At 46.2% G+C, this 144,179-nt stretch overlaps 1 protein-coding gene across 1 annotated transcript; it reads left to right on the forward strand.

The window, feature by feature from the left end:
* The first annotated feature begins 35,933 nt into the window (after positions 1–35,933).
* Positions 35,934–98,607, forward strand: LOC136633600 (uncharacterized). The gene is made up of 11 exons (XM_066609359.1): positions 35,934–35,973; positions 36,482–36,961; positions 38,737–38,775; positions 45,614–45,652; positions 46,911–46,949; positions 70,154–70,288; positions 85,039–85,178; positions 86,945–87,170; positions 91,340–91,489; positions 93,946–94,079; positions 98,231–98,607. The coding sequence occupies exons 1-11, from the start codon at positions 35,934–35,936 to the stop codon at positions 98,489–98,491; spliced, it is 1,683 nt and encodes a 560-aa protein (XP_066465456.1). The 3' UTR covers positions 98,492–98,607.
* The last annotated feature ends 45,572 nt before the right edge of the window (positions 98,608–144,179 follow it).

Genomic DNA, 144,179 nt, shown 5'->3' on the forward strand with positions numbered 1-144,179 from the left:
TTCCCATGGAAAGCAATATAAAACATTTAAAAATCATCCAACGCACGTCAAACGAGTGATACGAGGCATTTTTGCATGAAAAACACCTTACATCCATGGATAAAAATCTTGTTGACAAGCACAATATTGGGCTGGGTTTCTTGGCCCAGTATTGCGCTCGCCTTTGTGAATGCAGTCTAAGCCCCAGTTTTCAAGTCTGATATGTCTTACTTTATGTGCTAATAACTTTAGAATGCTGGTGCTTATGCAAGTGATTCTGTTAGTAGTGAATTTTAATAAATATATTTTGCTTTTCAATACCATATTTTCCGGCATATAAGACGACCTTTTAACCCAAGAGAATCTTCTCCAAAGTCGGGGGTCGTCTTATACACTGGGTATAAGCTGTAGAAAGAAAAAAAAAACAATACTCCCCTCCCGCGGCATTCTTCGGCCCTGCTGCAGGCTGTCGCTCTCTCCTCCTCGCCGACAGAGCATTGCTTATACAGCGATCCTAGGCATAGGCAATACAGGAAGCCAGTGTCTGGCGTCCTGTTGCCATGGTGACAGGCCGGTCTCTCGCGATGACATCGCGAGAGCCGGCCGGAGACAGAGGGAGCGCGATCCCTCTGTGAACTCTTTCTCTGCCGCGATCTACTTAGATCACGGCAGGGAAGGGGTTAACAGCGGGGGGAGCATCTCCGATGCCCCCCCCCCCCCCGCTGTTGCAGCGGGACGCCGGCTGTGACTGACAGCCGGCTCCCGCTGCGGGATAGCGCGGGATCTTATGTGATCTCGCGCTATCTTCAGGACATACCGGTACGTCCTGTTGCGGGAAGTACCAGGCTCCCAGGACGTACCGGTACATCCTGGAGCGGGAAGGGGTTAAGGCCGACCACTGGCCTTTTGCCACTTGACTGCTTCTGCGCTGTGAATTCCACTAGCTCAGTCATACGCACCTACGTCTCACTACAGGCGTGCGCAAAATTGTTTCCTGGCTCTGCTGTCTCCGTTACATCACCGCCGTCATAGCACCAGAGGGAAACAGTATACATAATATACGCTGCATACAGTATCTGTCTGGTGTTTCAGCTCACCATTTAAAAAAATAGAAGCAAAATACCTAAGGCCTACCACTGGCCTTTGGCCACTTGACTGCTTCTGTGCTGTGAATTCCACTAGCTCAGTCATACACACCTACGTCTCACTACAGGCGTGCGCAAAATTGTTTCCTGGCTCTGCTGTGCGTTCCGTAAGTGAAGTCAGCCTCCAACCACAGGTCAATAAGCGGCACATTTAATTACAGCGTTCTGTTTCTGCTCTACTCGTAATACACCATGCTGAGGGGTAGGGGTAGGCCTAGAGGACGTGGACGCGGGCGAGGACGCGGAGGCCCAAGTCAGGGTGTGGGCACAGGCCGAGCTCCTGATCCAGGTGTATCGCAGCCGACTGCTGCGGGATTAGGAGAGAGGCACGTTTCTGGTGTCCCCAGATTCATCTCACAATTAATGGGTCCACGCGGTAGACCTTTATTAGAAAATGAGCAGTGTGAGCAGGTCCTGTCGTGGATGGCAGAAAGTGCATCCAGCAATCTATCGACCACCGAGACTTCTACGCCGTCCACTGCTGCAACTCAGAATCCTCTGGCTGCTGCTCCTCCTTCCTCCCAGCCTTCTCACTCCATTACAATGACACATTCTGAGGAGCAGGCAGACTCCCAGGAACTGTTCTCGGGCCCCTGCCCAGAATGGGCGGCAATGGTTCCTCTCCCACCGGAGGAGTTTGTCGTGACCGATGCCCAACCTTTGGAAAGTTCCCGGGGTCCGGGGGATGAGGCTGGGGACTTCCGGCAACTGTCTCAAGAGCTTTCAGTGGGTGAGGAGGACGAAGATGATGAGACACAGTTGTCTATCACTCAGGTAGTAGTAATTGCAGTAAGTCCGAGGGAGGAGCACACAGAGGATTCGGAGGAAGAGCAGCTGGACGATGAGGTGACTGACCCCACCTGGTTTGCTAAGCCTACTGAGGACAGGTCTTCAGAGGGGGAGGCAAGTGCAGCAGCAGGGCAGGTTGGAAGAGGCAGTGCGGTGGCCAGAGGTAGAGGCAGGGCCAGACCGAATAATCCACCAACTGTTTCCCAAAGCGCCCCCTCGCGCCATGCCACCCTGCAGAGGCCGAGGTGCTCAAAGGTGTGGCAGTTTTTCACTGAGAGTGCAGACGACCGACGAACTGTGATGTGCAACCTGTGTCGCGCCAAGATCAGCCGTGGAGCCACCACCACCAGCCTCACCACCACCAGCATGCGCAGACATATGATGGCCAAGCACCCCACAAGGTGGGATGAAGGACGTTCACCGCCTCCGGTTTGCACCACTGCCTCTCCTCCTGTGCCCCAACCTGCCACTGAGATCCAACCCCCCCCTCTCAGGACACAGGCACTACCATCTCCTGGCCTGCACCCACACACTCACCTCCGTTGTCCTCGGCCCCATCCAGCAATGTCTCTCAGCGCAGCGTCCAGCCGTCGCTAGCGCAACTGTTTGAGCGCAAGCGCAAGTACGCCGCCACGCACCCGCACGCTCAAGCGTTAAACGTGCACATAGCCAAATTCATCAGCCTGGAGATGCTGCCGTATAGGCTTGTGGAAACGGAGGCTTTCACAAACATGATGGCGGCGGCCCCGCGCTACTCGGTTCCCAGTCGCCACTATTTTTCCCAGTGTGCCGTCCCAGCCCTGCACGACCATATCTCCCGCTACATTGTATGCGCCCTCACCAACGCGGTTACTGCCAAGGTCCACTTAACAACGGACACGTGGACAAGCACAGGCGGGCAGGGCCACTATATCTCCCTGACGGCACATTGGGTGAATTTAGTGGAGGCTGGGACCGAGTCAGAGCCTGGGATCGCTCACGTCCTACCCACCCCCAGAATTGCGGGCCCCAGCTCGGTGCTGGTATCTGCGGCGGTGTATGCTTCCTCCACTAAACCACCCTCCTCCTCCACAACCTCTGTCTCGCAATCAAGATGTGTCAGCAGCAGCACGTCACCAGCAGTCGGTGTCGCGCGGTGTGGCAGCACAGCGGTGGGCAAGCGTCAGCAGGCCGTGCTGAAACTACTCAGCTTAGGAGAGAAGAGGCAGACGGCCCACGAACTGCTGCAGGGTCTGACAGAGCAGACCGACCGCTGGCTTTCGCCGCTGAGCCTCCAACAGGGCATGGTCGTGTGTGACAACGGCCGTAACCTGGTGGCGGCTCTGCAGCTCGGCAGCCTCACGCACGTGCCATGCCTGGCCCACGTCTTTAATTTGGTGGTTCAGCGCTTTCTGAAAAGCTACCCACGCTTGTCAGACCTGCTCGGAAAGGTGCGCCGGCTCAGCGCACATTTCCACAAGTCCAACACGGACGCTGCCAGCCTGCGCACCCTGCAACATCGGTTTAATCTGCCAGTGCTCCGACTGCTGTGCAACGTGCCCACACGGTGGAACTCTACGCTCCACATGTTGGCCAGGCTCTATGAGCAGCGTAGAGCTATAGTCGAAAACCAACTCCAACATGGGCGGCGTAGTGGGAGTCAGCCTCCTCAATTCTTTACAGAAGAGTGGGCCTGGTTGGCAGACATCTGCCAGGTCCTTGGAAACTTTGAGGAGTCTACCCAGATGGTGAGCGGCGATGCTGCAATCATTAGCGTCACCATTCCGCTGCTATGCCTCTTGAGAAGTTCCCTGCAAAGCATAAAGGCAGACGCTTTGCGCTCGGAAACGGAGGCGGGGGAAGACAGTATGTCGCTGGATAGTCAGAGCACCCTCATGTCTATATCTCAGCGCGTTGAGGAGGAGGAGGAGGGGAGGAGCATGAGGAGGAGGGGGAAGAGACAGCTTGGCCCACTGCTGAGGGTACCCATGCTGCTTGCCTGTCATCCTTTCAGCGTGTATGGCCTGAGGAGGAGGAGGAGGAGGAGGAGGATCCTGAAAGTGATCTTCCTAGTGAGGACAGCCATGTGTTGCGTACAGGTACCCTGGCACACATGGCTGACTTCATGTTAGGATGCCTTTCTCGTGACCCTCGAGTTACACGCATTCTGGCCACTACGGATTACTGGGTGTACACACTGCTCGACCCACGGTATAAGGAGAACCTTTCCACTCTGATACCCGAAGAGGAAAGGGGTTCGAGAGTGATGCTATACCACAGGACCCTGGCGGACAAACTGATGGTAAAATTCCCATCCGACAGCGCTAGTGGCAGAAGGCGCAGTTCCGAGGGCCAGGTAGCAGGGGAGGCGCGGAGATCAGGCAGCATGTACAGCACAGGCAGGGGAACACTCTCCAATGCCTTTGCCAGCTTTATGGCTCCCCAGCAAGACTGTGTCACTGCTCCCCAGTCAAGGCTGAGTCGGAGGGAGCACTGTAAAAGGATGGTGAGGGAGTACGTAGCCGATCGCACAACCGTCCTCCGTGACGCCTCTGCCCCCTACAACTACTGGGTGTCAAAGCTGGACACGTGGCCTGAACTCGCGCTGTATGCCCTGGAGGTGCTTGCTTGTCCTGCGGCTAGCGTCTTGTCAGAGAGGGCGTTTAGTGCGGCTGGGGGAATCATCACAGATAAGCGTACCTGCCTGTCAACCGACAGTGCCGACAGGCTTACACTCATAAAGACGAACAAAGCCTGGATTTCCCCAGACTTCTCTTCTCCACCAGCGGACAGCAGCGGTACCTAAACAATACATAGGCTGCACCCGCGGATGGAAGCATCGTTCTCTATCACCATCAAAAACGGGGACCTTTTAGCTTCATCAATCTGTGTATTATATTCATCCTCCTCCTCCTGCTCCTCCTCTTGAAACCTCACGTAATCACGCCGAACGGGCAATTTTTCTTTGGCCCACAAGGCTCAGTCACATTACTTTAGTAAACAATGTTTATACGTTTCAATTCTCATTAAAGCATTGAAACTTGCACCTGAACCAATTTTTATTTTAACTGGGCTGCCTACAGGCCTAGTTACAAATTAAGCCACATTAACCCAAGCGATTAATGGGTTTCACCTGCCCTCTTGGTTGGGCATGGGCAATTTTTCTGAGGTACATTAGTACTGTTGGTATACCAATTTTTTGGGGCCCTCGCCTACAGTGTAATCCTGGTAATTTTTATGGGCTTCGCCTGCACTCATGGTACAGCAAGGTATGTGGGGTTGGCCTACACTTTTGCTACATAAATGTAACTGGGGCTTTGTCTATACTGCAACTACTGAAATGTGAAAGAGACTGTTATCTCCCTAAACTGCTGCAACGGGAATGTTACTGTGGCCTGTCTTGACTGCTACTACTACTGAAATGGAACTAATACTGTGCTCCCCCTATACTGCTGCTTCGGAATTGTTACTGGGGCCAGTCTGGACTGCTACTACTACTGAAATGGAACTAATACTGTGCTCCCCCTATAATGCTGCTAGTGATATGTTACTGGGGCCTGTCCCTAATGCTACCGCTGAAATGTTACTAATTCTGGGCTCTACCTATACCGCTGCTAGTGCTATGTCACTGGGGTGTGGAAACGGAGGCTTCCCAAAGACATGATGGTGGCAAGGCCATTTCCCACCAACGCGGTTACTGTTAAGGTGCATATAACCATGGACACATGGAGAGGACACGTAGTGCCTCAAAAACATCCCCCTCCTCCTCCAACAATGAAAACATTCTTGTCAAATACCTTTGCATTGGTCCGTCTGGTGGCAGTCCAAGAATTTCACCTTTACCGACACAACAAGAGAGCCCCCCCACCATTCCCCCGCCACGGCCCACTTAATCCTGGCAACATTCCGAAAACCAACTAAATAAAACCGCGCTACTAGGTCCGCAGTCGCCACCACATTCCCACCAACGTGGTTACTGTTAAGGTACATATTACCACTCTGACGGGGGCATGCACTGTGGGCCGAAGCACACCTGTATTGTATGTGACGTTAGCTCTGCTGAGCAGGGCACTGCAATGGGATACATTTATGTACCGCCGATGGGTTCCAGGGAGCCACTCATGCTGTGGGTCCACAGGGACTTAACATTAGGGATTTGTACCTGCCGGTGTCTATGTATTAAAAACCCCGGTCAGACTGGGGCATGCAGTGTGGGCCGAAGACCACCTGCATTTAATCGGACGTTACCTCAGCTGTGATGGGCAATGCAATAGGATATATTTATGTACCGCCGGTGGCTTACTGGGACCCACCCATGCTGTCGCTCCACACGGAGTTGTTACTGCATGTGTCCACTTCTAAAGAACCCCAGTCTGACTGGGGCATGCAGTGTGGGCCGAAGCCCACCTGCATTAAACCTGACGTTACCTCAGCTGTGCTGGGCACTGCAATGGGATTTATTTATGTACCGCCGGTGGGTTCCAGGGAGTCACCCATGCTGTGGGTCCGCAGGGACTTCACAATAGGGAGTTGTACCTGCCTGTGTCTACTTATAAAAAACCCCAGTGTGACTGGGGCATGCAGTGTGGGCCGAAGCCCACCTGCATTTAATCTGACGTTAGCTCTGCTGTCCAGGGCACTGCAATGGGATACATTTATGTACAGCCGGTGGGTTCCAGGGAGCCACCCATGCTGTGGGTGCACACGGAATTCCCATTGCGGAGTTGTACCTGCCTGTGACTATTTATAAAAAAACCCTGGTCTGACTGGGGCATGCAGACACCTTGACAGAATGAATAGTGTGTGGCACATGGGTTCCCCATTGCTATGCCCACGTGTGCAGCTCCTGATGGAGGTGGTACAGGATTGGATTTCTCATTGCTTCTGTACAGCATTGTGGGCTATCGCCCCGCCCCTTTTAAAGAGGGTCGCTGCCTGGCCGTGCCAACCCTCTGCAGTGTGTGCCTGCGGTTCCTCCTCATGGCAGACGCACTTATAAATAGACATGAGGGTGTTGTGGCTATGAGGCCAGCGTGTGGCATGAGGGCAGCTGAAGGCTGCGCAGGGACACTTTGGTGTGCGCTGCGGACGCAGGGTCGTGCGAGGGGGAGGGTTGGGCAGCATGTAACCCAGGAGAAGTGGCAGCGGAGTGTCATGCAGGCAGTGATTGTGCTTTGTTGGAGATAGTGTGGGGCTTAGCTAAGGTATGCCTTGCTAATGAGAGTTTTTCAGAAGTAAAAATTGTTGGAGGGGGAGGGGGGAACTCTTGCCGCTATTGTGGCTTAATAGTGGGACCTGGGAACTTGAGATGCAGCCCAACATGTAGCCCCTTGCCTGCCCTATCCGTTTCTGTGTCGTTCCTATCACTTTCTTGAATTTCCCAGATTTTCACAAATGAAAACCTTAGCGAGCATCGGCGATATACAAAAATGCTCGGGTCGCCTATTGACTTCAATGGGGTTCGTTACTCGAAACGAACCCTCGAGCATCGCGAAAAGTTCGTCTCGAGTAACTAGCACCCAAGCATTTTGGTGCTCGGTCATCTCTAATAAAGAATTAATTCTTTCAGTGATTTTGAAACAACCTATAAACCGATGACCCAGTTTGAAATACTGTTGTTTGAGTTGTATGTTTTTAATTGATAACAAGACCAAATCTTCCAGCAAGAAATTTAATCCCCTCAGACCGCCTTCTATCCACCACCCGCTTGAAATTTTGTCCTGACCTCTTAAGGTTTTTATGGATCACATACCAAACCGCCTCTATGTTAGAGGAGAATGCATTCTCTGGAACCTCAAAAATAGTTTTGGAAGACGAACCAAAACATGGAGATAATCCATAATTGCAAAAGAAAGGTCATGTGCCTGTAGACTCTAACGATTTATTATTTAGAGCAAGCTCCACTAAAGGTAAGAGCTAGAGATGAGCGAGTATACTTGGTAAAGGCAATTGCTCGAGCGAGCATTACCTTTATCGAGTACCTGCTCGCTCGAGATGAAACGTTCGGGTGCCGGCGCGGGGGAGCGGTGAGTAGTGGCTGTCAGCAGAAGGGAGCGGGGGGAGAGAGGGAGGGAGAGATCTCCCCTCCGTTCCGCTCCGCTCTCCCCCGCAGCTCCCTGGCCGCCGCCGGCACCCGAACGTTTCATCTCGAGCGGGCAGGTACTCGATAAAGGCAATGCTCGCTCGAGCAATTGCCTTTACCGAGTATACTCGCTCATCTCTAGTAAGAGCTCCAGCCAATTCTTTTGATTATCCAAAATATTGCAAATACTGTTCCAAACTTTAATTACACCTCTCCGTCTGGCCATGATACGCAGAGGTAAAAAGAGTTGAATTTCTAAGTACACACAAACTGCCAGAACCTAAAAACAAACTGGACCTCTTGATCGGGGACTCCCTCTCCAAAACTAACACTCACTCTCGATCTCTTCGGGGATTGTATCCCACTTCCCAGGTGAAATGGGCTTTGTACTCGACCGGACGGCAGCATCAGAGCCTAAACCTCCTCCACAAGTCCTCTTTCACCGACTGCATCTCTAAACTCTCTCGGCCAGCCCCACCCCTAACCTATTCACTGACCAATCACACAACACAGGGCAGGTTAGGTTGACAGGAGCACAGACACATCAAAGTTAGGTGACACAAACACTAGACATTGACTTCTTGACAACCTAAAGATGCCAACAAACCTATCTCAAAGACCAAGAACAACATGGACACACACATGCAGATGCACATGGACGACTCACACAAGGCAGCTAAGCAAGTGCTGTGGGGGAGCCCTAACTCTGGGACACTAGAATAGTAAGAATAGCGTGCTGGCTGAGCACATGCGGCTGCAGTTGCATTCTATTCATGGAGGCTGACGGAAATACCCAAGACCTGAAAATGAATCAAGTGGCAGTGCACTTATTTGACCAGCTCTCCATTCAGTCTACTCCTCAGTGTGGGAGATACAAGAAGCCTGCAATGAGGAGGAGAGGAGACCTGGGCTTCCTGGTCTTGGAATCATTGAGGGTCTCAGCGGTAAGAACTCCACGGATCAACTAGCTAGCCCCCATGCTGTGGATAGGGGATAACGTTGATTCTGGTATAACCCCTGTAAAGAGGCCATGTGATCTCCTTACATCAGTGGGATCAGACATACAGCTCTACAGTCACAGCCCTGGTGACTCAAATTGTGGCTTTCGTTCCCTGTAACAGCCCTTCTTAGATTTGACTCCCTGCTCTGTGAATGTGTCAAGCGGGCAGACCCCACTTATACAGGTCATTACTGATATGATGATATCAAATATGTGGGCTTTTAATTTTTTGTAAAATATAAATATGAAAGTCCACAACAAAGTTTGTTTTTTTACACTATTTTTATTTATTTCCTTTATGTCCCTGTAGGGGACTTGAACCATAAAAGCTCTGATTGTTATGATAATACATTGCAGTACTTTTGTACTGCAATACATTAGCGATCATAAACTATGGCAGGCTCGAACACTATTGTATTGCATCTGGTTGCCATGGCAATCCATCGGCCCTTTGTGATTACAACCACAGGATATAAGAGACATAGCGTTTAACACACAAACAGATAATGTAAACAAAAGAAAATAAAGTCCAAGACATGGAGCAGGATAATCAAGGAATTGTACCAAAGCATTCCCAAAGTTTAATTACTACTTCTGGTTTCTGCACAAACTGCTGACTATGCAACTCCACTGTGAAAGTCTAAGTACATTTGTACTTAAGGTTTCTTTGTAGTCTGTAATGATGAAGACATCTCAGCCTGCATAGGTGGAAATAAATATTCTCATGTTATATTGACTTTAGAAATTGTAGAATGTTGGAAATAAGAGGAAGCAGCTGTGATTGTGCAGTGTTATAATTACTTATTACAGGATATGATGAAATTGTAGTTTGATATTAGAAACATGTAATAAACGTGTAATAAAATTAATCATGGACATGCAGCTGTTGGACAAAAAGGGAAATCTCGGTTTTGAAAAGAGGTGATCTATTTATAGGGCACGGAGAACTATCTAAGGAGAAATGTTAAAGCGGGTTCCTGAGCAAATACCAGTGATTTCCAGGATATGTCATCAGTAGTTGATTGCGGGGGATCAGCTGATGGTCTGGCCTGCTATCAGTGCAGTGGGGCTGGACATTGTCATTGGGTTCAGAGCAGGAAGTCTCAGAGACATGTTACACTACCATTGATATATCAGGAGTGCATTGATCATTCATGCAGAGATAAGCAAAATAACTTGTTAGAACAACAGTGTTTGAAATACATATGGAAATCATTTTGCTTCCATTCTACAGTAACAAGCAAACCAGATATTACTGGGATGGTTGCCAATGAGATCAAATGTCGAGTAACAGGCTGAAATGTAAGATCCACCATGACTGTCAGGAAATACTCCACATATACCAGACAACACACTTCGAAGAATCCTGTTGAACCAAATTAACTCCTTCAGCCAGTTTTTGCCTTCCTGACTGAGGCTACCTTCATACAAGCGTGAATATGAACTCCATTCTTTTGAATGGAGTCGTACACATGAGCGAAGTTTTCCCTCACAGCGATGCTGCAAGGTAAAAAGAAAAACAAAAAAAAAAAGAACGTTGCATGTCCTATTTTTTTCATGTTCCTCTGAACACATCACCCATTGTTTTCAATGGGACAGTCAAACACATTGCATGCTGTGTGATGTGCACGCGAGTGTGATGTGTTGTTTCCCATGGAAAGCAATATAAAACATTTAAAAATCATCCAACGCACGTCAAACGAGTGATACGAGGCATTTTTGCATGAAAAACACCTTACATCCATGGATAAAAATCTTGTTGACAAGCACAATATTGGGCTGGGTTTCTTGGCCCAGTATTGCGCTCGCCTTTGTGAATGCAGTCTAAGCCCCAGTTTTCAAGTCTGATATGTCTTACTTTATGTGCTAATAACTTTAGAATGCTGGTGCTTATGCAAGTGATTCTGTTAGTAGTGAATTTTAATAAATATATTTTGCTTTTCAATACCATATTTTCCGGCATATAAGACGACCTTTTAACCCAAGAGAATCTTCTCCAAAGTCGGGGGTCGTTTTATACACTGGGTATAAGCTGTAGAAAGAAAAAAAAAAACAATACTCCCCTCCCGCGGCATTCTTCGGCCCTGCTGCAGGCTGTCGCTCTCTCCTCCTCGCCGACAGAGCATTGCTTATACAGCGATCCTAGGCATAGGCAATACAGGAAGCCAGTGTCTGGCGTCCTGTTGCCATGGTGACAGGCCGGTCTCTCGCGATGACATCGCGAGAGCCGGCCGGAGACAGAGGGAGCGCAATCCCTCTGTGAACTCTTTCTCTGCCGCGATCTACTTAGATCACGGCAGGGAAGGGGTTAACAGCGGGGGGAGCATCTCCGATGCCCCCCCCCCGCTGTTGCAGCGGGACGCCGGCTGTGACTGACAGCCGGCTCCCGCTGCGGGATAGCGCGGGATCTTATGTGATCTCGCGCTATCTTCAGGACGTACCGGTACGTCCTGTTGCGGGAAGTACCAGGCTCCCAGGACGTACCGGTACATCCTGGAGCGGGAAGGGGTTAAGGCCGACCACTGGCCTTTTGCCACTTGACTGCTTCTGCGCTGTGAATTCCACTAGCTCAGTCATACGCACCTACGTCTCACTACAGGCGTGCGCAAAATTGTTTCCTGGCTCTGCTGTCTCCGTTACATCACCGCCGTCATAGCACCAGAGGGAAACAGTATACATAATATACGCTGCATACAGTATCTGTCTGGTGTTTCAGCTCACCATTTAAAAAAATAGAAGCAAAATACCTAAGGCCTACCACTGGCCTTTGGCCACTTGACTGCTTCTGTGCTGTGAATTCCACTAGCTCAGTCATACACACCTACGTCTCACTACAGGCGTGCGCAAAATTGTTTCCTGGCTCTGCTGTGCGTTCCGTAAGTGAAGTCAGCCTCCAACCACAGGTCAATAAGCGGCACATTTAATTACAGCGTTCTGTTTCTGCTCTACTCGTAATACACCATGCTGAGGGGTAGGGGTAGGCCTAGAGGACGTGGACGCGGGCGAGGACGCGGAGGCCCAAGTCAGGGTGTGGGCACAGGCCGAGCTCCTGATCCAGGTGTATCGCAGCCGACTGCTGCGGGATTAGGAGAGAGGCACGTTTCTGGTGTCCCCAGATTCATCTCACAATTAATGGGTCCACGCGGTAGACCTTTATTAGAAAATGAGCAGTGTGAGCAGGTCCTGTCGTGGATGGCAGAAAGTGCATCCAGCAATCTATCGACCACCGAGACTTCTACGCCGTCCACTGCTGCAACTCAGAATCCTCTGGCTGCTGCTCCTCCTTCCTCCCAGCCTTCTCACTCCATTACAATGACACATTCTGAGGAGCAGGCAGACTCCCAGGAACTGTTCTCGGGCCCCTGCCCAGAATGGGCAGCAATGGTTCCTCTCCCACCGGAGGAGTTTGTCGTGACCGATGCCCAACCTTTGGAAAGTTCCCGGGGTCCGGGGGATGAGGCTGGGGACTTCCGGCAACTGTCTCAAGAGCTTTCAGTGGGTGAGGAGGACGAAGATGATGAGACACAGTTGTCTATCACTCAGGTAGTAGTAATTGCAGTAAGTCCGAGGGAGGAGCACACAGAGGATTCGGAGGAAGAGCAGCTGGACGATGAGGTGACTGACCCCACCTGGTTTGCTAAGCCTACTGAGGACAGGTCTTCAGAGGGGGAGGCAAGTGCAGCAGCAGGGCAGGTTGGAAGAGGCAGTGCGGTGGCCAGGGGTAGAGGCAGGGCCAGACCGAATAATCCACCAACTGTTTCCCAAAGCGCCCCCTCGCGCCATGCCACCCTGCAGAGGCCGAGGTGCTCAAAGGTGTGGCAGTTTTTCACTGAGAGTGCAGACGACCGACGAACTGTGATGTGCAACCTGTGTCGCGCCAAGATCAGCCGTGGAGCCACCACCACCAGCCTCACCACCACCAGCATGCGCAGACATATGATGGCCAAGCACCCCACAAGGTGGGATGAAGGACGTTCACCGCCTCCGGTTTGCACCACTGCCTCTCCTCCTGTGCCCCAACCTGCCACTGAGATCCAACCCCCCCCTCTCAGGACACAGGCACTACCATCTCCTGGCCTGCACCCACACACTCACCTCCGTTGTCCTCGGCCCCATCCAGCAATGTCTCTCAGCGCAGCGTCCAGCCGTCGCTAGCGCAACTGTTTGAGCGCAAGCGCAAGTACGCCGCCACGCACCCGCACGCTCAAGCGTTAAACGTGCACATAGCCAAATTCATCAGCCTGGAGATGCTGCCGTATAGGCTTGTGGAAACGGAGGCTTTCACAAACATGATGGCGGCGGCGGCCCCGCGCTACTCGGTTCCCAGTCGCCACTATTTTTCCCAGTGTGCCGTCCCAGCCCTGCACGACCATATCTCCCGCTACATTGTACGCGCCCTCACCAACGCGGTTACAGCCAAGGTCCACTTAACAACGGACACGTGGACAAGCACAGGCGGGCAGGGCCACTATATCTCCCTGACGGCACATTGGGTGAATTTAGTGGAGGCTGGGACCGAGTCAGAGCCTGGGATCGCTCACGTCCTACCCACCCCCAGAATTGCGGGCCCCAGCTCGGTGCTGGTATCTGCAGCGGTGTATGCTTCCTCCACTAAACCACCCTCCTCCTCCACAACCTCTGTCTCGCAATCAAGATGTGTCAGCAGCAGCACGTCACCAGCAGTCGGTGTCGCGCGGTGTGGCAGCACAGCGGTGGGCAAGCGTCAGCAGGCCGTGCTGAAACTACTCAGCTTAGGAGAGAAGAGGCAGACGGCCCACGAACTGCTGCAGGGTCTGACAGAGCAGACCGACCGCTGGCTTTCGCCGCTGAGCCTCCAACAGGGCATGGTCGTGTGTGACAACGGCCGTAACCTGGTGGCGGCTCTGCAGCTCGGCAGCCTCACGCACGTGCCATGCCTGGCCCACGTCTTTAATTTGGTGGTTCAGCGCTTTCTGAAAAGCTACCCACGCTTGTCAGACCTGCTCGGAAAGGTGCGCCGGCTCAGCGCACATTTCCGCAAGTCCAACACGGACGCTGCCAGCCTGCGCACCCTGCAACATCGGTTTAATCTGCCAGTGCTCCGACTGCTGTGCAACGTGCCCACACGGTGGAACTGTACGCTCCACATGTTGGCCAGGCTCTATGAGCAGCGTAGAGCTATAGTCGAAAACCAACTCCAACATGGGCGGCGTAGTGGGAGTCAGCCTCCTCAATTCTTTACAGAAGAGTGGGCCTGGTTGGCAGACATCTGCCAGGTCCTTGGAAACTTTGAGGAGTCTACCCAGATGGTGAGCGGCGATGCTGCAATCATTAGCGTCACCATTCCGCTGCTATGCCTCTTGAGAAGTTCCCTGCAAAGCATAAAGGCAGACGCTTTGCGCTCGGAAACGGAGGCGGGGGAAGACAGTATGTCGCTGGATAGTCAGAGCACCCTCATGTCTATATCTCAGCGCGTTGAGGAGGAGGAGGAGGGGAGGAGCATGAGGAGGAGGGGGAAGAGACAGCTTGGCCCACTGCTGAGGGTACCCATGCTGCTTGCCTGTCATCCTTTCAGCGTGTATGGCCTGAGGAGGAGGAGGAGGAGGAGGAGGATCCTGAAAGTGATCTTCCTAGAGAGGACAGCCATGTGTTGCGTACAGGTACCCTGGCACACATGGCTGACTTCATGTTAGGATGCCTTTCTCGTGACCCTCGAGTTACACGCATTCTGGCCACTACGGATTACTGGGTGTACACACTGCTCGACCCACGGTATAAGGAGAACCTTTCCACTCTGATACCCGAAGAGGAAAGGGGTTCGAGAGTGATGCTATACCACAGGACCCTGGCGGACAAACTGATGGTAAAATTCCCATCCGACAGCGCTAGTGGCAGAAGGCGCAGTTCCGAGGGCCAGGTAGCAGGGGAGGCGCGGAGATCAGGCAGCATGTACAGCACAGGCAGGGGAACACTCTCCAATGCCTTTGCCAGCTTTATGGCTCCCCAGCAAGACTGTGTCACTGCTCCCCAGTCAAGGCTGAGTCAGAGGGAGCACTGTAAAAGGATGGTGAGGGAGTACGTAGCCGATCGCACAACCGTCCTCCGTGACGCCTCTGCCACCTACAACTACTGGGTGTCAAAGCTGGACACGTGGCCTGAACTCGCGCTGTATGCCCTGGAGGTGCTTGCTTGTCCTGCGGCTAGCGTCTTGTCAGAGAGGGCGTTTAGTGCGGCTGGGGGAATCATCACAGATAAGCGTACCTGCCTGTCAACCGACAGTGCTGACAGGCTTACACTCATAAAGACGAACAAAGCCTGGATTTCCCCAGACTTCTCTTCTCCACCAGCGGACAGCAGCGGTACCTAAACAATACATAGGCTGCACCCGCGGATGGAAGCATCGTTCTTTATCACCATCAAAAACGGGGACCTTTTAGCTTCATCAATCTGTGTATTATATTCATCCTCCTCCTCCTGCTCCTCCTCTTGAAACCTCACGTAATCACGCCGAACGGGCAATTTTTCTTTGGCCCACAAGGCTCAGTCACATTACTTTAGTAAACAATGTTTATACGTTTCAATTCTCATTAAAGCATTGAAACTTGCACCTGAACCAATTTTTATTTTAACTGGGCTGCCTACAGGCCTAGTTACAAATTAAGCCACATTAACCCAAGCGATTAATGGGTTTCACCTGCCCTCTTGGTTGGGCATGGGCAATTTTTCTGAGGTACATTAGTACTGTTGGTATACCAATTTTTTGGGGCCCTCGCCTACAGTGTAATCCTGGTAATTTTTATGGGCTTCGCCTGCACTCATGGTACAGCAAGGTATGTGGGGTTGGCCTACACTTTTGCTACATAAATGTAACTGGGGCTTTGTCTATACTGCAACTACTGAAATGTGAAAGAGACTGTTATCTCCCTAAACTGCTGCAACGGGAATGTTACTGTGGCCTGTCTTGACTGCTACTACTACTGAAATGGAACTAATACTGTGCTCCCCCTATACTGCTGCTTCGGAATTGTTACTGGGGCCAGTCTGGACTGCTACTACTACTGAAATGGAACTAATACTGTGCTCCTCCTATAATGCTGCTAGTGATATGTTACTGGGGCCTGTCCCTAATGCTACCGCTGAAATGTTACTAATTCTGGGCTCTACCTATACCGCTGCTAGTGCTACGTCACTGGGGTGTGGAAACGGAGGCTTCCCAAAGACATGATGGTGGCAAGGCCATTTCCCACCAACGCGGTTACTGTTAAGGTGCATATAACCATGGACACATGGAGAGGACACGTAGTGCCTCAAAAACATCCCCCTCCTCCTCCAACAATGAAAACATTCTTGTCAAATACCTTTGCATTGGTCCGTCTGGTGGCAGTCCAAGAATTTCACCTTTACCGACACAACAAGAGAGCCCCCCCCCACCATTCCCCCGCCACGGCCCACTTAATCCTGGCAACATTCCGAAAACCAACTAAATAAAACCGCGCTACTAGGTCCGCAGTCGCCACCACATTCCCACCAACGTGGTTACTGTTACGGTACATATTACCACTCTGACGGGGGCATGCACTGTGGGCCGAAGCACACCTGTATTGTATGTGACGTTAGCTCTGCTGAGCAGGGCACTGCAATGGGATACATTTATGTACCGCCGATGGGTTCCAGGGAGCCACTCATGCTGTGGGTCCACAGGGACTTAACATTAGGGATTTGTACCTGCCGGTGTCTATGTATTAAAAACCCCGGTCAGACTGGGGCATGCAGTGTGGGCCGAAGACCACCTGCATTTAATCGGACGTTACCTCAGCTGTGATGGGCAATGCAATAGGATATATTTATGTACCGCCGGTGGCTTACTGGGACCCACCCATGCTGTCGCTCCACACGGAGTTGTTACTGCATGTGTCCACTTCTAAAGAACCCCAGTCTGACTGGGGCATGCAGTGTGGGCCGAAGCCCACCTGCATTAAACCTGACGTTACCTCAGCTGTGCTGGGCACTGCAATGGGATTTATTTATGTACCGCCGGTGGGTTCCAGGGAGTCACCCATGCTGTGGGTCCACAGGGACTTCACAATAGGGAGTTGTACCTGCCTGTGTCTACTTATAAAAAACCCCAGTGTGACTGGGGCATGCAGTGTGGGCCGAAGCCCACCTGCATTTAATCTGACGTTAGCTCTGCTGTCCAGGGCACTGCAATGGGATACATTTATGTACAGCCGGTGGGTTCCAGGGAGCCACCCATGCTGTGGGTGCACACGGAATTCCCATTGCGGAGTTGTACCTGCCTGTGACTATTTATAAAAAAACCCTGGTCTGACTGGGGCATGCAGACACCTTGACAGAATGAATAGTGTGTGGCACATGGGTTCCCCATTGCTATGCCCACGTGTGCAGCTCCTGATGGAGGTGGTACAGGATTGGATTTCTCATTGCTTCTGTACAGCATTGTGGGCTATCGCCCCGCCCCTTTTAAAGAGGGTCGCTGCCTGGCCGTGCCAACCCTCTGCAGTGTGTGCCTGCGGTTCCTCCTCATGGCAGACGCACTTATAAATAGACATGAGGGTGTTGTGGCTATGAGGCCAGCGTGTGGCATGAGGGCAGCTGAAGGCTGCGCAGGAACACTTTGGTGTGCGCTGCGGACGCAGGGTCGTGCGAGGGGGAGGGTTGGGCAGCATGTAACCCAGGAGAAGTGGCAGCGGAGTGTCATGCAGGCAGTGATTGTGCTTTGTTGGAGATAGTGTGGGGCTTAGCTAAGGTATACCTTGCTAATGAGAGTTTTTCAGAAGTAAAAATTGTTGGAGGGGGAGGGGGGAACTCTTGCCGCTATTGTGGCTTAATAGTGGGACCTGCGAACTTGAGATGCAGCCCAACATGTAGCCCCTTGCCTGCCCTATCCGTTTCTGTGTCGTTCCTATCACTTTCTTGAATTTCCCAGATTTTCACAAATGAAAACCTTAGCGAGCATCGGCGATATACAAAAATGCTCGGGTCGCCTATTGACTTCAATGGGGTTCGTTACTCGAAACGAACCCTCGAGCATCGCGAAAAGTTCGTCTCGAGTAACTAGCACCCAAGCATTTTGGTGCTCGGTCATCTCTAATAAAGAATTAATTCTTTCAGTGATTTTGAAACAACCTATAAACCGATGACCCAGTTTGAAATACTGTTGTTTGAGTTGTATGTTTTTAATTGATAACAAGACCAAATCTTCCAGCAAGAAATTTAATCCCCTCAGACCGCCTTCTATCCACCACCCGCTTGAAATTTTGTCCTGACCTCTTAAGGTTTTTATGGATCACATACCAAACCGCCTCTATGTTAGAGGAGAATGCATTCTCTGGAACCTCAAAAATAGTTTTGGAAGACGAACCAAAACATGGAGATAATCCATAATTGCAAAAGAAAGGTCATGTGCCTGTAGACTCTAACGATTTATTATTTAGAGCAAGCTCCACTAAAGGTAAGAGCTAGAGATGAGCGAGTATACTTGGTAAAGGCAATTGCTCGAGCGAGCATTACCTTTATCGAGTACCTGCTCGCTCGAGATGAAACGTTCGGGTGCCGGCGCGGGGGAGCGGTGAGTAGTGGCTGTCAGCAGAAGGGAGCGGGGGGAGAGAGGGAGGGAGAGATCTCCCCTCCGTTCCGCTCCGCTCTCCCCCGCAGCTCCCTGGCCGCCGCCGGCACCCGAACGTTTCATCTCGAGCGGGCAGGTACTCGATAAAGGCAATGCTCGCTCGAGCAATTGCCTTTACCGAGTATACTCGCTCATCTCTAGTAAGAGCTCCAGCCAATTCTTTTGATTATCCAAAATATTGCAAATACTGTTCCAAACTTTAATTACACCTCTCCGTCTGGCCATGATACGCAGAGGTAAAAAGAGTTGAATTTCTAAGTACACACAAACTGCCAGAACCTAAAAACAAACTGGACCTCTTGATCGGGGACTCCCTCTCCAAAACTAACACTCACTCTCGATCTCTTCGGGGATTGTATCCCACTTCCCAGGTGAAATGGGCTTTGTACTCGACCGGACGGCAGCATCAGAGCCTAAACCTCCTCCACAAGTCCTCTTTCACCGACTGCATCTCTAAACTCTCTCGGCCAGCCCCACCCCTAACCTATTCACTGACCAATCACACAACACAGGGCAGGTTAGGTTGACAGGAGCACAGACACATCAAAGTTAGGTGACACAAACACTAGACATTGACTTCTTGACAACCTAAAGATGCCAACAAACCTATCTCAAAGACCAAGAACAACATGGACACACACATGCAGATGCACATGGACGACTCACACAAGGCAGCTAAGCAAGTGCTGTGGGGGAGCCCTAACTCTGGGACACTAGAATAGTAAGAATAGCGTGCTGGCTGAGCACATGCGGCTGCAGTTGCATTCTATTCATGGAGGCTGACGGAAATACCCAAGACCTGAAAATGAATCAAGTGGCAGTGCACTTATTTGACCAGCTCTCCATTCAGTCTACTCCTCAGTGTGGGAGATACAAGAAGCCTGCAATGAGGAGGAGAGGAGACCTGGGCTTCCTGGTCTTGGAATCATTGAGGGTCTCAGCGGTAAGAACTCCACGGATCAACTAGCTAGCCCCCATGCTGTGGATAGGGGATAACGTTGATTCTGGTATAACCCCTGTAAAGAGGCCATGTGATCTCCTTACATCAGTGGGATCAGACATACAGCTCTACAGTCACAGCCCTGGTGACTCAAATTGTGGCTTTCGTTCCCTGTAACAGCCCTTCTTAGATTTGACTCCCTGCTCTGTGAATGTGTCAAGCGGGCAGACCCCACTTATACAGGTCATTACTGATATGATGATATCAAATATGTGGGCTTTTAATTTTTTGTAAAATATAAATATGAAAGTCCACAACAAAGTTTGTTTTTTTACACTATTTTTATTTATTTCCTTTATGTCCCTGTAGGGGACTTGAACCATAAAAGCTCTGATTGTTATGATAATACATTGCAGTACTTTTGTACTGCAATACATTAGCGATCATAAACTATGGCAGGCTCGAACACTATTGTATTGCATCTGGTTGCCATGGCAATCCATCGGCCCTTTGTGATTACAACCACAGGATATAAGAGACATAGCGTTTAACACACAAACAGATAATGTAAACAAAAGAAAATAAAGTCCAAGACATGGAGCAGGATAATCAAGGAATTGTACCAAAGCATTCCCAAAGTTTAATTACTACTTCTGGTTTCTGCACAAACTGCTGACTATGCAACTCCACTGTGAAAGTCTAAGTACATTTGTACTTAAGGTTTCTTTGTAGTCTGTAATGATGAAGACATCTCAGCCTGCATAGGTGGAAATAAATATTCTCATGTTATATTGACTTTAGAAATTGTAGAATGTTGGAAATAAGAGGAAGCAGCTGTGATTGTGCAGTGTTATAATTACTTATTACAGGATATGATGAAATTGTAGTTTGATATTAGAAACATGTAATAAACGTGTAATAAAATTAATCATGGACATGCAGCTGTTGGACAAAAAGGGAAATCTCGGTTTTGAAAAGAGGTGATCTATTTATAGGGCACGGAGAACTATCTAAGGAGAAATGTTAAAGCGGGTTCCTGAGCAAATACCAGTGATTTCCAGGATATGTCATCAGTAGTTGATTGCGGGGGATCAGCTGATGGTCTGGCCTGCTATCAGTGCAGTGGGGCTGGACATTGTCATTGGGTTCAGAGCAGGAAGTCTCAGAGACATGTTACACTACCATTGATATATCAGGAGTGCATTGATCATTCATGCAGAGATAAGCAAAATAACTTGTTAGAACAACAGTGTTTGAAATACATATGGAAATCATTTTGCTTCCATTCTACAGTAACAAGCAAACCAGATATTACTGGGATGGTTGCCAATGAGATCAAATGTCGAGTAACAGGCTGAAATGTGAGATCCACCATGACTGTCAGGAAATACTCCACATATACCAGACAACACACTTCGAAGAATCCTGTTGAACCAAATTAACTCCTTCAGCCAGTTTTAGCCTTCCTGACTGAGGCTACCTTCATACAAGAGTGAATATGAACTCCATTCTTTTGAATGAAGTCGTACACATGAGCGAAGTTTTCCCTCACAGCGATGCTGCAAGGTAAAAAGAAAAAAAAAAAAAAAAAAGAACGTTGCATGTCCTATTTTTTTCATGTTCCTCTGAACACATCACCCATTGTTTTCAATGGGACAGTCAAACACATTGCATGCTGTGTGATGTGCACGCGAGTGTGATGTGTTGTTTCCCATGGAAAGCAATATAAAACATTTAAAAATCATCCAACGCACGTCAAACGAGTGATACGAGGCATTTTTGCATGAAAAACACCTTACATCCATGGATAAAAATCTTGTTGACAAGCACAATATTGGGCTGGGTTTCTTGGCCCAGTATTGCGCTCGCCTTTGTGAATGCAGTCTAAGCCCCAGTTTTCAAGTCTGATATGTCTTACTTTATGTGCTAATAACTTTAGAATGCTGGTGCTTATGCAAGTGATTCTGTTAGTAGTGAATTTTAATAAATATATTTTGCTTTTCAATACCATATTTTCCGGCATATAAAACGACCTTTTAACCCAAGAGGATCTTCTCCAAAGTCGGGGGTCGTCTTATACACTGGGTATAAGCTGTAGAAAGAAAAAAAAAACAATACTCCCCTCACGCGGCATTCTTCGGCCCTGCTGCAGGCTGTCGCTCTCTCCTCCTCGCCGACAGAGCATTGCTTTCTGGATGCGGGGCTTCAATACCCCGCCTACAGAAAGCTAATACTCAGATTGGCTTACTCAGCGCGGCGTCAGCCAATGAAAGGCGGCGCAGTGATAGCCAATCATAGCCATTCAATGACATTATGACATCTCGACCGAGCACCATGCAGAGGGGCGGAAGGGAGCGGCAGGAGGGAGCGGATGGGAGAGTGAGAGAGATCTCTCTCTCCCTCCCGCTGCCCCCACCCTTCGCATAGTGCTCGGTCGACAAGACCGATGCTCGATCAAGCATCAGCTTTAAACGAGCGAGTTCGCTCATCTCTACTCTGGAAATGACTTGTAGGCCTTAGGCGAGGAAAACAATATGGTTTCCAACCCACAAAATTTGGCTTCAGATAAAACATGTTTCTATTTGAAAGCCAATAGGATAAACTTACCCAAAATTGCAAACCAGAGTGTACGATAACCGAGAAACCTTTTTAAGATGGACACACGAAATTTCATTGAAATCCTCTCAAAGATGATGACCAATATAACAAGGATATTCACAGGAAATCGGTATTGATGAAAGGGAGATCTTCAGCAAAATAAAGGGGGATCTTTAAAGAGATAGTTTTTTGGTCAGGTTTTACTATATGATTTTGACTAACTACATATCTATATTTATTTACATGCAATACAAACTGCAGTGAATTTGTATTTGGTCCCTCCAGATTCCATCCTACAGCAATGTGCATGTTCACTTTTATTTCCATATTCATGCCTGTTGAGCAAGTCTAACCTTGCATGCATATTTGAATTATGCAAATTATGGAACCATGTTTATGTAAGAGCAGTTTCCGCATTGATTTAGGATTCTCTAAAGCTTATGATATGCAAATTTTCTCAGCACTGCTCAGGGAACGAGAGAATAATAATTAATGCTATGTTTAGGTGTATTGTGCACAGTGATATAATTTAGTAACTCCCATTAATCTCACTCACCAACACATAAAAAAGAAGGTGTCTTCCTCTTTGCACAGTTGGTACAGACGCTTATAAAAAGTTGTACAGGGAAATTGGCCTGGCAAAACATTTCACACAACCAACTCCAGCTCCTCCATTCAATCTGTGAGGTTTGAGGTGAGAAAACTTATATTTTATACATACATATGTATGCAGTGCTTTGAAAGTAATTTCCCTTGCTGTGTTTCCTTTTTTGTTGCATTACAACTTTGTGTTAAATGGATTTTTGGGCAGTTTATACTATTTCATTTACACTGTTTGCCAACCACTGTGAAGGTACAATTTTTTTTCATTGTGACACTAATAATAATTCAAACAAGAAAAGATAACAAGAAAGGTGCATTAATTAATATACACCCCTTGGAAGTTAATATTTTGTGGCGCTACCCTTTGCTGCAGTTATAGATAAACACAGTATGCTCTAATTTTGTGCACATTTTCACACCTAAGACCCAATAGAGATTACGCACAGAAAACACGCATAATTGTACATTAGGCTTCGCAATTTTGTGGAAAATAGAACACATCTGGAATTAATTAGGCTACATAGCCTTTTAAATCATGGCTCGAGTGTGTCCCACGCCCATTGAAATGCCCCTCGCAGTGTAAAAAGTACAGTAAAATGCACAAAAATATATTCAAAAGCACAATGTTCACGGTACAAATATGTTGTGCTAATGCGTGCGTTTTTGCGCATATGCCTGTGTGAAGCCAACCTAAGTCTCATGTTTTTGGGCATTTGGCCATGTGCTGTTTGGTGAACTCCAAATGTGTTTTCTTATGTTTTAGTATTGGCTTTTTTCTGGCCGCTCTTCCATTAATCCCCACTCTGTGGACAGCACAGCTTATACTGTTTTTTCAGACAGATACTTCCATATCCAATGTGGATCTTTAGAGTTCCTTCAGAGTGATCATTTGTGTCATTTTTAAGTCTCTGATTAATGCCCTCCTTGCCCAGTCTGTGAGTTTTGGTGGGCGCCTTCTCGTGGCAGTTTTGTAGACTCGGGGGGGGGGGGGGCCTTTCAGAACTGGTGTATTTTTACTGGCATCATGTGACATTTTGATTGAATACATGGGGACCTTCTTCAACTATTCATGTGACTTATGAAGTTAATTAGTTGGACTATATCTTCTTTTAGGGCGTTATAGCAAAGGGAGTGAATATATATGCGCCAAGAACAAGTGTTGCTCATCTTGATCAGCCGAGAGACAAAATGCGTGCATCACATGTCCTAGTCATCTATAACACAGGCACAGTATAAACAGTGGCCATTTAACAGTTGAGCACAGGACAGAGAACCTGCATCACATTTATATGCCTATATAACAAGTGGCCTGTTAAAGGGGACAGATATTCCACAGAGAACATATTGCTGCTGGGTGTGAAAGCTTGTAGACCAGCAGAGGACCTAAACAGGAGGAAGCAGAGAAAGTTGCTGTATCACGTTTATATGCCTATACAAAACGTGGTCTGTACCTTGAGGGTATATTTTTGCTGCTGTCAACGTAGATAGCAGCAAAGCAGATAGACAAAATATGCTTTCGTGCGGGGAATATTGCAGTTCTCCCTTTGTGGCCTTAGAAGTTGTTCAATGTTGCCAGTCTGGTCACTGCAAAGTATTTGCAGACTTTCCACAGCTAGCAGTTGGGTTTGGGGAATTTAATTACACTGCGCCAAACAGTGACAGCTCAGAAAGATGCAAGCTATATTCTGTGGCCTTCTGTTCTCACATATGGTGCCTCCCAGATATTGAAGTTTATTTAATTGGTGGTACTTTTATTGTTAATATAAAACAAAAAGAACACCAAACAAGGAAACAGAAATAGAGATGAGCGAGCACCAAAATGCTCGGGTGCTCGTTACTCGAGACAAACTTTTCGCGATGCTCGAGGGTTCGTTTCGAATAATGAACCCCATTGAAGTCAATGGGCGACACGAGCATTTTTGTATATCGCTGATGCTCGCTAAGGTTTTCATTTGTGAAAATAGGGGCAATTCAAGAAAGTGATGGGAACGACACAGCAACGGATAGGGCAGGCGAGGGGCTACATGTTGGGCTGCATCTCAAGTTCCCAGGTCCCACTATTAAGCCACAATAGCGGCAAGAGTGCCCCCCCCCCCCCAACAACTTTTACTTCTGAAAAGCCCTCATTAGCAATGCATACCTTAGCTAAGCACCACACTACCGCCAACAAAGCACAATCACTGCCTGCATGACACTCCGCTGCCACTTCTCCTGGGTTACACTCTGCCCAACCCCCCCTGCACGACCCAGTGTCCACAGCTCACACCAAACTGTCCCTGCGCAGCCTTCAGCTGCCCTCATGCCACGCCACACTCATGTCTATTTATAAGTGCGTCTGCCAGAGGAACCGCAGGCACACACTACAGAGGGTTGGCACGGCAAGGCAGCGACCCTCTTTAAAAGGGGCGGGCCGGTAGTCCACAATGCTGTACAGAAGCAATGAGAAATCCAATCCTGTGCCACCTCCATCTGGAGCTGCACACGTGGGCATAGCAATGGGGAACCTATGTGCCACACACTATTCATTCTGTCAAGGTGTCTGCATGCCCCAGTCAGACCGCGGTTTTTTATAAATAGTCACAGGCATGTACAACTCCACAATGGGAATTCCGTGTGCACCCACAGCATGGGTGGCTCCCTGGAACCCACCCGCTGTACATAAATGTATCCCATTGCAGTGCCCTGGACAGCAGAGCTAACGTCAGATGAAATGCAGGTGGGCTTCGGCCCACACTGCATGCCCCAGTCAGACTGGGGTTCTTTAGAAGTGGACACATGTAGTTACAACTCCCTGTGGACCCACAGCATGGGTGGCTCCCTGGAACCCACCGGCGGTACATAAAAATATCCCATTGCATTGCCCAACACAGCGGATGTAACGTCAGCTGTAATGCAGGTGGGCTAAAAATTAATTTGATTACACTGTAGGCGAGGGCCCACAAAAATTGCTGTATCAACAGTACTAATGTACATCAAAAAAATTGGCCATGGCCAACCAAGAGGGCAGGTGAAACCCATTAATCGCTTTGGTTAATGTGGCTTAATTGGTAACTAGGCCAGGAGGCAGCCCAGTTAAAATAAAAATTGGTGGAGGTGAAAGTTTCAACGCTTTAATGAGCATTGAAAGGTATAAAAATTGTTTAGAAAAATTATATGACTGAGCCTTGTGGGCCTAAGAAAAATTGCCCGTTCGGCGTGATTATGTGAGGTTTCAGGAGGAGGAGCAGGAGGAGGAGGAATATTATACACAGATTGATGAAGCGAAAAGGTCCCCGTTTTTGATGGGGATACAGAACGATGCTTCCATCCGCGGGTGCAGCCTACATATTGCTTAGGTATCGCTGCTGTCCGCTGGTGGAGAAGAGAAGTCTGGGGAAATCCAGGCTTTGTTCATCTTGATGAGTGTTAGCCTGTCGGCACTGTCAGTTGACAGGCGGGTACGCTTATCTGTGATGATTCCCCCAGCCGCACTAAACACCCTCTCTGACAAGACGCTAGCCGCAGGACAAGCAAGCACCTCCAGGGCATACAGCGCGAGTTCAGGCCACGTGTCCAGCTTCGACACCCAGTAGTTGTAGGGGGCAGAGGCGTCACGGAGGACGGTCGTGCGATCGGCTACGTACTCCCTCACCATTCTTTTACAGTGCTCCCGCCAACTCAGCCGTGACTGGGGAGCGGTGACACAGTCTTGCTGGGGAGCCATAAAGCTGTCAAGGGCCTTAAAGAGTGTTGGCCTGCCTGTGCTGTACATGCTGCCTGATCTCCGCGCCTCCCCTGCTACCTGGCCCTCGGAACTGCGCCTTCGGCCACTAGCGTTGTCGTATGGGAATTTTACCATCAGTTTGTCCGCCAGGGTCCTGTGGTATAGCATCATTCTCGAACCCCTTTCCTCTTCGTTCATGAGAGTGGAAAGGTTCTCCTTATACCGTGGGTCGAGCAGTGTGTACACCCAGTAATCCGTAGTGGCCAGAATGCGTGTAACACGAGGGTCACGAGAAAGGCATCCTAACATGAAGTCAGCCATATGTGCCAGGGTACCTGTACGCAACACATCGCTGTCCTCACTAGGACGATCACTTTCAGGATCATCCTCCTCCTCCTCCTCCTCCTCCTCCTCAGGCCATACACGCTGAAAGGATGACAGGCCAGCAGCATGTGTACCCTCACCAGTGGGCCAAGCTGTGTCTTCCCCCTCCTCCTCATCTTCCTCCTCCTCCTCACCGCGCTGAGATATAGACAGGAGGGTGCTGTCAGTTTGAAGTGTTGCCTCGTAGGGGCTGGTAGTGTAGTTTAGATAGCGGTCACCATCTAGGACCGCATTGTATCTTAGCCAGGTTAGGAAATTTACCATCACAATCCCTAATTGACCTCCCTGGCTTTCTAGTTAGTCTGGGACATTGAACGCCAAGTATCAGGCGTCCAGACTTCTTAGTAACCAGCACCCTTGTTTGTTGTATAGCGTTCAAATAACGAACCTATTGAACATAAGGGTTGCTATGTCAGTCGTCTGTTTAACATAAAGCAGTATGATCAATTGCACTACATTGCAAACTAATCTGTTTGCCTTTACACAATGTGCAATCAGCCTACCAGCCTCATTGTTCTAGCGCATTAAACACCAGTTAATAGGCGCTATTATTTTTGCGCAACTGTTGTTTACTATCCAAATCCATTCTAACAACAAATTGAGTACAATTGGTACGTGTCGCACAATCCTTGTGCACAATTTAGTCTTATTTTCATCCTGATGAAGCAGTGCGCTAAATAATCTGTTTTGCGCTGTGGAAACGCGTTGACGATTACGGACGATCTTGTTTGCCTTAGTCCACATTGGACTTCAGCTAACTACACATATGTCCATTAAATTCACAATTTTTGCGAATTGACATATACTATAAGTTGCTTGACTTCTTCTGACATAATTCTGCATCGTGAAGTTTTGTCATTACAAGTCCAGCCTTCTAGTTTGTTGTTAACTATACATATTTTGGACCTTATTATAAGAACTGGGTCTTGACAGATCGATGTTCCTATTGGGAAGCAAAAAGTCTAGTAATATTAAATTATACGGACTCAGCAGAATGCCCTTATAAGCGAGTATACGAGCATAACACTTGTTTAGTGTGGATGATTAAATCGCCATTATCCACTACTTAGTATATGATGGGTGATGCTCTTTTGTTGTTTGGAACAGTGTCTCTTTATTAACATGCATGTTTTCATCAGTGTATAACAACAGGGAGCCAATTCAGTAGGGGCTACCACCTCTGGTCTTGTACATACTTGATAACGGCTAGTAAGGTTATCATCTTATCTGGTAGCCCTTTCAGAAACTCTCACTGACTTCAGTTAGGAGTTAGCTAGACTCTGTATACTCGAGCATTTGCTCAAACCCCATAGGTATTTTTTTTGTTTGGTTGTGTGTCACTTTGTGTCTGTTTCGGGTCTTAACCATCCTGTTGTAGCAGGAATGGTCTTTTATCATTTAAATTAATAAAGGTTATTTTTTAGTTTCAGGCCTTTTCAGTGACAAATAGTCTAAATTGCTCTAAGAGCCTTGGTTGTCACAGTGATTTCTGTTTCCGAGTGCAAAGCGTCTGCCTTTATGCTTTGCAGGGAACTTCTCAAGAGGCATAGCAGAGGAATGGTGATGCTAATGATTGCAGCATCGCCGCTCACCACCTGGGTAGACTCCTCAAAGTTTCGAAGGACCTGGCAGATGTCTGCCAACCAGGCCCACTCTTCTGAAAATAATTGAGGAGGCTGACTCCCACTGCGCCGCCCATGTTGGAGTTGGTATTCCACTATAGCTCTACGCTGCTCATAGAGCCTGGCCAACATGTGGAGCGTAGAGTTCCACCGTGTGGGCACGTCGCACAGCAGTCGGTGCACTGGCAGATTAAACCGATGTTGCAGGGTGCGCAGGGTGGCAGCGTCCGTGTGGGACTTGCGGAAATGTGCACAGAGCCGGCGCACCTTTCCGAGCAGGTCTGACAAGCGAGGGTAGCTTTTCAGAAAGCGCTGAACCACCAAATTAAAGACGTGGGCCAGGCATGGCACGTGCGTGAGGCTGCCGAGCTGCAGAGCCGCCACCAGGTTACGGCCGTTGTCACACACGACCATGCCCGGTTGGAGGCTCAGCGGCGCAAGCCAGCGGTCGGTCTGCTCTGTCAGACCCTGCAGCAGTTTGTGAGCCGTGTGCCTCTTATCTCCTAAGCTGAGTAGTTTCAGCATGGCCTGCTGACGCTAACCCACCGCTGTGCTGCCACGACGCGCGACACCGACTGCTGGCGATGTGCTGCTGCTGCTGACACATCTTGATTGCGAGACAGAGGTTGCGTTGGAGGAGGAGGAGGAGGAGGGTGGTTTAGTGGAGGAAGCATACACCGCCGCAGATACCACCACCGAGCTGTGGCCCGCAATTCTGGGGGTGGGTAGTACGTGAGCGGTCCCAGGCTCTGACTCTGTCCCAGCCTCCACTAAATTCACCCAATGTGCCGTCAGGGAGATATAGTGGCCCTGCCCGCCTGTGCTTGTCCACGTGTCCGTTGTTAAGTGGACCTTGGCAGTAACCGCGTTGGTGAGGGCGCGTACAATGTTGCGGGAGACGTGGTCGTGCAGGGCTGGGACGGCACATCGGGAAAAGTAGTGGCGACTGGGAACTGAGTAGCGCGGGGCCGCCGCCGCCATCATACTTTTGAAGGACTCCGTTTCCACAACCCTATACGGCAGCATCTCTAGGCTGATAAATTTGGCTATGTGCACGTTTAACGCTTGAGCGTGCGGGTGCGTGGCAGCGTACTTGCGCTTGCGCTCCAACACTTGCGCTAGCGACGGCTGGACGCTGCGCTGACAGACATTGCTGGATGGGGCCGAGGACAGCGGAGGTGAGGGTGTGGGTGCAGGCCAGGAGACGGTAGTGCCTGTGTCCTCAGAGCGGGGTTGGATCTCAGTGGCAGGTTGGGGCACAGGGGGAGAGGCAGCGGTGCAAACCGGAGGCGGTGAACGGCCTTCGTCCCACCTTGTGGGGTGCTTGGCCATCATATGCCTGCGCATGCTGGTGGTGGTGAGGCTGGTGGTGGTGGCTCCACGGCTGATCTTGGCGCGACAAAGGTTGCACACCACTGTTCGTCGGTCGTCTGCACTCTCAGTGAAAAACTGCCAGACCTTTCAGCACCTCGGCCTCTGCAGGGTGGCATGGCGCGAGGGGGCGCTTTGGGAAACAGTTGGTGGATTAATCGGTCTGGCCCTGCCTCTACCCCTGGCCACCGCACTGCCTCTTGCAACCTGCCCTGCTGCTGCCCTTGCCTCCCCCTCTGAAGACCTGTGCTCAGTAGGCGTAGCAAACCAGGTGGGGTCAGTCACCTCATTGTCCTGCTGCTCTTCCTCAGAATCCTCGGTGCGCTCCTCCCTCGGACTTAATGCCCTTACTACTACCTCACTGATAGACAACTGTGTCTCATTGTCATCGGCCTCCTCACCCACTGAAAGGTCTTGAGACAGTTGCCGGAAGTCCCCAGCCTCATCCCCCGGACCCCGGGAACTTTGCAATGGTTGGGCATCAGTCACGATAAACTCCTCTGGTGGGAGAGGAACCACTGCTGCCCAATCTGAGCAGGGGCCTGAGAAAAGTTCCTGGGAGTCTGCCCGCTCCTCAGAATGTCTCATTTTCATGGAGTGAGGAGGCTGGGAGGAAGGAGGAGCAGCAGCCAGAGGATTCTGAGTTGCAGCAGTGGACGGCGCAGAACTCTGGGTGGCCGATAGGTTGCTGGAAGCACTTTCTGCCATCCACGACAGGACCTGCTCACACTGCTCATTTTCTAATAAAGGTCTACCGCGTGGACCCATTAAATGTGCTATGAATGTGGGGACGCCAGAAACGTGCCTCTCTCCTAATCCCGCAGCAGTCGGCTGCGATACACCTGGATCAGGAGCTCAGCCTGTGCCCACACCCGGACTAGGGCCTCCGCGTCCTCGGCCGCGCCCACGTCCTCTAGGCCTACCCCTACCCCTCAGCATGCTGTATTACCAGGAATGCAGAAACACAACACTGTAATTAAATGTGCCGCTTATTGGCCTGTGGTTGGAGGCTGAGTTCGCTTACGGAACGCCAGGAAATAATTTGCCGCAAGCCTGCTGTAACACTTAGCTGGCTGTGTATTTATCTGTAGAACTACTACACCCTGCAGACACGGACCCAGAACACTGAGCAGAGTGACAGGCAGGCCAAATAGATTTTTTTTCAAGATTTTTTTCAAAAGGACCACTGTGTATATTCAATCTATAATATATGTCTTCTGTCCCTGCCTACACAATTCTGTCCCTGGACTGTGTGACGGAACTGCAGTGTTGCACTGTTATTAACTGCAACAGACCGGTGATTTCAGAGCCAGGAAATAATTTGGCGCAAGGCTGCTGTAAAACTTAGCTGGCTGCGTATTTATCTGTAGAACTACTACACCCAGCAGACACGGACCCAGAACACTGAGCAGAGTGACAGGCAGGCCAAATAGAATTTTTTTCAAGATTTTTTTCAAAAGGACCACTGCGTATATTCAATCTATAATATATGTCTTCTGGCCCTGCCTACACAATTCTGTCCCTGATGTGTGTGTCACGGAACTGCAGTGTTGCACTGTTATTAACTGCAACAGACCAGTGATTTCAGAGCCAGGAAATAATTTGGCGCAAGCCTGCTGTAACACTTAGCTGGCTGCGTATTTATTTGGAGAACTACTACCCCCAGCAGACACGGACCCAGAACACTGAGCAGAGTGACAGGCAGGCCAAATAGATTTTTTCCAAATATTTTTTTCAAAAGGACCACTGCGTATATTTAATCTATAATATATGTCTTCTGGCCCTGCCTACACAATTCTGTCCCTGATGTGTGTGTCACGGAACTGCAGTGTTGCACTGTTATTAACTGCAACAGACCGGTGATTTCAGAGCCAGGAAATAATTTGGCGCAAGCCTGCTGTAACACTTAGCTGGCTGCGTATTTATTTGGAGAAATACTACCCCCAGCAGACACGGACCCAGAACACTGAGCAGAGTGACAGGCAGGCCAAATAGAATTTTTCCAAATATTTTTTTCAAAAGGACCACTGCGTATATTCAATCTATAATATGTCTTCTGGCCCTGCCTACACAATTCTGTCCCTGATGTGTGTGTCACGGAACTGCAGTTTTGCACTGTTATTAACTGCAACAGACCAGTGATTTCAGAGCCAGGAAATAATTTGGCGCAAGCCTGCTGTAACACTTAGCTGGCTGCGTATTTATTTGGAGAACTACTACCCCCAGCAGACACGGACCCAGAACACTGAGCAGAGTGACAGGCAGGCCAAATAGATTTTTTCCAAATATTTTTTTCAAAAGGACCACTGCGTATATTTAATCTATAATATATGTCTTCTGGCCCTGCCTACACAATTCTCTCCCTGGAGTATTACTGCAGGGCGCAATGCTCTGCACGGCCGATATACCAAAAAAAAAAAAAAAGTGCAACACTGCTAAAAGCAGCCTCCACAGTACTGCACACGGTTAGATGTGGCCCTAAGAAGGACCGTTGGGGTTCTTGAAGCCTACACTAACTCCTAACGCTCTCCCTGCCTCCACACTTCTGTCCCTGGACTATTACTGCAGGGCGCAATGCTCTGCACGGCCGATATACCAAAAAAAAAAAAAGTGCAACACTGCTAAAAGCAGCCTCCACAGTACTGCACACGGTTAGATGTGGCCCTAAGAAGGACCGTTGGGGTTCTTGAAGCCTACACTAACTCCTAACACTCTCCCTACAGCAGCTCCAACACGATACCACTACCCTCAGCTATCTCACAACGCATCTGAGGCGAGCCGCGGGAGGGGCCGATTTTTATACTCGGGTGACACCTGATCTCCCCAGCCACTCACTGCAGGGGGGTGGTATAGGGCTTGAACGTCGCAGGGGGAAGTTGTAATGCCTTCCCTGTCTTTCAATTGGCCAGAAAAGCGCGTTAACGTCTCAGAGAGGAAAGTGAAAGTAACCCGAACATCGCGTGGTACTCGTTACGAGTAACGAGCATCTCGAACACACTAATACTCGAACGAGTATCAAGCTCGGACGAGTACGTTCGCTCATCTCTAAACAGAAAATACACACAGTGCATGTAAGCAGACTCAGGCTCCGTTCAAAGTCAGCAGTCTGGCCACTAAGAATTATTTGCAGGCCTTACGCATCTAGAAGAGGTTTTCTGTACAGTTAGCTGAGAAGTTATATAAAAGTTACATCAAAAAGTAAACGAAAAAAAAAGCTGAAAAAATAAAAAGGAAACATGAAGTAAGCAAGATGTCAGGACTCGCACCTAGTTGCTCCCATGCTCAAGGTGGCACATCTTCTGATTGACCTATCAGTCCTCTGGATCGCGCCCATGCAAAACCTTGCTCTTGTTCTTTGCTTCCAGTTTCATGCTCCGATGTTTCCCTGACTGGCTCCATCCTATTTTCCCTAATTAGTCTCCCTATATAAACCTGGCCCTGGCCCTCCCTCCTTGCGTGATTATTGTGCTTCCAGCCCCTAGCCAATCTGCTCCACTTGCATGCTCCTCTTACAAAAGGTAATTGCTCCCATGTACCAACCTCTGACTTTCCCTGACTACTCCACTTGCCTGCTCTTCTGTACTTCCTAGCTACTCCTGTGTACTGACCTCTGGCTTACCTGACTACTCCACTTGTCTGCTCCTCTGTACTTCCTAGCTGCTCCTGTGTACCGACCTTTGGCTTGCCTGATTACACTACCTGTCCATACTGGTTATGACTAGGACTCTGAACTGGAACCTGATCCCTACACAAGGGGTAGGGGACATGTCGGAGGTGGTGGAGGTGATAGAGGACAGGCCAAGTTGGCACTTCAAGCAACTCCCATTGAAGCAACATGTTCTGCAGTTAGCGAGGCAAACCCACTGCCATTTCCAAACAGTGGTCCTGCCCATGCGTTACATCTGTAGAGTGAATGACATAGCATGCCTCAAGTACAACCAGCTCCTCTTCCTCCCTGTCCCAGGCACACAGCAGTAAGTCTGCAACAGTCTGTCATGAGCATAACCCCTTTACCTCACTCCATGCCAAATTCCCTGCACCCTCCAAAGCAGGCCACATGGATCAGTTTGAGGGGCCGCTTGATCATTCAGTGTTAGTGATATCAAAAGGGCAGTCCAAACAACCAGAAGGAGAAGACCAAGACATTGAATGCACTGTTGCCCAACCAGTTTTTTCCTCTGGAGAGTAAGATGAGGGTGGGTCAGTACATGCAGCCAGCCCTCCACAGGCAATGGGAAAGAAGACAGAAGATGACGAGGTGCTTGACCAAACATTAACAGACAGGGAGAGTCATTATAGCAGCTTGGAGGAAGAGGTGGATGTTTGTGTAAGCACTCTGCCAAGGCAGTGAGTGGGGTGTTGCAGAAAAAAAGGGCAGTTCCACCACCCTCAGGTACTGCTAGTCGTAGCAGTAGCAACATCAGGCCCACAGCTAGGTCTGCTCATACAGCTAGGTCTGCTGTACAGCCTAGGCATTCTTTGAAACAGATGTGATGACAAAACAGTGATCATCTGTAAGATCTGCGGTAAGTGTTCAAAATGCAAGAAGAATGTAAACAACCTCCACACAACTTGTATGAACAGCCACATGAACTCCAACCACCAGCTGCCTTGAAGAGTTCACTGTGACATAGCTCACCTGGGCCAGAGGGCAAAAAGTTAGACTCATCCAGCTCCCTCTTTCACTGCTACAACTGTCTCATCCTCTAGCTATCTTCCTGTTCATGCAGTAGCCTCTGAGCACAAAGAGGTAGTGTCACCTCTGTCTCCTGAGATTTGTGGTACTATAGATGATCTGCAACTTTCCTGCTCAGGTGTGGGGGATTGTGCTGACTGGGTGTGTGTGTATCCCATCAGCCAATCACTCCAGGTCAGTACACATGAAAGCTGTCTTCCCAGGTGTGGGTGTGGTCAGGGTTCTCAGTTTGTCTCTGTGTGTGGTGTGAGTAGGTTCTGTGTTTGGTTGCTAAAAGAAAGAAATGGGTTTGGGGTTTTGTTTGGTTGTGTCGCTGGATTTCTGGTTCATGTAGGGAATAGTGGTATAGCCAGAAGCTGTGAAGTGGCCCACTAGCTTCCATATTTTGATCAAAATGTCAACTATTACATGGTATTTGTAGCATTTACATCTGCTACTAGTGTTTGCATTTTGGCTGCTGTATGGTGTGATTATGGCTCTGTGTGTCTTCTTACTCTGTCCAGCTGTCCCTGTCGGTAGTGGCATGTGTATGTGTCCTATACAGGGTGCGTGGGTTCTTATGAGCAGCAAAGGCCCAGATCTGAAGACAGCTGGGCTGCTGTTTATTGGAGCAATGTCCCTGCTCAGGTAGGTATGTGTCACTTACCCTAGTAGGGATGAAACTGAAAGGGAGAAGACACAGATTAGATAGTGGAAAAAAACATTTTGACAGTGAGGGTGATCAATGAGTGGAACAGGTAACACTGGTAGACAGCATTTTTGTTACAAAGAATTCTTTTTATAGAAATCCTTGAAAACACTAAATTTTGGTTACTTTGCTGTGGCTTAGCATTTTTGTTAAAAGAAATAATTTGAATGGTGTTCTTAGTTAAGTCATGAGTGCTGAATAAAAAAAAATGAAATCAGTTTTTTGCCTATCAGGCTCAGTTTTCTTGTGACACTCTACCCTTTTTATAGAAATCCTTGAAAATGCTGCATTTTGGTATTCTGCTGTGGCTTAATTTAATTCAGCAGTTGTAATTGTTGAAAAACAAATGAAATATACTAGGAATTACAATACAAAACCCTTAGGCCTCATGTCCAGTGGACAATTAGAACTACAAAATCCGCTCAGGTGTCCCGCACGTGTGATACACGCCCATAGGGATGCATTGGACACCCGCAGGTAAGTAAATACCTGCGGATGTCATTTTTCCCTGCCGCGTGGATCGTACGTGCGGGAAATCACCTGTAGTGTGCTTCATTTTCTGCGGGTCTCCCGCAGGCTTCCATTGAAGACTATGGAAGCCGACCAGATCCATGGTATACCCGCAGCTGAATTTCTGCTCTGCCGCGGGAGAGCAGGAATTTTAAAAAAAGAGTACACGATGCATGTGCGCGGCACACTGCCGAGCACATCCGCCGGGCAAAAGAAAAGATGTGGCTGCGATTGATGGGAACCCGCAGCGTCCGGACAGGTAAGTAAAATCAATTTTCAGGCCTCATGTCCGCGGGAAGGAGGGTTCCGCTGCGGGATTCTGCATGGAGAATCCGTGCGGGCCCTAATATCCTAGTGGACATGAGGCCTTAGTTTAGAAAGCCACCACCAGGAAATAAGGAAGGTTTGGCAACATTGCCCATGAGTCATGCTGGAACATGTACAAACATGTTCTGTTGCATCACTTGCCACCTGTATCTCAGCATTGAGAGTTCAATCAACAATTGCTGCTGGAAGTGACTGCTTGTAGTTTTACGTTTGTGAAGGTTTGTGTTTTGTCAATTCAGAAGAAATGCCTTGTACCTGTGCTAATAGCCCAAATTCTTTTTGTTATATCTGTGGAGAGTTTACTCTGAAATCGCAAAAACAAAAACTTAATCCTCTTGTAAAAAAGTGCTACAAGCTATATTTCGGGTGTAAGGTTAGTGAACAGGACCGCAAATGGGCTCCTGACATTTGCTGTTTGATATGTGTTAAATTCCTGACAGGCTGGTTAAAAGGAACACGTCGCATGCCCTGTGCTGTTCCCATGATTTGCAGGGAACCAACGGATCACACAAGAGACTGTTATTTCTGTCTGACAAAAATAGTAGGAATTGCCTCGAAAACAAGGAAACTTGTGCAATATCCTAACTTCCCATCTGCTAGAAGACCTGTATGTCACAGTGAAGAATGGCCAGTACCAGTGCCTCCTGAGAATGTGATAGTGAGTGAAGATGAATACAGTGATGAACATGCAGAAGACAGAGAAGGGGATATGTATACTGACCCAACATTTCAGGACCTCTGGGAATCAAATGAGCCCCACTTTTTGATTCAAGGAGATCTCAACGATCTTATTCGTGATTTAAATTTGTCAAAGCAACAGGCTGAGCTTTTAGGTTTGAGATTAAAAGGATGGAATCTTCTTTTTCGCGATACGAAAATGAGCAAAGTACCGCAGGAAATCAGGAAGGAAATCTTTTTAGGTATATTTCTTGACTTTTCTTTACTTTTATGTTGCTTATATTTTCGTTTCTTTGTGAACTGACCCAGTTTTTTTTTTTTAAACTCTTGTAGCAGAAGCGTGTTGTTTTGCAGATACATATAATAGCTATATACGCCGATACAAGCATTTACAAAAAACATTATCACATGAAAACTGAGGCTGACACAGACATTCTGAAATGAGATCTGGATTCAGAGAAGAATTATCTTCCAGAAACAGTGTGTTTTCTTCTTGTAACAGAAACATAGTTAATTTTGTAGACCAATGTTACCACGGGAGGTGGTGAGTTCTCCTTCAATGGAAGTCTATAAAAGGCTGGACAAATATCTGTCTGGGATGATTTAGTGCAGGGGTCCCCAACCACCGGGCCACGGACCGGGGCCGGGCCGTTGGATGTTTAGCGCCGGTCCGCGGCACCGCGGGGAAATTTTGCTCTAAACACAAGGCCCGCGGGCTGAATCCGGCCCGCTGCCTTGTGTTTTGTGGCCCGCGGCGTGCGGACGCCGCTCACCACTGAAGCGATTACCAGCGGGGGCGCCGCAGCACCCCGCTGGTAATCGCGCTGATCCCGGCGCACACTGACCTCTGTGCAGCCAGGATTCTCCTCCCCGAGTCCCCTGCTCATTAGTTCCGCAGGAGAGGACTCAGGGAGGAAGCCTTCCGGGCTGACGTCAGGGCAAGCAAACAGAGAGCGACAGCAGGGAGGAGGTAAGTATATGGGTTGGGGGGCTGCTTACTACTAGGGGGGGCTGCCTATTACTGGGGGGGGGCTGCCTATTACTGGGGGTGGGGCTACCTATTACAGGGGAAGAGGCTGCCTATTACTGGGGGGCTGGTTATTACTGGGGTGGGGGGGTGGGGGCTACCTATTACAGGGGAAGGGGCTGCCTATTACTGGGGGGGGTACTTATTACTCGGGGGGCTGCCTATTACTGGGGGAGGACCTGCTTATTACTGGGGGGGACCTGCTTATTACTGGGGGGAAGCTGCTTATTACTGGGGGTGGGGGCTACTTATTACAGGGGAAGGGGCTGCCTATTACTGGGGGGGTGCCTATTACGGGGGGGCTGCCTATTACTTGGGGGGGGTTATTACTGGGGGAGGGGGGAGGGCTACTTATTACAGGGGAAGGGGCTGCCTATTACTGGGGGGGGGGACCTGCTTATTACTTGGGAGGAATGGTTATTACTGGGGGGGCTACTTATTACTGGGGGGGAGCTACTTATTACAGGGGAGGGGCTGCTAATTACTGAGAGGTGGGGGCTGTCTATTACTGAGGGGTGGGGCTGTCTATTACTGGGGGGGGGGATAAATTATATGCTGCCCTATGTGTGTGCTGGGGGGGGGGGGGATAGACTATATACTGCCCTATGTGTGTACTGCCAGGACATTCTAAATGTCATAATTAAATAAGAATGGACTAAACTCCAACCCCTTTCATAACCCCGCCCTATATAACCAAAGCCCCGCCCATGTCCCGCCCAACCCTGCCGGGCCTTGTAAAAATGGTCTTGCTGGAAGCCAGTCCCTGGTGCCAAAAAGGTTGGGGACCACTGATTTAGTGAATCCTGCAATGAGCAGGGGGTTGGACCCGATGACCGTGGAGGTTTTTCCAACTCTATCATTCTATGAAGTTACATTGGATTTTGCTATCTGCATTTTCATAACGGCTGCTTTATTTTTTGTGGATATTGCAAAAATAAAAGGAAGTACCAGGAGATGGTAGCAGCTAATTAATTCTTTATTGTCTTTCAGATTTTTACAAGAAGATGGATGGATCTAAATCATTAACAGGTAAGTTTGGCTGAGAAAATGACGTATAAGTTAAAGGGGTTGTCCGAGTATAATTTTTTTTAAAGGCATGCTATAAAATAACAAAAGCATTGCTACTTACCTCTCTCCCCTATAAGCAGTGGAACAGCTCCAGTGAATCTCCTATTGTCAGCACTGGCTGAAAGTTAGGTGGAAGTTAGGTGACCCAAGCAGCCAATTAAAGGCCACTGCTTCCTTTCCCGAACTCCTGCAATCATGGCCTCTAGGATTTGAGCACTGATGCCAAGAAAAGGAAAATGACACTGTGGCCTCTGATTGGCTACAGCAGTCACCTGACTTCTGGACAGTGCTGATAGCAAAAGATTGACAGGAGTCGCTATAGTCTTCCAGGGGAGAGAAGAGAAGTGTCTATTCCTTTGTTATTTTATATTTCATCTCCCACACCTCTCCCTCACCACTGCTACCAATGTATTTGTGCATTGGTATATCCCTTTAGCACAGACGTGTCAACCTACCCATTGAAATGAAAAACGTTTGGTACCGTGTTAGCCAGTATAGCAAAATGTGATTGTTCTCAGCAAGAGAAACCAAGTAATCTTGTAGATATGATACCATTTAATGGCTAACATAAATACATTCTACAGCAAGCCTTCAAACCTACTCAGGGTTCTTCCTCAGGCATAATGAAATAAATATATATATATATATATATATATATATATATATATATATATATATATATATATATATATATATTCATGCATACCAATGACAAGGCACAGACATACCAAAATAGATCCAAAGAGGCATGTGTATATATATATATATATATATATATATATATATATATATATATATATATATATATATATATATGCCTTGTCATATATTTATGACCAGGCACAGACACGTTTATTTCTCTGCTCATCCTGTCCTGGTATTTTTTTAAGTGCAAATTAATCAAACCACGTCTGTGCCTGGTTATATGTATGCATGTATATGTAGTGGGCCAGAGGATCCTCCAAAATAGCCACATATTCATTAGTCCTGTGACACTTTGCTATGTGCTTCCAGGAGACATGGAAAGTGCCATACGTTGGAGAAACCTTGTTTCACCCTTCTTCCTAAGCTTAAAGCTTGGCAACAGCTAACTGCTTATTGGCCATATGTCATGCCCTCTCTGATTGGTCAGGGGGTATAGCGAGAGCTCAGAGCTGGGAACTGTATAGTGAGCCAGTATGCTGAGGGGGAGGAGAGGAGAAAGTGTGGGAACAAGACAGGAAGAGAAGGAGGAGTTAATGAGGAGTCTGCTTTAGAGAGTTGTCGTCAGAGGTCGTGTAGGAGGAGGTCAGCAGAGCGAGCAGCTACAACATGCTATTTTAGCAGGGAAGTCAAGATTCATCAGCTCCCTAGTCCTCCAGCAGTAAGGAGGAGAGAAGCTGGGACCCGTTCCAATGGAACAGTGAGTTACACAAAACCCGGTGAAGTCAAAGACAGGGATAGTTTAAGAAAAAGTGATATAGCAACACACCAGTGCTTACTGTGAAACCCACACTGCTTACCGTGAAGCATACACTGATACTAAGTATTTGGGAAGTCGGTGGAGCTTAAATCTGAGGAGGCTTCATTGAATATGTCCCACTATATAATACCTCTGCATTTAGGCATTGAATGAAAACACTATTCAAAACTCAGGCTATGCATGAGGAGTGTGAGGAATAATGAGTGTTACATACATCTGTCTATGTGTGTAGGACAAGTGTACAGTGGATACTATCCCTCTGATACACTGGTTGATGCCCCTATTATATGGACACACCTCCAATTCACAGGCCTAGTTGTTGGTACGACGTTGGTGTGTCCCTGTGTTGTTTGTTTTTCGTCGTATCCTTAGTCTATGTGTTTTGAAGCCCCAATTTTAAATTAATCAATAAAAGTTATATTTTAGGAATCTGTCCTGTGAATTGAAGAGGAAACTGTGTTCATTCAAATTCAACTGTGTTACAATGCATTGTTTCACTGCATAATCAATTGTTCTGTCAAACTTCTGCAAGACTGTCATTGCTGTATTGTGTTACCATACTCAAGCTTCAGTAAAACTGTGCACTTCCAATTTACTATTCAAAAGCTACCAGAACTGGTGTCAAATTATTTCCGCCATTGACCCTTACAGTCCCGGATGAAGTGCTGGCATCACGTGATGAACCACTGTTCATTCTAAAAAGCAATATATATTATTTGTGCCAGTGTGCGGTGACTGAACAGGACACCTTTGCCGCCAATGCTGGGAGAGATTGCAGAGCCACCCATGGCAATCATCTTGCAATCCCCGTGGTCTCCCTCACTTTCACGTGTCTTGCTCAGGCGCTGCATATATATATATATATATATATATATATATATATATATATATATATATATATTCATTCATATATATATATGCCTTTTCAGTTCTATTTCATTATGCCTATAGTCAAGAAAAGGTATCATATGTACTTGGTTTCTCTTGCCAAGAACAATCACACGTTAACCTACCCAGTCTTACAGTTAGTCACCCTATTTTTAGCCTCCCTCACACACTCACCCAGGGAATCACCCAGTTTATACCCTGTTGCTAGGGAGGGAAGCTAAAAAACAAAAACAGCCATTATCTGTTGGAGTAATCAAATAAATAGGGGCATGTAGACTTACCTTCCTTGCTCCAAGCTCTTGTTTAGCTCTGGCATTACAGCTGCATCCAGCATCAGCACATAGTATGTGAAGGTACAGATTACATCCTTATCATGAATGGTGTGAGGGACAAGTGTAGCAGTGATCAGAGTAAATTAACAGCTGGGAGCAGGAAGGATAAATATATATTTGGTCTCGAGACTGATTTTATTTGCCTAAGCTGGGGTCTCAATAAAGGCAGGAGTCTAGTTTGGGATGTGACCATATTTAGAAGGTCTAGTCTAGAGGGAGAAAACTTATTACAGAGGGCTATTTGTTGTGAGGTGTGGGCAGATGCTGATCATCTCATCAGTCTCCATGGCCTGGCATGCTGCACCTCATAGTGCTGCTTTGTTATGCTCCGCTCTCCATCCAGATCATCTGCCATAGTACAATTAGGCTGTGCATTTAGTAAAGCTCATCTCCCACCACCTTGTCATCTGATCTAGAGATAGCATTGTATTGTCAAGTCCTATATTTTCCCAGCCATACTAATCACGGACCACTGAAATCCTATAACGGTGGTGAATTTATCGCACGCGTGCCAAAAAAGGCACGCAAAGCCCTCCATGCTGGCACGCGCCGCCGTTGGCCACTCCCCACGAGAGGGAGGGGGTAAGTATATTGGGTCTCCGGAGTCACTTTTACTGCTGGGGGCCTTTGAGGGATGGCACTATTACTACTGGGGGCCGCTGTTGGATGTCACTATTACTACTGATGCCACTGTGGGATGTCACTATTACTACTGAGACTGATGTGGAATGTCACTATTACTTCTGGGGGCCACTGTAGAATGTCGATATTACCGCTGGGGCCACTGTGGGATGTCACTATTACCGCTGGGGCCGCTGTGGGGGGGTCACTATTACCGCTGGGGCCACTGTGGGGGGTCACTGTTACTGCTGGGGCCACTGTGGGGGGGGTCAGTGTTACCACTGGGGCCGCCATGGAGGGGTCACTATTACTGCTGGGGTACGTTTACACGTGATGGAAATGCTGCAGAATGACCTCAGTGGAAATTTCCATGGCAAATTCTGCAGCATTTCCTCATCCGAAAAGCAGTCAAAATCTGCACGCTGTCTATTTTGAAGCAGCCCTGTCCTTTTTCTAACGACGAAGGTAAAAATCATACGTCGTGATAAGCCCCGCCCCCTGATGTGTTGCTATAAATAAGTGGGTTTTGGGTTGCAGTTTGGGCACTCGGTCTCTAAAAGGTTTGCCATCACTGTCCTGTAGAGATCAGTGGTTTCGTTTTCTCCCATTATAGTAACGGGATTGTTCCCAGCAAGAGAAACTACATAAACTTGGAGATACTTAATAGCTAACAAAAATACATGATGTTGATGCGAGCTTCCAAACCTAAGCAGGGTTCTTCCTCAAGCTTAAATGAAATAAATGTGAAGAGGCATGCATATTTATACACACATACTTATGACAAGGCACAGACATGGATGTGAATAATATGAACTTAAAAGAATACTACCACAGAAATACAAACATCTTTAAAAAGTCACTGATAAGGGAGTGAAGGTTTTATGGTCCCCGAATATCCCACTATCTGGACCAAAATATGTTACAAAAGGGATCCTTTTCGCCTTTGTCTTTTCCTTTTCTGTTTGGGCCATTAAATCTAGTCTATCGGGATGAAGAACATGTAAATAAGAGATTAGTGGAAATGGCAAAAAAATTTGTAGATAGAGTATACCCGGACTCTCCAATTGAGGGGACAGTCTGCAGGGTGAAAAGGAAGTATAGACTAGAATATATAGTTGAAATACATCCCGAATCTGAGTGTAAAGAGAGGGTAACATAATTATGAAAGGACCACTTTATTGCAGTGATTATGGATTAGCCTTGCAGGTGAGATATATGTAGCAGGGTCTTGCAGACTGTCGGAAATCCATGACAAAACGCCGAGGTCTGGAGGAATGAGGTGTCAGGACTCTGGGTCCGGGAAACTGGAAGTCCCTGACAATACCCGCAACCCCTGTCCTTGCCTACTTGCCCCCCTGGGCTAAGCCCCAGGGCGACAACTGGGCGACGGTCCCTACACTCACTAAGGAAGGGGGACACTGGGACTAACAAACAGACAGACACTGGAACAAACAACAGCAAGGAGAGTCAGACAATCCGGGTCAGCAATGAGAGGGTACGCGGTACAAGAGGGTCAGGCAAAGGCAACGTCAGGTCCAAAGGCAGAGAGTCAGTATCCGGAGTCAGGAGTCAAAAATCCGCAGTACGCTGGTGTAGCAGGAAATCCAAACTAACACTGGCACTGGACTGCAGACACCAGCAGGTTTAAATGCTGTCAGAGCTCCCGCCCCAGGAGCTGATTGGGGCGGGGAGTCTGACAGCAGCTGAGTGCACCCAGCCCTGCAGGAGGCAGGAAAGGAGACACATGTCTGGTTGCTAAGATACCTAGGACGCGACGCGGGGCAACACCCACTGCGTCCCTAGCAACCCGGCGGCGAGGTGGAGCTCGGCGGCCAGGGGAGGTGACGAGGACCGGGCCCCCCCTCCGCCGCACAGCAGCCGCACGTGTGACAGGACCGGCGGTGCGGGCACGACGGACACGCGAACCGCCAGTCCTTACATGAGGTGGGGAGAATATCCCGTGGTGCTGGAAGTTCTCTGCGCACATGTGATTTCTCCTAGCAACAAGCACTCATGGGACTGTGCGGCGTCTGAAAGAGACCCTTCATGCAGCCGCAATAACCACCCGGAACGCGAGTAACACGAGATGTACAGAAAACACTTGCACAGACGCAGTGGAGGGGTCGGAACACCGGCGGTCTCCATGCTTATGGGTGAAGTGGATATGGGATCCCTGCTTTAGCTCCATGCATATAGTAGTTACCAGTAGTAACATCTAAAGAGTTAAATGAGAGGTAATTAACAACTGATACTATACATCTGTGTTATAAAGGTTGTCATTGGATATGTTTCAGTGAGCATCTGTATAAATGTGAATACACTGTGAGTATACTTTGAACTTGACAAAGACTAATACAATCGAAACGTCGCTGATTTTAATGTGGAGGAATAAAATGGATTTTTAATATTTTGCGCCATACTTGCTGCCACTTCTCTTTCTTGCTATATTGGACTGTGCATATGGAAGTATTGGCCTGGACTTCCTAGTGGCGTTGCAAGAGAATATAGGAGCCTTAGCAAAAGAATTTAGTTTGATTTAAAGAGTGTGCTGCTGACAATACTAAGTGGAAATGAATGTATTTGATGGCCTGGCTGTAAACGATGGACTTTTTGATGTGTTTTGGATGGAAGCTGTTCCATCTGAGGTATGTGAACCAATCAATCGGTTTCTGGTATAGGGAAGTCTGTATTGAGTTGTTTTAAATTTTTATGGTGGTGTCCAAAAAGTTGATTTTGGTATACGAGTAGCTTAATGTCAGGTTTATGATGGGGTGGAATCTCTCGTGGAATTTTACTAGTTCTTGTTCGGTGTTGGTCCAGATGATTATGATGTCATCAATGTAGTGGAAGTAGGCCAGTGGTTTGCAGGAGGCAAGAAAGTCACTCTCCTGTTTTGCCATGAAAAGGTTGGCATATTACAGTGCCATTTTACTGCCCATAGTGGTTCCAGTGAGTTGCATGAATATCTCTTTGTCAAAGGAGAAATAATTGTGTGTGAGGATGAATCTTGTCAGTTGTAGCACAGATTCAGAAGCAACGCCATTGGCCTCAAGGTGTACCTGGCAGGCGATCAGTCCATCTTCATGTGGGATATTTAAATATAAGGATTCCACATCCATGGTGGCCAGGATGGCGCCATCGGAGAGGTGACTTATGGTTGATAGGTTCAGTATGTCCGTGGTGTCTTGCAAGTAGAAGGTTGTGTTTCTTACCAGTAGTTTGAAGACCCTTTCTACCCATCTACCCAGAATCTTTCCGCTTTTTTTTCAAACTAGTGCACCATAGCGTGGAGTTTTACCACGTTCATGTGCAACTACGATTCGGGTGAAGAAGCCCTAATATTGGACTAAGATGGCGCTGTACAAATAAAGATTATTATTGTTATTATTATTATCTACATTGTCATAAGAACTGCTATATTTTTTGTGGGTATTGCAACAGTAAAAGGAAGTGCCAGGAGATGGTAGCAACAAATTAATTTTTTATTGTCTTTCAGATTTTTGCAAGCAGGTGGATGGATCTAACTTATTAACAGGTAAGTTTGGTTGACAAAATGACATACAAGTTAAAGGTTTTTTTTAACAAACTATTTACAAACTGGCAAGAAAAGTCAAACTTTTCTCCAAAATTCACAACTTTTACTTTTTCTTGCCGCTTTTGAAAAGTGGTATGCGGAGTGCTTGCTTGTCTTGTTTAAATGACTGAAACTGTGTGAGACAAAAAAGTCTGCATCTTACCTATTTTCCCCTGTGATGCCATCCAGGTTTCGTCCTTGTTTCTGTTCCCATATAGTTTTATAGATGAAAGCCGGAAACCAGGACAAAACCAGCGGTGGTTTCACAAAATACAAATTTAAAATCCCCGCCTGCTGAATGGGCTGCCTCTGATTGGTCACAGCCCTCACCAATCAGAGGCAGCTCTCACTCACCCATTCATGAATTCATGAATGGGTGAGTGAGTGCTGCCTCTGATTGGCTGAGCGCAGGGACCAATAAGAGGCAGCTCTCAGCTGTCATTCAATAGCCTGCTAAATACTTCAGAGAGCAGTTCAGGAGAACTGCCGACCGGACACGGCTGAACTCTGTCTGCAGGAAAAAGGTGAGTATACTTTTTTTTTTTTTTACACATTTTAGGATGGTTTTCAGGGAAGGGCTTATAGTTTTAAGCCCTTCCCGAAAATTCATCCCGCGCTCGCCGGCAGCCCATTGCTTTCAATGGAGCCGGCTGTATTGCCGGCTCCATTGAATTCAATGGGTGAACATCGTTCTTCTCTGCCACAGCTGTTACAGCTGTGGCAGAGGAGAACAAACTTTATAGTATATGTTCTCAATGGGGTCGACGCTGCTGCCGCTGGCCCCATTGGGCGCATATATAGAACACAACGAATCGCAAAACGCAGATAGGCGCGTTCTGTGAATCGTTGTGTCCTATAATTTATCGCACATCCGCATAAAAAGCGGACATGTGACCGATCCCATTGCGAAGCATTGGGTGTATATATGCGCGGATCGCATGCGCAAATCACGCGAAAAAACACCCGTCTGACCGAGGCCTAAGTGTGTGAAGCAGTGGATGTGACGCCCCACTTACAGCAAAAGGCTTATTGCTATGTGTATCTTGCATTCCTGTTCATATTGCAGTGCTGTGTAGGATATGCTGTACCCTCTGCAAGTTATATTGGACTTTGTTATCTGCATTTTAATAACAGCTACTTTATTGTTTGTGGGTATTGCAAAAATAAAGGGAAGTGTCGGGAGATCATAGCAGCAAATTAACTCTTCATTGTATTTCAGATTTTTGCAAGCAGTTGGATGAATTAAAACTATTAACAGGTAAGATTGGCTGAGAAAATTACATACAAGTATAAGGGTGTTTATTTTTTTAAACGGCGGCCATGCTATAAAATAACAAAATAATCTCGCTTTCGGGACATTTGTCCCACTTACGTAACATGGGGTCACCTTTAAAGTGATTACCGACTGGGGTGCCGCAGCTGCCGGGCTGGAAAATCACTATGCAGCACCGCGGCCGGATGCACACACTGATGGCATTATGTGCATCCGGGATTTTCGTCCCCGTCCTCCCCTCCCCTTTTCTCTTTGGTTCTGCAAGCGACGCCGCACCACACCAGGCGACTGGAAACCAAGAGTCGGGGAGCGCTGACAGCAGGAAGCCTTCGGAGGAGGTGAGGGGGAGCGCCGCATAGTATGAAATCAACTGCAGATACGTGGCTGATTTCCAGTCAAAAACTGCAGTAATGAAACAGATATTGACTGTTATTTGGATGCAGAAATGCTGTGGAATTTACTCTCTGCCTTTTCATGAACCGTCCCTGTATTTTTTATAACAACGGATGTAAAATCATACGTTGTGATAAGCCCCGCCCCTGACCAAACCCTTTGTTCCGCTTTGACCCTGGTAAAATCTGGTCCCTTAAAATCTAGGGGAAAGGGGCCATCGTAAATCCTTTCTTATCCATATGAAAGAGAATTGGGCAATTTAACAAACTATTTCCATACTGGCCAAAAATGGCAAAATTTTCTCCAAAATTCACAACTTTTCCCTTTTTTGCCACTTTCAAAAAGCAGTGTTTAAAAGACCTTATAATCATTTACAACTACTTTCCCCTGTGATGTCATTCAAGTTCCATCCTAGTTTCCGTCCCCATGCAGTTTTATGGATGAAAGCCGGAAACCAGGACAAAACCAGCATTGATTTCACAAAACACAAAGTGAAACCAGCCTGAGGCCTCATGTCCACAGGCAGGTCTGATTCCGCATGCGGGAGCCCACAATGAAATCCAACCCTGCCCGTGGCTCTGCATACCTGTCCAGGTCTTGCTTTTTCTGTACTGCAGATGTGTGTGGAAGTGCCGGCCAGCGCGCCGGCGCACATGCACAGTACAGGTTGTTGTTTTTTTACACTGCTGCTTTTCCGCGGGATCCGCGGCCCGTCCGCAGTGTGAGCTAAGGCGGGCCACGGATCAGACGACTTCCAATGACTTCCATGGACCGCATTAAAATGGCACATGCTGCAATTTGTTTTCCAGACCAAATTCAGGTATGGGTGCCCATGTTTCCCTATGGGTGGCTTGAATTGCGGAAGAACAAATCGTCTCGTGGACATTGGCCCTGGTATGTTTACATCTCGCTGATTTGCTGCAGATCTGCAGTAAATTGCACCCTCTCAGCTGAATTCAAATTGAAAGGGTGAAATCTGCACTAAAATTTGTCATAAAATCTGCAGCAAATTAGCAACAGGTGAACGCAGTCTAACTTTCAATATTGCAGCAAACTGTTTATTTTATAGCAAAAAATTCCATGCAGGAAAAAGTGTCATCCACGCTTACTTGCAGAGTAAAATTTATAATCTTCCTTTATTTAGTCATATTAAAATTGCCAGGTATACACATCTCTGGACCAGACGCGTATCGGCTGCACAGAGCCTTCGTCAGTGGTATGATCTGAATAGAGTGTGGGACCAGCTTAAATAGGTGTAACAGAGCAAAAAAATACAATGACGGTCAGCTGTACAGGCTATAGGGCAAAGGAAAAGTATATAGAAACATCAAACTATTACTGGTGAGATAATGCTTGTGATGAAACTTGTGATAAAACAAATATCAAACACATATCATCATGACACGGAATGTATACCATTGGGCGCTCTGCCAAAACTTCATACATTTGTTGCAAGATTAACCCCTAGTTGCATTTTATTTATATCTATTGTGGTTGAGCTTCACAATTGTGTTACAAATGACCATATGAAATTCCCATTGTTATACAATAGCATAATACTTAGCTCCCCTTTATAGAGCAGTAAGCCTGCATATTCAATTATATCAAAGAAAGAAGGAAAAAAAAAAAAAAAAAACCTTCTCTATTTCTCTCCATGAAAAGATATCCTACGTTTATTCTTGCATATAAATGTTTCTATATGCATGATATTAGTCTGACTTGCAGTGTGGCTCCCTTAAAGGGGTCTAGTCCCAGAAGAAAAAAAAAAGAACCTTCCTTATTTCTCTCTATGAAAAGATATGCTTACGTTTTGTTTTTTCGTATAAGATGTTTCTATTTACATGATATTATTCTGACTTGCAATATGGCCCCCCTAAAGGGGTCTGGTCCCAGGAAAAAAAAAAAATTCCATTTACTTCTTACTCTGGAAAATGTACTCATATTTGGTTACTACATATGTAATGTTTCTATATATATGGTGCAGGTCTAACTTACAGTGTAGCCCCCCCCCCCCAAAAGGGGACCATATGCCAAGAAGGAGATACCCCAGCCGCAGACCAACCATTCGGAATTAGTGGACAATATAATTTTTTCACACCCCGTATTCTATTTAACCAGCAATTGGAAATTATAAATAACGGTATGAATTTTGTACCTGAGTGCACATTTGACCCTTTCAATACTATGCTGGACCTAAACAAATTTGTTCGGGACATTGTAAAAAAGTATTTCTGTGAACAAACCAAAATTAATGAGTCAAATAGAACAGCCTCTCTTGAACTTGCGAAACAAGACGATAAATATGCGGACCTAACAACAAGGGATATTGCCTTTCTCTGGGATTTAGAACAACTAGAAAAAAACAACAGATGGACACTAATATGGTACCAGATTCTATTCTAATGCCATCAGACATGAGGATTCCTAATTAGAGATGAGCGAGCACCAAAATGCTCGGGTGCTCGTTACTCGAGACGAAATTTTCGCGATGCTCAAGGGTTCGTTTCGAGTAACGAACCCCATTGAAGTCAATGGGCGACTCGAGCATTTTTGTATATCGCCGATGCTCGCTAAGGTTTTCATTTGTGAAAATCTGGGCAATTCAAGAAAGTGATGGGAACGACACAGCAACGGATAGGGCAGGCGAGGGGCTACATGTTGGGCTGCATCTCAAGTTCCCAGGTCCCACTATTAAGCCACAATAGCGGCAAGAGTGCCCCCCCCCTCCCAACAACTTTTACTTCTGAAAAGCCCTCATTAGCAATGCATACCTTAGCTAAGCACCACACTACCTCCAACAAAGCACAATTACTGCCTGCATGACACTCCGCTGCCACTTTTCCTGGGTAACATGCTGCCCAACCCCCCCGCACGACCCAGTGTCCACAGCGCACACCAAAGTGTCCCTGCGCAGCCTTCAGCTGCCTTCATGCCACACGCTGGCCTCATAGCCACACCACCCTCATGTCTATTTATAAGTGCGTCTGCCATGAGGAGGAACCGCAGGCACACACTGCAGAGGGTTGGCACGGCCAGGCAGCGACCCTCTTTAAAAGGGGCGGGGCGATAGCCCATAATGCTGTACAGAAGCAATGAGAAATCCAATCCTGTGCCACCTCCATCAGGAGCTGCAAACGTGGGCATAGCAATGGGGAACCCATGTGCCACACACTATTCATTCTGTCAAGGTGTCTGCATGCCCCAGTCAGACCGGGGTTTTTTATAAATAGTCACAGGCAGGTACAACTCCGCAATGGGAATTCCGTGTGCACCCACAGCATGGGTGGCTCTCTGGAACCCACCGGCTGTACATAAATGTATCCCATTGCAGTGCCCATCACAGCTGAGGTAACGTCCGATTAAATGCAGGTGGTCTTCGGCCCACACTGTATGCCCCAGTCAGACTGGGGTTCTTTAGAAGTGGACACATGGAGTTACAACTCCGTGTGGACCGACAGCATGGGTGGGTCCCAGGAAGACACCGGCGGTACATAAATATATCCCATTGCAGTGCCCATCACAGCTGAGGTAACGTCAGGTTTAATGCAGGCGGGCTTCGGCCCACACTGCATGCCCCAGTCAGACTGGGGTTCTTTAGAAGTGGACACATGCAGTTACAACTCCGTGTGGACCGACAGCATGGGTGGGTCCCAGGAAGCCACCGGCGGTACATAAATATATCCCTTTGCAGTGCCCAGCATAGCTGAGGTAACGTCAGCTTTAATGCAGGTGGGCTAAAAATTACTAGGATTACACTGTAGGCGAGGGCTCAAAAAATTGGTGTACCAACAGTACTAATGTACCTCAGAAAAATTGCGCATGCCCAACCAAGAGGGCGGGTGAATCCCATTAATCGCTTTGGTTAATGTGGCTTAATTTGTAACTGGGCCTGTAGGCAGCCCAGTTAAAATAAAAATTGGTTCAGGTGCAAGTTTCAACGCTTTATTGAATTGAGAATTGAAACGTATAAACATTGTTTACAAAAGTTATATGACTGAGCCTTGTGGGCCTAAGAAAAATTGCCCGTTCGGCGTGATTACGTGAGGTTTCAGGAGGAGGAGCAGGAGGAGGAGGATGAATATAATACACAGATTGATGAAGCTAAAAGGTCCCCGTTTTTAATGGTGATAGAGAACGATGCTTCCATCCGCGGGTGCAGCCTACGTATTGTTTAGGTATCGCTGCTGTCCGCTGGTGGAGAAGAGAACTCTGGGGAATTCCAGGCTTTGTTCATCTTTATGATTGTAAGTCTGTCGGCACTGTCAGTTGACAGGCAGGTACGGTTATGCGTGATGATTCCCCCAGCCGCACTAAACACCCTCTCTGACAAGACGCTAGCCGCAGGACAAGCAAGCACCTCCAGGGCATACAGCGCGAGTTCAGGCCATGTGTGCAGCTTCGACACCCAGTAGCTGTAGGGGGCAGAGGCGTCACGGAGGACGGTCGTGCGATCGGCTATGTACTCCCTTACCATCCTTTTACAGTGCTCCCGCCGACTCAGCCTTGACTGGGGAGCGGTGACACAGTCTTGCTGGGGAGCCATAAAGCTGTCAAAGGCCTTGGACAGTGTTCCCCTGCCTGTGCTGTACATGCTGCCTGATCTCCGCGCCTCCCCTGCTACCTGGCCCTCGGAACTGCGCCTTCTGCCACTAGCGCTGTCGGATGGGAATTTTACCATCAGTTTGTCCGCCAGGGTCCTGTGGTATAGCATCACTCTCGAACCCCTTTCCTCTTCGGGTATGAGAGTGGAAAGGTTCTCCTTATACCGTGGGTCGAGCAGTGTGTACACCCAGTAATCCGTAGTGGCCAGAATGCGTGTAACGCGAGGGTCACGGGAAAGGCATCCTAACATGAAGTCAGCCATGTGTGCCAGGGTACCTGTACGCAACACATGGCTGTCCTCACTCGGAAGATCACTTTCAGGATCCTCCTCCTCCTCCTCAGGCCATACACGCTGAAAGGATGACAGGCAAGCAGCATGGGTACCCTCAGCAGTGGGCCAAGCTGTCTCTTCCCCCTCCTCCTCATGCTCCTCCCCCCTCCTCCTCAATGCGCTAAGATATAGACATGAGGGTGCTCTGACTATCCAGCGACATACTGTCTCCCCCCGCCTCCGTTTCCGAGCGCAAAGCGTCTGCCTTTATGCTTTGCAGGGAACTTCTCAAGAGGCATAGCAGAGGAATGGTGATGCTAATGATTGCAGCATCGACGCTCACCATGTGGGTAGACTCCTCAATTTTTCCATGGACCTGGCAGATGTCTGCCAACCAGGCCCACTCTTCTGTAAAGAATTGAGGAGGCTGACTCCCACTACGCCGCCCATGTTGGAGTTGGTATTCCACTATAGCTCTATGCTGCTCATAGAGCCTGGCCAACATGTGGAGCATAGAGTTCCACCGTGTGGGCACGTCGCACAGCAGTCGGTGCACTGGCAGATTAAACCAATGTTGCAGGGTGTGCAGGGTGGCAGCGTCCGTCTTGGACTTGCGGAAATGTGCGCTGAGCCGGCGCACCTTTCCGAGCAGGTCTGACAAGCGTGGGTAGCTTTTCAGAAAGCGCTGGACCACCAAATTAAAGACGTGGGCCAGGCATGGCACGTGCATGAGGCTGCCGAGCTGCAGAGCCGCCACCAGGTTACGGCCGTTGTCACACACGACCATGCCCGGTTGGAGGCTCAGCGGCGAAAGCCAGCGGTCGGTCTGCTCTTTCAGACCCTGCAGCAGTTTGTGGGCCGTGTGCCTCTTCTCTCCTAAGCTGAGTAGTTTCAGCACGGCCTGCTGACGCTTGCCCACCGCGGTGCTGCCACGCCGCGCGACACCGACGGCTGGCGACGTGCTGCTGCTGACACATCTTGATTGCGAGACAGAGGTTGCGTAGGAGGAGGAGGATGAGAGTGGAGGAAGCATACACCGCCGCAGATACCAGCACCGAGCTGGGGCCCGCAATTCTGGGGGTGGGTAGGACGTGAGCGGTCCCAGGCTCTGACTCGGTCCCAGCCTCCACTAAATTCACCCAATGTGCCATCAGGGAGATATAGTGGCCCTGCCCGCCTGTGGTTGTCCACGTGTCCGTTGTTAAATGGACCTTGGCAGTAACCGCGTTGGTGAGGGCGCATACAATGTTGCGGGAGACGTGGTCGTGCAGGGCTGGGACGGCACATCGGGAAAAGTAGTGGCGACTGGGAACCGAGTAGCGCGGGGCCGCCGCCATCATGTTTTTGAAAGCCTCCGTTTCCACAAGCGTATACGGCAGCATCTCTATGCTGGTCAATTTGGCGATGTGCACGTTTAACGCTTGAGCGTGCGGGTGCGTGGCGGCGTACTTGCGCTTGCGCTCAAACACTTGCGCTCAGCAACGGCTGGACGGTGCGCTGAGAGACATTGCTGGAAGGGGCTGAGGACAGCGGAGGTGAGGGTGTGGGTGCAGGCCGGGAGACGGTAGTGCCTGTGTCCTGAGAGGGGGGTTGGATCTCAGTGGCAGGTTGGGGCACAGGGGGAGAGGCAGTGGTGCAAACCGGAGGCAGTGAACGGCCTTCGTCCCACCTTGTGGGGTGCTTGGCCATGATATGCCTGCGCATGCTGGTGGTGGTGAGGCTGGTGGTGGTGGCTCCACAGCTGATCTTGGCGCGAGAAACCTTGCACACCACAGTTCATCGGTCATCTGCACTCTCAGTGAAAACCTGCCAGACCTTTGAGCACCTCAGCCTCTGCAGGGTGGCATGGCGCGAGGGGGCGCTTTGGGAAACAGTTGGTGGATTATTCGGTCTGGCCCTGCCTCTACCCCTGGCCACCGCACTGCCTCTTCCAACCTGCCCTGCTGCTGCACTTGCCTCCCCCTCTGAAGACCTGTCCTCAGTAGGCTTAGCAAACCAGGTGGGGTCAGTCACCTCATCGTCCTGCTGCTCTTCCTCCAAATCCTCTGTGCGCTCCTCCCTCGGACTTACTGCAATTACTACTACCTGAGTGACAGCCAACTGTGTCTCATCGTCGTCCTCCTCCTCACCCACTGAAAGCTCTTGAGACAGTTGCCGGAAGTCCCCAGCCTCATCCCCCGGACCCCGGGAACTTTCCAAAGGCTGGGCATCGGTTGACGACAAACTCCTCCGGTGGGAGAGGAACCATTGCTGCCCATTCTGGGCAGGGGCCCGAGAACAGTTCCTGGGAGTCTGCCTGCTCCTCAGAATGTGTCATTGTAATGGAGTGAGGAGGCTGGGAGGAAGGAGGAGCAGCAGCCAGAGGATTCAGAGTTGCAGCAGTGGACGGCGTAGAAATCTGGGTGGTCGATAGATTGCTGGATGCACTTTCTGCCATCCACGAGAGGACCTGCTGACACTGCTCATTTTCTAATAAAGGTCTACCTCGTGGACCCATTAATTGTGAGATTAATCTGGGGACGCCAGAAACGTGCCTCTCTCCTAATCCCGCAGCAGTCGGCTGCGATACACCTGGATCAGGAGTTCGGCCTGTGCCCACACCCTGACTTGGGCCTCCGCGTCCTCGCCTGCGTCCACGTCCTCTAGGCCTACCCCTACCCCTCAGCATGGTGTATTACCCGTAGTGCATAAATAGAACGCTGTAATTAAATGTGCCGCTTATTGGCCTGTGGTTGGAGGCTGACTTCACTTACGGAACGCACAGCAGAGCCAGGAAAGAATTTTGCGCAAACCTGTAGTGAGACGTAGGTGCGTATGACTGAGTTAGTGGAATTCACAGCGCAGAAGCAGTCAAGTGTCCAAAGGCCACTAGTGGGCCTTAAGTATTTTGCTTCTATTTTTTTAAAGGCTGAGCTGAGACAGCAGACAGATACTGTAGGCAGCGTATATATGTATACGGTTTCCCTCTGGACAGGATGGCGGCGGTGATGTAACAGGCAACGCAGAGCCAGGAAAGAATTTTGCGCAAGCCTGCTGTAACACTTAGCTGCGTATTAATTAGGACTACTACCCCCAGCAGAGACGCAGTACACTCAAGACGGTCACAGGCAGCCCAAAGATAGTATTTTTCCCAAATTTGTTTGAAAAAGCCCTCTGTCTATATAGACAGTATATCTCTTTCACCTTTCCCACTGTCGCAGCCTCACCACTACTGGCCCTATACTATGTAAAATTACTGCAGACTGTTTCCCTCTGGACGGGATGACGGCGGTGATGTAACGGGCAACGCAGAGCCAGGAAAGAATTTTGCGCAAGCCTGCTGTAACACTTAGCTGCGTATTAATTAGGACTACTACCCCCAGCAGAGACGCAGTACACTCAAGACGGTCACAGGCAGCCCAAAGATAGTATTTTTCCCAAATTTGTTTGAAAAAGCCCTCTGTCTATATAGACAGTATATCTCTTTCACCTTTCCCACTGTCCTTGCCTCACCACTACTGGCCCTATACTATGTAAAATTACTGCAGACTGTTTCCCTCTGGACGGGATGACGGCGGTGATGTAACGGGCAACGCAGAGCCAAGAAAGAATTTTGCGCAAGCCTGCTGTAACACTTAGCTGCGTATTAATTAGGACTACTACCCCCAGCAGAGACGCAGTACACTCAAGACGGTCACAGGCAGCCCAAAGATAGTATTTTTCCCAAATTTGTTTGAAAAAGCCCACTGCCTATATAGACAGTATATCTCTTTCACCTTTCCCACTGTCCCTGCCTCACCAGTACTGGCCCTATACTATGTACAATGACTGCAGACTGAGGACGCAATGCTCTTCGCGGCCGATATACAAAAAAGAAAAAAATGTGCAACACTGCTAAAAGCAGCCTCAACAGTACTGCACACGGTCAGATGTGGCCCTAAGAAGGACCGTTGGGGTTCTTCAAGCCTAAAATAACTCCTAATGCTCTCCCTATAGCAGCAGCAGCATCAGCAGCACTGTCCCTGATCTCTGTCAGAATGCATCTGTGCGGCTGATTTAAATATTCGGGTGACACCTGATCTCTCCAGCCACTCACTGCAGGGGGGTGGTATAGGGCTGGAACATCACAGGAGGAAGTTGTAATGCCTTCCCTGTCTTTCTATTGGCCAGAAAAGCGTGCTAATGTCTCAGAGATGAAAGTGAAAGTAACTCGAACATCGCGTGGTACTCGTCTCGAGTAACGAGCATCTTGAACACCCTAATACTCGAACGAGCATCAAGCTCGGACGAGTACGCTCGCTCATCTCTATTCCTAATCCTTCTTTCTACCCTAAACATCTCAGAGCCAGATGGGTGGATGGTTTTCAAAACAGTATGGAAAGAGATCTCAATGACCTTTATAGATCCAGTCAAAAGAAAGATGCATCAAAATATAAAAATGGCAACATCTCAGTGTCTCAGAGGCGTGACTTACAGAATCTTATTAATGATACGGATTTAATAATTCAGCAATCGGACAAAGCCATAACTAAAAAAGGGCTTGTTTTTTGCGTGGCGAACTGTAGTTTTTATCGGCGTCATTTTTGGGTACATTAACTATGTTGTAAAACTTTTATTATTTTTTTTTATGATAGTTGGGAGAGAAAACGCATCAATTCTGCCATAGATTTTAATTTATTTATTTTACAGCGTTAATCATGCAGCATAAATGAGACATTCCATTTTTTCTGCGGGTCGGTACGGTTACAACGATACCAAAATTCTTACATTTTTTTTACGTTTTTCCACTTTTCTGCAATAAAAACCCTTTTTTTGGAAATCTTTTTTTTTTCTAAATCGCTGCATTCAAAGTCCTGTAACTTTTTTATTTTTTGATGTACGGAGCTATATGAGGGCTTATTTTTTGCGGGATGAGCTGTAGTTTTTTATTGGTATCATTTTAGGGGAACATAAGGCTTTTTTGATCACTTTTATTGCGTTTTAAGTGAGGTAAAATGCTAAAAATTAACATTTTGCCTCAGTTTTTTAGCGTTTTTTAAAATGCTTTTTTCCGTGCACAGTCAAAAGCATGTGCAACTTATTGTACGCGTTGTTAGGGACGCGACAATACCAAATATGTGGGGTTTTATTTTTTTTTACCTTTTTTTATGCTAATCTGAAAAAAAGCATAAAAAATGGGTTTTTTACTCTTTTTTTACATTTTTTTAATTCATCTTTTTTAATCTTTGTTTTTTTTACAACATTTGAGTTCCTCTGAGGGACTTTCACCACAGCCCTGATGATCGCTGTGATAAGGCATGGCAGAGCTACTGCTCTGCCATGCCTTATCGCTTATACAGCGATCTCAGGCAGTGGCAACACAGGACGCCAGTGTCTGGCATCCTGTTGCCATGGCGACAGGCCGGGCTCACACGATAACATTGCGAGAGCCGGCCGAAGACACAGAGGGAGCGCGCTCTCTCTGTGAACTCTTTCCCTGCCGCGATCCACTTAGATCGCGGCAGGCAGGGGGTTAACAGCGGGGGGGCGCATCTCTGATGCCCCCCTGCTGTTGCAGCGGGACGCTGGCTGTGACTGACAGCCGACTCCCGCTGCGGGATATCGCGGGATCATATGTGATCCCGCGCTATCCCCAGGGCGCAAACTTACGCCCTGGAGCGGGAATGGGTTAAAGCCCAGGACCGGGGGCAGGTGAACCTGCTTGAGCAAGCAGTGGATCGTGAGATATATGAAGTGAGCAAGCTGACAGCACAGCACACCATATTCAAGTGTCTGTTTATTTTATACTATCTGAGGGCAGCTTCAGACTAGCGTGTTTCAAAGTACGCTCACTCCTGCGAAACGTTTTTGCACAGAGAACTAGTATATTCTGTGCGTGACTCTGCACAAATACGCTTGTTCCCATTGGTGGGGGAATCACTCCACCCTGATTTGAATAGCTTCTTGTGCTTACATATGTGAGTGTTTGCGCACCTCCTATAGGCCTCTTAGGTCCCCCTTCTTTCGCACCTTTTTTTTCTTTAATAAATGTCTTTTTGGAAATGAAAACTGTTTGTAATTGGTTTTCATTAAAAAGTTCCGATTGTTTTGTCTCTATACTTGTATTGTTTTCCAAGTAACTGCAGTCTGGAGGACTGATTTATGAGCAAAGACCCTCATAGGCAACTCTTACATATGTCGTTGGCAGGATGCTGCGATTTTTTTCTGCCATTTTCGAATATCGGTTACTGCATTCAACAGTGCTTTTTAACACACCCCAACATTGTAATGGGTGATGAGGAACATTAAAAAGCATGAAAACACAGCAAAATAGAGCAGACAGCGCTTGAAAATCACTGTGTTTTCTAGCGCAGGTCTGCAAGGCCCCATTAAAATCAATGGGAGCATTGTATCCTTACCCAAAGCACCAGACCCAACCACAATTAAGTAAAAGGGGGATAAATCAGAAAAGTTGAGGCTGTACCCACCAAACTCCCTCCACCCAAATATTAAAAACCTGCCTCCAAAGACGTCCCACTCCCCTTAATTAACATATGCCCCTCTCCACCAATCCCTGTATACCCCTATTTTCATCCCGTCCTTCTTTACACAACTGCTGCTTTAACCCTTCTATCAACTCCTGATCCCTAGCCACCTTGTTATGTAGGGCCCCCCTCCCTCAGTGATAAGTAAGAAATTAGATACACTGTGTAGTATTGAGTGGGCATGGCTACATAGCCTCTGAAAGAGAGTGGTGGAGCTGAGCTTGTGCTTATTCAACAGAGAGACCAGCTGATCTGTGCTCTGGAATGCCCCCAGCCAGTAATCTCAGTGGAGTACTTAAGGCAATGCAAGTGTGAAGCTTTCTCAGTACACCACAAGGAAAACTCAATGCAAAAAACAAACAAACTGATAAGTGCATCATTGTTTTCTGCAGGGACTTAGTGAGATATGTATGTATTGATTTTTCATGCACAGAAATTTCCATAGCCTTTAAAGGACCACTCCAGTGATTTTTTTTTGTTATTCATTTATTATGTAGCTATCCTTCCACTATATATGTGAGCTAGTATTACCTTGGTTAGTTATTTCTTTTTATCTGAAAGCCCCAGCCTCTACTTCCTTAGATGGTCGTGTAATGTGAATTTTGACTAGCTCAGATCTGCTTGGCAAGTGGATTAATTTTCTAGTCAGATTTTCAGTTTGTGTGATGCTTTTACAGTACATGGACATTGCCAAAGAAACTGCCAAGAGGGGAACACAGACACTCGTATCACAATTACTGATAATGATGATCACATAGCTCCTGTCACACAATTATAATAAAGGAAATCACAGCTCATTCTACTGACTGATATTGAACATTTGGATATATTTAGCCACATCCCTTGAAAAGGCCACTCCTATTTTTGCTCGGGAGAGAAGCCTGCTCTATATCCGGTGGGTGTGAGCTGTCTTTGACAACTAAAACTTGGCCACAGCAGCCAAGTTTTAGTTATTTTAGAAATAACTTAAATTGCAGCTGTTAACCATTTCAATGTTACTATCAATTCTGACAGTGGCATTTAAATTTCCAGATATCTTGAACAGCTTTCCTGCAATGAACTGTTTGGTTTAATGGCAGCCTGGGGCGTCCGGGCCTTTTGCTTCTAGCACATCCTAATAGAATGCCTTCAGAAATACAATATACTACAATAGTGAAGTATTGCAGTGCATTGTGTAAGTGATAAAACCAGGTTGCACATTCAGGGGAAAAATGGCTACAAATGGCTGTTGTACAGTGTATAAACAATGAAAAACTAAGCTTACAATTGCAGAAAGGGTAAAGATAGCAAAGGAGTTTCAGGTTACAAGTAAGAACTCATAGAAACCAGTCACCAATAAACAAGTTGTAAACTTGTAAAACATTATTTATATGTGTTGTCCAGAAATGTTTCTAGGGCAGAGTTAAGGCCGCCTGCAGACGAGCGGGTCGGATCCGGCAGCGAGAAATCTCGCCGCGCGATCCGACCCCAGAGCCTGCAGGGACGACCGCGTACTCACCCGCGCCTGGCGGCCCCGGCTCTTTGATGTGCCGGCTGCCGCGCAGCCGGCGCATGCGCAGACCGGAGCCGGCGGCCAGGTGAGTGCGTGCCCCGCAGGAAATTAGAACATGCCGCGGTTTGTTTGCCGCGCGAGATTTCGCGCGGCCAAACCGCGGCCGTCTGCATAGGAGTGCGTATTGTAATGCACTCCTATGCAGACTTTCAGCGGCGGAAATCCCGCGGGAAATCCCGCGGCGGGATTTCCGCTCGTCTGCAGGCAGCCTTAGAGCTAATTGAAATTCAAAACTAACCGAGTCGCCTCAAATCTGGGCAGTCTGTTAACCTGAATCTCTTTAATTTTGGCTAAAGTTTTGGGGAAAGAAATAGGTAGAGTCCCCCAGCTAAGATGGTTCACTTAGTTGCTGATATGTGAGATGATACCTGTCAAAGTTTTTTAGGTAAGCATGGTATGTTTACATTTAAGAGCGCAGACCAAAGGGAGAGCTGAATCCTAAGTTTAGAATTTAGCAGTCTCAATTATTTTCCAATGCACCTGGGTAAAATCACAGAATGTGTGCTAAGGTCTTAGTGTCTCTGCCAAGTGGAAATCAAGGTAGAAGGGAGAAATTTTGGAAACTTATTCTAGGCGAGATAGCAGCGAGTAAGTATTTTATAGTCTCTTTGATATCATTCGACTGAGAGGTAGTACTGGTGTTGTCAAATATCTGCTGCCAGGAGCTCTCCCCTGGGTTAGGGCCCAGCTCTCTTTCCCATTCAAGCATATGCAATTCCTATACGGTCGTAAGAGCGTGGCTTAACATGTCAGGCAGCACTGCAATGAAAGGTACATCTATATATAAAGGTGAAAGCCCTCACTGACTGACTCACTAACTAACTCACCACTAATTTTCTAACTTCCCAGTGTTGTACAAACTTCAAATTTGGCGCAACCATTCTTTAGGTCATAAATAGGAAAAGTAATGGTGTCACAGCTTGATTATTTAATTCTAAGTGCAAAAGTAAGTGACCCCCTATGTTATGTAGATAAAGGTAAGGTACCCTGGTGCAAGCACTAAGTCATGACTGACTCCTTGGGTGACGTCACAATGTGATGTTTTCTCAGCAGACTAATTTTTGTCATGGACTACCACAGTCATCATTTTATCCACCAGCAGCTCATTTTACCAACCTCTGAAGTTTGAGTGAACCTTGACCGGCTACCTGAACCACACTGGGATTGAACCCACAACCTTCAGGTCGTGAGCGAGAGCTTAGAATTGCATTTCTGCTCCCTTAACACTCTGCACCGCATGAAAAGTAAAGGGGTTGTAACTTGATTATTTAATTCTATGTGCAAAAGTAAGTAACCCCCTATGTTGTATACCTAATCTAATTCTTTAACTTCCTGGTGTCGTACAAACTTGAATTTGGCTTGACCATTGTTTAGGTCTTAAATAGGAAATGTAAAGAGGTCATAACTTGATTATTCAATTCTAAGCGCAAAGGTAAGTGACCCCAATGTAATGTAACTAATAACACACATCAGTACCGCATAAATGTAAAATTTGGCATGACCATTCTTTATGTCCTAAATAGGAAAAGTAAAGGGGTTGCAACTTCAATATTCAGTTCTAAGCATGAAAAACTGTGATAGATGAGATGATTTGAGATGTATACTGAAGAGAATCTATCTCACCTTTATGTGTATGTACTGAGGAAAATCTATCTCACCTCTATGTATATATACTGAGGAGAATATACCTCACCTCTCTGTGTATATACTGAAGAGAATCGAACTGACCTCTGTGTGCATATACTGAAAGGCTGTAAACTACATATAGAAAGCAGCCATGGACTTCACGTTTGTGGGGCATGACTTTAAGGCTAAGAAAGGGCTGCAACCTTCAGTCTGAGGTAAATTTGAATAAAAGGGGCCTTACCTTTAAGGGTAAAAAGTGAGGAGAGTGGGATGGTGGCACATTTTGCAGAGGGACATCAGTACATGCAGTCTGAGGAGAATCTAATGCTCCTCTATGTGTATACATATTTTATTCCTTGGTTCCTCTGAAGTAACCACGACTTCATAAAATTTTCTGTGCAAACAAATAAACACCTATACCAAATTATCTTGGATGAAGCCAGGTATATCAGCTAGTTTATATTTAGAGCTAACACAGGATTCACCATTTACATTAGGTAATAGTCACAGCTCACTTCCAATCCTCCCTGCAGAATGCCCTCTGCACAGATCACATCTGGTGTTTTTCTTTCTTTCTTTTAAATACATTGCAGTACTTTTTGCAACTTATGACTTTCTTTAATTGTAGGTGTCTGTGCATAGAAATAAGGGGGTGGATATGCAACATACTCGGCTGTTTCTGGAAGATTGATAGACTTTGACTTGGGTAGCAGGATGCTGCTCCATTTAATCTCCTCTTCACTATGGTTATGCATTAAAATGGAAATGGAGGACTTGGGACCAACTTTAAATGATTGTGGGGATTCTATAGATACTATGGGTGAGAAGTGTATTTTGTGGGAAAACTCTATTAAAGGTTATCTGTCAGCTTGAACATACGGTACTTTGTAAACTGCAGGCTTCATGTTATAGAGCAGGAGGAGCTAAGCAGATTGATGTATAGTTTTATGGGGAAAGATTCAGTATAACTTGTATTTTATTCATTTAAACCCTTGCACATTCTGAGCTGAACAGTTCAATGGGTGGTCCTATAAGTGATTGACAGTTGCCTCCGTATGTACAACCATTCACAGATAGCTGCCAATCACTGATAGGACTGCCCATTGGACTGTTCAGCTTGGAATATGCAAGGTTTAAGTCAGAGGCACAATTTGAAGCTTCTGGGCCCCAATGCAAAATCTGTAACAGGGCCCCAATTGTAATGCTTTATTCATAGTACTGGGCTCCCTATATGGATAAGAGAGGTCGTATGGGCCTGGGTGCAAGCACATCCTTTGCATCCCCTATAGTTACACCTCTGGTTAAGTAATTAAAATACAAGTTATACCAACTCTTTCCCCAATAAAACTATAAATCAATCTGCTCAGCTTCTTTTGCTCCATAACTTGATGCCTGCAGTTTGGACAACAAGTTTCATTCATATTACTAGTTAGAGATGAGCGAACGTACTCGTCCGAGCTTGATACTCGTTCGAGTATTAGCGTGTTCGAGATGCTCGTTACTCGAGACGAGTACCACGCGATGTTCGAGTTACTTTCACTTTCATCTCTGAGACGTTAGCGCGCTTTTCTGGCCAATAGAAAGACAGGGAAGGCATTACAACTTCCCCCTGCGACGTTCAAGCCCTATACCACCCCCCTGCAGTGAGTGGCTGGCGAGATCAGGTGTCACCCGAGTATATAAATCGGCCCCTCCCACGGCTCGCCACAGATGCATTCTGACATAGTTCAGGGAAAGTGCTGTCTTGCTGGAGTTGCTATAGGGAGAGTGTTAGGAGTTATTTTAGGCTTCAAGAACCCCAACGGTCCTTCTTAGGGCCACATCTGACCGTGTGCAGTACTGTTGAGGCTGCTTTTTGCAGTGTTGCACTTTTTTTTTTTTTTTGGTATATCGGCCGTGCAGAGCATTGCATCCTCAGTCTGCAGTAATTTTACATAGTATAGGGCCAGTAGTGCTGAGGCAGGGACAGTGAAAAAGGTGAAAGACGTATACTGTCTATATAGGCAGTGGGCTTTTCCAAAAAATTTTTGGAAAAAACATTCTATTTGGGCTGCCTGTGACCGTCCTGAGTGTACTGCGTCTCTGCTGGGGGTAGTAGTCCTAATTAATACGCAGCCAGCTAAGTGTTACAGCAGGCTTGCGGAAAATTCTTTCCTGGCTCTGCGTTGGCCGTTACATCACCGCTGTCATCCTGTCCAGAGGGAAACAGTGTGCAGTAATTTTACATAGTCCAGGGCCAGTAGTGGTGAGGCAGGGACAGTGAAAGAGATATACTGTCTATATAGGCAGTGGGCTTTTCCCCAAAAAATTGGGAAAAAACATTCTATTTGGGCTGCCTGTGACCGTCCTGAGTGTACTGCGTCTCTGCTGGGGGTAGTAGTCCTAATTAATACGCAGCCAGCTAAGTGTTACAGCAGGCTTGCGCAAAATTCTTTCCTGGCTCTGCGTTGGCCGTTACATCCCCGCTGTCATCCTGTCCAGAGGGAAACAGTCTGCAGTAATTTTACATAGTCCAGGGCCAGTAGTGGTGAGGCAGGGACAGTGAAGAGATATACTGTCTATATAGGCAGTGGGCTTTTCCAAATAAATTTGGGAAAAAACATTCTATTTGGGCTGCCTGTGACCGTCCTGAGTGTACTGCGTCTCTGCTGGGGGTAGTAGTTCTAATTAATACGCAGCCAGCTAAGTGTTACAGCAGGCTTGCGCAAAATTCTTTCCTGGCTCTGCTGTGCGTTCCGTAAGCGAAGTCAGCCTCCAACCACAGGCCAATAAGCGGCACATTTAATTACAGCGTTCTGTTTCTGCACTACTGGTAATACACCATGCTGAGGGGTAGGGGTAGGCCTAGAGGACGTGGACGTGGACGCGGGCGAGGACGCGGAGGCTCAAGTCAGGGTGTGGGCACAGGCCGAGCTCCTGATCCAGGTGTATCGCAGTCGACTGCTGCAGGATTAGGAGAGAGGCACGTTTCTGGCGTCCCCAGATTAATCTCACAATTAATGGGTCCACGCGGTAGACCTTTATTAGAAAATGAGCAGTGTGAGCAGGTCCTGTCGTGGATGGCAGAAAGTGCATCCAGCAATCTATCGACCACCCAGAGTTCTGCGCCGTCCACTGCTGCAACTCTGAATCCTCTGGCTGCTGCTCCTCCTTCCTCCCAGCCTCCTCACTCCATTACAATGACACATTCTGAGGAGCAGGCAGACTCCCAGGAACTGTTCTCGGGCCCCTGCCCAGAATGGGCAGCAATGGTTCAGAATCCTCTCCCACTGGAGGAGTTTGTCGTGACCGACGCCCAACCTTTGGAAAGTTCCCGGGGTCCGGGGGATGAGGCTGGGGACTTCCGGCAACTGTCTCAAGAGCTTTCAGTGGGTGAGGAGGACGATGACGATGAGACACAGTTGTCTATCAATCAAGTAGTAGTAATTGGAGTAAGTCCAAGGGAAGAGCGCACAGAGGATTCGGAGGAAGAGCAGCAGGACGATGAGGTGACTGACCCCACCTGGTTTGCTAAGCCTACTGAGGACAGGTCTTCAGAGGGGGAGGCAAGTGCAGCAGCAGGGCAGGTTGGAAGAGCCAGTGCGGTGGCCAGGGGTAGAGGCAGGGCCAGACCGAATAATCCACCAACTGTTTCCCAAAGCGCCCCCTCGCGCCATGCCACCCTGCAGAGGCCGAGGTGCTCAAAGGTCTGGCAGTTTTTCACTGAGAGTGCAGAAGACCGACGAACAGTGGAGTGCAACCTTTGTCGCACCAAGATCAGCCGGGGAGCCACCACCACCAGCCTCACCACCACCAGCATGCGCAGACATATGATGGCCAAGCACCCCACAAGGTGGGACGAAGGCCGTTCACCGCCTCCCGTTTGCATCGCTGCCTCTCCCCCTGTGCCCCAACCTGCCACTGAGATCCAACCCCCCTCTCAGGACACAGGCACTACCGTCTCCTGGCCTGCACCCACACCCTCACCTCCGCTGTGCTCGGCCCCATCCAGCAATGTCTCTCAGCGCACCGTCCAGCCGTCGCTAGCGCAAGTGTTTGAGCGCAAGCGCAAGTACGCCGCCACGCACCCGCACGCTCAAGCGTTAAACATGCACATAGCCAAATTGATCAGCCTGGAGATGCTGCCGTATAGGGTTGTGGAAACGGAGGCTTTCAAAAGCATGATGGCGGCGGCGGCCCCGCGCTACTCGGTTCCCAGTCGCCACTACTTTTCCCGATGTGCCGTCCCAGCCCTGCACGACCACGTCTCCCACAACATTGTACGCGCCCTCACCAACGCGGTTACTGCCAAGGTCCATTTAACAACGGACACGTGGAGAAGCACAGGCGGGCACGGCCACTATATCTCCCTGACGGCACATTGGGTAAATTTACTGCAGGCTGGGACAGAGTCAGAGCCTGGGACCGCTCACGTCCTACCCACCCCCAGAATTGCGGGCCCCAGCTCGGTGGTGGTATCTGCAGCGGTGTATGCTTCCTCCACTAAACCACCCTCCTCCTCCTCCTCCTACGCAACCTCTGTCTCGCAATCAAGATGTGTCAGCAGCAGCACGTCGCCAGCAGTCGGTGTCACGCAGCATGGCAGCACAGCGGTGGGCAAGCGTCAGCAGGCCGTGCTGAAACTACTCAGCTTAGGAGAGAAGAGGCACACGGCCCACGAACTGCTGCAGGGTCTGACAGAGCAGACCGACCGCTGGCTTGCGCCGCTGAGCCTCCAACCGGGCATGGTCGTGTGTGACAACGGCCGTAACCTGGTGGCGGCTCTGCAGCTCAGCAGCCTCACACACGTGCCATGCCTGGCCCATGTCGTAAATTTGGTGGTTCAGCGCTTTCTGAAAAGCTACCCACACTTGTCATACCTGCTCAGAAAGGTGCGCCGGCTCTGCGCACATTTCCGCAAGTCCCACACGGACGCTGCCACCCTGCAACATCGGTTTAATCTGCCAGTGCACCGACTGCTGTGCGACGTGCCCACACGGTGGAACTCTACGCTCCACATGTTGGCCAGGCTCTATGAGCAGCGTAGAGCTATAGTGGAATACCAACTCCAACATGGGTGGCGCATTGGGAGTCAGCCTCCTCAATTCTTTACAAAAGAGTGGGTCTGGTTGGCAGACATCTGCCAGGTCCTTGGAAACTTTGAGGAGTCTACCCAGATGGTGAGCGGCGATGCTGCAATCATTAGCGTCACCATTCCTCTGCTATGCCTCTAGAGAAGTTCACTGCAAAGCATAAAGGCAGACGCTTTGCGCTCGGAAACGGAGGCGGGGGAAAACAGTATGTCGCTGGATAGTCAGAGCACCCTCCTGTCTATATCTCAGCGCGTTGAGGAGGAGGAGCATGAGGAGGATGAGGAGGAGGGGGAAGAGACAGCTTGGCCCACTGCTGAGGGTACACATGCTGCTTGTCTGTCATCCTTTCAGCGTGTATGGCCTGAGGAGGAGGAGGAGGAGGATCCTGAAAGTGATCTTCCTAGTGAGGACAGCCATGTGTTGCGTACAGATACCCTGGCACACATGGCTGACTTCATGTTAGGATGCCTTTCTCGTGACCCTCGCGTTACACGCATTCTGGCCACTACGGATTACTGGGTGTACACACTGCTCGACCCACGGTATAAGGAGAACCTTTCCACTGTCATACCCGAAGAGGAAAGGGGTTCGAGAGTGATGCTATACCACAGGGCCCTGGCGGACAAGCTAATGGTAAAATTCCCATCCGACAGTGCTAGTGGCAGAAGGCGCAGTTCCAAGGGCCAGGTAGCAGGGGAAGCACGGAGATCAGGCAGCATGTACAGCACAGGCAGGAGAACACTCTTTAAGGCCTTTGACAGCTTTCTGGCTCCCCAGCAAGACTGTGTCACCGCTCCCCAGTCAAGGCTGAGTCGGTGGGAGCACTGTAAAAGGATGGTGAGGGAGTACATAGCCGATCGCACGACCGTCCTCTGTGACGCCTCTGCCCCCTACAACTACTGGGTGTCGAAGCTGGACACGTGGCCTGAACTCGCGCTGTATGCCCTGGAGGTGTTTGCTTGTCCTGCGGCTAGCGTCTTGTCAGAGAGGGTGTTTAGTGCGGCTGGGGGAATCATCACGCATAAGCGTACCTGCCTGTCAACCGACAGTGCCGACAGGCTTACATTCATAAAGATGAACAAAGCCTGGATTTCCCCTGACTTTTCTTCTCCACCAGCAGACAGCAGCGATACCTAAACAATACGTAGGCTGCACCCGCGGATGGAAGCATCGTTCTCTATCACCATCAAAAACGGGGACCTTTTAGCTTCATCAATCTGTGTATTATATTCATCCTCCTCCTCCTGCTCCTGCTCCTCCTCCTGAAACCTCACGTAATCACGCCGAACGGGCAATTTTTCTTAGGCCCACAAGCCTCAGTCATATAATTTTTGTAAACAATTTTTATACGTTTCAATGCTCATTAAAGCGTTGAAACTTTCACCTCAACCAATTTTTATTTTAACTGGGCTGCCTCCAGGCCTAGTTACCAACTAAGCCACATTAACCAAAGCGATTAATGCGTTTCACCTGCCCTCTTGGTTGGGCATGGGCAATTTTTCTGACGTACATTAGTACTGTTGGTACACCAATTTTTTGGGGCCCCCGCCTACAGTGTAATCCAATTAATTTTTTGCCCACCTGCATCAAAGCTGACGTTACATCAGCTGTGCTGGGCACTGCAATGGGATATATTTATGTACCGCCGGTGGGTTCCAGGGAGCCACCCATGCTGTCGGTCCACATGGAGTTGTAACTGCATGTGTCCACTGCTAAAGAACCCCAGTCTGACTGGGGCATGCAGTGTGGGCCGAAGCCCACCTGCATTTAACATGACATTACCTCAGCTGTGATGGGCAATGCAATGGGATATATTTATGTACCGCCGGTGGGTTCCAGGGAGCCACCCATGCTGTCGGTCCACACGGAGTTGTAACTGCATGTGTCCACTTCTAAAGAACCCCAGTCTGACTGGGGCATGCAGTGTGGGCCGAAGCCCACCTGCATTAAACATGACATTACCTCAGCTGTGATGGGCAATGCAATGGGATATATTTATGTACCGCCGGTGGCTTCCTGGCACCCACCCATGCTGTCGGTCCACACGGAGTTGTAACTGCATGTGTCTACTTATAAAGAACCCCAGTCTGACTGGGGCATGCAGTGTGGGCCGAAGCCCACCTGCATTTAATCTGACGTTAGCTCTGCTGTCCAGGGCACTGCAATGGGATACATTTATGTACAGCCGGTGGGTTCCAGGGAGCCACCCATGCTGTGGGTGCACACGGAATTCCCATTGCGGAGTTGTACCTGCCTGTGACTATTTATAAAAAAACGCGGTCTGACTGGGGCATGCAGACACCTTGACAGAATGAATAGTGTGTGGCATATAGGTTTCCCATTGCTATGCCCACGTGTGCAGCTCCAGATGGAGGTGGCACAGGATTGGATTTCTCATTGCTTTGGTCAGCATTGTGGGCTATCGCCCCGCCCCTTTTAAAGAGGGTCGCTGCCTAGCCGTGCCAACCCTCTGCAGTGTGTGCCTGCGGCTCCTCCTCATGGCAGACGCACTTATAAATAGACATGAGGGTGGTGTGGCATGAGGGCAGCTGAAGGCTGCGCAGGGACAATTTGGTGTGCGCTGTGGACACTGGGTCGTGCGAGGGGGGAGGGGGGTTGGGCAGCATGTAACCCAGGAGAAGTGGCAGCGGAGTGTCATGCAGGCAGTGATTGTGCTTTGTTGGAGGTAGTGTGGTGCTTAGCTAAGGTATGCATTGCTAATGAGGGCTTTTCAGAAGTAAAAATTGTTGGGAGGGGGGGTGGCCCACTCTTGCCGCTATTGTGGCTTAATAGTGGGACCTGGGAACTTGAGATGCAGCCCAACATGTAGCCCCTCGCCTGCCCTATCCGTTTCTGTGTCGTTCCCATCACTTTCTTGAATTGCCCAGATTTTCACAAATGGAAACCTTAGCGAGCATCGGCGATATACAAAAATGCTCGGGTCGCCCATTGACTTCAATAGGGTTCGTTACTCGAAACGAACCCTCGAGCATCGCGAAAATTTTGTCCCGAGTAACGAGCACCCAAGCATTTTGGTGCTCGCTCATCTCTATTACTAGTCTATCATTTACTCAATTGCCATGCAAAGCAAATGCTGGAACAACTATGAATCTCAAAGACACTGCTGTAGTGAACTAGTTGTAATTATTTTTTGTTTGCTCTAATTACAGATCCTTTCACAGGAACAAAGAGATTCAAACATGTTGGACAATCAAACGTGCGGATGAGGAATTTCCAGGAAGATGATCTGATTCGTCTCATAGAACAGCCCATTCTGACTTTTGAATCCAACACAGATCCTAAAGGTAGATTTCAGCTGTTCTGTGCTGTAAAAATGCATGAATTGTATTTTCATAAAGAAGAGATGAGTGAAATTGTTAAATTTAACTTAACCAGTGATTTGCTGAAACTGGCCTTCAGTTTGTTCTTGTATTGCCTTGGTTACAGCAGAACCTTAACTTGTTAAAGACAGGTCACCTTTAGTCTTTAATGACATTCAATTATTCAGTTTTTTTTTCAACGTCACATTCCTAAAGTCATAACTTTTAATTTTCCCATCAGCATCGCCGTATGAGGGCTTGTTTTTTTGTAACAAGTTCTATTTTCTAATGGAATAATTTCTGGGCACTTAGAAAGTATTGTATAGCTTTTATTAATTCTTTTTGGTAGGATTGGGAAAAAATACATTTTGCCATTTGCTTTTAGAATTCCATTTTTACGGCATTCGGCATGAGGAACAAATAATGTGATAATATTATTCTCTGGGTCAGGCTTTATTCACACAAGCATACATTGACCACTGTTTTCACAGCTGGCTGATATACACTAACATCTGGTGCATTGAATTCCGTCATGTAAAAGCGCCCAGCCAGCCAAGATAGCACATTTTGGCTGGGCGCTTTTACACCGGACAGAAAAGATAGTCCTGGAACTATCTTTTTGGCCAGAATACAGCGGCGGCTGCATAGACTCATATGGGAGCCTATGACAGCTGCTGGAGAAGAGAGGTGGGAGTGCGTTTAGCAGCGTGACTGCTAGATTCCCTCCCCCTTCTCCCCTCCTCTTCTCTCCTTGCTGGCTGTTTGCAATGGGAGGGGGCGGGAGCTAGTAGTTAAGCTCCCGCCCCCTCCCATTGCTGGCTGCTGACAATAGGCAGAGAGGAAGTGGAAACTTAGCACACTAGCTCCTGCCTCGTCCTGCCTTTTTTTCTTGCCGAGAGCCGGTAAGGGGGAGAAAAGGGGGAGCTCTGCCCGATGGCATTGTGAGTTAGCCGTATATGCGCTGGGCCCCGGCAGTCTGATCGGGCGCACAGACAGCAGATTTGTGCGCCTGATCACACATTTTTAGCTGCCGGCGGGCGAACGTAAAAACACCTACGCCCATGTGAGCCTCAGCTTTATTCCGGCGATATGGATTTTTATGTTTTGCTGTATTTGTACACTGAAAGCCTTTTATTGTTTAAAGATTTTCTTTTGTGTCACCGCATTCCAAGTGCCATAGCATTTTGTTTTCATCGACTGAGCTCTGTGAGGGCTCATTTTTGTGGGATGAGCTCTTGTCTTATTGATCCCATTTTTAGAAACATACAATTTTAATTACTTTTTATTCCATTAGCCAAATCTGAAATTCTGGCATGCTTTTTTTGCTTTTTTATGGCATTCATCGTGAGTTTTAAATAATATGTTAAATTAATTTTGCAGGTCAGCCCGATTATGTTAATACCAAATTTACGTAGTATTTTTTTATGTTTTGCTACTTTTTTTTTTACACTTTCTTTAAAAAAAAAATTTCTATGACCACATTCAGTGACCTCTTTTCTTTTCTGATAGTGATGCTGTGTGAGAGCTTTTTTCTTTTTTGATGGCCAAGGTGTACTTTTTAATAGTACCATTTGCTTATTCATATAGCTTTCTGATCGTCTTTTATTTAGTTTTTGGTGAGGTGAGATTTGTAAAGTTAGTTTTTTCGGACAGGCTTTTTTATATATATTTTTTACAGTGTGGGTTAAATTTACTAGCTTTTTAATGTGGCTCATTGGAAACCCAATGATATCAAATTTTTGATGTCTTTTTGTCTTACATACTTTTACTTTTTTTTTTTTGCACTTTCTTCACGTTTAGCCCCCTGTCCATGGGCGTTGCAGTATACCGCAGCCGAGCTCTGCTGCGGGAGCCGCTGCCCGGGAGCAAGAGCCGCAGACAGTTCTCCGCAGGTCAGCCTAATCTGATAGGCTGACCGTGGAGAATTGGGGCAATTTGCAGCATGCTGCGAATTGCCGACCACGAGCGGAGAATTGCAATGATTCTCCGCTGGTGGACAGGGGGCCGGCGCTTTCCATGGCAATGCTAAGGAAAGCTTCAGACAACGTGATTCACGCCTGTGGACAAGCATCCTTAGCTTTTGTTCCACTAGATGAGTTGAGTTTCATTACTTGTGCTTGTTTCTATAATACACTGAAATACTTGCAGTATCACAGTTTATTATACTGACCTCTAAAGCTTGGCCAGAGGCTCCAGATTGGAGGGCATCTTCATGCCTCTGGGTGCCATAGCAACCCACGATCACATTGTGGGGTGTCAAATCGGTGACAGAGGGAGCCTTCTGTCAGCCTTTTACGTGCCTCTACTGCATTGATTACGTCATGTAAAGGGTTACACACCTGGGATTGGCAGCCATTTTGCAATTAAAGCTAGAGCCTGGCTACCATCATAGTCACACCCCTGCTTCCCATGCTAGACTTCTGATACCATGAAAAGATGTATGAATCAGAATAAGGCCTCTTAGTGACAGTCGTAAAAAGGCATGTGGGTGGTCACTAAGAGGTTAAAGCGGTTGTGCTAAATTATAAAGGTATCCTCTATCCCAATTGTATGATTATTGGAAGTCTGACTGTTGCAATCCCCACCAATGTTGAGAACGAGGGTTGCCAAGGCACACTGCTGCTCCAATAATTACAGTGGATGTGTCGGAGATTGCTGAGGGCTTATACTCAGCAATTTCTGATGTTCCCTTTGAAATGAATGGAGCAGCAGCAAGCATGAGTGTCCTCCACTCCATTCATGTGGTAACATTTGGGTATCCCATTCTTGGGAGTGGTGGGAGTCCCATCAGTCAGACCCTCGCCAATCACAAGAGTATCCACTATCCTGTGGATGAGCAATAACTATATAACTTGACACAATAACTTTAAAGATGTTATGGGATCTAAATATGCTATAGAAGTGTGGTCTGCAAGGCTTCCAGGAGATGGTCACATAGCCATAGATCACACTTTATGCTAAGTCCAGGCTGAAGGGAACACTGTGACAAGACACAAAAATTACTTTGTCTACTAAACCCATTGAATGGCTTATGCTCCTCTAGACTTCTCTAATGAAATGTGAAAACCTGTTACTGATACTTAAACTAATTAGGAAGGGTATTTTTTCTCCTTATGGAGAACATCTGAAAGGGGTGTGTGGGGAGATTTATAAGGCCATCCATACTCCTCTGGGAAATATGCAAATGGGAGATGGAACAATACCTCTGCAGCACCAACTATTGCAAGGCAGAATTCTTGTAAGTCAATGTTAGACTTTTTGAACATTGTAAACCAAAACCATCTTCTCATTTGCATATTTCCTAGACGAGCACAGGTGGCCTTATAAGTCTCCTCACCGACCTTCTATTAATACAGTACAAAAAAAATCTTTTGCATCAATAAGATAAAGAATATTTTTATATTAATAAGTCGTTGGATGACTTTTTGGGGAAGGGGTTTCTGTATACTTAAATATTGGCATAGTGGCATAGTTTTTGTTTTGGATTTGTCTTTAACTTGAGTAAGGTGTCAAAGTTCCAAAACACATCTCAGTGGGATATAATAACATTTGGAATATACTTTTGATTAAGTGGATCCCTTTCCTGATTTTGCAATTTTGGGGAGCACTATTCCTGGTATGGCTGGAATGGTTCTAGATACTCTATGCTGTAATATTTGATGGGAGCATTTATCCATATGTTCCTGCATACCCTGTGGTTGGACCAAAGCTTCTAAAAATGCCCTGTGCATAACATCATAAATGGAGCAAGTCTTTTTTTTTATTCTATAAAACCAAGTTTCTGGATATTATATCTAAAAAGATGCTCTGCATTATTTTTAGCTTTTTAGTAGTTATTTTCTGAAAGAAAACACCTGCCACCTTGTCAAAATGCCCCTTAACGACCAATGACGTACCTGGTACGTCATGGAGCGTCGGGGTATGTATGAAGAGAGGTTGCGATGCAACCTCTCTTCATACAGTGCGGGCATCAGCTGTTTATAACAGCTGACATCCGCGGGCAATAGCCGCGAGCGGCCGCGCGGCCGATCGCGGCTATTAACCATTTAAATGCCGCTGTCAATTCTGACAGCGGCATTTAAATCACCCGAACGATGTTCGGGGGTCCCGCACGGCCCCCCCGCGGTGAGATCGGGAGAGCCGTGCATGTGTCATGGCAGCCGGGGGCCTAATGAAAGGCCCCAGGGCTGCCTTAGCAGACTGCCTATCAAGCCGTCCCCGTGGGGTGGCTTCATAGGCTGCCTGTCAAAAAGCAATATGACGTAATGCTATAGCATTACGTCATACTGCAGGAGCGATCAAAGCATCGCATCTTAAAGTCCCCCAGGGGGACTTCAAAGTAAAGTAAAAAAAAAAATCAATAAAGTTTTTTTTTAATTGAAAAAAAAAAAAAGTTGTAAAAGTTTAAATCTCCCCCCTTTTGCCATATCTATTATTAAAAAATCTAAATAATAAATTAAAAATATGTATTTGGTATCAACGCGTCCGTAAAAGTCCAAACTATCAAAGTACCACATAATTTTTCCCGCACGGTGAACGTCGTTCGAAAAAAGAAATGAAGAACGCCAGAAATGCATTTTTTTAGTTACCCTGTCTCCCAGAAAAAACGCAATAAAAAGCGATCAAAAAGTCGTATGTATTCCAAAACGGTACTATCAGAAACTACAGGACATCCCGCAAAAAATGAAACCTTGCTCAACTACGTCGACGGAAAAATAAAAAAGTTATTGCGCGAACAAAATGACCGCAGAAAATAATTGAAAAAAATTTTATGTCTTTAAAAAAAAAAAAGAGGAGTATAGTAAAAAACAACCTATACAAGTTTGGCATCGTAGTAATCGGACCGACCCATAGAATAAAGTTATCATGTCGTTTTTGTTGCCATTTGTGCGCCGTAGAAGCAAGACGCACTAAAAGATGGCAAAATGTCGTTTTTTTTTCATTTTACTCCACTTAGAATTTTTAAAAAGTTTTTCAGTACCTTATATGGTACTTTAAATAGCACCATTGAAAAATACAACTCGTCCCGCAAAAAACAAGCCCTCATACAGCGACGTGGATGGATAAATAAAGGAGTTATGATTTTTTTAAAGGGGGGAGGAAAAAACGAAAATGGAAAAAGAAAAATGCCCGCGTCATTAAGGGGTTAAGCACACATGCAATTTTGTGGAAAATAATTGGCACAATACCTCTTAAAAATAAAAGTTCAACATGTACAAACATCATATTTACGAGGTGTGTTCAAAAAGTATTCAACCTTAAGTCATAAAAAATATTTGTATTCAGATACAACAATCTTACACTCATCTCCTTCAAAGTAGTCCTCTTGGGCAGCCACACACTTCTAACAACACTTCTGCCACTGTCGGAAGAAGTGCTGATATGCTGCTTTTGAGATGGCGCGTATCTGGACTGAAATCCGGGGCATTTTCAGCTGGGGGAAATGCCAAGAGTCACATGGAGCCATGTCGGGAGAGTAGGGAGCCTGACTGTCCACCGATGTGCGCCCCTCTTTGAAGCGGTTGTACCACTTCTTTATCTGTGTAGAGCCCATTGCTTTGTCCCCAAAGGCCTTTTGAATCTTGCAGATTGTTTTCCACTTGGGAATCACCAAGCTTTACACAAAATTTAGTGCAGTAGCATTGTTCACGTTTTTCTGTCATTTTGTCAAAAGAGAGAATGAGACATCGCTTACTTACACTTCCTCCCTCATCGGCTATCTACCGGCGACTAACGGCTTTTGCAGGCAGGAAAAAAAATCAAGCATGCACTTTTGGGTTGCCTAAATACGTGCACCAAACTCCGCCTCCCTAGCTTCATTTGTTTAAACACAAAAAATTAAGGTCGGATATTTTTTGAACACACCCTGTATATTACTTAGGCCTAATCTGCATGCACATATTTTCATAACGTCACCATAACTGAAAAGGACCAAAATCTAATTTTAGCAGATTTTTTTTCCTTTAAAGTAACAGCCTATGTAATATAGGAGACACACTCCTAAAGAAATAAATGCAGCCCTAAACCCTATACATAGTATTTCCTGAAAAAAACAGACAACCTACTGATTGCAGTTGTTTTGATGAGCTATTCACAGCTATAGTGCCTTGTGAAAGTATTCACCCCTTAGTGTTTTTGCTGTTTTGTTGCATTACAACCTAGGCTTGAAGTAGACTTTAATTTGGAGTTGATGTAATGGACCTGACGATATAGTCTAAACTGCTAAAGTGCAATGAATAAAAGTACCTTGTTAAAAAGAATAAATAAATAAAAATTGGAAAGTTGTGAGTGTGTATGTATTCACCGCCTTTAGGCTAGTTTCACACAAGCGTTTCATCGTGGCGATTTTGCCGTGATAAAATGGCGGCCGAAAATTGTGACCATCTGAAACATTGGATTCCAATGCACTTGTTCAGATGTGCGATTTTCCAGTGTGTAAAATCGGACAGCCGGCAAAGATGGCGAATACGGTGTGCATTCCGACCGGACACTTTTACGCCATTCGGAAAAGATAGGACTTGTTCTATCTCTTGCCTGAATACGCTGGCCGTTCCCATAGACTCCCATAGGAGCCTATGAGACCTGGAACCTCAAAATAGTTTGTGAGCTTGTGTCTTATCTCCCTGCAATTCTCCTATATAGATATGACTTGAATGCACCACTTATTGGGAAATTTATTGATGATTAATCAGCCTGACACTCGTGTATTCAATCCTTCCCTGGAAGTACTCTGCTGTGCCGATTGCAAGCAGGGTGGACCAGACGCTGCTGGATCGTGGTCTCCTGCCGCTGTGCGGTCACTTGCCCAATGCTCATTCAACAGAGGTGGCAAGCCAGGGTGGTGTGGCGGTGTCTTTGGCTTCTGTTGTCTTGGTGTCTCTGATTCTCAGAGACATAACACTAAATGATGCTGGTCTGATCCTGTCAGAGCTTCGTAATATCCTGCAGTTTTTCTGCACATTACCCATTAATGACATCTTTAACTACCTGACATAATTAAATGTTATGTACTGATGATTTGGAGGTCTTGGGGGCTCACCCAAACTTCTTTGACGCATGTCCGCCCTACACCCCCACATGTGCAGTTGTGTTGCAGGATCCAGGCCCCTCTTCTTGTCCCTAATTCCCCATAGTGGTTGGGAGCAAGTTGACACTTCTATTGGACCTCCTCCACATCCGGGCACACCCCAGTTCTTTAACTCGATGCCTTGTGCAGTGAGCTTTGCACATATGTTTTGTTTTGACGAGTTGACATCAATTATTTTAGGTGACACCTGGAGACTTGTTAGATGCTGTCTACCCTCCGTATACTAACCATGGCAGATATTAAATGTACATCTTTCAAAGTCAGAGGGATGACCCCCCTCCCAAAATTAAATCAAATATTCTCCTTACTTAAAAAACTTAATTCAGGAGTGGTGTTTCTCCAAGAAACCCACTGTAGGCATAACAATATACCTTTTCATACCTTCCCTTTCATATAGCAAATGGCTCCATAGCACTTACTCTTTGGCCTCACGTGGAGTGTCCATAGCAATAAGCAAAAACACCCCCTTCACCCCAACCCTTATGAAGGCAGATCCTCATGGCAGATTTTTCTTTTTAAAAGGCACGACAGCTCCTAACAAAATTTATTTCGCAAATGTGTACCTCTAATCAAAACCAACTACCCTGGCTAATCCGCACAGTAACTGAATTTGCAGATTTTGCAGAGGTTGTAGTAGAGGCGACTTCAATTTAGCAATAGATCCCGAGATAGATACTACAGCCCGATCTACTTCGTCCTCCTATAAGCCACTCCGTAAGTTTAAAAGTGCTCTTTTTGATTCAAATTTACAAGATTCCTGGGGATTATTCAATCCTGAGACAAGGGATTACATGTATTTATCCCAAGTCCACTCCACATATCACAGACTAGACAACCTATTTGTTTTAGGGAAACACATTCAAGCTATTAAAGTCAATATTGGTACTTTTTCAATCTCAGAACATGCCCCTGTTTCTGTTATATTCACCTTCGATAATCTCCTGGCCAGAGAGCGCACATGGAGACTGAATCCCACATTAAATGAACATGAAGGACACTTCAACTTTCTCAAGTAAACTTAAATGATACTCCAGTTACCTCACTTCCGATACTCTGGGAAACACACAAAGCTGTAATTAGAGGGAAATTAATAGCCTTGGGCACATTAAGAAACAAAGCGAGAAAGAGATTCATTCTCTATTGGCCCAAATATCTTGCCTACACTTAACACACAAACATTCACAAAATCACAAAGATCTTGATGAACTGAGAAATACTAGGAACAAATTCAGGAATGTATTGAATATAAAAGCAGTGAAGTCTCTATTTGTCTCCATTTCTAGTATAAAATATACTCTCATGGGGACAAAAGCTCTAAACTCATGTCAAATTTAATTAAAAAAACACAAAGAAAAAGCTTTCATCTACAAAATAAAAATTACCTCCCAGAAGGTAATAAAGTTACTTCCACAGCGGATAAAGCATTAGAATTCGAGAATTATTATACTTTACAACTTAGATAACCTTACAACCCCTAACAATTGAAATGCGGATCTAGCTGATGTGATGTCCTTCCTAGACTCTCTTAATCTTCCCATTTTACCAGATGATGAGAAATCTCAATGGATACGCCCTTTTACCTCCTCTGAGGTGTCAGATACCCTATTCTCCATTCCCAATGGGAAGAGCCCTGGTCCTGATGGCCTACCAACATTTTCTTACAAAAGATTTTCAAAAATACTCCTCTCATTTTTTACAGAATTATGCAACTCACTACTCTTGGGCGCAGAACTCCGTAAACAATTTTTAGAGGCCTTCATTATACTAATTCAAAAAGAGAGCAAAGATACGGAAGCCTGTGGCAGCTATCGCCCTAATTCACTCTTAGGCCTCGGTCACACGGGCGTTTTTTCCCGCGATTTGCGGATCGCATGACGGATGTGCATCCACAAATCTCGTGACCGGGGCCGAAAAATCGCCCCAAAAATCTGCTCCTAGCCGCGTTTCATTAGAAACGGGCCGGGGGAGTGCAGCGCTGTCCAGCGCATTGAATTCAATGGAGCCGGCAATACAGCCGGCTCCATTGAAAGCAATGGGCTGCCGGCGATCGCGGGATGAATTGTCGGGAAGGGGTTAAATATATAAGCCCTTCCCTGTAATTCATCCAGAAATGTGTAAAAATAAAAAATATATATATACTTACCGGGTCCCGGCAGACGGAGTTCAGCGCGGCAGGCTGCAGTTCTCCTGAACTGCTCTGAACAGCTGTGAGTAGTATTCAGCAGCCGGGGATTTAAAATCCCCGCCTGCTGAATGAGATGCCTCTGATTGGTCACAGCCTGACCAATCAGAGGCATCCCTCACTCACACCCATTCATGAATTCATCGTCGCACAGCAGTCGGTGCACTGGCAGATTAAACCGATGTTGCAGGGTCCGCAGGGTGGCAGCGTCCGTCTTGGAGTTGCGGAAACGTGCGCTGACCCCGCGCACCTTTCCGAGCAGGTATGACAAGTGTGGGTAGCTTTTCAGAAAGCGCTGAACCACCAAATTAAAGACATGGGCCAGGCATGGCACGTGCGTGAGGCTGCCGAGCTGCAGAGCCGCCACCAGGTTACGGCCGTTGTCACACACGACCATGCCCGGTTGGAGGCTCAGCGGCGCAAGCCAGCGGTCGGTCTGCTCTGTCAGACCCTGCAGCAGATTGTGGGCCGTGTGCCACTTCTCTCCTAAGCTGAGTAGTTTCAGCACGGCCTGCTGACGCTTGCTCACCGCTGTGCTGCCACGCCGCGCGACACCGACTGCTGGCGACGTGCTGCTGCTGCTGACACATCTTGATTGCGATACAGAGGTTGCATTGGAGGAGGAGCAGGAGGAGGAGGGTGGTTTAGTGGAGGAAGCATACACCGCCGCAGATACCAGCACCGAGCTGGGGCCCGCAATTCTGGGGGTGGGTAGGACGTGAGCGGTCCCAGGCTCTGCCTCTGTCCCAGCCTCCACTAAATTCACCCAATGTGCCGTCAGGGAGATATAGTGGCCCTGCCCGCCTGTGCTTGTCCACGTGTCCGTTGTTAAGTGAACCTTGGCAGTAACCGCGTTGGTGAGGGCGCGTACAATGTTGCGGGAGAATTGGTCGTGCAGGGCTGGGACGGCACATCGGGAAAAGTAGTGGCGACTGGGAACCGAGTAGCGCAGGGCCGCCGCCGCCATCATACATTTGAAGGACTCAGTTTCCACAAGCCTATACGGCAGCATCTCCAGGCTGATCAATTTGGCAATGCGCACGTTCAACGCTTGAGCATGCGGGTGCGTGGCGGCGTACTTGCGCTTGCGCTCAAACACTTGCGCTAGCGATGTCTGGACGGTGCGCTGAGAGACATTGCTGGATGGGGCCGAGGACAGCGGAGGGGAGGGTGTGGGTGCAGGCCGGTAGGCACTCGTGCCTGTGTCCTCAGAGGGGGGTTGGATCTCAGTGGCAGGTTGGGGCACAGGGGAAGAGGCAGTGGTGCAAACCAGAGGCGGTGAACGGCCTTCGTCCCACCTTGTGGAGTGCTTGGCCATCATATGCCTGCGCATGCTGGTGGTGGTGTCTCCCCAGCTGATCTTGGCGCGACAAAGGTTGCACACCACTGTTCGTCGGTCGTCAGGCGTCTCTGTGAAAAACTGCCACACCTTAGAGCACCTTGGCCTCTGCAGGGTGGCATGGCACGAGGGGGCGCTTTGGGAAACAGTTGGTGGATTATTCGGTCTGGCCCTGCCTCTACCCCTGCCACCGCACTGGCTCGGCCTGTGCCCACACCCTGACTTGGGCCTCCGCGTCCTCGCCGCGGCCACGTCCTCTAGGCCTACCCCTACCCCTCAGCATGCTGTATTACCAGTAGTGCAGAAACAGAACGCTGTAATTAAATGTGCCGCTTATTGGCCTGTGGTTGGAGGCTGACTTCGCTTACGGAACGCATAGCAGAGCCAGGAAAGAATTTTGCGCAAGCCTGCTGTAACACTTAGCTGGCTGCGTATGAATTAGGACAACTACCCCCAGCAGAGACCCTGTACACCGAGGACGGTCACAGGCAGCCCAAATAGATTTTATTCCCCAAATGTTTTTGGAAAGGCCCACTGCCTATATACACTAAATATGTCTTCTGTCCCTGCCTCCTCACTACTGGCCCTGGACAATGTAAAATTACTGCAGACTGTTTCACTGTGGACAGGAATACAGCGGTGATGTAACAGGCAACACAGAGGCAGGAAAGAATTTTGCGCAAGCCTGCTGTAACACTTAGCTGGCTGCGTATGAATTAGGACAACTACCCCCAGCAGAGACCCTGTACACTGAGGACGGTCACAGGCAGCCCAAATAGATTTTTTTCCCCAAATGTTTTTGGAAAGGCCCACTGCCTATATACACTAAATATGTCTTCTGTCCTGCCTCACCACTACTGGCCCTGGACAATGTAAAATTACTGCAGACTGTTTCACTGTTGACAGGAATACAGCGGTGATGTAACAGGCAACACAGAGGCAGGAAAGAATTTTGCGCAAGCCTGCTGTAACACTTAGCTGGCTGCGTATGAATTAGGACAACTACCCCCAACAGAGACCCTGTACACTGAGGACGGTCACAGGCAGCCCAAATAGATTTTTTTTCCCAAATGTTTTTGGAAAGGCCCACTGCCTATATACACTAAATATGTCTTCTGTCCCTGCCTCACCACCACTACTGGCCCTGGACTATGTAAAATTACTGCAGGACGCAATGCTCTGCACGGCTGATATACGAAAAAAAAAATGTGCAACACTGCAAAAAGCAGCCTCCACACTACTGCACACGGTTAGATGTGGCCCTAAGAAGGACCGTTGGGGTTCTTGAAGCCTAAAATAACTCCTAACGCTCTCCCTATAGCAGCTCCGGCACCAGCAGCACTTTCCCTGAACTATGTCAGAATGCATCTGTGGCGAGCCGCGGGAGGGGCCGATTTATATACTGGGGTGACACCTGATCTCGCTAGCCACTCACTGCAGGGGGGTGGTATAGGGCTTGAACGTCGCAGGGGGAAGTTGTAATGCCTTCCCTGTCTTTCTATTGGCCAGAAAAGCGCGCTAACGTCTCAGAGATGAAAGTGAAAGTAACTCGAACATCGCATGGTACTCGTCACGAGTAACGAGCATCTCGAACACGCTAATACTCGAACGAGTATCAAGCTCGGACGAGTACGCTCGCTCATCTCTATTAAAGAAATGCCAAAACTTCCGAAATGTGCCAATGCATGCAAATTAAATTTGGGATTAAGAGGTATTTGATTTCCCATCCTCCTAAATAAAGTGAAACCCTGTAAATCCCTACATCTAATGTAGTGTGCCAACTAAAGCTACTTTCAGTCGGATGTACAGCATAAAATAGGTGCTTTCTTGTTCCAATACTATAGACACAACACCTGAATCCCCTGCAGGTTATAATAACTAGAGTTGGAGCATTATAACTCCAGTTCTGATGAAACGTAGGAAGTTTGGGTGTTGTATCAATAATACATATTTAAAAGACAGCTGTTGATGGTGACAGTCAATGGGTGAAAATGTCTTTTCTGACCGAAGAAATTCATCAGTCAGAAATGAATTAGATATTTCATTAATTGCTATGACTGTTGCATATATTGGGTATCACTAGAGAAGCAGTCAGCATATTTTACAGACAGGATGGGTGCAATGTACATTGTATACATTTTATTGATGTTTGTGTGTGTGTGTAGTGCAAGTGTTTGTACAACTCATTTGATGCAGTCATTTGGATGCTGGCTGGTAGCTGTCTAGGTTGTGGAGTCAATTAACACCCCAATTAGGTGAAGAGGGGTGATAATTTAGGCAAATGCTCATCTCACCCCTTTTCTGAGAAAAAAAGAATACCATATGAGACAATCAGAGAGCAAGTATCAGAGTGTTGAATGAACTTAACAGTAAAAAGTTCAGTTCAGTAAGAACCCTAATCCCAGGGAGGTTTGTCTTGGCTGAACCCACTAAAAGAAGAAAAAAGAAGAAAAACATGAGGAAGAAGGAAAGGAGAAGAAGGAAAAAAGTAGGAAAAGGGTTCTTTTCCTTGTTTTGCCTCCTTTTTTCTTCTTTTTCTTTATTAACTTTGCCTTAAAACAGCTCAAAAGTATGTAGATACACTTCTAAGTGACCTAAGAGTTTTCTGCAGGGCTTTTATTGCTAATATATACAGTGTTTTATACATAATTTTTAGGCGTATTGGTGAAGTTCTAATATTGGGTCGAACTAATTCGGACCAAACCAAGCTTTTTGCCGAAAATCAACAAAGGGCTAAGGGTGAAGTCACACGAACGTATATCGGCTCGGTTTTTACGCCGAGCCGATATACGTTGTCCTCGTGTGCAGGGGGGGAGGATGGAAGAGCCAGGAGCAGGAACTGAGCTCCCGCCTCCCTCTCTGCCCCTCTACACTATTTGCAATGGGAAGAGGCGGGGCGGGGGTGGGGCTAAGTTCTGAGAATTAGCCCCGCCCCCGTCCCACCTCTCTCCATTGCAAATAGTGCAGAAGGGCACTATTTGGGCGGAGAGGAGGCGGAGAGGGGGGCGGGAGCTCAGTTCCTGCTCCTGGCTCTTCCATCCTCCACCCCCTGCACACGAGGACAACGTATATCGGCTTGGCGTAAAAACCGAGCCGATATACGTTCGTGTGACTTCACCCTAAAGCAAACTTTTCAAAATGTCAATCATCACTACTTTCTGATATCTGGGAGTAATAACCAAAAAGTTCATGTCATGCCCCCTCACCCTGGGATTATATGCATTTATACAGGGAGACAGGAGGTTCTATAACACGCCTTCTCCTCTGCCATGCTGAAGTGGAAGTAAAAGACATCTATGTGCTTTATTTACTGCATGCACTAATGACAGACTAAAAAAGCAGGATCTCATTGTACTTTATTGGATTTGTTTGTCCCTGTGAACGATGTTGAGGTGTCAGTGCCGACAATGTTTAACCAATCAACTTTATACTGTCTCGTCCTATGCTCTGGACCCGTTTATCTGTCTATATACTGTAATCTTATTTATGATTTGATTCTCTGCTAATACACGTGTTAGAGATTCTATTTTACTTATTTTGTTCACTATTATGAAGTATATATTCAGCTTTTTCTTATTTTTATATATTACGTTCTTTCTTAAAAGAAATATTTAAATGATTATTCCGGGACTTTGTTAACTTTTTCTATTAAGACCAACAGGTCATCAACAGATGATCAGCAGGGAGCCACTGCTCCTATCCTTCCTGGTCAGCTAATTCCCAGTGCCAATGTTGCTATGGTCCGTGGAGGAAGCAGAAAGCTCTGAACATTGGCATTGCAGTGCAGCTCCTGTTGACTTCAATGGGAGCTGTGCTATGGTCAGTTCTTTTTGCTTCCTCTGCTGCCATAATGACAGTGGCACCAGAGATCCAAGTGGTGCATCCCCGCCGATCATCTATCGTTGACCTTTCAGTCATCAATTGAAAAAGTTAACAAAGTCCCAGAAAATCTCTTTAAGGGGCCTATATACCTTCAACAACTATTGGACTAATGATCACTGTTTCCACCAACTACCCCATAAAGTTAATTTTCACAGATTTGTTCATTTCTAGTCACATGTCTTTTGGAGTAAATCATGAAAGCTTAGATTGTTCTCTTAAACCGCTCATCTATGTTTCTGCTGTAGTTCCAATAACAACGAACTTCTTGATTGACACATATCGCAACCTTGATGATGTTAAGAATGAATTACTAGTAGCCATCAGCAGCCGTAACGGCCACCTCAAACACATTCTGTGTGTAGAAAATAATTCAATCATTTTAAAGGTAAGATCCAATCCCAAATAAATATCTATTACTTGTATATCACTAGATGTTATTTCTGGACATGCCTGTCGTAATAAATACTTGTACTCATGAAATAACAATGCTGGTGTGTCTTTTCTTAGATCTATGCATTGTGCTGTCCCTGTTATTCCACCTGGAAAGGTATAAATACATTCAAGTTGAATGTTACCTTTCCCCTTTTTAATAAAGTGTGTCTGCACACACAATCACTGGTGTAACTATAAGGGATGCAGGGGATGCGGTTGCACCTGGGCACAGGAGCCTTTGGGGGTCTATAAGGCCTCTCTTCTCCATATAGGGAGCCCAGTACTATGAGTAAAGCATTATAGTTGGGGGCCCTGTTACAGGTTTTGCATTGGGGCCCAGGAGCTTCAAGTTATGCTTCTGCCCACAATGAATCTCTTAAGAGAGGTATTCCCAGAATTACAGTTTATTTCCAATCCAAGGACAGGTAATATTTATCTGATTGGTGGGGAATCCACTACTCCAATGTTCAGACCCCCACTGATAAGACACTTATCACCTGTTCTGTCATTAGGAGATAAGCTGTGATTCTGAAAATTTCTCTTTACCCCCCCCCAAAAAGTTTATAAAAGGATTTCTCCCAGCTACATGAGTGATTGCTTATCCTTAGTATGGACAGACTATGGCACATTTGGCATAATACCATGAGTATATAATAATAACATGTGAGGTCACTCCATTGCTTTATCCTCAAAGTGTTTTCGATATTCATCAAATAAACATTACTCTTTGCATAATAATGAAAAGTTTGATCATTTTCCAATATGCTTTATATATTTCTAAGGATGACTCAAAAAGTAATGCCTTTGTGTCTGTAACTTCTTATCTATTTACGTGACTATGAATGGCTATGAATGATATTATATGGGTGCCCTTACTTTACTAATGTACACTTTTCTTTTTCAGACTGAGTGATTAGAACTAAGGATCTGGGGATAAACCATAAAGCTTTTGTTGAATTTCTGTTGAAAGAGGGATGGGCACCTAAGGAACTTCATAATTGGCTGAAGAATGTAGCAACACATCATAGATATCCTAAACTATGTTGTCTCTGTTGCTTCAAATCAACTCATTAGCACGTTGTTGGTTCTCATCAGTAATTGATATTGACAGATGGCCACTCCTCAACTTATCTGCAATTTCAGTTTCTCCTGTTTGAAACTTCTTCACCCAACATTGCCTATTGCTAATATTTATAACAATGTCTCCATAAACATTCTTCAGAAGGTTATGGATTTCCCTAGCTTCATACCCTTCAGCAACAGCTCTTTGTTTTAGCCTTAGATCTGTGGTTCTAATCACTGAGTCTGGAAAAGAAAAGTAGAGTAAGGACACCTGTATAACATCATTCATAGCCATTCACATTCACTCAAATAGATAAAAAATTAGACATTTAGGCATTACTTTTTGAGTCGCTCTCATATTTCTCATGGTTTTCAAACAAACCACGCTGCACTATGTCCATTACATGGTCAGGACAGATATTCTCTGCGAATGAACAATGAAAGCAATGACCGCAAGCAAAACTCTTGAAAACCATGAGGAAGTGATAAAAAAGGAAAAATATGTACAAAATATGTAGTATATTGTATATTTATTTGTTAAAACCGTAATACCCCTTTAAGTTAGAAAAGTTTCGACTCATCGGAGTAGATATTAATAAATGACTTTCTTTATAATAATATGATCACAGATAATGAAAAATGAAATTTCTTCAACAGGAAGGTGAATTGCCAGATGAAATCTTGTCAGAGACCAATGAATTTATCTTCTACCAAAGATATTCTGGTGTACCTACAGACCCAAAAGTCTTTGATGACTTGACTAAAGACGTAATTTTTGAGTCATCAGCGAAGAGAGGATTTTTCCTTGCATGCAGTGATGATGGACGAAATCTGATTCTAAAGCGCCCTACTGAAGCTGATAAAACTACATCTTTTTTCATGGGTACAAATTAACTTTATGTTTAATTGGTAACAACATGGTGTAAATGCCTCCTCAGCACATGCCGATTTTATTCATGTGAAGCTCTTGGTTAGAAATGATAAGACTTCACACTTCCAAATAATATAATATTTATTCAAGTCTCTGTAGATGATTTAGTCATTTTAATAATGTTATTTTAGCTGTGATTAAGGATTATTTAGTTTGAAATGCAGAAGCGGGGTCTTTCTGCATCGGTAGATCTGCTAGGGACAAGTATCCTTTTTACCTTGTGAATAGGACTTGTGACTTAATTTGCTCAAATACAGTTACAATTAAAATTATTCAACACCCATTGCAAATTAAATATCACTGCCAGTGGCCATATTTACCAATATATTGATACAAAGATACACAAGGGCAGGTAAAAGCACGACCTCTCAACAGAATACAGACAGGCAGACTGCTACATGGAGGAGTATAGCACAAGTGCAAGATATTGATGAACAACCACTCACACACCTACCACATATGGAGAAAGCGGGTGCTTCTTATTGTACTTGCATATAGATACAAAGGGGTGTCAGTCACACAGGTACATGTAGTGCACCATGCAGGCTTACAACCTATTAATGACAACACATGCAATTCAGCCTTATACCGCCCACGCCATCCATACAAGGATGAAAGAAATACCCCGTCATAGCCGCGGCAGAGAATCGCAGAGTTCCTCCATTGAAAACAATGGGGCTGCCAGTTGCGATCTCACAGCTAGATAAAACCTGCTGCGATTTTTTTCCTGCATAGCATCGCGGTATGAACCTATTCAACCTTATGTGTATGAACCTATTCAAAAGAATAGGGTTCATATTTCTGCAAGGTTTGTGCGTCTCACAAGGCACAACTCTTGCGCGATTCTTTTGGCCGTGTGAAAATGGCCTAAGGCTCACACACAGCGTTGGTAAATGCTGCGATTTCGATCGCAGCATTTAACCGCAATTTTTATCAGCATTTTAGCAGTGCCTTTTAACGCACCCAATCATTGTGATGGGTGATGAGGTACGCTAAAAAGTGCAAAAAAGTGCGATAATAGAGCAGACAGCACTCGAAAATCGCGGTGTTAGAAAATGCTGCATTCGAGCATTGGTCTGCGAGGTCCATTGAAATCAATGGAAGTGCCGTTTACCGTAATTACCGTGGCGTTCCAAACACTTCGGTAATCGCGGTAAAAAGCACATGTGTGAGAGTGGCTTTAGTTCGGTTTCCCTTATGCATCAGAACCTCCAGCTGCAGGTTCTGTTGCAGATCTGGCTGAAAATACCGAAAGAAAAAGCACTGCAGCTAAGCAGAAAGTGGGCGGACCTCATTATAGCCAATGGGTCTGCCCAGCACTGCTTTGTTCCAGCCAGAAATTGGACCATTCGGCTGTGGGGATTCCCCCTTCCTGTTCCCTGAGTAGAACAGGAAAGCAGAATCCCTGCTGCAGATGTGAAACCACTCTAATTGAACAAGTGGTTTCACCAAATTCAACACAGAAGCTGCTTTATGATATGTCAATCTTTCTGACACATATAGTATGAATGTTTTGGAATGGGGCTAAGTATGAGTCATTTACACAAGTTTCATAATTTTTGTACAGTTGTTAAATTGTGCTAATTCATTTCTTACTATACTATAGAAGTTGGAGCACCTTTTTTCTGATATCTGTATATACCTAACATCATAAGATTGCATAGCTGTCCGTAGCCACCAGTGGAGAGAGTCTAAGAGGTTACTGAATACTATGGTATCATTGGGTGTAATGCAATAACAGTATGCATTAAGTTTTGATGCTCCCTCTAGTGGTGGCAGTAAATAGCAATTTGAAGGGAATCTGTTAGCTTGAACATGCTGTACAAACTGCAAGCATCATGTTATAGAGCAGGAGGAGCTGAACAGATTAATAAATAGTTTTATGAGGAAGGATTCAGTATAAGTTGTATTTTATTCATTTAAAAGGGGCACTAACTAAATATTGTCCCCAGTAGTAATAGTGTCCCCAATACTGACCACAATAGTAATAATGACACCCACAGTGGCCTCAGTAGCAATAGTGACCCTCACAGTTGCGTCACTAGTAATGGTGTCCTCCACAGCTGCCTCAGTAATGATACTATTACTACTGAGGCTGATATATGGGGACAGTATTACTAATTGTGTCCCCTATATTGACCCCAGTAGTAACAGTGACCCCCACAGTAGCTACAGTACTAATAGAGCCCCCCCAAAACCCATATACTGACCCTTTCCCTGGTCTTCAGAGTGCCGTCACTCCTCTTCACAGCAGTGAAGTTATAGAGCCCCCCCGAAACCCATATACTGACCCTCTCCCTGGTCTTCAGAGTGCTGCCACTACTCTTCACTGCAGTCAATGTGTGCATCTGGCTACGGCGCAGCACAGTGATTACCAGCTGAGGAGCCGTGGCACCCTGGCTGGTAATCACTTTAATGGTGACCCGACATCCCGAAAGGACAAATGTCCCGAAATTGGGACAAATGGGTATCCCAACGGGGTCCCAGAAGAAAGTGAGACACAGGGTCCCAAAGCAGGAATACACCGCCTAAATTGGGAAGTCTGATCACCTTACCTACTCTCACGATCCATCAGTGTTCCCCACTGAAGTCTACACGGTGCAGAAAAATCTGGCTCTATTCAGAGTCCCATGTGCGTGCTCTCTTCTATACAAGTCTAGAGGAGAGCGCACGCACGTGATTCCAAAATAGTCAAATTTTTGTGCCACATTCAGAAGGGAACACTGCTAGATCGTGCGAGTAAGTGAGGGAAAAATACATTATTCGTTTCCCTGTCACGTCCCCTAACAGCGTTATCATAATTTCATTTATGGAACTGTGTTAACAAAACAGATTCCCTTTAAAGGGGTGGTCTCGCGAAACCAAGTGGGGTTATACACTTCCGTATGGCCATATTAATGCACTTTGTAATGTACATTGTGCATTAAATATGAGCCATACAGAAGTTATTCCACTTACCTGCTCCGTTGCTAGCGTCCTCGTCTCCATGGTTCCGTCTAAATTCGCTGGCAGCTTGCTTTTTTAGACGCGCTTGCGCAGTCCGGTCTTCTCCATTCAGCACGAGCCGCTTCAGTGTGCTCCCCGCTACAGCTCTTCTGCGCATGCGCAGACGAGCTGTCACTGCTCGGGAGCGCGCTGAAGCGGCCATTCTGTACCTTCCTCTGTTAGAGGAAGGTGCAGAAACTGGAGCTGCCCAGCGGAGAAGCCCAGCCCAGCCCAGCAGCCCCGAGAAGCCTCCCAGGTAAGTGATGGGTCGGGGGGGCTGTCGCTGCGCCGGGGGGGGGCTGCCGCTGTGATGGGGGAACTAGCGCTAGGCCGCGGGGGGCTGTCGCTGCGATGGGGGGGCTGTCGCTAGGCCGGGGGGGGCTGCCGCTGTGATGGGGGAACTAGCGCTAGGCCGGGGGGGGCTGTCGCTGCGATGGGGGGGCTGTCGCTAGGCCGGGGGGGGTTGCCGCTGTGATGGGGGAACTAGCGCTAGGCCGGGGGGGCTGTCGCTGCGATGGGGGGGCTGTCGCTAGGCCGGGGGGGGCTGCTGCTGTGATGGGGGAACTAGCGCTAGGCCGGGGGGGCTGTCGCTGCGATGGGGGGGGCTGTCGCTAGGCCGGGGGGGGCTGCCGCTGCGATGGGGGGGCTGTCGCTAGGCCGGGGGGGGCTGCCGCTAGGCCGGGGGAACTAGCGCTGGGCTCCGGGGCCTTCACCTGGGCTGAGGGTCTAGCGCTGGGGAGCCGGGGGCTAGCGCCGGTTACCTGCTGCCTGGCGGTGGGCGTCTGGTCGGCGGCTGCGGGGCGTCCGGTTGCCATGGAGACACAGCTGGCGGCGTCTCGGGAGTGCGCACGTCGGGCTGCAGCGAGCGACTGGGAAAGAGCCGGCGGCCATCTTGAGGAAACTTTTATAAGTTGCTGAAACGCTGGAACGGTAAGTACGAACCAGCTAGAAATGTCATTTACAGGGGTAATTAGTAATGTATGTTTAATGGGGGGGACTGGGCAAAAAAAAAAAATTAACTGCTTCCTCGAGACATCTCCTTTAAGTCACTGCAAATGAGAGCAGGATTTGGAAGAATCTCAACTATGTATAGGTCATTTTTCTAAAGTCTTTGTAATATTTTTTTTTTTACACAGCTTTAGCATTTGATAATTCGATCATGGGCTTCAAACCATATGACTTAGAAGGAAAAATGCCATGTCATATCCGGAACGCTCATGATTATTTGCTCGTTGTTCACCCAGAAGAGTCTGTTGCCACTTTTGAGTTAGATGGAGATGCAAAAGGTATGCCTGGGTTCTGGGTTGGTTTGAACATTGATATGATTGTGAAATCTTAGAAACCTTTATTAGATTTAACACTTTCCAGTAAAATGTTTATGGGACTGAAACCGAATGCTGGAACATCTAATTAAAAACCTAGACACAGTATAAAGACAATGAAAATTCTTTCCCACACAATACGCACAGTTCTACTGCTGCATGATCATCTCAGGCTCTGATGTCCCATAAAGTAGGTGTTTACATGGGATTATAAATCATACACAATTAACATTAACCTAACCTTGGGCTTATAAAAAATAAGATATGTGGAACCGAATATAAATGGAGGTAGTATTGGCCTCGGCCCTTTATTAAAGCTCAAATAAATAACAATCAATAAAAGCAATTAATTAATCAATTGTACTTAACACTCAGAACAAAAACTGGTCCAGCCTTACGGTGGCTTCACATGAGCGTGTTTTTGTGCGTGCATACGCGCGCACAAAAGCGCGCTTCTATTAAAAACAATGCATTCCCTATGGTGTGTTCACATGTCCGTGTTTTACAGGTGTGTGCCGGTAAAGATAGGACATGCGTGCACAATAGGGAATGCACGCATTTTCTTCAATGGAGCCGCGGCTGCTGCCGGCGGCTTCATTGATGACAATGGTCTGCCGACACCCCAGAATTGTTTTTCAGGGAAGAGCTTTACATTTAAGCTTTCCCTGAAAAACAAGAATTTTAGTGTAAAAAAAAAAAAAATTTTAAATACTTACCTGTCCGCCACTGTCATGTCCCCGTGGGGATGAAGAACACATCTGCTGCATGCGGCAGATGTTTCCTTCATCCCTGCGAGGAAAAAGAATTCCCTGCTGCACCTGCCACATCTGTGACGGATGCAGCAAAGGAATTCTTCATCCCTGCGCGGAATAAAGAATTCACTACAACAGCTGTCACAGATGACAGCTGCGGTAGGGGATCCAGCTGCCGGTATCCTGTAATTTATTTTTCAGGAAAGAGCTTTAAATATAAGCCCTTCTCTGAAATTCAAGAAAAAATGGTGATAGAAATTAAAAAAAATCTATACTCACCTTTCTTCAGCTGTGCGGGCTTAGCCGCGTCCAGCCGGCTCTTCTCCTGCACTGCTGTGAGGAGTATTCAGCAAGCGGGGATTTAAAATCCCCAGTGCCAGCTGTAAGAAACAGCCGGCTCTTGCGTTGTATGGAGGGAGATTGGCGCGCGATCTCCCTTTATACATATCCCGGCGCTCCAGGCCATAAATGTACGTCCCATAGCGTTAAGGGGTTAAATACCAAAACTGTTGAGACACACTGCTAACCAATGATCCCATAGTTACTGGGCAGATAAAAGCATCTGTCGCAGTGACAAAGATCCATTAGATGAAGAGCAGACCCAATTAGTTGGCATTGCTAGGTATCCACTAATTCTGCCTTGAAAAAAGGCATCAAAACTAGGGACAATTTAGGCGGAAAAATAGTCCACAGCCCAAGAAGCATTAAAAGGACAGCTCTGTGCCGCTAAATATAATCCCATGTGGATCTCTCCTGATGACCCAGGATCCTTACATGTACTAAAATTACTGCCTATCAACCGTGTCATACAGTTTGGCTTTTCGTTAAACTACATTACCACTCCCACAATAGGGAAGCAGTAAGGAAGCTACCCATCAGCAGTGATTTACCTATCTCAAGACATGCATTGTATTCAGATTTTACATCTTATCTTTGCTCAGCTACCCAGCAGTCACTGCACTGGAGGTACAAAATCTCAGTTCAAATTAGGGAGTTCTATTCAATGGGTGTACAAAACTGTTCCCAACATCATGTCTCTATATCACTTGAGTATTAAAGCGCAGACCCCATTTATTATGATGGTCCTCCTCATTTGGTATTGCAGACATGTCAACTCCGTTTTACAAGGAGTCACCATGATTTTAGCCTCCCTCTCTCAATCACCCTGTGACATATAGTTTTTACCCTATTTCTGGAGAGGGAGGCCTAGAATAGGGCACAGGTGCAGGAACCCCACCGACCTCCCCCCAAAAAACAATTACCCGTTATTTATAGGTTTACTACAATAAAGAGTGGTCTGCATACTTACCTTTCTCAAATCTGACTCTTGTTCAGCTCAAGACACTACTGCACTGGGTCTTTATTCCATTCAGTTGGAGGTGCACACAAAATCCTGATGATGAACGGCATCAAGACTCTGTGCAGCGGGTTGCAGAACTAAATAAGCTAACTACTACCTTCAACGGTGATGCTGCTACTAGTGTTTATGATGTTTCCTTGAGTTCAATAATAAAGTTGAATGACTACCAGCAGAGATCTTGGAAACTTTGAGAAATACCATGGCTTTTCTCTGTGCTGTAATCTGTTTTGATTCTCTGTAATTGGAATAAGTTAGAAATTAGACACATTTTCATTGTCTATTAAGAATTTTTTAAACTTGTTTTATAGGGGAAGAAGCAATGTTTTATATGAACATATATAAAGAACTTGCTTTTAATGATGGACTACCAGTGATCTTCAGCTGTGAAATAGACAATAAGAATTACCTCCTGTGTGTAGAAAAAAATTCTGTTATTATTAAGGTAAGATCCAAGCCCATATAATACCTGACTCCAATAGCCCATCATCTCAGATACATATGATACAATATGTATATCAGCAGTCAAGAGGAACTGGACCAGTATCTACTCAGAGAGAGAGCGAGAGATAGCTGTGTAGTATTTAGTGGCCGTAGTAATGCTACACAGCTTCTGAAAGAGGAGTGGGGAAGGGGAGCGGAGCTTGTGCACATTCATGAGAGAAACCAGATGATCAGTGCTGAGAATACCCCCCAGCCAGAAACTTCAATGCAGGACAGCCTGTAAGGCAAGCGAGGCTTTCTAAATGCATGAGAAGGAAAACGCAATGCAAAAACAAAAATAAGTGCATGATTTTTTTTTTACTGCTGGGACTTAATAAAATGTGAGAATTAATTTTTCATGCACAAAGATTTCCATAGCCTTTAAAATTTTCACTCACTCTGCTGCTACTATAATATTAGATTTTACACAGGCAAATCCATTGCGAAAAACCATCAGCATATCTGATCTGTGTGAACATGCCATAGCTCAACCACAGTGTGTAAAACAGTTGACAAAGTGAAAGTTTCTAGAAAATGTCTATTCAGCATGTGACATTTAAAGAGTACCTGTCAACTTTCTGAACGGGATGTATGTGCACATGTCAAGACTAAAGGGATTGTGGATAAATGGCACTTCAGTATATACTGTACCTGCCCAACCAACCTCCCACAACCCATATTTAAATAAAGACCAAGACACTGCAGGTTGTTTTGATTGGCCACAGCCACTCCTTATTGCAAACTGGCTCTGGTGAGTAAAAAAGCTCTTCCCACTCCTTCCTTTATTTGCTGCCACCTCCCTGAATTTGAATCCTCTTCTTGCCCCGTTTCCCATAACCCTAGTCATGCCTTCCTCTGACTATATTGCATTATCAACTGCAGGGCTATGACAAGCATTCTTAGTACCCAAAGTGGGTGCTACGCAATGCACCCTCCCCCACCATTAGCCAGATAGACAATTGCCCATTGTTCTGTATTGCCTTATTCGTCATTCATCCTTGTATTTATTTACAAGCATACATCCCATGTCCCTCCATGCCTATCTTCTGCCCCCAGTGCTCCAGTTGAATAAAGATATTTTACGCTTTCCTAACCTTCTTACATAAATATATGGCAGCCAGCAGTGGGCCAGTTGTTGAGCTGATATATATTTATGGTCCTCCTTTTCTCAGTCATAGCTGTCTTCCAGCTATGGCTGTAACTAACAGCCTTTGATCCGGGTGTTGATATCCGGACCTATAAGATAGGCCCAGGGGCTGTGGGTGGAGGCCCGCATGACAGGGTTATAGCAGGGAACGGTAAGAAAGGATTAACAGTTGTGAGGAATGGAGGAGGTAGAAGTGGGGGGGGGGGGGGTAAGAGGAGTTACAAAAGTGCAGGAAATCATTAGGAGAGTGAAAGCTGAGAATATAGAAACAGAAAGACAGCACGGAGGAGTCGTGACAGACATTGGTGGTGGCTTCTGGATCAGCAGTTTTGTCTCAAATAGTCAGGATGTTAGGGGTGTACGGAGGGGAAACCTGGCTGCGATATGATGAGCAGTTCAGGCAATGGAAAGCAGTTCACCCTAGTTTACCCTAGTATTAGGTGGGCCACACAAAGACATAGGCCTTTGGGTTAAGGATCATGGCCCCGGTGAGATATGGGCAGTTGTTTCACGGAAGAGCTTGGCTAGTGGTTCCCAGTCCTCCGGACAATCAATGGGGAGGTCCCCGGAGTCTGTCTAAAAATTGGTTGAGAAGGGAACGCAGGGTGTGGATAGCCACCTTCACCTCTCTCATAGGATGGTTTGTGTTGGGTTTGATGCTTCTTGGCTGTGACAGGGGGAGTCCTTGCAGAGATGTGGAGTTGATTGCCTGGTAAAGCCTAGTGGTGTCTCTGAGTCAGTTGGAGTGTGGCTGGAGGTAATTGGGATATTTCTCTTTAAATGGTGAAGTGTCAGATTTTTGGGGGCTCCAGGAACCTTCTCCTTCTTAGTAATACAGCAGTAAGATAGAAATGAAAACATGGAAAAAGGGGCTTTGCTGGTAAAAACTGTGAGTCAGCTTTTCACCTTCCCCAAGTGCATCTTGAAAGCATTCGTTTGTTAGGATATTATTCGAAAGGGAGATATTTTGTGGACAGAATTTTCATATGAAATGTTCTAGATTGGCTCAGTAAGTCATTACTGGGACAACACCTTAATCTCTAGGTCCAGTGAGTGTCACAACATTTTGAAGTCCCGGTAGCTCCCGATAAAACTGAAGGGCCTTCAACTTCTTGAGCTTCCTGGGCATTACGATTGACATGGAGGTTGTGGAATATTAAAAAAAAACACGTTTGCCAGTGGATAGAAAATTGCAGTCCCTGCAGCAAGAAGTTAACAGGGCCTGGCGGGTCAATAGGATTATGCTGTGAAATCTGCAATCTCTGCTGGGAAAGCTTACTTTTGCATGTCGGATATAACTGATGGGAAGGGTTTTGTGTCAACGTTTGGCAACTGTCATATCAGAAATAAAGGGTGGTCCATCATTACATTTGATTAGGAAAGAACATAAGGAGGGTTTGGATGTGTGGATGTCCTTTTTTGGAGCATTACAGTGGGAAATTGGTATTGATTTCTGAGTAATTTTGGAATTTTGATTGAAAACTGTTTATGGATGCAGTAGGCATTTCGGAGTTCGGTGTGTACTTTCAAGGACAGTGGTACGTTGGTCAGTGGTAGTAAGAAATTTGGTTGTGAATTTTTTCCCGATTTATTGTCGCAGTGATGCTATAAGGCGAATGGTTACGGAACAATGTTGGGTTACAATTTAGGGGTTGTTCAAGCTATTAACAACCTAACGGAATCCTCCACCCCCGCCTCCCATTAGTGTGCTATTTGGTGTTACAAGCTAAATGCGTGGGTTGTGGCAGTACATGTATCGGGTGTAAAATACTAAATTGCAGATTATCTCTCTCGCTTTCAGTGGGAATGTTTTTTGATTCTTACCACACAAACGTGAAATTTGGCATGATCATTCTTTAGGTTGTAAAAGGAAAAGTAAAGGGATCATAACTTGATCATGCAATGCCAAGTGCAAAAGTAAGTTACACCCTATGTAATGTACTTAATCTAATTCTCTACCTTCCCGATGTCATACAAACTGGAAACCCAGCAGGGCCATTCTTTAGCTCATAAATAGGAAATGTAAAGGGGTCACAACTTGATTATTCAATTCCAAGTGCAAAAGTAAATGACTCTCTATGTAAAGTGACTAATAAAACACATCTGTACCGCACAAACATGAAATCTAGCATTCTTTAGGTCGTAAATAGGAAGAGTTAACAGGGTCACAACTTCAATATTCAATTCTATTTATGACCTAAAGAATGGTCATGCCAAATTTCAAGTTTGTACGACACTGGAAAGATAGAGAATTTGATTAGGTACATTACATAGGGGATCAGTTACTTTTGCATTTTGCATTGAATAATCAAGTTGCAACCCATTTATTTTTCCTATTTAGGACCTAAAGAACAGCCGTGCCAAATTTCAAGTTTGTACAACAACAGGAAGTTAGAGAATTAGATTTGGTACATTTCATAGGAGGTCACTTACTTTTGCACTGAGAATTAAATAATCAAGTTGCAATTCCTTTACTTTTCCTATTTAGGACCTAAAGAATGGTTGTGCCAAGTTTGTATGACACCGGGAAGTTAGAGAATTATATTTGGTACATTACATAGGGGGTCACTTACTTTTGCATTTTGCATTGAATAATCAAGTTGCAACCCCTTTACTTTTCCTATTTAGGACCTAAAGAATGGTCATGCCAAATTTCACATTTGTATGACACGGGGAAGTTAGGGAATTAGTGGCGAGTCAGTCAGTGAGTGAGTGCTTTCGGCTTTATATATAAAGATTTTTGTAAATGGACATTATACCAGTGTAAGTGAATGGAAGGTAATGAGTTCTCTTTATGCAACATATGATAGCTCAGTGAAATTAATTATATGTGTGTGTATTTACAGAAAGCCTTAACAAAAAAAATTCTATTTTACTTCTACAGCAAATATGCAGACTAGTGTGACCTATCTTTATAGACTAGAACTATGGGACTTTGTTTTACCAATGAACTTTTTTGTTGACAGAAGGGTGAATTACCAAGAGAAATACCATCAAAGACCAGTGAATTAATCTTCTATGCAAAAGAATTTTCTGCTGGATACGGTGCTTACCGTCTTGAGTCATCATTGAGGTTTGGGCCATCGTTGGAGCAAATATTTTGCCTTGCATGGAACAAAGAAAAAAAGTTAATACTTAAGCTGTATCGTGAAGGCAGCATTAATGAAGCCGTAAGCTTTTTCATATATTTTAAAGAAAATGAAGCGCGTGTCACCAGTGTAATGTAAGATGCAGGAAACAACTCCTCAGCACATGCACACCATGAGCATTGCAATTGGGTGGGTCAGGTAAATTAAAGAGGACCCAGCAGCTCTCCTGATGTGTTTTAATAAATACTTGTATTCTTTATGAAAAAAAATTCTGGAGCATATTTTCTTAGAACTCTGCATTTTGCTGTTTCCTTGTATTCCTCATGGAATACAGAAACCACAATGCAGTGCCGGATACATTGCATGATGGAAACTGCCAGCGACCAATCAACCCCAATAACTTATAATACGATTATTCAGGTTTGGCTGTGGGGTCTGTCATTTTGATGTGAATAGTAGCGATACATAGTTATTCTTCACGTCCCAAAATGACTAAATACGATAAGCTGCTCTGGGGGCCAACAATTAAAAGGGCCCATTTCACTTCAGACATTCGGTGCATTTGGTAATGATGACTATTAACAATGGAAGAGGATATTGACAATTGAATGCAGTCCCATCGCAGTTTTTTAATATGATGCTACATGGTTAATCCTGCTGTGTGCACTGTTCCTTCTTTGTGACATTACTTTGTGTCATTACTCACATTATACCTGTACTGTGAGATGACTGCATTACCACCTTGCTATGACATCATAGGCTTTTTCTCATTGATGTGCTGTTGCAGTGTATTTGGTAACCTTCCTTGTGAGCACCATTATTGTGCTATGATATCGTAATGTGCAGATTATCCTACTGTTGTGACATCTCTATGTGTATTATCCCTATACTGTAACTTCACTATAGAGACATCTCTATGTGCATTATCCCTATGCATTAGGGAGACCAAAATAATCATAAAACCTTCATGAGTTGAACTTGTTACTGAAGGTGGTCATGGTGGAGTGGGGCCTCATTACAAGTTTTGCTATGGGGACCTTGTGGCTACTTGCTATGCCATATATTTGTAAAGGGGCTGTATACACAAAACACATACTTGTCTGGTTTACTCTTTCCTAATCGGATAACTCTCTTCTCGACCCCTTAGGCTGGGTTCACATGGGGCGTAAATCCCACGGAAACCTCGCAGAATGTCCACAGTGGGACTGCAGGTTTTGAAAGCAGGTTATTCCGCTGTGGCCATCTCTCCCTATCAGAAGGAGAGAGCCCGCAGTGGAAATAGCGATAAAATTGACATGCCGCGGCTTTGAATTACGTGCGGCATGTCAGTTTCAGCAGGATTTTTTAAATCTCGTCCACTTAGCTGCTTCATCTCGGATTTAAGATTGCCAGCGGAATTTCAGTATCGAAAGTCTGCACGGAAATTCTGCGGCAATTCCACCCCGTGTGAACCCAGCCTTACAATCTACTCTTTGTTCTCTACATTCAGAAAACCACTGTTACTAAAGTGTCAAGTGATCTCCTAATGGCTGACTTGAACAGTGACCATTCTTTACTGATTTTTCTGGATGTCTCTGTAGCATTTCACTGTAGATTACCAACTTCTCCTCAGTAAGCTCAGCTCTATTGACCTTAAAGGGGTTGTCCCGAGGCAGCAAGTGGGTCTATACACTTCTGTATGGCCATAATAATGCACTTTGTAATGTACATTGTGCATTAATTATGAGCCATACAGAAGTTATAAAAAGTTTTTTACTTACCTGCTCCGTTGCTGGCGTCCTCGTTCCCATGGAGCCCGACTAATTTTCGCCCTCCGATGGCCAAATTAGCCGCGCTTGCGCAGTCCGGGTCTTCTGCAGTCTTCTATGGAGCCGCTCGTGCCAGAGAGCGGCTCCGTGTAGCTCCGCCCCGTCACGTGCCGATTCAAGCCAATCAGGAGGCTGGAATCGGCAATGGACCGCACAGAAGAGCTGCGGTCCACGAAGACAGAGGATCCCGGCGGCCATCTTCAGCGGTAAGTATTGAAGTCACCGGAGCGCGGGGATTAAGGTAAGCGCTCCGGTAAACTTTCTTTACTTCCCTGCATCGGGGTTGTCTCGCGCCGAACGGGGGGGGGGTTGAAAAAAAAAAAAACCCGTTTCGGCGCGGGACAACCCCTTTAAGAATAATTCTCTCTTCTTGATTTCCTCCTACTTCTTTGGCCGTTCATTCAGTGTAATATTTGCCGGCTCTACTTCTTCTCCTCTTTGGTTCCAAACCTCAAACCCCCCGCCCTCAGGGAGGAGGAAATTTCATGACTGGAGTCATACTACTGCCTGGCATGCACAGCACAACTGCTTCCCAGTCTCATACTCAGTACCGTATTTCCTATACAGAGGCGGAGTCAGATTCTGCATGTCAGGCATTAGCATGATGTTCATGATTAAGTGTCTTCAGCACTGCTGGACAGAAGTAAAGAGGCACAAGGGGTTTTATTAACTTGAAGAATAGTATTGATTTGAGTGGTCACAGAGAAGGCACTATTACTTTGTGGAGGCACAGAGGGGGCACTCTATGGGAAGCACAGAAGGGAACATTGCTTTTCAAAGGCACAAAGGGGAATTATTACTATGTGGTAAATTAACCCCTAAAGGACCAGGCTGTTTTGTACCTTAAGGACCAGACACTTTTTAGGGATTTTACCCATGTGGTGGTTTTACTACACTATTTTTTTCCCTTAGCGATCAAAATAATTTTTGCTGTGTTTTTTTTCCGTAACATGTACTGCTATTTTTTTTATATGTTTTTCACTAAATTTTTTTTATTTGGAATATTTATGCTAAAATAAAGTATGGGAATGGGTTCCTCTATTTATTTCGGACATTTTGATATATAGTATGCATGGTTTTGATTTACAGGGCGCATACGGCGGTGGTTTTTGTTGGCGTCGGTTTTGGGTTATTTTCTTTCTTTTGCATGAATTGTGGTTTTATTCTGGAATTTTGTTTCGCTTATGTATGTAATTATGTTTTTTACTATCTATGTCCGCCATGATGTCATGTAAGACCTCTGGGGGAGAGTCACATGTTTTTTGTTTTTTTTTATTTGACACTTTTTCACTGCATCCATAGGAGGCCCAGTTACAGGGGAAAGCGACCCCTATAGTGACTGTAGTCACTGGCAGAGCTGGCCAGGGTCTAGTATGACCCTCCAGCTCTGCTGTAGCAGGGAACCCTGGCGGTCACATGACCCCTCGGGCTCCCCTAGTGAAAGTTACACTTTACTTTCACTTTCTAGTACACAGTGCTCATTGAGCACTGTGTACTCGGGGAAGCAAAGGGCAGAAAGGGTTAAGTACCCCTCCTGCCTTCTGCTCCGGGTTATCAGCTGTCACTAACAGCTGATAACCTGTTCCTGTCTCTGATTGATTGCAGAGCAGGAGGCTTAATGCGCCGCCGTAATTTTACATATGGCGGTGCTTTAAGCCCAGGACCAGGTGCTGTAAATTTACAGTGCCTGGTCCTAAACGGGTTAAGAAGATTTTTTTGCGCAGTATAGCCACGCTTTTGTCACGCGCCTATACAGCGCTTAAAGCACACTCATGTGAACGAGCCCTAATACATACAAAGTCTCTCTTAGGCCTCAGTCAGACGACCATTTTTTGCTGCGATTTGCGGATCGCATGACGGATGCGCATCCGCAAATCGCATGACTGGGCCGACGATTCGCCGAAAAATCAGCAGCTAGCAGCGTTTTCGGCGAAACGGGCCAGACACGAGGAATCGCAGATTGCACCTATCTGTGATCTGCGATTCCTTGTGTTCTATATATGCACTCAATGAGTCCGGCGGCAGCAGTGCCGACCCCATTGAGAACATGTACTACAAAGATCATTCTCCTCTGCCACAGCTGTAACAGCTGTGGCAGAAAAGAACGATGTTCGCCCATTGAATTAAATGGAGCTGGCAATACAGCCGGCTCCATTGAAAGGAATGGGCTGCCGGCGAGCGCGGGATTAATTTTCGGGAAGGGCTTAAAAATATAAGCCCTTCCCTGAAAATCATCCTAAAATGTGTAAAAAAAAAAAAAAAAAAAAAAAAAAATATATATATATATATATATATATATATATATATATATATATATATATATATATATATATATATATATATATATACATATACATACATACATACATACATACATACATACATATATATATACACTCACCTTGTCCCTGCAGCCGGAGTTCATGAATGGGTGAGTGAGTGCTGCCTCTGATTGGCTCAGCGCAGGGACCAATCAGGGGCAGCTCTCAGCTGTCATTCAATAGCTGAGAGCTGCCCCTGATTGGTCCTTGCGCTCCGCCAATCAGAGGCAGCACTCACTCACCCATTCATGAATTCATGAATGGGTGAGTGAGAGCTGCCTCTGATTGGTGAGGGCTGTGACCAATCATAGGCAGCCCATTCAGCAGGCGGGGATTTTAAATCCCCGCCTGCTGAATACTACACAGAGCAGTTCAGGAGAACTGCCGTCTGGCCGCGGCTGAACTCCGGCTGCAGGGAAAAGGTGAGTATATATATATTTTTTATTTTTACACATTTTAGGATGATTTTCAGGGAAGGGCTTATATTTTTAAGCCCTTCCCGAAAATTCATCCCGCGCTCGCCGGCAGCCCATTGCTTTCAATGGAGCCGGCTGTATTGCCAGCTCTATTGAATTCAATGGGTGAACATCGTTCTTCTCTTCCACAGCTGTTACAGCTGTGGCAGAGGAGAATGATCTTTGTAGTATATGTTCTCAATGGGGTTGGCGCTGCTGCCGCCGGCCCCATTGAGCGCATATATAGAACACAAGGAATCGCAGATCGCAGATAGGCGCGATCTGCGATTCCTCGTTTCCTATAATTTATCGGACATCCGCATTAAAAGCGGCCATGTGACCGATCCCATTGGAAAGCAAAGCAATGGTTCTATATATGCGCAGATCGAATGCGCATCCGCAAATCGCGGCAAAAAAACGGTCGCCTGACCGAGGCCTTAGCCTGAAGAGCAGCCAGCAGGAGTAGTTGCCAGGGGGAAAAGAGGGTCTGTGTCACTTCGGCATAAACTATGCTATAAGTATAGAAAATCTCAAGTGCAGGCTGGTTATGTAGCTGAATCCCCTGAAAAGTCTACTTAAATTGCTTTACCTTCCGGGTATCCATTCTGGAAAGACATAAACAAGTTAGTGAACTATATAGGTTGATATAGTTAAATTAATATTAAATTTGTATGTTATTTATTGGCAAGTTTACATGTCTAATATATTTTATTTCACTACTAGCTTATCCGTCGCGCGTTGCTGCAAAGACAGACAGACATACATTCATTCGTTTTTATATATCTAGATAACAAGTAGAGTTTGTGAAAAAATAGAAATAAGAGTCTGGTGCTATCACGAATGACCTTTATTATATACAAACTCCTGTCCATTTCGCATATCCTGTAACATCAAGAGGAATGCGTTAATTAGTTTTAACATTTCTGTACACGTTTGTTCGTTTTTTATTTATTAAAGTATTAAAGGTTAAGTTTTAACTTTATCACTAGTGAGTTCTTCTCGGTGACTGTGCTTGAGATCGAAATCAAATGATCTTTGTCTGGGGGGGCATAACTGTCGACGATGCTCGCACGCGTGCCACCTATCGTAGAATAATTGTACTATGCCAGTAATCTTCCCAGGAGTGTACTCAACAACTTCCCAAAGTTTCATGGTGATTGGATGAATGGTGTAGTAACGCATAAAGGACAGACAGACAGACATGCATTCAGTTTTTATATATATATAGATGACATCAGGAACTGAGAGAATTAGATTCCATACATAAAATTTGGATGCTAATTCTTTTGCGCTTAGAATTGAATAATCGAGTTGGGACCCATTAGCTTTTCTTATTTATGATATAATCAATGCTCGTGCCAAATTTCAAGTTTATACGACATCGGGAAGTGAGAAAATTAGATTCCATACTAGAGATGAGCGAGCATACTCGGAAAAGCACTACTCGCTCGAGTAATTTGCTTTATCCGAGTATCGCTGTGCTCGGGTCTGAAGATTCGGGTGCCGCTGCGGCTGACAGCTGAGTCGCAGCGGGGAGCAGGGGAGAGCGGGCGGGAGAGAGGGAGAGAAAGATCTTACCTCCGTTCCTCCCCGCTCTCCCCTGCAGCTCCCCGCTCAGTGCCGGCACCCGAATCTTCAGGGACGAGCACAGCGATACTCGGATAAAGCAAATTACTCGAGCGAGTAGTGCTTTTCCGAGTACGCTTGCTCATCTCTATTCCATACGTAAAATTTGGACGCTAATTTTTGCGCTTAGAATTGAATAATTGAGTTGGGACCCATTAACTTTTCCTATTTATGACAATCAATGCTCGTGCCAAATTTCATCGGGAAGTGAGAGAATTAGATTCTGTACGTAAAATTTGGACGCTAATTCTTTTGCGCTTAGAATTGAATAATTGAGTTGGGACCCATTAACTTTTCCTATTTATGATATAATCAATGCTCGTGCCAAATTTCATCGGGAAGTGAGAGAATTAGATTCTGTACGTAAAATTTGGACGCTAATTCTTTTGCGCTTAGAATTGAATAATTGAGTTGGGACCCATTAGCTTTTCCTATTTATGACATATTCAATGCTCATGCCAAATTTCGAGTTTCTATGACATTGGAAAGTGAGAGAATTAGATTCAGTACATAAAATTTGGACGCTAATTCTTTTGCGCTTAGAATTGAATAATCGAGTTGGGACCCATTAGCTTTACCTATTTATGACATAATCAATGCTCGTGCCAAATTTCATGTTTCTACGACATCGGGAAGTGAGAGAATTAGTGGCAATGATGGAAATCGAGCGATCTACGTGGGGGGCGCGTAACTGTCGACGACGCTCGCACGCGCGCCATTTATCATAGCATAAATGTACTATGCCTATAATCTTCCCAGGAGTGTACTCAACAACTTCCCAAAGTTTCATGGCGCTCGGATGAATGGTGTAGTAGCGCATAAAGGACAAACAGACTGTCTGTCTGTCTGCGTGTCTGTTTGTCCTTTATGCGCTACTACACCATTCATCCGATCGCCATGAAACTTTGGGAAGTTGTTGAGTACACTCCTGGGAAGATTATAGGCATAGTACAAATATTCTATGATAAATGGCGCGTGCGCGAGCGTCGTCGACAGTTACGACCCCCCACGTAGATCGTTCGATTTCCATCATTGCCACTAATTCTCTCACTTCCCGATGTTGTAGAAAGATGAAATTTGGCACGAGCATTGATTATGTCATAAATAGGAAAAGGTAATGGGTCCCAACTCGATTATTCAATTCTAAGCACCAAAGAATTAGCGTCCAAATTTTACGTACGGAATCTAATTTTCTCACATAGAAACTTGAAATTTGGCACGGGCATTGAATATGTCATAAATAGGAAAAGCTAATGGGTCCCAACTCGATTATTCAATTCTATGCGCCAAAGAATTAGCGTCCAAATTTTACGTACGGAATCTAATTTTCTCACATAGAAACTTGAAATTTAGCACGGGCATTGAATATGTCATAAATAGGAAACGCTAATGGGTCCCAACTCGATTATTCAATTCTATGCGCCAAAGAATTAGCGTCCAAATTTTACGTACGGAATGTAATTTTCTCACATAGAAACATGAAATTTGGCACGGGCATTGATTATGTCATAAATAGGAAAAGCTAATGGGTCCCAACTCGATTATTCGATTCTATGCGCAAAACAATTAGCGTCCAAATTTTACGTACGGAATCTAATTCTCTCACTTCCTGATATATATAAATGAATGTATGTCTGTCCTTTATGCATTACTATACCATTGATCCAATTGCCATGAGACTTTGGGAAGTTGTTGAGTACACTCCTGGGAAGATTACTGGCATAGTACAACTATCCTATGATAGGTGGCACGCGTGCGAGCATTGTCGACGATTATGCCCCCCAGACAAAGATCGTTTGATTTCCATCTCAAGCACGAAAGCAAAAGGCATTACGAGCAACAGGATGAGTGTTCAACCAGAAAATGATGCATCCGCCGAACGTTTCGCAAGACAATTGCTGCATATTGAGAATGCTGAGGTAAAATGAAAGCTGTGCTGTGATTGGTTGCTATTTCTTATACTGCTGAGGTAAAATGAAAGCTGTGCTGTGATTGGTGGCTACTTCCTATACTACTGAGGTTGCAGGAAAGCTGTGCTGCGATTTGTTGTTATATATTATACCACTGAGGTAACATGAAAGCTGCGCTGTGATTGGTTGCTATTTTAATATTGCTGAGGCAGAATAAAAGTTGCGCTGTGATTGGTTGTTATTTCTCTTACTGCTGAGGTAACATGAAAGCTGCGCTGTGATTGGTTGCTATATTTTATACTGCTAAGGTAACATGAAAGCTGCGCTGTGATTGGTTGTTATATATTATACCACTGAGGTAAGATGAAAGCTGCGCTGTGATTGGTTGTTATCTAGATATATAAAAACAAATGAATGTCTGTATGTCTTCGCAGCAACGCGCGACGGGTAAGCTAGTCTATATATATATAAAGCTGAAAGCCCTCACTACCTCACTGACTGACTGACTGGCCAAAAGTTCTCCAACTTCCCGATGTCGTAGAAACATGAAATTGGGCGCAAGCATAGATTATCTCCAAAATAGGAAAAGAAATTGGATGCCAACTCGACTATTCAATTCTAGCGCAAAAGAATTGGCGTCGAAATTTAACGTACATAATCTAAATCACTCACTTCCCAATGTCATAGAAACGTGAAATTTGGCACGAGCATTGATTATGTCATAAAAAGGAAAAGCTAATGGGTCCCAACTCGATTGTTTAATTCTATGCGCAAAAAAATTGGCGTCCAAATTTTACGTACGGAATCTAATTTTCTCACTTTCCGGTGTCATAGAAACGGGAAATTTGGCACGAGTATTGATTATGTCATAAGTAGGAAAAGCTAATGGATCCCACCTCGATTTTTCAATTCTATGCGCAAAAGAATTGGCGTCGAAATTTTACGTACATAATCTAAATCTCTCACTTCCCAATGTCATAGAAACGTGAAATTTAGCACGAGCATTGATTATGTCATAAATAGGAAAAGCCAATAGGTCCCAACTCGATTATTCAATTCTATGCGCAAAAGAATTAGCGTCCAAATTTTACGTGCGGAAAGTAATTTTCTCACTTTCCGGTGTCATAGAAACGGGAAATTTGGCACGAGCATTGATTATGTCATAAATAGGAAAAGCTAATGGGTCCCAACTCCATTATTTAATTCTAGCGCAAAAGAATTGGCGTCGAAATTTTACGTGCGGAATGTAATTTTCTCACTTTCTGGTGTCATAGAAACTGGAAATTTGGCACGAGCATTGATTATGTCATAAGTAGGAAAAGCTAATGGGTCCCAACTCCATTATTTAATTCTATGCGCAAAGGAATTAGCGTCCAAATTTTACGTGCGGAATGTAATTTTCTCACTTTCCGGTGTCATAGAAACGTGAAATTTCGCACGGACATTGATTATGTCATAAATTGGAAAAGCGAATGGGTCCCAACTCGATTATTCAATTCTAGCGCAAAAGAATTGACGTCGAAATTTTACGTGCGGAATGTAATTTTCTCACTTTCCGGTGTCATAGAATCTTGAAATTTGGCACGAGCATTGATTATGTCATAAGTAGGAACAGCTAATGGGTCCCAACTCGATTGTTTAATTCTATGCGCCAAAGAATTAGCGTCCAAATTTTACGTACGGAATCTAATTTTCTCACTTTCTGGTGTCATAGAAACGTGAAATTTGGCAGGAGCATTGATTATGTCATAAATTGGAAAAGCTAATGGGTCCCAACTCCATTATTCAATTCTAAGCGCAAAAGAATTAGCGTCCAAATTTTACGTACGGAATCTAATTTTCTCACTTTCCTGTGTCATACAAACGTGAAATTTGGCAGGAGCATTGATTATGTCATAAATTGGAAAAGCTAATGGGTCCCAACTCCATTATTCAATTCTATGCGCAAAAGAATTAGCGTCCAAATTGTACGTGCGGAATGTAATTTTCTCACTTTTCGGTGTCATAGAAACGGGAAATTTGGCACGAGCATTGATTATGTCATAAATAGGAAAGCTAATGGGTCCCAACTCCATTATTCAATTCTATGCGCAAAAGAATTAGCATCCAAATTTTACGTACATAATCTAAATCTCTCACTTCCCAATGTCATAGAAACATGAAACTTGGCACAAGCATTGATTGTGTCATAAATATAAAAAGTTAATGGGTCCCAACTCCATTATTCAATTCTAAGCGCAAAAGAATTAGTGTCCAAATTTGATGTACGTAATCTAATTCTCTCACTTCCTGATGTCATTTTATATAAAGGAAACGTCGCATGGTTGCCTCAACGTGGTGTTTCCTGGGTAACGCAGAGAACTATGCAAAATGGTGAACATATATTTTTCCTCAGTATCTCTAAAGTAACCACGACTTCATAAGATTTTCCGTGTGAACACCAGATAAACACCAGTACCAAATTAACTCGGGCGAAGCCGGGTATATCAGCTAGTTTTATATATATAGGTAAATGTGTGTTTTATTTTTTATTTATTTTTTCACTTTGACATGTTTACAAGTTAGGCTATGTTCGCAATGGAGGATTCTATCATGACTTGGCTGCAGATTTTTGCCAGCAATAAATATGAGAGGTATTTAATGCTCAACTCACATGCTCCAGAAAACTCTGTGTGACATATAGTAATAAACGCACAATAGATTCAGCCCTGAAAAGCCACAGATTAGCGCCATTGAATTACAAAGAATCTAATCCACAAAACCGTGGCAGAAATTTGACTTTAAACTGTGGATTTCTGTTTTGGATTATTCTGAAAATCTAAGACAGATTTACCTAGCACAAATTGTAATGTGAATGTGTCCACGGGAGGATTAGATTCCGCATGCGAGAGTCCACAGCGGAATCCGACCCCGCTGGCCAAGGACACTGCTGGATTCTATTTACCTATCCTGGTCTTCTTTTTGCTTCACTGCGGATGTATGCGATATCGCTGGCCGGCTTGCTGCCACACAAGCGCAGTGGAGTTTTGTTTTTCTTTTAAACTCTTGCTTTTCAGCAAAATCCTCGGTCCGTCTGCAATTGTATTGCGGACGGGCCACGGATTAGGCGGCTTCAATTGACTTCTATGATCCGCAGTAAAATATAGCATGCTACTAGAGATGAGCGAGTATACTCGCTAAGGCACATTACTCGAGCGAGTAGTGCCTTAGCCGAGTATCTCCTCGCTCGTCTCTAAAGATTCGGGGGCCGGCGCGGGTGACAGGTGAGTTGCGGCGGGGAGCGGGGGGGAGAGAGGGAGAGCGAGATCTCCCCTCCTTTCCTCCCCACACTCCCTCGCCGCTCCCCGCCGGCCCCCGAATCTTTAGAGACGAGCGGGGAGATACTCGGCTAAGGCACTACTCGCTCGAGTAATGTGCCTTAGCGAGTATGCTCGCTCATCTCTACATGCTACGATTCTTTTTTTCCGGACCAAAAGGTCCGCAAATCAAGTCTGCACAATTTATTTCACTTGCGGATGCTCATGTATCCCTATGGGCTGCTTGATTTGCGGATCTTCTGGATTCCGCAAATCCGATCCGCCAGTGGACATTGGGCCTAAGTGAACATTTTTAACCTAAAGTTTTGTATTGATTGCAAATAAATTGCCTCTTTGTTATCTATGTCACAATTCTAGACAAACAGAATCTAAATAATAACAGATATGTTATACTGCATAAGCAATCAAACAATCTCAAGTTTAAGTCTGGGAACATGATGGGGAAAAATAATTTAAAAAATGGCTAAAATAAAGACTCTTTATTTATTATAATAAATAAAAACTATTTAAAGTTTAACCCCTAAAGTATGTGGCGCTTTTTTTTTTCATTTTCATTTTTCCTCCACACGTAAAAAAAATCATAACTCTTTTATTTATCCATTAGCGTAGACTTCTGAGGGCTTGTTTTTTGCCTAACAAGTTGTTTTTTTTTCAATGGTACTATATAATGTACCATATAATGTACTGAGAAACCTAAAAGAAATTCTAGAAAGAGTGAAATGGAAAACCAGGAAAAACAAAAATTGCAATTCCACCATTTTGGCGAAGTATTAGTTCTACAGTGTACACACGGCAGCAAAAATGACATGATAACTTTATTCTATGGGTCAGTCTGACTAGTACAATACTAAATTTATATATATATTTTATGGCTGTACTACTTTAAAAAATAAAATATCTTTGAAAGAAAACAACATTTTCTTCCGCCATCTTCTGAAAGGCATTACTTTTTTTTATTTTTTCATAAACATAGCTGTGTGAGGGCTTGTTTTTGTAGGACATCCTGTAGTTTCTATTGGTATTTTTTATTGTAGTTTCTTTTGATTACGTGTTTTGATTAGGTTATATTTTTTTCTTGGAGGCCGGGTGAACAAAAAAGTGCAATTTTGATGTTTTTTACTTTTTTCTGACAATATTCTTTTAAAGGCTTAACAGTGGCGATCAGTGGGAATGCTGATTGTTGCTGTTGTGCGCGGGCATCAACTGTAAGAAACAGCCAGCACCCACATTATATGGAGAGGGATCGGGTTCCAATTCCCACTCCATACTAATCCTGTACCTCCATTACATAAATGTACTTCATAGAGTGTTAAGGGGTTAAAAAAACTTCCCAATTGTTGCATCAAAAAAATTATTTTATTTAAAAAATGTAAAAATTGGAATTTCAGCGTCCATAAGGGCTTATTTACACAGGCGTATATCGGCCGGCATTTTCACGGCCAGCCGATATACGCTTTGATCTGAGCAGTTCTCCCCTTCCTTCCCCCTCACCGGCTCTCTGCTTCTCTCCTCCACTCTGACGTTTGCAATGAGAAGGGGTGGGGCGGGGGTGGAGCTAATCTCTGCTCTGTCCCTACCACTCCCATTGCTAGCTATGGCTGTCCTGCCTACTCCCATTGCAAACCACTCAGAGGGAAGGAGAGAAGCAGATAGACGGTGAGTGGGAGGGATGGGGGGGGGACTGCTCAGATGGAAGCGTATATATCGGCTAGCCGTGAAAATGCCAGGCGATGTACACTCATGTAAATATCATATTAGTAATCATGCATGATGAAAACTGTCAGAAAACAAAAATGCAATGCCAGAAGTGCATTTTTTTGGTCACCTCGTCTCCAAGAAAAAATTGACTTAAAGCCATAAGAGTCATATGAATCCTAAAATGGTACCAATAAAAACTAGAGGTCACGCTGTAATAAACAAGCTGTCTCACAGCCTTAGCGATAGAATGATAAAAGTAGTTATGATTTTTTTTTTAAGTGAGATTCCAAAACCGTAGAATGTGACCTGCATGTAGGAGCATCGATGAGTCTTGTTCATGAAATGAACTAATACTATCAGAACAAGGGCTTGCCAAAAAGAGCCAACAACTACTTCACATTTGGCACTGTCAAATCAGAGCATACAATATCACAATGTGTAAACACATTCTCTGCTGACAATGGAAATAGTAACACCCAGTAACCAAGGAAGACTATAACACAGAATTCTGAAGCAATTATGCCTCATGGGGATTGGAAGTATTTACTAAAAAACATGCCAGGAGAGCTGGGAAAATCTCTTAAAATAAATTCTGGCACTCTCGGACAGCTTTCAATCCACAGTGACGCTACTGCAGGGGAAGAAGTGACTGTGGAAAGAATGACTCTGCAGTATATCCTTTGAAAAACACAAGTGGGCGATTAACCAACTTCATCAGTGGGATATAAAAATAATCGGGTCATAAAAATAGACAACAAAGGCCAAGGCACGGTAGGTGAAGGCATTGGTCCAGGATAATAAGGATATGAAGACGTCCTGTCTACACACAGTTATTCCCCCTTTTCACTCCACCTCACCGTGTCTCTCTAATTTTCATCAAGTGGCTGCGCGCCCCACTGAAGGTGGAAGTGAACCCCCCATCATGTTTCTTACAAAAGTACTGCTAGTCAGACTGTGAACTCTACACCAGAATCTCCTACCACAAACTAGTAAACCTAGGTCCACAGCCACTGACCTATTGTTAAGTCTCTTGGATTGCCTTCTTCCAAGGTATTTCCAGAACTCATTTTCAGGGCAGTTTCAGACGGCAGTAGGTGCAACTACGCTCACCGGTATCGAGCGCAGTTGCCCTGAACGAGGGTTTTTTTCCTCCTTGCCGGCTGTGCCATAGCACAAGAGTTTGAAAAAAAAATTGTGGGAATATAGGTGCTGCCTTATCTTTCCCGCGCATCCTATCTTTTCTCGCCTGTACAATTAATGGGCGAGAATCCCAATAGTGAAAACGAAATCACTGAAATCCAATGACATTAGTGGTTTTGTTTTGTGCTGTTATTTGGCTGCTATTAGCATGGCAATATAGCAGGAAAAATACACCTTCGTCTGAAACTGCCCTCAAGATGTGACAGAACACTTACATTGCAGCCACTACAAAAACACTACTTTTATCTTTGTTTTCTAAATCTGTTCCTCTGACACCCTCCATCCTTTGTTTGCTAGTTAACCACCCCCCTGTTATGCCTCATTTACAATGGATGATTAATACACAAAATTCATTCAAATAAACGAAAATACGCAATCGTTGTGTCTAAATGTAAAGCCATCGCACACTATTTGTTTAATTTCCGTTTATAGCTCACTTTCAACCAGCATAAAAATCATGGTCTCATTCCCAGTGAAGGCTCGGCGCTTCAGGTCAGTAATTCAGCTGCTGTTTCCTTGGATGATTGGCTGATCTTTCTGGCAATTGCATTGCAACAGCTGGGTAGTACCACTCCCAGAATCTAAGTTGTGCTCTCTCTCTTTGGTACAGGAAAACCCAGCTCTCCAGCAGCACTGGAGCAGCTCACTCCTCACAAGGCTCTCTGCAAAAAAACTGTTCCACCCTGGCTGCAGAATCTCACAAGTCCAGCTGCAGGTCAGCTCTACTACAGTTCTCACTAGCAGAGTCTATCTTTTATGTGTTCTCTGAAACTGTTGAGTCACACCAGAGCCTGTCCTCTATGCCTAGTCCATAAGCCAATCAGCAGGCAGGTCAGGGTCTGTTATTCCACAATAGCAAAGTTAGAATACAAAAACACAGTCATGTGACTTCTTTCTGAAGGTCCCGGCAGGAACAGAATAAAGTGCAGCAGTAATATTCATTGATACATACATGGGAATTTAAGCCCTTACATTTTTTAACACTCAGCTTTCTACCTGACTAAGTGTCCATCGGTTGCCTGGAACCAAAAAGCCAAATTTGGTTATTGCCAGAACCCCATACCTGTAGTTTCCACAGGCTTTGGCAACACCTGTCCTTCCCTGGCTGGGAATAATTTCTGAGAGGCACAACTTCTATTATTCAGTCTTTTCAGGTAACTCATTAAACAGCCCAAGACCTGGACTGTCCTCCATGGATGGAGTGCAGTCCACCCATCTCTCCACCAGCTTCATCAATCCAGGCTCTTTGTCAGTCATGCACAGAAAAATACCTCTGTCTCTATTACCTGCAATCTGGATGCCTATAATTTGGCACTCTTTTGCAGAGGGGTAGCCCCTCCACACAGTTGCTATTATGTAATGAGTTCCAATAAGAGGTATCATCAGGGAAGTAGTGCCACCTACTGGCAAAATGTTTAAAGAGTTTTCTGTTTGTATAGAAAAAGTTTGTTCAAGTATTTTGCCGCCTGTTTGGATTGACAGAATCAGGTGACTGGTCTGCGTGGCCACACAGCATGCGTCTTCCCACAGGAGGGAGAATGGTGCAAGACGTAGTAGAGGGAAGATGTAAGCCCAGGACTCTCTGCTTAGGAGATTTAGGAAAACGCCCTACGGTCCCCGAAGAAGCGCTACCACCAAAGGCTGGCTGTGTTACTGCTGGACTTGCAGGGGGCATATAATTTAATATGGTTCAGAGAGGGGGATGAATGGAAGACAGCTTTCAATACTCCCGAAGGTCACTTGAAAATCTTGTAATGCCTTTTGGTTTGACCAATGCCCACCAGTATTTCAGGCTTTCATAAATGAGTTTCTTCAGAAGTTCATCGGACGGTTTGTGTTGGTTTATTTGGACAACATCCTTATTATTTCTCCTCATTATCAATGTCATATCGTGCATGTTTGACTGGTGTTGCGAGCTCTCCGTGAAAATGACCTATTTGTCAAGAGACATAAGTGAACGTTCGCTGTACAGGAGATTTCTTTTCTAGGGCACATTATAACCCCAGAAGGATTTAAGATGGAGTCGGGAAAGGTCCGAGCTGTTCTTCACTGGGTTCAACCTGAGAATTTGAAGGCCCTTCAAAGATTCTTTGCGTTTACAAATTACTATCGTAAGTTTATACGCAGGTTTTCGGAGAGGGTCAAACCTTTGACCGATATGAAGAAAAAAGGGTTTCTTTCTTCTGTCGGTCCCCAAAAGCAATTCATGCATTTGATACTTTGAAGAGGTGTTTTGTATCTGCTCCTATTCTTGTACAGCCAGACTTATCCAAGCCTTTTGTTGTTCAGGTGGACGCTTCAGAGATCGGGGTGGGGGCTGTTCTGTCTCAAAGTGCTGGCAAATTAAAGAATCCTTGTCCTTGTGCATTTTTCTCAGAGTTGTTAGCCATTAAGTGGGCATTTGAGGAATGGCGACATCTTCTGAAAGGAGCTCAACATAAGGGGACTGTTATCACCGATCACAAGAATTTGATTTATTTAGAATCAGCGAAAAGACTTAACTCTAGACAAGCTCAGTGGTCGTTGTTTTTCACTCGGTTTGATTTTGTGGTCACTTACTGACCTGGCAGTCGTAATATCAGGGCAGATGCTCTCTCTAGCAGTTTTGTTCCAGTGGTCTTTGATGAACCCCCTGCATTCATTCTGTTGGAAGGGGTGGTGGTATCCGCGGTGTCCCTGGATCTTGAGGAGAAGATCCATAAGGCATAATATTTGGTGCCGGCTAACTTGCCTAAAGACAAACTTTTTGTTCCTCTACATTTGAGTACTTCGGAGATGCATAGCTCTGTTCTGGCAGGTCATCCTGGCATCAATAATATGCGTAAGTAAAAGCTTTTTGGTGACTGTCTTTTAGAGGTGATATTTTTTGTTTTGTGTCAGCATGCGAGGTCTGTGCTAGAGCCAAATCGCCTCAGCATCTACCTGCCTAGAAGTTGTTGCCTCTACCCATGCCTGAGAGACCCTGGAATGATCTTCCATGGATTTTATCACGGATTTGCCTACCTCCGAGGAAAACACAGTTATCTAGAAGGTAGTTGATCATTTCAGTAAGATGTATCTTTTTCTTGCTCTGCCCGGCCTACCTAACGCTAAGAAATTGGCTAAGCTCTTCATAGCTAAAGTTATTAGGTTACACGGGGTACCATCTAACATTGTCTCTGATCTAGGGGTGCAATTTGTTTCTGGGTTCTGGTGTTTCGTGTGTAGCCAGTTTGGCAAACAACTGTCTTTTTTGTCCACTTACCATCCTGAGAAAAATAGTCAGATGGAGAGGTGTATACCAGAGTCTCCAGCAGTATCTGTGATGTTTTGTTTCAGAGAATCAGGATCACTGGTCTGGTTACTTACCTCTGGCAGAGTTTGCGCTGAACAACAGATCTTTAGAGTCTACAGGCACATCTCATGTCTTTTGCAATTATGGGTTCCATCCGTGTTTTGATTCTTTTACTAAATTCACGTCGGAGTTAGCACAAGAGAATGAATTTTTGTCCAGCCTCGAAACAGTTTGGGAGGAGGCGCAGCGAAATATTGAGAGATCGGTCAGAAGTTACAAGAGGGTGGCAGATAACAATAGGTCAGAGGAGGTTGGCTTTCAGGTGCGTGACTTGGTCTGCTTGTCCACAAGGAACATCACGCTTAAACAACTATCTTTTAAGCTGGGTCCAAAGCTTATTGGTCCTTTTAAGATTACTGAGAGCATTAACCCGGTGTCCTTCAGATTGGAGATTCCCAGATCACTAAAAATCACTGATGTGTTCCATAAGTCGTTACTTAAGAGGGTGGTGAATCCCGAACCTGGGTCGTCACCTCCTCTGCCAGTGTTGGTTGACGGGAATCTGCAGTTCAAGGTCAGCCGCATCATTGACTCTCATCGAGTCAGGAACGCCCTGCAGTATGTGGTGCATTGGCAAGGGTATGGTCCTGAGGGGAGGACGTGGGTTCCAGTAGCTGAGGTCAGAACTAAGGGTCCAGATGCCCCTCCTCGGAGTCAAGGTACTGTAGCAGCTTGTCGGTCATGACAGCGTTGTGGCATGGTGGCCTTGACACAGGCCAAGACCTGTCGCCTCATTTTGCAGGACAAGGGTTAATGCACTGTGTGCAGAGACTGCTGGTGCTGTCTGTCTTTGCTACATGAATGCATGCTGGATTAGTGATGCCTGGAAGTAGGGAGGAGGTTTGGTTTTCCATTCACTCTGCCAATTTCCAGGTGCATAGTGGCTATATATTCTCACCCCTCCCTTTGCTCAGTGCTGTTCATTCCATTCTACTGTGGAGTCCCTGGAGTTTGGAGCTCTTCTGTGCTGGGTTTATTTCTACTTGCAGATAAGTTGCTGCGAGTTCCTTTTTAGTTGCATTTTTGCTTTTAATTTCTATTTTGCTTTGCTGTTTGGTTCATCTCTCCAGGGGTCCTTTCAGGGACAGTCAGGGCCCAGGATGAAGACCATGGGTCCATCTCTATCCAGACATATACTCCGCTTCTAGACAGGGACAATTCACCTCCCCCTGCTAGGTTAGGGCCAGGCTTCCACCTCCCTGGAGTGGTGCTACCGTTCAGCATAGTATAGTGTGTGGCTAGTTCCTCTAGTGTGTACGTTCCCTGTTGCCATTCTGAGCGTGTACTCTAGTGTCACAAGGGCTTTTCATCTAGGTTACGTATTTCAGGTGTGGTGCGCACTATACTTCAGTGCATATCTATCTACTACAGTAGTTGTGAACATCACTCTGCGTCCGTGCTGAGCATGGTGCTTGTGGGCCACACGGACGTGACAGACACATGTCAGAGTTCCAAAATTTTTTCACCTGCCTATTGGTCCCCTATCTAGGACATTCTGCCCATTTTTTCTTCACTTCTCCATATCTTTTATTTTTCTTTCGATGGGGCTGTTTGAGGGCTCATTTTTAGTGTGGCGACCTGAAGTTTGTATTGGTATCATTTTGGAGCATATACAACTTTTTGATAGCTTTTAATTCAATTTTTTCTATTTTTCAAGTAGAGTGTGTCACTAAAAATGTGCAATTTTGCCATTGTGTATTTTTTTTTCTGACGGAATGAAGCATGCAGGATTAATGAAGTGATATTTTAATGAACTTGAGACCTTTATGGATACAGTGATACCAACTTTTAGATTTTTTTTTTTTACTTCATTTATTTATCTTTTTGTGATATGACGACTAGAAAAAGTTTTTAGACTTGTGATTATTTGGTTGCTTATATAGTAGTAGGCAATAATATAGTATTACATTATGCTATGTTATAACAGGCTGTCTATTAAAGACATGCCACAGAAACATCCCAAATAGGCAAATGATGATTGCAGCCCTGGGGGCCATCAGAAAGCCCTAGGCTGCCGTGACACCCGAACGGGAGTAATCAGGATATTTAAATCCCAATTGATCAGGACATTTAAAAATGTCACTGTCAGCGAAATTTAAAGGGTTAACAGTAGAGATGAGCGAGCACCAAAATGCTCGTTTCGAGTAACGAACCCCATTGAAGTCAATGCGCGACTCGAGCATTTTTGTATTTGATCGATGCTCCACATAGGTCATGACTTGTGAAACTCTGGAAAACATCCGAAAGTCATGGAAACACCACAGAAACGGATAGGGAAGGGCAGAGACAGCATGCATGGCTGCATCTAAGGCTCCCAGGTCCCACTATTAAGTCACAATGGGGGCAAGAGTCCTATCCCCCCCCCCCCTAACAATTTTTACTTTGGACAAACCCTCATTAGCAAGGCACACCTTAGCTAAGCACCACACTACCTGCAACCAAGGAAAATCACTGCCTGCGGGTGACACCGCTGCCTATTCTCCTGGGTTACATGCTGCCCAACCCCCTGCACGACCCTGCATCCACATCGCACACAAAAGTTTCCCTGCGCAGCCTTCAGCTGCCCTCATGCCACACGCTCGCTTCATAGCTACACCACCCTCATGTCTATTTATATGTGCGTCTGCGATGAGGAGGAACCGGAGGCACACACTGCAGAGGTTTGGCAGGGCCAGGCAGCGACCCTCTTTGAAAGGGGGGCGATAGCCCACAATGCTGTTGAAAATCGATGATAAATTGACGTAGGATCATCATTCCAATCCCGTGCCATGCCCAAACTTGGGCATAAAGGGGACTCAGGTACCAGCCCAGCACTTCTACACATCTCCACAATGCAGCAATACTCTGTGTGGGAAGTATGTGAGCGGGCCCTGGGTCAGGCTCGGTCCCAGCCTCCACCTTGTGTGGCCCAAGGTGCCGCGAGTGACATAGCAATGGGGAATCCATGTGTCCACACACTACTCATTCTGTTTGGGTGCCGGATACCTCATCAACAACGCAAGGGGAAAGCCATCTGCACTCTGCACCCTACCCAAGTCAGTCAGTGTATTTGTGAAAGACAGGTAAAACACCGCGATGGGAAGTCTGTGTGCACCCACAGCATAGGCGAGTCCAAGGAACCCCAAGACATGAACCATGAAGAAATCAGAGTGCCCAAACATGGCAGACTTTCACTGCGCTGAGGACATAGGCCTCTGCACAAACCCTCAACAATCGCGGATATAGAGCGGACTCCGATGCTAGTGCAGTTGTGAACGTCTCATTAGTGCAGTATCGCTCCTCTTGTTTGGCCCAAACCAGTGCCGCAGAAAACTGTGGTAATGCGAGAGAAAATACATGTTGGCCTCGGCCCACAATTCATGCCCTAGTCAGTCAGTGGTAAAACACGGCGATGGGAAGACTTTGTGCACCCATAGAATAGACAGACGCCTGTAACATTCCTGTAGCAAAGGTATAAGCAGACCCCAGTAAAATTTTCGTAGCTGAAGTATAGGCAGACCCCAGTAACATTTCTGTAGTAGAAGTATAGGCAGACCCCAGTAACATTTCTATAGCACAAGTATAGGCAGACCCCAGTAACATTTCTGTAGCAAAGGTATAGGCAGACCCCTGTAACATTTCTGCAGTAACAGTATAGACAGACCCCAGTAACATTTATGAAGCAGAAGTATAGGCAGACCCAAGTAACATTTCTGTAGCAGAAGTATATGTGGACATTTCTGTAGCAAAGGTATAGGTAGACCCCAGTAACATTTCTGTAGCAAAGGTATAGGTAGACCCCAGTAAAAATTCTGTAGCAAAGGTATAGGCAGACCCCTGTAACATTTCTGTAGCAGAAGTATAGGCAGACCCCTGTAACATTTATGTAGCAAAAATATAGGCAGAGCCAAGTAACATTTCTGTAGCAGACATATATGCGGACATTTCTGTAGCAAAGGTATAGGTAGACCCCAGTAACATTTCTGTAGCAAAGGTATAGGTAGACCCCAGTAAAATTTCTGTAGCAAAGGTATAGGCAGACCCCTGTAACATTTCTGTAGCAGAAGTATAGGCAGACCCCTGTAACATTTATGTAGCAAAAATATAGGCAGAGCCAAGTAACATTTCTGTAGCAGACGTATAGGCAGACCCCTGTAACATTTATGTAGAAGAAGTATAGGCAGACCCCAGTAACATTTCTGTAGCAGAAGGATAGGCAGACCCCTGTAACATTTCTGTAGCAGAAGTATAGGCAGAACCAAGTAACATTTTGTAGCAAATGTATACGCAGAACCCAGTAACATTTCTGTTGTAAAAGTATAGACAGACCCCAGTAATATTTCTGTAGCAGAAGTATAAGCAGACCCCTGTAACTTTTCTGTAGCAGAAGAATAGGCAGACCCCAGTAACATTTCTGTAGCAGAAGTATAGGCAGACCCCTGTAACATTTCTGTTGTAAAAGTATAGGCAGACCCCTGTAACACTTCTGTAGCAAAAGTATAGGCAGAACCAAGTAACATTTTGTAGCACATGTATAGGCAGAACCCTGTAACATTTCTGTTGTAAAAGTATAGACAGACCCCAGTAATATTTCTGTAGCAGAAGTATAAGCAGACCGCTGTAACATTTCTGTAGCAGAAATATAGGCAGAGCCCAGTAAAAATTCTGTAGCAGAAGTATAGGCAGACATTTCTGTAGCAAAGGTATAGGCAGACCCCAGTCACATTTCTGTAGTAACAGTATAAGCAGACCCCTGTAACATTTATGTGGCACAAGTATAGGCAGACCCCTGTAACATTTCTGTTGTAAAAGTATAGACAGACCCCAGTAATATTTCTGTAGCAAAAGTATAAGCAGACCGCTGTAACATTTCTGTAGCAGAAATATAGGCAGAGCCCAGTAAAAATTCTGTAGCAGAAGTATAGGCAGACATTTCTGTAGCAAAGGTATAGGCAGACCCCTGTAACATTTCTGTAGTAACAGTATAAGCAGACCCCTGTAACATTTATGTGGCAGAAGTATAGGCAGACCCCAGTAAAAATTCTGTAGCAGAAGTATAGGCAGACATTTCTGTAGCAAAGGTATAGGCAGACCCCAGTAACATTTCTGCAGTAACAGTATAAGCAGACCCCAGTAACATTTCTGTAGCAGAAGTATAGGCAGACCCCTGTAACATTTATGTGGCAGAAGTATAGGCAGACCTCAGTAAAAATTCTGTAGCAGAAGTATAGGCAGACATTTCTGTAGCAAAGGTATAGGAAGACCCCAGTAACATTTCTGTAGTAACAGTATAAGCAGAGCCCAGTAACATTTCTGTAGCAGAAGTAAAGGCAGACATTTCTGTAGCAAAGGTATAGGCAGACCCCTGTAACATTTCTGTAGCAGAAGTATAGGCAGAGCCCAGTAACATTTCAGTAGCAAGGGTATAGGCAGACCCCTGTAACATTTCTGTAGCAGAAGTATAGGCAGACCCCAGTCACATTTCTGTAGCAGAGGTATAGGCAGACCCCTGTAAAATTTATGTGGCAGAAGTATAGGCAGACCCCTGTAAAATTTATGTGGCAGAAGTATAGGCAGACCCCAGTAACAATTCTGTAGCAGAAGTATAGGCAGACATTTCTGTAGCAAAGGTATAGGCAGACCCCAGTAACATTTCTGTAGTAACAGTATAAGCAGACCCCAGTAACATTTCTGTAGCAGAAGTATAGGCAGACATTTCTGTAGCAAAGGTATAGGCAGACCCCTGTAACATTTCTGTAGCAGAAGAATAGGCAGAGCCCTGTAACATTTATGTAGCAGAAGTATAGGCAGACCCCTGTAACATTGCTGTAGCAGAAGTATAGGCAGACCCCTGTAACATTTATGTGGCAGAAGTATAAGCCTTCCCCCAGTAATAATTTTGTAGCAGAAGTATAGGCAGACCCCTGTAACATTTATGTAGCAGAAGTATAGGCAGACGCCAGTAACATTTCTGTTGTAAAAGTATAGGCAGAGCACTGTAACATTTCTGTAGCACAAGTATAGGCAGACCCCTGTAACATTTCTGTAGTTACAGTATAGACAGACCCCTGTAACATTTCTGTAGCAGAAGTATAGGCAGACCCCTGTAACATTTCTGTAGCAGAAGTATAGGCAGAGCCCAGTAACATTTCTGTAGCAGAAGTATAGGCAGACCCCAGTAGCATTTCTGTAGCAGAATTATAGGCAGACCCCTGTAACATTTATGTAGCAGAAGTGTAGGCAGACCCCTGCAATATTTCTGTAGCAGAAGTATAGGCAGACCCCTGTAAAATTTCTGTAGTAACAGTATAGACAGACCCCAGTAACATTTCTGTAGCAGAAGTATAGGCAGACCCCTTTTACATTTCTGTAGCAGAAGTATAGCAGACCCCGGTAACATTTCTGTAGTAACAGTATAGACAGACCCAAGTAACATTTCTGTAGCTAAAGTATACGCAGACCCCTGTAACATTTATGTGGCAGAAGTATAGGCAGACCCCAGTAACATTTATGTAGCAGAAGTATAGACAGACCCCTGTAATATTTCTGTAGCAGAAGTATTGGCAGACCCCAGTAACATTTCTGTAGTAACAGTATAGAAAGACCCCAGTAACATTTCCGTAGCAGAAGTATAGGCAGACCCCAGTAACATTTATGTGGCAGAAGTATAGGCAGACCCCAGTTACAATTTTGTAGCAGAAGTATAGGCAGACCCCTGTAACATTTATGTAGCAGAAGTATAGGCAGACGCCAGAAACATATCTGTTGTAAAAGTATAGGCAGACCCCAGTAACATTTCTGTAGCACAAGTATAGGCAGACCCCAGTAACATTTCTGTAGTAACACTATAGGTAGAGCCCAGTAACATTTCTGTAGCAGAAGTATAGGCAGACCCCAGTAACATTTCTGTAGCAGAAGTTTAGGCAGACCCCTGTAGCATTTATGTAGCAGAAGTATAGGCAGACCCCTGCAATATTTATGTAGCAGAAGTATAGGCAGACCCCGGTAACATTTCTGTAGTAACAGTATAGACAGACCCCAGTAACATTGCTGTAGCAGAAGTATAGGCAGACCCCTGTAACATTTCTGTAACTGAAGTATAGGCAGACCCCAGTAACATTTCTGTAGTAACAGTATAGACAAACCGAAGTAACATTTCTGTAGCAGAAGTATAGGCAGACCCCTGTAACATTTATGTGGCAGAAGTATAGGCAGACCCCTGTATTATTTATGTAGCAGAAGTATAGGCAGACCCCTGTAATATTTCTGTAGCAGAAGTATTGGCAGACCCCAGTAACATTTCTGTAGTAACAGTATAGAAAGACCCCAGTAACATTTCCATAGCAGAAGTATTGGCAGACCCCTGTAACATTTATGTAGCAGAAGTATAGGCAGAGCCCAGTAACATTTCTGTAGCAGGAGTATAGGCAGACCCCTGTAACATTTCTGTAGTAACAGTATAGACAAACCGAAGTAACATTTCTGTAGCAGAAGTATAGGCAGACCCCTGTAACATTTATGTGGCAGAAGTATAGGCAGACCCCTGTATCATTTATGTAGCAGAAGTATAGGCAGACCCCTGCAATATTTCTGTAGCAGAAGTATAGGCAGACCCCTGTAACATTTCTGTTGTAACAGTATAGACAGACCCCAGTAACATTTCTGCAGCAGAAGTATAGGCAGACCCCTTTTACATTTCTGTAGCAGAAGTATAGCAGACCCCGGTAACATTTCTGTAGTAACAGTATAGACAGACCCAAGTAACATTTCTGTAGCTAAAGTATAGGCAGTCCCCTGTAACATTTATGTGGCGAAAGTATAGGCAGACCCCTGTAACATTTATGTAGCAGAAGTTAAGACAGACCCCTGTAATATTTCTGTAGCAGAAGTATTGGCAGACCCCAGTAACATTTCTGTAGTAACAGTATAGAAAGACCCCAGTAACATTTCCATAGCAGAAGTATTGGCAGACCCCTGTAACATTTATGAAGCAGAAGTATAGGCAGACCCAAGTAACATTTCTGTAGCAGAAGTATATGCGGACATTTCTGTAGCAAATGTATAGGTAGACCCCAGTAACATTTCTGTAGCAAAGGTATAGGTAGACCCCAGTAAAATTTCTGTAGCAAAGGTATAGGCAGACCCCTTTAACATTTATGTAGCAAAAATATAGGCAGAGCCAAGTAACATTTCTGTAGCAGACGTATAGGCAGACCCCTGTAACATTTATGTAGAAGAAGTATAGGCAGACCCCAGTAACATTTCTGTAGTAGAGGGATAGGCAGACCCCTGTAACATTTCTGTAGCAGAAGTATAGGCAGAACCAAGTAACATTTTGTAGCAAATGTATACGCAGAACCAAGTAACATTTCTGTTGTAAAAGTATAGACAGACCCCAGTAATATTTCTGTAGCAGAAGTATAAGCAGACCCCAGTAACATTTCTGTAGCAGAAGTATAGGCAGACCCCTGTAACATTTCTGTTGTAAAAGTATAGGCAGACCCCTGTAACACTTCTGTAGCAGAAGTATAGGCAGAACCAAGTAACATTTTGTAGCACATGTATAGGCAGAACCCTGTAACATTTCTGTTGTAAAAGTATAGACAGACCCCAGTAATATTTCTGTAGCAGAAGTATAAGCAGACCGCTGTAACATTTCTGTAGCAGAAATATAGGCAGAGCCCAGTAATATTTCTGTAGCAAAGGTATAGGCAGACCCCTGTAACATTTATGTGGCAGAAGTATAGGCAGACCCCAGTAACAATTCTGTAGCAGAAGTATAGGCAGACCCCTGTAACATTTCTGTTGTAACAGTATAGACAGACCCCAGTAACATTTCTGCAGCAGAAGTATAGGCAGACCCCTTTTACATTTCTGTAGCAGAAGTATAGCAGACCCCGGTAACATTTCAGTAGTAACAGTATAGACAGACCCAAGTAACATTTCTGTAGCTAACGTATAGGTAGACCCCTGTAACATTTATGTGGCAGAAGTATAGGCAGACCCCAGTAACATTTATGTAGCAGAAGTATAGACAGACCCCTGTAACATTTATGTAGCAGAAGTATAGGCAGACCCCTGTAATATTTCTGTAGCAGAAGTATTGGCAGACCCCAGTAACATTTCTGTAGTAACAGTATAGAAAGACCCCAGTAACATTTCCGTAGCAGAAGTATAGGCAGACCCCAGTAACAATTGTGTAGCAGAAGTATAGGCAGACCCCTGTAACATTTATGTAGCAGAAGTATAGGCAGACGCCAGAAACATTTCTGTTGTAAAAGTATAGGCAGACCCCTTTAACATTTCTGTAGTAACAGTATAGGCAGACCACAGTAACATTTCTGTAGCAGAAGTATAGGCAGACCACTGTAGCATTTATGTAGCAGAAGTATAGGCAGACCCCTGTAGCATTTATGTAGCAGAAGTATAGGCAGACCCCTGCAATATTTATGTAGCAGAAGTATAGGCAGACCCCGGTAACATTTCTGTAGTAACAGTATAGACAGACCCCTGTAACATTTCTGTAGCAGAAGTATAGGCAGACCCCAGTAACATTTCTGTAGTAACAGTATAGACCGACCCCAGTCACATTTCTGTAGCAGAGGTATAGGCAGACCCCTGTAAAATTTATGTGGCTTAAATATAGGCAGACCCCAGTAACAATTCTGTAGCAGAAGTATAGGCAGACATTTCTGTAGCAAAGGTATAGGCTGACCCCAGTAACCTTTCTGTAGTAACAGTATAAGCAGACCCCAGTAACATTTCTGTAGCAGAAGTATAGGCAGACATTTCTGTAGCAAAGGTATAGGCAGACCCCTGTAACATTTATGTAGCAGAAGTATAGGCAGACGCCAGAAACATTTCTGTTGTAAAAGTATAGGCAGACCCCTGTAACATTTCTGTAGCACAAGTATAGGCAGACCCCTTTAACATTTCTGTAGTAACAGTATAGGCAGAGCCCAGTAACATTTCTGTAGCAGAAGTATAGGCAGACCCCAGTAACAGTTCTGTAGCAGAAGTATAGGCAGACCCCTGTAGCATTTATGTAGCAGAAGTATAGGCAGACCCCTGCAATAGTTATGTAGCAGAAGTATAGGCAGACCCCGGTAACATTTCTGTAGTAACAGTATAGACAGACCCCAGTAACATTTCTGTAGCAGAAGTATAGGCAGACCCCTGTTAAATTTCTGTAACTGAAGTATAGGCAGACCCCAGTAACGTTTCTGTAGTAACAGTATAGACAAACCGAAGTAACATTTCTGTAGCAGAAGTATAGGCAGACCCCCGTAACATTTATGTAGCAGAAGTATAGGCAGACCCCTGTAACATTGCTGTAGCAGAAGTATAGGCAGACCCCTGTAACATTTATGTGGCAGAAGTATAAGCATACCCCAGTAATAATTTTGTAGCAGAAGTATAGGCAGACCCCTGTAACATTTATGTAGCAGAAGTATAGGCAGACCCCAGTAACATTTCTGTAGCAGAAGTGTAGGCAGACCCCTGCAATATTTCTGTAGCAGAAGTATCGGCAGACCCCTGTAATATTTCTGTAGTAACAGTATAGACAGACCCCAGTAACATTTCTGTAGCAGAAATATAGGCAGACCCCTTTTACATTTCTGTAGCAGAAGTATAGCAGACCCCGGTAACATTTCTGTAGTAACAGTAAAGACAGACCCCAGTCACATTTCTGTAGCAGAGGTATCGGCAGACCCCTGTAAAATTTATGTGGCAGAAGTATAGGCAGACCCCAGTAACAATTCTGTAGCAGAAGTATAGGCAGACCCCTGTAACATTTCTGTTGTAACAGTATAGACAGACCCCAGTAACATTTCTGCAGCAGAAGTATAGGCAGACCCCTTTTACATTTCTGTAGCAGAAGTATAGCAGACCCCGGTAACATTTCAGTAGTAACAGTATAGACAGACCCAAGTAACATTTCTGTAGCTAACGTATAGGTAGACCCCTGTAACATTTATGTGGCAGAAGTATAGGCAGACCCCAGTAACATTTATGTAGCAGAAGTATAGACAGACCCCTGTAATATTTCTGTAGCAGAAGTATTGGCAGACCCCAGTAACATTTCTGTAGTAACAGTATAGAAAGACCCCAGTAACATTTCCGTAGCAGAAGTATAGGCAGACCCCAGTAACAATTGTGTAGCAGAAGTATAGGCAGACCCCTGTAACATTTATGTAGCAGAAGTATAGGCAGACGCCAGAAACATTTCTGTTGTAAAAGTATAGGCAGACCCCTTTAACATTTCTGTAGTAACAGTATAGGCAGACCACAGTAACATTTCTGTAGCAGAAGTATAGGCAGACCACTGTAGCATTTATGTAGCAGAAGTATAGGCAGACCCCTGTAGCATTTATGTAGCAGAAGTATAGGCAGACCCCTGCAATATTTATGTAGCAGAAGTATAGGCAGACCCCGGTAACATTTCTGTAGTAACAGTATAGACAGACCCCTGTAACATTTCTGTAGCAGAAGTATAGGCAGACCCCAGTAACATTTCTGTAGTAACAGTATAGACCGACCCCAGTCACATTTCTGTAGCAGAGGTATAGGCAGACCCCTGTAAAATTTATGTGGCTTAAATATAGGCAGACCCCAGTAACAATTCTGTAGCAGAAGTATAGGCAGACATTTCTGTAGCAAAGGTATAGGCTGACCCCAGTAACCTTTCTGTAGTAACAGTATAAGCAGACCCCAGTAACATTTCTGTAGCAGAAGTATAGGCAGACATTTCTGTAGCAAAGGTATAGGCAGACCCCTGTAACATTTATGTAGCAGAAGTATAGGCAGACGCCAGAAACATTTCTGTTGTAAAAGTATAGGCAGACCCCTGTAACATTTCTGTAGCACAAGTATAGGCAGACCCCTTTAACATTTCTGTAGTAACAGTATAGGCAGAGCCCAGTAACATTTCTGTAGCAGAAGTATAGGCAGACCCCAGTAACAGTTCTGTAGCAGAAGTATAGGCAGACCCCTGTAGCATTTATGTAGCAGAAGTATAGGCAGACCCCTGCAATAGTTATGTAGCAGAAGTATAGGCAGACCCCGGTAACATTTCTGTAGTAACAGTATAGACAGACCCCAGTAACATTTCTGTAGCAGAAGTATAGGCAGACCCCTGTTAAATTTCTGTAACTGAAGTATAGGCAGACCCCAGTAACGTTTCTGTAGTAACAGTATAGACAAACCGAAGTAACATTTCTGTAGCAGAAGTATAGGCAGACCCCCGTAACATTTATGTAGCAGAAGTATAGGCAGACCCCTGTAACATTGCTGTAGCAGAAGTATAGGCAGACCCCTGTAACATTTATGTGGCAGAAGTATAAGCATACCCCAGTAATAATTTTGTAGCAGAAGTATAGGCAGACCCCTGTAACATTTATGTAGCAGAAGTATAGGCAGACCCCAGTAACATTTCTGTAGCAGAAGTGTAGGCAGACCCCTGCAATATTTCTGTAGCAGAAGTATCGGCAGACCCCTGTAATATTTCTGTAGTAACAGTATAGACAGACCCCAGTAACATTTCTGTAGCAGAAATATAGGCAGACCCCTTTTACATTTCTGTAGCAGAAGTATAGCAGACCCCGGTAACATTTCTGTAGTAACAGTAAAGACAGACCCCAGTCACATTTCTGTAGCAGAGGTATCGGCAGACCCCTGTAAAATTTATGTGGCAGAAGTATAGGCAGACCCCAGTAACATTTATGTAGCAGAAGCATAGACAGACCCCTGTAATATTTCTTAGCAGAAGTATTGGCAGACCCCAGAAACATTTCTGTAGTAACAGTATAGAAAGACCCCAGTAACATTTCCGTAGCAGGAGTATAGGCAGACCCCAGTAACATTTATGTGTCAGAAGTATAGGCAGACCCCAGTTACAATTTTGTAGCAGAAGTATAGGCAGACCCCTGTAACATTTATGTAGCAGAAGTATAGGCAGACGGCAGAAACATTTCTGTTGTAAAAGTATAGGCAGACCCCTGTAACATTTATGTAGCAGAAGTATAGGCAGACGGCAGAAACATTTCTGTTGTAAAAGTATAGGCAGACCCCTTTAACATTTCTGTAGTAACAGTATAGGCAGAGCCCAGTAACATTTCTGTAGCAGAAGTACAGGCAGACCCCAGTAACATTTCTGTAGCAGGAGTATAGGCAGACCCCTGTAGCATTTATGTAGCAGAAGTATAGGCAGACCCCTGCAATATTTATGTAGCAGAAGTATAGGCAGACCCCGGTAACATTTCTGTAGTAACAGTATAGACAGACCCCAGTAACATTTCTGTAGCAGAAGTATAGGCAGACCCCTGTAACATTTCTGTAACTGAAGTATAGGCAGACCCCAGTAACATTTCTGTACTAACAGTATAGACAAACCCAAGTAACATTTCTGTAGCAGAAGTATAGGCAGACCCCTGTAACATTTATGTGGCAGAAGTATAGGCAGACCCCTGTATCATTTATGTGGCAGAAGTATAGGCAGACCCCTGTATCATTTATGTAGCAGAAGTATAGGCAGACCCCTGCAATATTTATGTAGCAGAAGTATAGGCAGACCCCTGTAACATTTCTGTAGTAACAGTATGACAGACCCCAGTAACATTTCTGTAGCAGAAGTATAGCAGACCCCGTTAACATTTCTGTAGTAACAGTATAGACAGACCCAAGTAACATTTCTGTAGCTAAAGTATAGGCAGACCCCTGTAACATTTATGTAGCAGAAGTATAGACAGACCCCTGTAATATTTCTGTAGCAGAAGTATTGGCAGACCCCTGTAACATTTATGTAGCAGAAGTATAGGCAGAGCCCAGTAGCATTTCTGTAGCAGGAGTATAGGCAGACCCCTGTAACATTTATGTGGCAGAAGTATAGGCAGACCCCTGTAACATTTATGTAGCAGAAGTATAGGCAGACCCCTGTAATATTTCTGTAGCAGAAGTATAGGCAGACCCCAGTAACATTTCTGTAGTAACAGTATAGAAAGACCCCAGTAACATTTCCATAGCAGAAGTATTGGCAGACCCCTGTAACATTTATGTAGCAGAAGTATAGGCAGAGCCCAGTAGCATTTCTGTAGCAGGAGTATAGGCAGACCCCTGTAACATTTATGTGGCAGAAGTATAGGCAGACCCCTGTAACATTTATGTAGCAGAAGTATAGGCAGACCCCTGTAATATTTCTGTAGCAGAAGTATAGGCAGACCCCAGTAACATTTCTGTAGTAACAGTATAGACAGACCCCAGTAACATTTCTGTAGCAGAAGTATAGGCAGACCCCTGTAAAATTTCTGTAGCAGAAGTATAGGTAGACCCCGGTAACATTTCTGTAGTAACAGTATAGACAGACCCAAGTAACATTTCTGTAGCAGAAGTATAGGCAGACCCCAGTAAAATTTATGTGGCAGAAGTATAGGCAGACCCCAGTTACAATTTTGTAGCAGACGTATAGGCAGACCCCTGTAACATTTATGTAGCAGAAGTATAGGCAGACGCCAGAAACGTTTCTGTTGTAAAAGTATAGGCAGACCCCTGTAACATTTCTGTAGCACAAGTATAGGCAGACCCCTTTAACATTTCTGTAGTAACAGTATAGGCAGAGCCCAGTAACATTTCTGTAGCAGAAGTATAGGCAGGCCCCAGTAACATTTCTGTAGCAGAAGTATAGGCAGACCCCTGTAGCATTTATGTAGCAGAAGTATAGGCAGACCCCTGCAATATTTATGTAGCAGAAGTATAGGCAGACCCCGGTAACATTTCTGTAGTAACAGTATAGACAGACCCCAGTAACATTTCTGTAGCAGAAGTATAGGCAGACCCCTGTAACATTTCTGTAACTGAAGTATAGGCAGACCCCAGTAACATTTCTGTAGTAACAGTATAGACAAACCCAAGTAACATTTCTGTAGCAGAAGTATAGGCAGACCCCTGTAACATTTATGTGGCAGAAGTATAGGCAGACCCCTGTATCATTTATGTAGCAGAAGTATAGGCAGACCCCTGTAATATTTCTGTAGCAGAATTATAGGCAGACCCCTGTAACATTTCTGTAGCAGAGGTATAGGCAGACCCCAGTAACATTTCTGTTGCAAGACTGAAACATTGGTGTACCATTAGTGTAGGTGAAGTCCTGAAAAATTAGTTAGATAATAGTATAGTACAAGTGTACCCCTGAAAAATTTCTCAACTGAGAGGGCAGGTGAAACACAGAAATATTTTTTAAAGATACAGCTCGATGTTGCTTAATTTGCAACAGAGCCGGGAGGTAGCCCTGTGAAAAAAATTGGTTTCTGGTAAAGTATCAATACTGTTGAAACTTTGAAAAATTGTAAGAAAAAAGCCTTTTGGGCCGCAGAAAAATTGGCAGTTCAGCGTGATTACATGATGTTTCCCAAGGAGTAGGAGGAGGAGAACTAATATCCGAGAGTGATTGACAAAGCTAATTCCCCCTTTTTTTCCGGTGATAGAGAATGCTAATTTATCTGGGTGCAGCGAAAGGAATCTTTAGGTACCTCTGCTTTCCACCGGTGGAGAAGAGAAGTCTGGGGAAATCCAGGTTTTGCTCTTCTTTATGAGTGTAAGCGTGTCGGCACTGGCAGTTGACAGGCGGGTACACTTATCTATGATGATTCCCCCAGCTGCACTAAACACCCTCTCTGACAAGACACTAGCGGCAGGGCAAGCCAGTACCTCCAGGTCGTACAGCGCAAGTTCGTGCCACGTGTCCAGCTTTGACACCCAATAGTTGTATGGAGCAGAGGCATCACAGAGGACGGTGGTACGATCGGCTATGTACTCCCTTACCATCTTTTTACAGTGCTCCTTCCGACTCAGCCTTGACTGGGGAGTGGTGACACAGTCTTGCTGGGGAGCCATAAAGCTGGCAAAGGCCTTGGAGAGTGTTCCCCTGCCTGTGCTGGACATGCTGCCTGATCTCCGCGCCTCCCCTGCTACTTGACCCTTGTAACTGCTCCTTCTGCCGCTAGCGCTGTCAGATTGGAAGTTTAGCATCACTTTTTCCACCAGGGCCCTGTGGTATTGCATCACTCTCGTACCCCTTTCCTCTTCGGGAATGAGAGTGGAAAGTTTCTCCTTATACCATGGGTCGAGAAGGGTGTACACCCAGTAATCCATAGTGGCCAAAATGCGTCTAACGCGAGGTTCACGAGAAAGGCAGCCTAACATGAAGTCAGCCATGTGTGCCAGGGTACCAGTACGCAAGACATGGCTGTCCTCATTAGGAAGATGACTTTCAGGATCCTCCTCCTCCACAGCCCATACACGCTGAACAGATGAGAGGAAAGCAGCATGGGTACCCTCTGCAGTGTGCCCAGCTGTCTGTTCCCCCTCCTCCTCCTCCTGCTGCTTCTCCCCCTCCTCCTCCTCTTCCAAAATGCGCTGAGATATAGACATGAGGGTGGTCTGGCTATCAAGCGACATACTGTCATCCCCCGTCTCATGTTCCAACCGCAAAGTGTCGGCCTTTATGCTTTGCAGCGAATTTCTCAGCAGGCATAGCAGCGGGATGGTAACGCTAATGATTGCAGCATCGCCACTTACCATCTGGGTAGACTCCTCAAAGTCTCCGAGTACCTGGCAGATATCTGCCATCCAGGCCCACTCCTCGGTAAAGAATTGGGGAGGCTGACTACCACTATGCTGCCCATGTTGGAGTTGGTATTCCACTATTGCTCTACGCTGCTCATAGAGCCTGGCCAACATGTACAGCGTAGAATTCCACCATGTGGGCACGTCGCACAGCAGTCGGTGCTCTGGCAGATTAAACCGATCTTGCAGGGTCCTCAGGGTGGCAGCGTCCATGGTGGACTTGCGGAAATATGAGCAGACGCGGTGCACTTTGCCGAGCAGGTCAGACAAGTGAGAGTAGTTTTTAAGAAACCGCTAAACCACCAGATTGAAGACGTGAGCAAGGCATGGCAAGTGTGTAAGGCTGCCAAGCTGCAGAGCCGCCACCAGGTTACGGCCGTTGTCACACACGACCATGCCAGGTTGAAGGCTCAGCGGCAAAAGCCAGAGGTCGGTCTGCTCTGTCAGACTCTGCTACAGTTCGGGGGCCGTGTATCTCTTGTCACCTAAGCTGAGTAGTTTCAGCACGGCCTGCTGACGCTTGCCCACGCCACACCGACTGCTGGCGACATGCTGCTCATAAATCTTAATTGAGAGGTAGAGGTTGCGTAGGAGGAGAAGGGGGAGGGTTTAGAGGAGGTGGCATAAACCACCGCAGTTACCAGCGGGACCGCCGCCGCCATCATGTTTTTGAAAGCCTCCATTTCCGCAAGCCTGTACGGCAGCATCTCCAGGCTGTTTAATTTGGCAAGGTGCATGGCGGTGTATTTGCGCTTTTGCTCCAACGCTTGTGCTAGCGACAGCTGAACGCTGCGCTGAGAGACATTGCTGGATGGGATGGAGGTGCGGGTGTGGGTGCAGGCTGAAAGGCGCTCGTGCCGGTGTCGTGAAAGGGTGGTTGGATCTGAGTGGCATGTTGGGCCACAGGGGAAGAGGCAGTGGTGTGACCCGGAGGCAGTGAACGGCCTTCGTTCCACCTTGTGGGGTGCTTGGTCATCATATGCCTGCGCATGCTGGTGGTGGTGAGGCTGGTAGTGGTGGCTCACCCGCTGATCTTGGTGTGACACAGGTTGCACACCACTGTTCGTCGGTCGTCCGCGCTCTCACTGAATTACATCCACACCTTTGAACACCTAGCCCTCTGCACGGAGGCTTGGCGCGAGGGGGTGCTTTGGGAAACAGTTGAGGGATTCTTCGCTCTGGCCCTGCCTCTACCCCTAGCCACTCCACTGCCTCTTCCAAGCTGTCCTGCTGCTGCACTTGCCTCCCCCTCTGAAGCCCTGTCCTTAGTAGGCTTAGCAAACCAGGTGGGGTCAGTCACCTCATCGTCCAGCTGCTCTTCTTCTGAATCCTCTGTGCGCTCCTCCCTCGGACTTACTGCCCTTACTACTACCTCACTGATAGACAACTGTGTCTCATCATCATCATCCTCCTCACCCACTGAAAGCTCTTGAGACAGTTGCCGTAAGTCCCCAGTCTCATCACGCAGACCCCGGGAACTTTCCAAAGGTTGGGCATCGGTCACGACAAACTCCTCAGGTGAGAGAGGAACCATTTTTTCCTAATCATGGCAGGGACCCGAGAACAGTTCCTGGGAGTCTGCCTGCTCATCAGAATATGTCATTTTTATAGAGTGAGGAGACTGGGACGAAGGAGGAGTAGCAGCCAGAGGATTCAGAGTTGCAGTCCCTAAGCTGGGAGTAGTGGACTGCCTAGAAGACTGGGTGGTCGATACATTGCTGGATGCATTTTCTGCCATCCACGACAGGACCTGCTCACACTGCTCTGTTTGTAATAAAGGTCTACCACGTGGACCCATAAATTGTGATATGAAGCTGGGGACCCCAGAAACTTGCCTCTCTCCTAATCGCGCAGGAGTCGGCTGTGATTCACCTGGACCAGGAACTCGGCCTGTGCCCACACCCTCACTTGAACGTCCACGTCCACATCCATGTCCTCGACCCTTACCCCTACTCCTCATCATGGCGGATTACGAATAGAGCAGGGCCCAAATAAATTACCCCACTGTACAGCACTGACAACTGGGCCTTAATTCACCACACACAGAGACTTGTAGATAGTGGAGGCTGTATGCTGTGACTAGAAAAAAGTAACCCGCTGTCTTGCACTGATACCTAGGGGTAATTTACTGCTCGCAGAGACTTGTAGATTATAGAGGCTGTGTGGAGGAGGAGAAGACTCTAAAGCCAGTGGATAGTGCTGGTAACTGGCGTGATCTCAACCCCACCAACGGAAATGGTATTGTGAGACGCTCTGCACAGCGGCTAAGCTGAAATACGTAGCAGGGGCCCCGGTAATATTACAGTACTGTTTTGTGGTGAGACAGCTGTCTAATTCATTGCAGACACAGAACGGTATAAATAAGTTTGTTCGCAGCTGCAGTCTAGGAATTATGTGTGTGCACTTTCACGGTGAGAGTGGTATTTTACTGCACACCCCAGCCATAAAAAAATATGATGAAAGGCTGCAAACAGGCCTAGCTGCATAATACAAAAATGGTAGCACTACAACTCCAAGCAGCCACCAAGTAAAATGCACACGGTCAGATGTAGCCCTAAGAAGGAGATTTTGGTTTTTTGCACAGACGATACAGGCTGTATAGTGTATATAACAGCTTTGTCTCTAGAAATGCCTGTGGCCCAACGCTCTGCGTCTAATTCACTGCAGACCCAAAATGGTATTAACAAGTTTGTTGGCAGCTGCAGGCTAGGAATTATGTGCGTGCACTTTCACGCTGAGCGGTATTTTACTGCACATTCCAGCCGGAAAAAAAAATGATTAAAAGCTGCAAACAGGCCTAGCTGCATAATACAAAAATGGTAGCACTACAACTCCCAGCAGCCACCAAGTAAAATGCACACGGTCAGATGTAGCCCTAAGAAGGACCGTTGGGGTTCTTGTAGACAGGATCCTACTCTAACACTTTCCCTATATAAGCAGCACTTTCCCTATACTCTGTATAATAGACTGCAGACTGAGAACGCTATATCTGTAATGGCCTGCACAGCCCGAGATGGAAAAAAAAAATTGTGCAAAACTGCTCCCAGCCAGCCACAACAGTAATGCACACGGTCAGATGTGGCCCTAAGAAGGACCGTTGGGGTTCTTGAGGACAAGACCTACACTAACACTATCCCTGAATGAGCAACAGCACCTTCCCTAATCTCTGCCAGCGTGTGTCTGAGGCGAGCCGCGGGTGGGACCGCTTTAAGTACTCGGCGGTGCCTTGATCTCACCAGCCACTCACTGCAGGGGGGTGGGATAGGGCTGGCACGTCACATAAGGAAGTGGTAATGCCACTTCCCTGCAGGTCTATTGGCTAGAAAATGGCGCTAAACATGCGGGGAAGGAAATGGAATTGACTCAAGTACCGTGTGGTGATCGTCTCGAGTAACGAGCATCTCGAGTACCCTAATACTCGAATGAGCATCAAGCTCGGACAAGTGTGCTCACTAATCTCTAGTTAACAGCTGCTATCAGACTTATCTCTGTTGTGGGTGGGTTTTAACTATCAAAGACAGACGATACCCACCGTGTCTATAACTGCTTTGGCTCCTGAACCCACTTCATACAAAGAATATGCTATGGATAGCTATAGATGTGCTAACTGCATGGGGTATGTGCAATTGGGACATATATAGTCTTATCTGTGACGGGAAGGAGTTATCATATACATTGACGTGATTCTTATAACACATGGACTAATTGCACCTGTACACAGTACAGATCTCTGCTGCAACCACAGGTGAATTTCCGGTGAGCGCAGAGTGGCACCTAGGTGAAAGAATGACAAATTCAAGTCAATCAGAGGAGATCCCTCTCCTGTTACTGCAGAGAACTGCTCTGTGTATGGATTCTCTTAAGAATTTATGTACTTATGCATTAATGAATCCTTGGATAACCAGTATTTTGGTTTAATGATGTGACATCCTCCGTCAAAAAGAAACTTTCACACTCTTGAGAATACAATATTGCTACAGTCACTGTGCAGCATAGTAAGTATTTATGGGCGACGGTGCTTGGTTCCATAGCAGCTATTCATGTTCTAAATCTAAAAATCTGCTAAGGCTTCCCTCACACAGATGATTTTGTACAGAGTTTAGCGCTGCCTTTTCAGCGCTGCCTTTTCAGCGCTGCGCTAACGCTGTACAGCGCTCCCATTAATTTCAATGGGGCTGTTCACACAAACGTCAAAACGCAGTGCCTTAACGCTGCACTTTGACAGCGATGCATGTCCTATCTTTGGCCCTTTTCACACCAGCATCGACCATTGAAATGAATTGGCAGCGGTTTCAGCACTGCTGAAAATATGGCACAACTTGGTGCCACTTTTCAGGAGCGCTAAACGCAAGCTCCAGCTGAACTGTCTAAAAAAAAAAGGAATACTCACCTAGCTGGCACCGTATGGTTCCTGGGTTTCTGCAAACATCTTTGTGAGGGAGGCCTTATTAACTCAACAATTTGGTGGGTATATCTGGACCATAAGCGCTACAAGTTGAATTCAACCTTAACTGTCCCCCTATCTTTGACTGACATGGATAAAGTCCCCTGCATCATCCACAAGTTGCTTGTCATCTTTGCACATCAGGAGTGGTGCATACACAGAGGAAACCTGGTGCCCATGTCCACAAAAGGGCAAAATAAACGCTGCATATATCAGTTTTCAGCAGGTCTTCTCTGCACATGCGCTATTCCTGTAGTGGCCCAGTACATGCTTTCCTGGCTTCCTCCATAAATGTCATACATGTAATGTCTTATGTAGATGCTCTGTGCAAAACTGTCTTGTCATTCTGTTATGTGTATTGCACAGCTGCAGCAAATGCAGAAATAATGTCTGGTAAATGTATCAATTTATGTCCTGTCATGTGATATGAGTGAAGCTATACATGTGAGTGCTTGAGAGTGGGAAAGGAGTTCCATGTCTTCTGGGTTCCTGATGAAGAGTGCCAGCTACACGGGGGTACCTTTAACCCTCATGTAGTGAAGAATGGAAAAGGAGAAGAGATTTCCCAAATGCAAGGATCCACATGATCAGTGAGTGAGCCCCGAGAGAGAGAGAGAGAGAGAGAGAGAGAGAGAGAGAGAGAGACAGTCCTTAATCTTTTTTACTTAAGGTCCAGTGCAGAGGTACTCTCCTTCATTTGTTTTCACGCCCAAGCATCCTGAAGTCTAGGACCGCTGGGTAGAGGTATGCATCTTCCATTGTCATACACACATGCGTCCTGAAGTCTAGGATCACTGTGTGGAGATACTCATCTTCAAGTCTGTCTGTATATATTTATCTCTACCTGCACTTGGAATTAATGCCGATGTCGCCTTGTATTGTTGAAACTTTATATTCAAGTAAAGTCATTCCAGGCCATGACCGTTCCCAGGGATCTAAGGTACTCTATCATTGTCTGCGGCTCAATTATTCTCCACCAATGTTTGTGCTGGTGGATACCGGAACGGTGGCATCACCCGTGACAACCACAATCCCTGTTCTCCAGTATATTGGGCATCCCTATGCTAGGGATGTCCAGAAGAGGCCCAGCGCTACCCTGGGCGAGCCTGCATGCGTCCCTCTGGGAGGGAGCGTGGTAAGTGCCGCCATGACAAACCAGCATCTTACCCTCCCTGCTCCTCAAAGTAGGCCCCCGTGTCCGGGGTCACCCTACAGGATGCTGCACTCCCAATGTACAGAGATGATGAATGGCTTCTAGGTGATATAGGGGAAGCCATTAATACCAATCAAAGGAGGGGGCTGGCTAAGGATGAATTACCTGCATATTTTGATGCAGAATTGAAAATAGCTTAAAACCTGCCTGCAATTCTGCAAATAAATGAAGAACCACAAAATGACTTGTAAATGGCAATATTGTCTATATATGATCATAGTATATCATAGGAATATTGCCAAAATACATCCATTTCTGACCACAGACATGCTTAAGACACTCATTGTTGCCCTCATCCATTCCAGACTCAACTACTGCAACTCACTGCTAATTGGCCTACCCCACACCAGACTCTCCCCTCTCCAATCCATACTAAACACAGCAGCTATATTCCTCTTCCTATCCAGCCACTTCTCAGATCCACTGGCTGCCCATACAGTATAGAACTCAATTTAAACTCCTCACCCTCATGCACAATGCTCTCCTTGGTGCCGCGCCACTATACATTGCTTCCCTTCTGTCCATTCACCACCGGTCACGCCGCTTCGATCCGCTAACACATCCAGACTAAACACCTCTCTAATACGGACCTCCCATGCTCACCTCTGGGACTTCACTAGAGCAGCACCGACCCTATGAAACGCTCTATCCCAAGACATCCGGATGATCCCTGATGCACGGCATTTCAGACGCGCCCTTAAGACTCACCCCTTCAAAGAAATTAACCAAGTCCCCCGCACTATAATACGTCTATCATGAAAATTTTTCGCCCCGAACCTTCTGCACTTCCCACAGGCCATACACCTGCCCTATACCCTATGTATCACCCCCTCCCTTTTTGTTTCCAAAATCTTTGAATACCACCTGTAACCTTTGTACTGTTTGAGCGTCCCTGTATGTCAAAAGGAATAAGTTGGTGCTATCCAAATAAAGATTATTATTATAGTAACCACACAGCTGATTCAATGAGTGTAAAAAAACATGAGATGAACTTTCCTTTTTTGGCTGCTGCAAGGGAAGGGCACTGTTAAAGTTTGGAAACCTGGGTAAATAAAGTTTAAATCTCTATGTTTAGAATTAATGGATTACAGCAGCTGATTGAGGAAAGAAAGTTCCAAATATTACATGTGAAACTGTATTCCCCAGTGAGGGGTGTAGCTCCATGATACAGTCAGTGGTGATTGAATTACATCCATAGACAAGTAATACAGACATAGCATGGGCAGAGTAGGGATGAATTTGTCATTTTCTGGTTTCCTACAACTAATTCTAAATCACTTTATTATGAAAGGTTATAAATAGAGATGAGCGAGCACCAAAATGCTCGGGTGCTCGTTACTCGGGACGAAATTATCGCGATGCTCGAGGGTTCGTTTCGAGTAACGAACCCCATTGAAGTCAATGGGCGACCCGAGCATTTTTGTATTTCGCCGATGCTCGCTAAGGTTTTCATGTGTGAAAATCTGGGCAATTCAAGAAAGTGATGGGAACGACACAGCAACGGATAGGGCAGGCGAGGGGCTACATGTTGGGCTGCATCTCAAGTTCACAGGTCCCACTAATAAGCCACAATACCGGCAAGAGTGGCCCCCCCCCCCCAACAACTTTTACTTCTGAAAAGCCCTCATTAGCAATGGATACCTTAGCTAAGCACCACACTACCTCCAACAAAGCACAATCACTGCCTGCATGACACTCCGCTGCCACTTCTCCTGGGTTACATGCTGCCCAACCCCCCCTGCACGACCCTGTGTCCACAGCGCACACCAAATTGTCCCTGCGCAGCCTTCAGCTGCCCTCATGCCACGCCACACTCATGTCTATTTAGAAGTGCGTCTGCCACAGGAAAAGCAGGCACACACTGCAGAGGGTTGGCACGGCTGGGCAGCGACCCTCTTTAAAAGGGGCGTGGCGATAGCCCACAATGCTGTACAGAAGCAATGAGAAATATAATCCTGTGCCACCGCCATCAGGAGCTGCACACGTGGGCATAGCAATGGGGAACCTATGTGCCACACACTATTCATTCTGTCAAGGTGTCTGCATGCCCCAGTAAGACCGAGGTTTTTAATTCATAGACACAGGCAGGTACAACTCCCTATTGTGAAGTCCCTGTGGACCCACAGCATGGGTGGCTCCCTGGAACCCACCGGCGGTACATAAACATATCCCATTGCATTGCCCAACACAGCTGAGGTAGTAATGTTGTGCTTAATGCAGGTGGGCTTCGGCCCACACTGCATGCCCCAGTCTGACTGGGGTTTTTAGATGTGGTTTCAGATGCATTTATAATTCTCTGTGGACCCACAGCATGGGTGGGTGCCAGGAAGCCACCGGCGGTACATAAATATATGCCATTGCATTGCCCAACACAGCGGATGTAACGTCAGCTGTAATGCAGGTGGGCTAAAAATTCATTTGATTACACTGTAGGCGAGGGCCCACAAAAATTGCTGTATCAACAGTACTAATGTACATCCAAAAAATTGGCCATGGCCAACCAAGAGGGCAGGTGAAACCCATTAATCACTTTGGTTAATGTGGCTTAAGTGGTAACTAGGCCTGGAGGCAGCCCAGTTGAACGAAAAATTGGTTCAAGTTAAAGTTTCAACGCTTTTAAGAGCATTGAAACGTATAAAAATTGTTTAGAAAAATTATATGAGTGAGCCTTGTGGCCCTAAGAAAAATTGCCCGTTTGGCGTCATTACGTGAGGTTTCAGGAGGAGGAGCAGGAGGAGGAGGAGGAGGAATATTATACACAGATTGATGAAGCAGAAATGTCCCCGTTTTGGATGGTGAGAGAGAACGATGCTTCCATCCGCGGGTGCAGCCTACGTATTGCTTAGGTATCGCTGCTGTCCGCTGGTGGAGAAGAGAAGTCTGGGGAAATCCAGGCTTTGTTCATCTTGATGAGTGTAAGCCTGTCGGCACTGTCGGTTGACAGGTGGGTACGCTTATCCGTGATGATTCCCCCAGCCACACTAAACACCCTCTCTGACAAGACGCTAGCCGCAGGACAAGCAAGCACCTCCAGGGCATACAGCGCGAGTTCAGGCCACGTGTCCAGCTTCGACACCCAGTAGTTGTAGGTGGCAGAGGCGTCACGGAGGATGGTCGTGCGATCGGCTACGTACTCCCTCACCATCCTTTTACAGTGCTCCCGCCGACTCAGCCTTGACTGGGGAGCGGTGACACAGTCTTGCTGGGGAGCCATAAAGCTGGCAAAGGCCTTGGAGAATGTTCCCCTGCCTGCGCTGTACATGCTGCATGATCTCTGCGCCTCCCCTGCTACCTGGCCCTCGGAACTGCGCCTTCTGCCACTAGCGCTGTCGGATGGGAAGTTTACCATCAGTTTGTCCACCAGCGCCCTGTGGTAAAGCATCATTCTCGAACCCCTTTCCTCTTCGGGAATGAGAGTGCAAAAGGCTCTCCTTATACCGTGGGTCGAGCAGTGTGTACACCCAGTAATCCGTAGTGGCCAGAATGCGTGTAACGCGAGGGTCACGAGAAAGGCATCCTAACATGAAGTCAGCCATGTGTGCCAGGGTACCTGTACGCAACACATGGCTGTCTTCACTAGGAAGATCACTTTCAGGATCCTCCTCCTCCTCCTCTTCCTCCTCCTCAGGCCATACACGCTGAAAGGATGACAGGCAAGCAGCATGGGTACCGTCAGCAGTGGGCCAAGCTGTCTCTTCCCCCTCCTCATCCTCCTCATGCTCCTCCTCCTCCTCCTGAACACGCTGAGATATAGACAGGAGGGTGCTCTGACTATCCAGCGACATACTGTCTTCCCCCGGCTCTGTTTCCGAGCGCAAAGCGTCTGCCTTAATGCTTTTCAGGGAACTTCTCAAGATGCATAGCAGAGGAATGGTGACGCTAATGATTGCAGCATCGCCGCTCACCACCTGGGTAGTCTCCTCAAATTTTCCAAGGACCTGGCAGATGGCTGCCAACCAGGCCCACTCTTCTGTAAATAATTGAGGAGGCTGACTCCCACTGCGCCGCGCAAGTTGGAGTTGGTATTCCACTATAGCTCTACGCTGCTCATAGAGTCTGGCCAACATGTGGAGCGTAGGGTTCCACTGTCTGGGCACGTCGCACAGAAGTCGGTGCACTGGCAGATTAAACCGATGTTGCAGGGTCCGCAGGGTGGCAGCGTGCGTGTGTGATTTGTGGAAATGTGCGCAGATCCGGCGCACCTTTCCGAGCAGGTATGACAAGTGGGGGTAGCTTTTCAGAAAGCGCTGAACCACCAAATTAAACACATGGGCCAGGCATGGCACGTGCGTGAGGCTGCCGAGCTGCAGAGCCGCCACCAGCTTACGGCCGTTGTCACACACGACCATGCCCGGTTGGAGGCTCAGCGGTGCAAGCCAGCGGTCGGTCTGCTCTGTCAGACCCTGCAGCAGTTCGTGGGCCGTGTGCCTCTTATCTCCTAAGCTGAGTAGTTTCAGCACGGCCTGCTGACGCTTGCCCACCGCTGTGCTGCCACGCCGCGTGACACCGACTGCTGGCGACGTGCTGCTGCTGACACATCTTGATTGCGAGACAGAGGTTGCGTAGGAGGAGGAGGAGGGTGGTTTAGTGGAGGAAGCATACACCCCCGCAGATACCACCACCGAGCTGGGGCACGCAATTCGGGGGGTGGGTAGGACGTGAGGGGTCCCAGGCTCTGACTCTGTCCCAGCCTCCACTAAATTCACCCAATGTGCCGTCAGGGAGATATAGTGGCCCTGCCCGCCTGTGCTTGTCCACGTGTCTGTTGTTAAGTGGACCTTGGCAGTAACCGCGTTGGTGAGGGCGCGTACAATGTTGCGGGAGACGTGGTCGTGCAGGCCTGGGACGGCACATCGGGAAAAGTAGTGGCGACTGGGAACCGAGTAGCGCGGGGCCGCCGCCGCCATCATGCTTTTGAAAGCCTCCGTTTCCACAAGCCTATACGGCAGCATCTCTAGGCTGATCAATTTTGCAATGTGCACGTTTAACGCTTGAGCGTGCGGGTGCGTGGTGTCGTACTTGCGCTTGCGCTCAAACTGTGGCGCTAGCGACGTCTGGACGCTACGCTGAGAGACATTGCTGGATGGGGCCGAGGACAGCGGAGGTGAGGGTGTGGGTGCAGGCCAGGAGACGGTAGTGCCTGTGTCCTAAGAGGGGGGTTGGATCTCAGTGGCAGGTTGGGGCACAGGGGGAGAGGCAGTGGTGCAAACCGGAGGCGGTGAACGGGCATCGTCCCACCTTGTGGGGTGCTTGGCCATCATATGCCTGCGCATGCTGTTGGTGGTGCCTCCCCAGCTGATCTTGGCACGACAAAGGTTGCACACCACTGTTCGTCGGTCGTCAGGCGTCTCTGTGAAAAACTGCCACACCGTAGAGCACCTTGACCTGTGCATGGTGGCATGGCGCGAGGGGGCGCTTTGGGAAACAGTTGGTGGATTATTCGGTCTGGCCCTGCCTCTACCCCTGGCCACCGCACTGGCTCGGCCTGTGCCCACACCCTGACTTGGGCCTCCGCGTCCTCGCCCGCGTCCACGTCCTATAGGCCTACCCCTACCCCTCAGTGATTTGATTTCCCAGGCAGGAAATAAATTGGCGCAAGCCTGCTGTTAAACGTAGCTGGTTGCGTCTGATTTTTTAACGTTCTCCACGCAGCACACACGTACCCAGAGCCCCGAGGACTGTCAGAGGCAGGCCAAATATACTTTTTTCCCTTTTTTTTAAAAAAGATAGGCCCACTGCGTCTATTCAATGAATAATAAGTTTAATAACTGTGTTGTGCCCCTGCAAATGTGTCACAGAACTTTAGTGTTGCAGAGTTATTAACTACAGCTGAGCAAGGAATTTCACAGGCAGGAAAGAAAGTGTCGCAAGCCTGCTGTTAAACGTAGCTGGTTGCGTCTG

This window comes from Eleutherodactylus coqui, chromosome 6 (genome assembly GCF_035609145.1).
Source record: "Eleutherodactylus coqui strain aEleCoq1 chromosome 6, aEleCoq1.hap1, whole genome shotgun sequence".
Taxonomy (NCBI): domain Eukaryota; kingdom Metazoa; phylum Chordata; class Amphibia; order Anura; family Eleutherodactylidae; genus Eleutherodactylus; species Eleutherodactylus coqui.

Coding starts and splice junctions, on each gene's coding strand:
- LOC136633600 (XM_066609359.1), top strand. CDS start 35,934: ATGTGGCTGCGATTGATGGGAACCCGCAGCGTCCGGACAG. Junction 38,776..45,613: donor TGGATCTAAATCATTAACAG/GTAAGTTTGGCT, acceptor ATTGTCTTTCAG/ATTTTTGCAAGCAGGTGGAT. Junction 91,490..93,945: donor GTTAGATGGAGATGCAAAAG/GTATGCCTGGGT, acceptor CTTGTTTTATAG/GGGAAGAAGCAATGTTTTAT.